This window comes from Dioscorea cayenensis, chromosome 2 (assembly GCF_009730915.1).
Source record: "Dioscorea cayenensis subsp. rotundata cultivar TDr96_F1 chromosome 2, TDr96_F1_v2_PseudoChromosome.rev07_lg8_w22 25.fasta, whole genome shotgun sequence".
NCBI lineage: Eukaryota > Viridiplantae > Streptophyta > Magnoliopsida > Dioscoreales > Dioscoreaceae > Dioscorea > Dioscorea cayenensis.
The window spans coordinates 23,616,332-23,759,581 of NC_052472.1; the positions used below are offsets into that span (position 1 = coordinate 23,616,332).

At 36.1% G+C, this 143,250-nt stretch overlaps 17 protein-coding genes and 1 pseudogene across 18 annotated transcripts in view; 10 read left to right on the forward strand and 8 right to left on the reverse strand.

Annotated features, from left to right (window-relative positions):
* The first annotated feature begins 5,497 nt into the window (after positions 1-5,497).
* On the forward strand, positions 5,498-6,607 carry LOC120275408 (subtilisin-like protease 4). The gene is made up of 2 exons (XM_039281971.1): positions 5,498-5,870; positions 6,261-6,607. The coding sequence occupies exons 1-2, from the start codon at positions 5,498-5,500 to the stop codon at positions 6,605-6,607; spliced, it is 720 nt and encodes a 239-aa protein (XP_039137905.1).
* Positions 6,608-22,476: 15,869 nt separating this feature from the next.
* Positions 22,477-28,121, forward strand: LOC120275414 (subtilisin-like protease). Its single transcript, XM_039281983.1, has 2 exons — positions 22,477-22,595; positions 25,892-28,121. The coding sequence occupies exons 1-2, from the start codon at positions 22,477-22,479 to the stop codon at positions 28,119-28,121; spliced, it is 2,349 nt and encodes a 782-aa protein (XP_039137917.1).
* A 16,113-nt stretch (positions 28,122-44,234) lies between these two features.
* Positions 44,235-45,086, reverse strand: LOC120275422 (subtilisin-like protease). Its single transcript, XM_039281993.1, has one exon. It carries the CDS (start codon positions 45,084-45,086, stop codon positions 44,235-44,237), a length of 852 nt encoding a protein of 283 aa, XP_039137927.1.
* A 4,133-nt stretch (positions 45,087-49,219) lies between these two features.
* LOC120275430 (subtilisin-like protease 4) lies at positions 49,220-51,373 on the forward strand. Its single transcript, XM_039282003.1, has one exon. It carries the CDS (start codon positions 49,220-49,222, stop codon positions 51,371-51,373), a length of 2,154 nt encoding a protein of 717 aa, XP_039137937.1.
* A 1,114-nt stretch (positions 51,374-52,487) lies between these two features.
* Positions 52,488-54,752, reverse strand: LOC120280706 (uncharacterized protein At1g03900). The gene is made up of 3 exons (XM_039287640.1): positions 54,142-54,752; positions 53,230-53,511; positions 52,488-52,781 (listed from the first exon to the last, which is right to left on the reverse strand). Exons 1-3 carry the CDS (start codon positions 54,664-54,666, stop codon positions 52,713-52,715), a joined length of 876 nt encoding a protein of 291 aa, XP_039143574.1. The 5' UTR covers positions 54,667-54,752; the 3' UTR covers positions 52,488-52,712.
* Positions 54,753-55,719: 967 nt separating this feature from the next.
* On the reverse strand, positions 55,720-66,988 carry LOC120276169 (mRNA-capping enzyme-like). Its single transcript, XM_039282899.1, is given in 19 exon segments — positions 55,720-56,235; positions 56,319-56,449; positions 56,638-56,722; positions 56,855-56,944; positions 57,981-58,079; positions 58,164-58,271; positions 58,273-58,293; positions 58,478-58,600; positions 58,699-58,867; positions 60,791-60,840; positions 61,097-61,213; positions 61,412-61,621; positions 61,721-61,852; positions 62,234-62,296; positions 62,391-62,474; positions 62,886-63,037; positions 64,749-64,887; positions 65,549-65,710; positions 66,689-66,988. Coding segments are annotated over 18 exon segments (2,031 nt in total). The 5' UTR covers positions 65,678-65,710; positions 66,689-66,988; the 3' UTR covers positions 55,720-56,106.
* A 2,364-nt stretch (positions 66,989-69,352) lies between these two features.
* On the forward strand, positions 69,353-72,363 carry LOC120277156 (KIN14B-interacting protein At4g14310). The gene is given in 4 exon segments (XM_039283909.1): positions 69,353-70,410; positions 70,701-71,332; positions 71,657-71,810; positions 71,812-72,363. Coding segments are annotated over 4 exon segments (2,202 nt in total). The 5' UTR covers positions 69,353-69,372; the 3' UTR covers positions 72,190-72,363.
* Positions 72,364-73,805: 1,442 nt separating this feature from the next.
* On the forward strand, positions 73,806-77,372 carry LOC120277053 (long-chain-alcohol oxidase FAO2-like). The gene is given in 6 exon segments (XM_039283804.1): positions 73,806-74,121; positions 74,435-74,503; positions 74,505-74,708; positions 75,476-75,862; positions 75,864-76,868; positions 76,870-77,372. Coding segments are annotated over 6 exon segments (2,274 nt in total). The 5' UTR covers positions 73,806-73,860; the 3' UTR covers positions 77,218-77,372.
* LOC120277063 (succinate--CoA ligase [ADP-forming] subunit beta, mitochondrial-like) lies at positions 77,294-81,511 on the reverse strand. Its single transcript, XM_039283813.1, is given in 14 exon segments — positions 77,294-77,600; positions 77,680-77,751; positions 77,896-78,018; positions 78,259-78,423; positions 78,635-78,769; positions 78,892-79,044; positions 79,206-79,280; positions 79,653-79,730; positions 80,231-80,295; positions 80,446-80,494; positions 80,496-80,558; positions 81,112-81,132; positions 81,134-81,223; positions 81,304-81,511. Coding segments are annotated over 14 exon segments (1,269 nt in total). The 5' UTR covers positions 81,406-81,511; the 3' UTR covers positions 77,294-77,522.
* A 111-nt stretch (positions 81,512-81,622) lies between these two features.
* Positions 81,623-84,838, forward strand: LOC120277264 (pentatricopeptide repeat-containing protein At3g09040, mitochondrial-like). The gene is given in 5 exon segments (XM_039284035.1): positions 81,623-82,261; positions 82,263-82,358; positions 82,360-82,815; positions 82,817-83,320; positions 83,322-84,838. Coding segments are annotated over 5 exon segments (3,111 nt in total). The 5' UTR covers positions 81,623-81,703; the 3' UTR covers positions 84,819-84,838.
* LOC120277273 (protein disulfide isomerase pTAC5, chloroplastic) lies at positions 84,837-87,355 on the reverse strand. Of its 2 annotated transcripts, XM_039284047.1 has the most exons (6): positions 86,852-87,355; positions 86,541-86,636; positions 86,272-86,391; positions 85,566-85,809; positions 85,264-85,301; positions 84,837-85,149 (listed from the first exon to the last, which is right to left on the reverse strand). In XM_039284047.1, exons 1-6 carry the CDS (start codon positions 87,314-87,316, stop codon positions 85,048-85,050), a joined length of 1,065 nt encoding a protein of 354 aa, XP_039139981.1. In that variant the 5' UTR covers positions 87,317-87,355; the 3' UTR covers positions 84,837-85,047. The 2 variants fall into 2 exon arrangements, with proteins under 2 accessions (XP_039139981.1, XP_039139989.1); XM_039284055.1 differs by lacking the exon at positions 84,837-85,149 and having other exon boundaries at positions 85,264-85,342.
* A 7,996-nt stretch (positions 87,356-95,351) lies between these two features.
* On the forward strand, positions 95,352-98,096 carry LOC120277481 (beta-glucosidase 18-like). The gene is made up of 12 exons (XM_039284345.1): positions 95,352-95,485; positions 95,760-95,826; positions 95,929-95,987; positions 96,069-96,144; positions 96,217-96,291; positions 96,372-96,459; positions 96,542-96,794; positions 96,869-96,984; positions 97,062-97,314; positions 97,392-97,494; positions 97,580-97,679; positions 97,769-98,096. The coding sequence occupies exons 1-12, from the start codon at positions 95,360-95,362 to the stop codon at positions 97,974-97,976; spliced, it is 1,524 nt and encodes a 507-aa protein (XP_039140279.1). The 5' UTR covers positions 95,352-95,359; the 3' UTR covers positions 97,977-98,096.
* Positions 98,097-110,263: 12,167 nt separating this feature from the next.
* On the forward strand, positions 110,264-113,254 carry LOC120269391 (beta-glucosidase 18-like). The gene is made up of 12 exons (XM_039276732.1): positions 110,264-110,545; positions 110,883-110,949; positions 111,061-111,119; positions 111,187-111,262; positions 111,354-111,428; positions 111,506-111,593; positions 111,674-111,926; positions 112,019-112,134; positions 112,225-112,471; positions 112,554-112,656; positions 112,752-112,860; positions 112,970-113,254. Exons 1-12 carry the CDS (start codon positions 110,417-110,419, stop codon positions 113,178-113,180), a joined length of 1,533 nt encoding a protein of 510 aa, XP_039132666.1. The 5' UTR covers positions 110,264-110,416; the 3' UTR covers positions 113,181-113,254.
* Positions 113,255-117,047: 3,793 nt separating this feature from the next.
* LOC120270971 (subtilisin-like protease 4) lies at positions 117,048-119,513 on the reverse strand. Its single transcript, XM_039278064.1, has 2 exons — positions 119,335-119,513; positions 117,048-119,239 (listed from the first exon to the last, which is right to left on the reverse strand). The coding sequence occupies exons 1-2, from the start codon at positions 119,490-119,492 to the stop codon at positions 117,169-117,171; spliced, it is 2,229 nt and encodes a 742-aa protein (XP_039133998.1). The 5' UTR covers positions 119,493-119,513; the 3' UTR covers positions 117,048-117,168.
* Positions 119,514-119,587: 74 nt separating this feature from the next.
* LOC120275438 lies at positions 119,588-122,521 on the forward strand (annotated as a pseudogene).
* Positions 122,522-122,889: 368 nt separating this feature from the next.
* Positions 122,890-132,367, reverse strand: LOC120280861 (subtilisin-like protease 4). Its single transcript, XM_039287822.1, has 3 exons — positions 132,184-132,367; positions 131,833-132,088; positions 122,890-124,721 (listed from the first exon to the last, which is right to left on the reverse strand). The coding sequence occupies exons 1-3, from the start codon at positions 132,339-132,341 to the stop codon at positions 122,907-122,909; spliced, it is 2,229 nt and encodes a 742-aa protein (XP_039143756.1). The 5' UTR covers positions 132,342-132,367; the 3' UTR covers positions 122,890-122,906.
* A 2,643-nt stretch (positions 132,368-135,010) lies between these two features.
* On the reverse strand, positions 135,011-137,431 carry LOC120271315 (subtilisin-like protease 4). The gene is made up of 2 exons (XM_039278110.1): positions 137,209-137,431; positions 135,011-137,121 (listed from the first exon to the last, which is right to left on the reverse strand). Exons 1-2 carry the CDS (start codon positions 137,394-137,396, stop codon positions 135,060-135,062), a joined length of 2,250 nt encoding a protein of 749 aa, XP_039134044.1. The 5' UTR covers positions 137,397-137,431; the 3' UTR covers positions 135,011-135,059.
* Positions 137,432-142,810: 5,379 nt separating this feature from the next.
* The window catches only part of LOC120277313 (guanine nucleotide-binding protein-like NSN1), a 3,777-nt gene continuing 3,337 nt past the window's right edge, over positions 142,811-143,250 (forward strand). The window contains 2 exon segments of the mRNA XM_039284106.1: positions 142,811-142,879; positions 143,185-143,226. Of these exon segments, the coding sequence (XP_039140040.1) occupies positions 143,208-143,226 (19 nt within the window). The 5' untranslated portion in view covers positions 142,811-142,879; positions 143,185-143,207.

A 143,250-nucleotide genomic window follows, 5' to 3' on the forward strand; every position in this document is an offset into this window, starting at 1 on the left:
ACGGAGTTTGGACACTTGTCCCAACCAAGTTCGTTGTTGACATCACCTCCCGCTCTGGTGAAGGGGGCAACAGTCAAAGTGATAATTTAGAGATTTGGGGTTGTGTAAATCAGGGAGATGAACTATTGCATGGGAATGAGAACGATGGGGGCGAAATTGGAGATAGTTCGCACAGTCGACCATCAGATGATTCTGAGTCAGATTTTGAGGTGAAAATCAGACGATTATTGCAAACGGGTCAGACTGATGATTGCAACCTGGGTGCTAGGCGAATTGAGCGCCGAAAGAAGCCTTCATCCCGCTGGAATGAAGAGGCAGGGTTTATCTCACAACCACCCAGATCAGTCAAGAAGAAGGGGATTTCTACTTCTCCACCGGAAGGTACATCCGATATCCCTCTTCTTATCAATGATTGGACTGATATTCAATTGAATAATTATTGTAATGCTTGTGGTATTACTTTTGATTCAATGCGGCATAGAGATAATTGTTTTGCTCATTTGAGAATGCTTGAATCCAAACGGTCCACCCCTTCTGGGGAAGTTGCGGAGACCTCTACTTCGAGGACCGCCCTGGGGATTAATTAGTTGTTCATGAATATTATAAATTGGAATGTAAGGGGTCTAGGAATGCCCTCTAAGAGTTTCCTAGTTAAAGACTTTCTTCAGCTTCATCATGCGGACATTTGTTGTCTACAAGAATCTAAATTAAGCACGATTGACCCATCCATTTGGCGCTCAATTGGTGGTGCTCGGTTGAACCAATTCTCTTTTATCCCGGCATTAGGCTCGGCTGGTGGCATTATTGTGGGTTGGAACAATGCCCTCTTTGAGGGAAAAGTGTATTTTAAAGGCTCCTTCAGCCTGTCAATTGAATTTAGATCTAGGTTGTGAGTTGGGTTTGTACCTCTGTTTATGGACCTAATGCCAGACACCTGAAACTGGGATTCTGGAATGAGATCAGAAGTTGTTGCCTTGATCCGGGGATGCCCTGTGTCATTTGTAGTGATTTTAATTCTATCTTTGCCCCCTCTGATAAATTGAATGGAAATATTAATCGCGAGGATATTAGATTGGCCCAAGATTTTCTGAGGAATCTTCATTTATTTGAACCGCCAGCATTTGGGAAGAGATTCACTTGGACAAATGGACAGGCTAACCTAATTTGGGTGAGGCTTGATTGCTTCTTAGTTAATTATAATTGGGTGGACATGTAACCTAAGGTCTCTCAGAATTGCCTCCCAACACTTAGCTTTGATCATGTCCCGATCAGGCTGGAGTCGGGCATCCACTGCCCGGTACCCCGTCCCTTTCGTTTTGAACGGGTGTGGTGTCTGATTGACAACTTCAGTGATCTTATTAAAGAGTGGTGGGATTGGCCCCATTATCATGGTTGTGGGGCGTTCATCCTTGCTAAGAAAATAACGCACATTAGGGATTACCTTAAGCGTTGGGCAAGAATTGAATTCGGATCGATAAAGTTGAAAAAGTTAGCTTTATTACATGACTTGGACAAATTTGACTTGACTCGTGAATCGCGCCCTCTCACGATGGCTGAGAATGCCAATGAGATCAATTTAAAGAAGGAAATGGGACTTATTCTCAAGCAGGAGGAAGTCTATTGGAAGCAAAGGTCTAGGGTGACTTGGCTTAGAGAAGGTGATGAGAATACCCGTTTCTTCCATGCTGTTGCTAATGGAAGACGAAATAGAAATTAACTGGTCGAATATTGCGTTGATATCGAAAAGACAAAACCCTGAAGATCCTTCGCATTATCGTCCGATCAATCTTATTAACTCTACCCTTAAAATTCTTTCAAAGCTTCTGGCCAACAGACTTGGGGGCAAGATTGATGAGTTGGTTGATACGATGCAATCCGCCTTCATTAAAGGTCGCTGTATCATTGATAACATTGCTTCTGCACAAGAGCTTATCTTCTACATGCAGAAGAACCGCCTTCCTGGCCTCATCTTTAAGGTGGATTTCACTAAAGCATTTGATAATGTTGAGTGGGGTTTCTTGCTGGACCTTTTGAAAGCGCGGGGCTTTAGTGATAAGTGGGTGGGATGGATTAATTCTATCGTCCTTTCTTCCAAAGCCAAGTTTCTCATCAATGGTACACAAACTGGCTATGTTAGATATCGGAGAGGTCTAAGGCAGGGGGATCCTCTTTCTCCACTGTTGTTTGCTCTGGCTGTGGATGTCCTCAGCACCATGTTCAATAATGCTCTAAATTCGAACATCTTACACGAGGTTGCGTTAGGTCATTCTGGAATTAAGATGTGTCATCTACAATATGTGGACGATCTCCTGATAATGACAACTGGGGGTGGGGAGGACCTCAGGATTATCAAGCTGATTCTTTACTTATTTGAAGGTCTTTCTGGATTAACGATTAACTCGGAAAAATCGTGCTTGTACACCTCTCGGAGAAATTTGGATCCTCAAATTCTTCTCGCTAGGACGCTACACTGTTGTTCGGGGTCCTTGCCTCTCACCTATCTTGGGATTCCCATCTCGGGTGGTAGACCAAGGAAGCAAGATTGGGATGTCCTAATTGCTAAAATCAAATCAAGGTTGGAGGCTTGGAAATCTAAGCTCCTTTCTTTGGGAGGAAGGCTCATGCTAATTAACTCGGTGCTTACTGCGATTCCCACTTACTGGATGTCGATCTTCAAGCTCCCGTGCTGGGTCACTAAGAGTATTGAGAGAATTAGGAGGGATTTTTTGTGGTCGGGTCCTGAGCACCAGCATCATAAAATTCGGTTGGTCAATTAGACTAGGCTTTGTCGACCAAGGAATATTCTTAATGTGGCTAACTTCAACAATGCCCTCCTTGGAAAATGGTGGTGGAAGCTTATCTCAGGAAAACGGTGGTGTGGTGAGGCTAACTTTCATGAAAATTACTTTAAGAGAGCCCCTTGCCGGAACCTGTATCAGAAATATAGTTGTAAAAGATCATTTCTTTGGAATGGAATTATTCAAACATTACCTGCTTTTAGGGTGAATCTTGTTGCGTCTGTGGGTAATGGGGCTAACACACTTTTCTGGTTAGACAATTGGGTGGAGGGTCGAGCACCTGCAGACATTTGGCCTCACCTCTTCCTTAGCGCCCCCAATAAGGAGGGCACTGTCAGGGACTTGGCTGGTAGAGCTGGGGGTCCTCCTCTGAGGGATTCCCCTTGTATCAGAAGTATTATTGACAACCTCACCAACAACCAGTCCCTAGATCGAAGGCATTGGAGATTAACAACGAATAAGGTTTTCACTGTTAAGTCCTTCTATAACTTCCTAAATGATGGCGGACTTCGGTGTCGGTGGACCCCTATCATCCTTAAGGGCTATTGTCCAAACAAGGTTAGCCTGTTTAATTGGCTTGCATGGGATGATAAGATTCTGCCCTTAGAGAACCTTGCGCGGAAAAGATGTAATTTTGTCCTAACGACCACGTGTGTGATGTGTCATTCGGCGGTTGAGTCAACTAATCATCTGTTAATTCTGTGCCCTGTGGCTCGTCACATTTGGGATTTCTTTGGACAGCTTTTTGATGCCAGACGTAGCCCCGATTCCTTGTATAATTTATGGGGAAGTTGGCGTAACACTCTTAAGAAATCCGTGGCATTGTTTTGGGACTTACTGCTTAGAGCTATTACTTGGAATCTTTGGCTTGAGAGAAATGCCCGAATTTTTACTTCTACTTGTACTGCAACTGCTACCATTATTATTAAAATCATTCATATGGTACTATTATGGTTGAATGCAGTGCCCGATTCCAAAAAGGCAAAACTGGAGGAGCCCATGAAGAAAATTAAGCGGAGTTTGGAGTTCCTCTCTTCTAGAGATGCGGAGCCAGGTGCTCTCCCGAAGTATGATTCTTCCCCGAGAGGTGTCTAGTTGCTGAGTTGGTGTTTCCCTAGAGAGGTTCTTTCTCTGGGTGGGATCTTTTATGTTTCTGTTTTTTGCTCTGGAACTTTTTGTCACTAGTGTCTTCCACTTCTTGTGGGTTGTTTGACACTGGTTTGGTTCCTTTGTTGTTGTTATCAGTTGTTGTTTTTCTTAATATATGTGGTTTATCCACCTTTTATCAAAAAAAAAAAAATATCGTTGGGTTATGAAGCCTTTCGCAATGTTCAATTTTGCAAAATCTATTTTATAAATTTAATTTGTGAATATATCATTATTTTTAAAAGTTGCTGATCAATCAAACTTTTATCTTATTTTATTTTATTTTTTGATAATTCATTCACCCTTCAACTGAAGGAGTTGAATTCTAAGTCGCCCACGTGGCGTTAAATGCCTAACTCCTCCATCATTATGATCATGGCTCAATGAGATTAAAATCAAATGAACAAAGCTGTAATTTTTCTTTCTTTTTTTTCTTTTTCTTTTTGTTTTTTATTTACTTTAATTTTGTTTTGTTTTTTTGGTGAGTAAACCACAATTTTATTGATTTTAACAAATACATAACTATTAAAAAAAAAATAAGTGTCCACTAGATAGGAAAATAATAAGTATAAAGCTGTGATTTTCCCACTTGTATCGAAAAAAAAAATAAAAATAAAAATTATATATATAATTTGGTTTTATCATAATGAAGAAATCATGATTTTTGTTTTTCTCCCTGTTGGAGGCGTCGCTGAAAGGATCAATACCAATACTGCATTGTATATAGGATGTCAAATCTTGTGTGTCATACAAAGAGCAAGAAGCTAATTAAGAGAAAAGCAAAAAGGCATAGGATACCTTAACAGAAGTTTACTGTGGAGAACATGGAATATATTGAGTGGAAATTATTAGACTTGCTCTTGGATCTCTAATTGGTATGCGTATATAAGAACCATTCCTCCATTCAGTTTCAACAAGCAATCATCTTTATAGTTTTATTTTCTGATTGAATCCTCATGGGCAAATATGCATTAATGTTTACATTGTTTTATGCCCCGTTCTTTTCCAATGTTTTAGTTCCTTTTACAGGCATGGTTATGGCAACATGCTAAGTTCGGTTCTTGATGACCAATATGAGAAGAAAGATAGCCAGCTTCTCACCTATGTTGTTCAAGTCAGAAAGCAGAAGCACCATGAGCTGCTTGGTGATGAAGATGTAAAAGATTGGCATAGATCTTTCTTGCCAAATACTAGTCTTGACACTGGTGAGCCAAGGTTGGTTCACTCCTATAGTAATGCAATCAGTGGATTTGCTTTAAGACTAAGACGCACGGAGTCCATGGAAGGGTTCTTGATAGGCAGACCATCTTGTACACTAAAGCTCGCCATAACCCATACAACAAGTTTCTTGGCTTTAGATTGTCATAGTGGTTTATGGCCTGACTCGTTTATGGTCTCAGGAGTCAGTCATCATTGGTGTTCTTGACAGTGGTATCACTTCAAACCATGCTTCTTTCATGGATGATGGCAAAATGGTGCCTAAAGCCCTCAAATGGAAAGGGGCTTGTGGCTTCTGAAACAAAACACTATGCAACAACAAGCTCATTGGCTTTATGGCATTTGATGGCTCAAAAAAATCTTCACCAAAAGATAATAAGAACAATGGCCATGGGGCGCATGTTGCTGGCATTGTCATTGGAAATTTTGTTGATAACACTGATGTTCTTGGGCTTGCCAAGGGCACCGCATCAGGCACATCACCTAAAGCTCATCGTGCTACCTATAAGGCTGGCTACATGGGAAACAATTGCAATAGTGCAGATATTGCGGCAGCTGTAGATGAAGCCATTAAAAATGGAGTGGATATTCTCAATCTTTCTTCGGGATACTTAAACCCCTCTCCGTTCTATAATGATGACATAATAATTACAATGATCTCTACTGTTAGAGCAAAAATATTTGTTTGTATGGCTGTAGGAGACATAGGTCCTTAATCGAAACTTTCTTTGGAAAAATTTTGCCCCATGGATCCTTATTGTTGGAGCTATCACCCATGATAGGAGGGTTAGTGCTACCGTCAGACTTGGAAATGGTGTGGAAGTTGTGGAGAATCTGGATACCAACCAAGCACATTCAATGCTACAGCTAACATCATTTTTCAGGGCTTTAGAGGTCAAAATGGCACACTAGGATGCAAGAAAGATCCCTTCAATAATACTAACGCAAAGTGAAAGATAGTTCTATACTCGATTGAAGAAGCCAAGCACAGAGACATAAACGTCCATGTCAAAAATGCTCGAGGGGTGGGGATAATAGCATTGGAGACATTTGTGCAAGGAGCTACTACTTTATCTTATGATTATGTACTCCTAATAGCTCATGCCAACTACACTACAACACACAAAATTGTGAATTATTTCACATACTCTAGCTCAACTGCTACTGCAATAATTACATTTAATGGTACAAATTTTGGAGCACGACCATCTCCCACAGTTGGTTACTTCTCTTCAAGAGGTCCATATGCTTACAATGGTGGCATAATAAAGCCTAATATCCTTGGACCTGGGGCGAATATCCTTTATGCATCATGGCCAGTTAGACCTGGACCAAATCCGAATGGTCCTCCAGGTTCATATTTCAACTTTGACAATGGAACATCAATGGCCACACCTCATCTTAGGGGGATTGCTGCACTACTTAAGAACACTCACAAAAATTAGTCGGCAGTAGTGATCAGGCCAACAATTATAGCAATTACCAACATGATTGATCTTGATGGAGACCTAAGTCTTGATGACTATAATGAGCATATCAATTATGCAAATGCATTTGACATGGGTTCAAGACAAGTGAATCCTGGTGCAGCCGATGACCTTGGACTTATTTACGATATATATAAACCCAAACAACTACTTTTAATACCTTTGTGGTCCAAGATACAATGACGAACAAGTTTCAATTATCGCCTATAGTTTAGTTCAATGTTCTGTTGTTGGCAGCATTACTCCTAAGGATCTTAACTATCCATCAATATCAATATCTATATCCCTTGAAAACAAAGTTTGTTAATCTCACACTAACAAATGTTGGGGATGCTAATAAGATTTACAACATAGATGTTGAAGAACAATAAACAGTCAGTGTAGTTGCCTCTCTATCTTCAATTCAATTGTTAGGAATTGGCGAGAAAAAGAACATCATTATGGAATTTAGCTGTCACGCCCCGAACCCGAAGCGTTGACAAACGACCGCATACCTATAAGGTCATAACCAAGTAGACTCGCAAGGCCTAAATACATGTCTCACACTAGATAAAACAACATTTGACAAAGACACTAACTTTCAAAATCAACAGAGAGGCACAAAGCTTGAAATACAATGAAAACAAATAACAAGTGTCTCACACGACAATTAAACAAAAGACAAGAAGTTCTAAGTCCACAACAAAGGAAGTTTATTAACTTGATAAACACTAGATGGCGACTTGCTCACGACCTCGCTAAGCTGTCCACCACTCAACCCTACTCCTGATCCGAAAGGAAATGAGAACAACTTAATGAGTTTGGGAGCCCAGTAAGTAACGACTAAAAATATCGGAATCACAAAATGTTCAATAATCTTTAAAAACATTCAAAATGTAACATAATGAAAATAAATATCAAAATGAACCCAGAAATCAGAAATAATTTAAAAGAGATTTAATTTACTAAAATAATGAGCATATAAGTCCCCCAAACAACTAATGCCAAAACAAAACATCAGAACTCATTTATTTAAACTCGGTGACTCGAGTCAAATTTCAGAACTCATATGTTTACCCTCAGTGACCCAAGCAAGAATATCAGAAGCCGTTATTCTTCACCGACAGAATGGTGCGAAACTATAGTTTTCATGTCAGAAGTACGTGTTGATACGGTCAATGTTTAACCCCCAGTGACAGGGTTATTGCACTGTTAATTGGGGACTACGAATTTCTATACAAAAATATATCAGTACTCCAAAATTATCGTCAACACAGAAACACTGAAATTCTGTGATCCTGTTTTCTAATGGAAATAATTCCAATTATTTCAAAATAAAATAATGCTAATTTTTACAACAATATTTAGAAATTTAATCAATCACGTGATAACAATAATTAGTATTTAACAAGTATATAAAAATACTTCATTAGTTTCCATAATAGAGGGAAATATGGTAACTGGAATTCTGATAAAAAATTAAACAAAATCAATTTTTCATTAAAGCCCACAAAAGTCAGAATAGCTAACTGAAGATTTGATAAAAGTTAAATAAAATCTTTTCATAGATGCTCACATAACAAAAATTAAATAACCATTTAAATAATTGATTTAAATATCAATTAAATAAATCAGAATTTAAAACCAAATAATTAAATAACTAATAAAACTACAAACAATGAGGAAGTTAATAAATTTTAACTAAAAACTCAATGATTAAAAAAAATATATCAATAACAAGATAAATAAGTGAATAAAATTGGTAATTTTTCAAGAGTCGAAATGCATATACATACAATTTATATGTGGTGTACTTACCTGGCTAGCTAACACCAAAAACTGCAAGCACCCCGAAATTAGGCTTCCACAGAATACCCTATAATTGAGAGCACATTCCAAGGATATTAAGGCATTAAATATACTATATACTAAACATTTCTATAGATATACAGTGAACCAAGTTCCTACATTAACGATCACAATACTTAAAACATCCAACAATCCAATATATATACACATGTGTGTGTCTTAACAATTCATACATAGAACTACCACTGATCCCTATGAAATCAAAGTAAGCACAGTATCTAATCAGTTTAATATATATATATATGTGTGTGTGTGTGTGTGTGTGGGTGTTAAACAAGTGAACAAATTGTGGATGACTACGTTGGAATTTAATTCCACTCCATCCCTTAAACATGTATATACACATAAATATATATATTTTAAATAAGCATACACAGAACTTCAACTGATCATCATATACATCAATTTTTTTTATATTATAAACATTAAAGATACTTTCAAAAGTCCTTATTGTTCATGACTTTGAGTGGTTGGGGTGAATTACAAAGCCCACATGTGATTAATCTAAACTATCCTCAGATTACATGGACACTTATTATAATTCTCTTTAAAAAAAAATCCAAGGCATATACATTTAAAACAAGAAAAAGAAGATCTACACTGGACTTCTAAAACCTTTTTATTAAAAAAAATTCTATTGATTTCCCAAGCATCAGAGAAATGAATAAATAGGTAATATATATATATATATATATATATATACACACACACGTCAATATGAGATATGAATTATGCTATCTCATGTTAACACATCCAGAACACATTCAAAAGCTTCATGTGATCACTAAAACTGAAGCATATGAAATATTTTGATACTTAATGGTTGCTAAGGAACACACAATGAAGGCATTCGGATGAAATAATTTAGCGCATACTATATCAAATTGTTCTCAACAAGTTTCAATTTAAAAGAAAAATAAAAGATATCCTAGTAAAAACCTACAACTTGGCCAAAGATTCGATGAAGAAAATGCTTACGTCACAACATAAGTGACACAAAACCCTTGACGAAGAGATCTATCTCCGTCCTTGTCGCTGGCACCACACACCAAAAAGAGAGAACAGGAAAGATGCTAGATTTCTCCCTCTTTCTTAATCCAAATGGAGATCTACAACGGAAGAAACGAGAAGATGTACGGCTAGGGTTTGGAAAACTGAAAAATATAGAATATAAAAAGGTTTTCTTTTTAATCAACATAACTGCTTAGCATACAAAAATAATAAAATTATTATTAATGGTGTGGGGCCCACATTAGCAGTATGGGAATGCCTTTAAACCGTGGTAATGTCATGGATGGACAACTGAAACTGGACTCTGGAAAGCACTTTGTGAGAAGTCTCATATGCATCACCATTGTCTGAAAATCGTTGAATTATGAATTATGATTTGAGTGTAAGTTTATGTCTCAATTAATAAATAATGAATTCAACTCTGCATCTAATGTTGTTTTTAGTTTTTTTTTTCACAATACTCAGTTTTGAATAGTAACTCAGAAATCCTAGGGGACTGATTGCATATCCAGCTCTCTTATATAGTTTTACTCGTATTTATAAATATGACCAGTGTGATATTTGGATGTGAAATAAATGAGCTAGAATAATATAGGTATATATATATAGTTTTATCATAAGATTGATGGTACACTCTGGACTTAGTCAGGTGGACCCAGAGTGCGACAAACAGGCGTAAGGGGTATAAGCCCAGTAAGCACATGACACCTTCGAAGTTGTCTCAATGTAGAAAATATTGTAAATGTATATAACAAAATCCACAAAATTCAGACATCATCTAATTCAATACTTTTTTAAAAACAAAAGGTTTGAAATTTACAACACAAGTCAATAACAAAAGACTCGGTTAACTTTTGCCACTTTCAATACGCTGATGACCTCTTAATCTTCTCTGCTGGAGGTCAAGAAGATCTTCTTATCATTAAATTAATTCTTTTATCTTTTTGAGGGTTCTTCCGGCTTATCCATAAATTACTCCAAAAAGTTGCTTGTACTCTACAAACTACGGATTCCAACCACACCACTCTTTCCGCTGAATCCTAAACTGCTCCAGAAATTGTCTACCAATTACTTATTTAGGGATTCCTCTTTCTGGTCGAAGACCAAGGCGTATTGACTGGGCAAAACTCACCGCATGGTCCGGCTCCCGACTCACTTCTTGGAAAGCAAATTACTTATCTCCGGGTCGGACGGCTAACCCTTGTGAACTCTGTTCTTTCCACCATTCCAGTTTACTGGATGTCTGTCTTTAAACTCCCTATTTGGGTGATCAAAGATATTGATCAAATCCGAAGAGATTTCCTTTGGAAGGGCCCTGATCTTGGACCTAAAGGAATCAGGCTGATCGCCTGGAATAGGATCAATAGACCACGCGACATGGGAGGCTGGGGAATTCTCAACCTTCAGGAATTTAATAAAGCTTTACTTGGGAAGTGGTGGTGGAAATTATCTTGCAACCCTAACTGTGGGTGGGCTAAAATCATTCAATCTAACTACTCCTTCAACGTTGCAAACGGCTTGTTATACCACACTCCTCCTAGAAATAAATCTTTTTTTTGGGCCGGTGTGACCTCCACTTTATTACCCTTCCGCTCTTGCCTAAACAAAACTATCAGAAGTGGTTCTACCACTTCCCTTTGGTTTGATCGTTGGCACGTTGGGCTTGTTCTTAAAGATATCTGGCCAACTCTCTTCTCGCAATGTACTTTTCCTGGGATAACCATTAGGCAATTTTCTCAACATTTAAATAATCCTGAGATGCCATTTCCTTCAGTCTCACGCGACATGTTATCTCCTCTTCCGAAATTATCCCCGATTGCTCCCCTAATCGTGACGACACTCCCTACCGGGCTCTAGAAAAATGGAAATTTCACTTTCAAATCTTTTTACAATTTTCTTATTGATGGTGGCCTGCGCAGCTCGCTTCACTCTCTCTTCTGGAAAATTCGTTGTCCTAGAAAAATTACCCTCTTTTGTTGGCTTGCTGGGGAAGACAAAATTCTTACTCTCACAAATCTTTCCAAGAAAGGATGCAATACTCTAAATTCCTCAGATACCTGTGTCCTTTGTCATAATGCCTCTGAAAGCCTGAATCACCTCTTTCTCAACTGTGATTATTCTAAGCGTATTTGGGCATTTTATTCCCAGGCTTTAGATTTAAATTCTTCACCTCAATCAATTACTCTACTGTGGAACACTTGGCTACCAACTCTCACCTCTGAGCACCGTATACTCTGGGACCTTATCTCCCGTGCAATCTTGTGGAACATTTGGATTGAACAAAAATACGCCAGATTTTTTTCACTTGAATGCGCTATCGCCTTACAACATTATGTTTAAAAAGTGCTAATATGCTTCTCTCTTGGTTCTCAACACTGCGATAGCCACCACCAATCTCTCAATGAAGCTTCTCGGAAGATCAAGCGCCACTCAACTTCCCTCGGCTTAGAGGCCCAAACCTGCTGGAGACTCCGACCCTAATGCTGCTCAGGAGTAGTTGCTCCTGATGTCTTTCTAGGAAGGCCTGAGATGCCAGACGGTGTCTTCCGCCTACTTAGATTTATCTTCTCGTCTCTTTACTTCATTTTGTTGTATCCTCGCTTTCTCCTCACCCCCTGGTGAGAGGAGTTTCCTACTTTGTACTCGCCTTTTTCCTATTTAATAAATCGTGGTTTTATCCACATTTATCTCAAAAAAAAAAAAAAAGACTCGGTTTACAATGAGTGTGCACTTGTAACTAACAGACCTTTGCAATGAACCCACCATACTCAATTACTCTTAATTTGAAAAAAAATAACAATACAATGGTATTGTCTTGTACTATTTGAGTCCTTGTCATTGTTTATCCATGTATGCCTGTATTTTGTATTTTGGAATTCTAATATCACGGTATTGTATATTATGCAGAGTCTGTAATCCTATGACTCAATTAGTTTGCATTACTCTTATTTTCATTCCAAATTCAAGAATACGACCAATACGATTGATTGGTATATGCGCTTCTCTTATTACTTTTTGTATCCCCCTGTTCCTCGGATACAATTCGATCCTTCTACTGCCAAATCTCAATTTGTGGAAAGCCTTCAATGGCTTCCTTATGAAAAAAATCCATATGTATATGGGTATAGACGGTCTTTCACGTCCGCACTAACAATCCAACCTTCTCCCTCAAAAGGGGATTTTAGTAAATAATTAAATATAACGCTTGGGCTAAAGGTCAAGTTGAGAATTTCTCAAAAATATCCTCCATCCCTCAATCGCTTCTGCTGATTCATCCTGCCTAGACTATCACTAGCGCCCAAGTATTTGCTTCATCGTTCTGTTCCTCTAGTTATAGTTTTGCCTGCCCTGAGTCAGGTTCTGAGACCTTGAAGATTTACTAGGTTCATGCCCTATGGGCTTGCGGCCGTTTGTTTGCACACTGGGTCTAACCAGGCCGGATTCGGGGTGTGGCATGGGAGAGGTGGCATTTTACCATCATCCATGAATGATGCATGGTTGGGAGTGATGCCTTTGTCAATCGCACCAATGATGACTCCCCACCCCATTTTTGAGTCAACCCAGAGACCTTCACTTTCCTCAGCCCCAAGAACTTGGGCGTGTGGGTCGTCACGAGGTTGAGCTTTAGGCAGAGATGTGCCCCAAGGAATCCTTCAATGGATTCCATGGTTCTCACCTCTTCTACAGTCAGCCATGCCGCACATCCACTAATGGCATAACAGTAAGAGTAAATCAACTATGGCTTGCCTCCTTCAAGAGTGGTATTTGGCAAGAAGGATCTATGCCAATCCTCCACATCTTCATCCCCGAGAAACTTATCATTCTTTGGCCTTTCCACATGCACAACGTAGGTGTGAAGCCCAATTTTTTCCTTGCCAATATTGTTGTCAACCTCAGAAGGCAGGAGTAACGGGCCATAATTGAGTTGAGAGATGAAACCAAATAAATAGGAGATACAACAGTGATTGCCACGCATCAAGATTCAACAAGAAGCGAGTTCAATAAGCGAGTACTGATCAGATGATAAGATAATTTTTTTTAACAAATAAAATAAAATAAAATAAAATAATATAATATAAAAAAATAAAATAAGGAACATTCACACCGCCACAATGAATTATCAGCTAGGAACTCAATAATTGATGACTTAATTACGAGGTTTTATTTTAAGTTAGGAAGTTCGAGTTTGGAATCCTATGCAAAGTGATAACATCTATCTGTGTAATTAAAGTATTGCTTATAATAAATTATAAACCATGTTATACTCTTGAATTATGATTTGAGTTATACAAATATCTCTCAATTATGAGAATATTTTACAGTTACAAGATATTTTTTAGTTAAATAGCATTATTCAACTTAGGAAGTCTAATTATAGTTTTAGCTCTATGTCCTTGTCATAGTTAATGATCTATCTGGAATCCAGAGTACGCCTTCTTTCATATTATGACTCATTGTTTCCTTCTTTTTTAAATTAAAATGCATGAAACTCAATGGACTCTGAATTAAAAATGTGAATAACCATACAAATAACAAGTGGCCGGGCCAAGAAGTTTATAAAGGCGTTTAAGGACAAGAAATAATGACTTGGTCCAGCACATATTGAGAAATTTAGAAGGCCAGATAAAAGACAATAATGTTAATGTCAATCACGCAGGAGATGCAGGGATGATAGCTTTGTGCTCATTATAAAATTATCTTATGTAAAAATGACACATTAGTTAATGCAAAAATGTCCTAGTCCAAAATCCTATAGCAATCCACAAGAATAACTCTCAATCAAAAAATAAAATAAAATAAAATAAACTCCAAATTACATAGAAGAGAAAATTATAAAAGATTATTTGATAATTTTGTTTTTTATAAAAATAAATAAACCATAATTTTATTAGAAAAAAAACGATCATTATATTAGCATTAGAACTAGCAGTCAATACAAAAATATTAGTTGATCTAATGACCCACCAATATATATATATATATATATATATATATATATGAGGGCATATTGTCTATGGACGTTCATCGGATTTATATCCTATGGATGTCATCTTCAGCATCCATTTTAATCCAATGGATGGAAACCAAATCCCTAATTCACACAAATTGAAGATGAAGATCAAACACGAAGATGACCATCATCCATAATAAATGATTTACGGTTCTTCATAGTCGGAGAACCGATGGCGGGGCGGCGGTGTCATCGGTGGTGGTAGTGAACATGATCGAGAGGGCGCACCAGATGTATAGGCAAGGGCAGCATGATGAGGAGTTGGGGCTTCAATCCTCTCGCCGGCCCTTCACCCTCCGTGAAGGCCGTTGCTTCTATTTCTTCTCTGGTTGTTCTCCCTCCAGCAAGTTTCCGTCTTGATAATCTCGGTCCTCAGCCGGGATCCATGAAGAGGAACAAGCAAACAGGGTGGGGTTTCGCTGTCGAGCAGGGGAACAGTTGCGAGTTCATGATGCGCGGCTAGAAGTTGAGGTCCAGCCATGGTGTTCGTAAGGGTTTTGAAGGTGTCCTTTACTTGTCTGGGATTTTTCGTGTTTATTATCACTCGTTGATGAAGGATGGGAGCTGGGAAACAGGGGTGACTATGAAGCTAAATGCATGGATGATTGCTTCTACAAAGCTGTGTTTTGTTTAAGAGCAATGGTGAGTGTTTAAAACAACTGCTTCCTTTGAGAATAATGGGCGGAAATGACATTGTGTTTATCAAGCTTGAAGCAGTGATGCCTAACTTCTCTAGTGAGCAACATGGAAACAAGAAAACTTCTTTTTTGAGAGAATTTCTATTATGTGAAATAGATAGATACTATAAAATGTAAAGTTTTTGAGCTGTTTTACTGCATTCTTGTGATATTGGTACGATGTTTGTTTGGATTATTTGTAAAAAAAATAAATTTCTATATGATGTAGAATGCTGATAAAACTCAAATTAATTAGACCCATAAACACATACAGAGCTTGATTTAGGATGACTTTAGAACTCATGATGAAAACAAGAAGTCCCTTGATTGTTATGGATGAAGCCACTTTCAGCAAACATTTCTGATGTTTGTTCCTTATTAGTTTAGTAGGTGGAGAATAAACTACTAGTGGCACATATTTTGATATGTTGGAGGTGAATACCTTTTTATCATGAAAGAACTTGTTTTCCTTGCTTGGTAAAACCTAAAAGTGGCTTTCTTTTTTTAGTATTTTATTTTTAGACAGCAATCCATTACATTATTAGAGAATCATAACCAGCATTCTCTTTAGTCATAACCAGATTACTTGTGTATGTAATCCATCTTATTTTCGTTGTGTGAATGTTTAAGATTCATTCAATCTAGAGATTGGGTGAATTTTTAAGAAGGCTTGTAAGAATTTGATTTTTAAGCATCTTGTAACCTGAGCAAATGATGAGCTTCTTTTAGGTCTCATATGCATATATATAATCCATCTTAGTTTTGCTGTGTGAGTTTTAGAGATTCATTCATTTTCATGTTTATTTATTAGGATAATGTGTGTGATCAAGCTATCTTCAACACCATGATTTCAATAAGGTCTGTATTTGATTATGTATATGTTTTATCCTTTAATTTTTGCTAATTAAACATTCAATTTGGAATTGTGATCCTGTAATAGGATGCAGAAGAATGCTCGGCTGTTCTGGAATTGGATGTTGAGCACACAGGAGCTTTGATGTTGCTGGCTCAAACTTTGGTTACACACAAGGAGTACCAATCAGAGATGAAAGAAAGAGTTTTTGATGTTACACACTATTGAATAGACTATTGAAGAGAAGTATGAACAAAAACCGGATGCATGCTTTTGTTTTGTCAGAAACAAAGATGAAAGAAAGAGTACATGTGAACTGTATTATTGTCTTGAAAACAAGAAATGTGTGTCTGTAATAGAAATGATGCTGACACTAATGAAGATAAATTTCTTAATTATTGTTGTGAACTTGTGTTCATCTTTGGTGGTTGTGTTGATGTTATTGTTGTAGTTGTTTGTGGTTGTGGTTGGCTTATGGACTGTAAAATCTGCAGCTTAATATAAACAAAAAATCTGCAGCTTAATACAATAACAAACAAAAAATCCGCAGCTTAATACAATAATAAACACAAAATCTGCAGCTTAATACAAACAAAAAAATATCTGCAGCTTAATATAATAACAAACAAAAAATCTGCAACTTAATACACTCTAAAATCTGCATCTTAATACAAAATCTGCAGCTTAATACAAACAAAAAATCTGCGGTTTAATCTGCAGCTTAACATAACACAAAATCTGCAGCTTAATGCAAACAAAAAATCTGTAATTTAATCTGCACCTTAACACAAAATTTGCAGCTTAATACAAAATCTGCAACTTAATACAAATAAAAAATCTGCAGTTTAATCTGCAGCTTAACATAACACAAAATCTGCAGCTTAATGCAAACAAAAAATCTGCAGTTTAACAACCTGTCAGCTTAACACAACCTATCAGCTTAACAAAAAATCTACAGTTTAATCTGCAGTTTAACAACCTGTCAGCTTAATGCAAACAAAAAATCTGCAGCTTAATACACAACCTGTCAGCTTAACACAATAACAACTTAATAACTTAATAGCTTAACAACCTGTCAGCTTAATACAATACATACAAAAAGTCTGCAACTTAACACTTTCAAAACAATTAAATCAGTTCCAAATTAGTTCCAAATCAAAACAATATTCTTCAAAATCTTCAAAAGAGAAATGAGCAATGAGAATTGACCGAATAACTGCATTAACAAGTGATTATTCCTTACAGCTCAAGACAGGCCTGCATTCCCAAATAAAAAGTCTCATTAGTAAAAATAATGATCAATTGAAAATATGAATTAAATTAACATAACAATTCAAAGAAATTATCTTACTGAATGTGCATGTAGACATGTAATGGCCCTTTCTCCCACATCTACTGCAAGTCCTTTTCTTCTGCAATGACAATTGAATATCTATTCCAGATTTAATCCTTGTATTCACTTTTGGCCGACCTTTGCTTTTAACATGCTTTGGATTGAGAATACTTATGTGCGACCCACAAACATCATCTCCACCAGAGGTTCCAGGGAAAGAAGATGAACCAATAATCTCCTCATTTACCTCACTTTGCTGCGTGCACAAAACATGTTCTCGTGCACTAGAAAATTCACCAACAATTTTGAATATGTCATTTAGCTTAGGCATAATTTTTTTCATACATCTCTAAGGGTGATATAGACTATGCGATACGAAAACACATATTTTGTGCATTACACTTCATCAAGGGTGTAAAAGCATTGTTACTTGTATCAACCATCATAACATTTGACCGATATCTTGCAACCATACTCCAACGACGAAGAATATAATTTTTGGGAATCTTTACAACCTCCTTCTTTTTTAATATTTTCAATATATGACAACACAACACACCCTCAGTCTCGAACTTCTTACAAGAACATGTAGCAATAGGCTCCCCATCTTCAATACCATCTCTCCTAAATATAACAATGTGATTGCAGATTTTATATTTGGCATGATCAGTCCCATCACGAATGCGTTCATCTAGCATACTATCACTTTCTCGCAATTCTTCTTGGAAGATATTGAACACAGCTCTTGTACACACTTCCCCTGCATGTCTCTCAATTGGATGACCTATATGAAAGTTAGGCATAGAGTTTAAAGTCTTGAAGTCTTCATTTTCTTCATCATTTCGTCCAGCACACAATGCCTTATCATACTACATAACAAACTCATCCAATGGAGTTTGCGAATTAACAAAGCCATCAAAAAATGAGTTGATACTTTCACTGCGTTGTGTAGAGGTCATTCCAGCTGTGAAAATATTTTGCCAATATAGAAAAACCCATTTGTGTCAAATTTCATACATTTTACTCAACAAATGTTTATCATCAATATTGTATGTTGCTTTAAGTTCACCCCATTTACTCTCAAACGCTTCAATTGATGCACTACTGTGTAGCCAGTTGTTGTAGTCCCCCAGGAAGCCTTCTTTGCTCTTCAAATCAACTAAATACTTCATCGAATTTCTCCCAATGTGCCACAAGCACAATCGATGACCAGAATTTGGAAATACTTTTGCAATAGCTTTCCCCATAGCCAAGTCTTGATCTATAATAATTGTTTGTGGATGTTTTCCTAGCATACATTTCATCCATGTTTCAAACACCCATAAAAAACTTTTTTCTTTTTCATCTGTGATTAGAGCACAACCAAATAAAATTGATTGCTTATGATGATTGACCCCAACAAAAGGAGCAAAGGGGAAGCAAAATCTATTCGTTTGATAAGTGGTATCAAAAACAACATCTCCAAATTCTGAATATGCAATTCTGCATCTTCCATCCGCCCAAAAAACAGATCTAGTCTGACCAAACTCATCAAGTTCCATATCAAAGAAAAAAAATCATCATTGATTTTTTTTCCTTGAAATACTTCACAATAGCCATGCATTTTTGCCCAATATTATTACTTCGAACTGCCCTTAAATGATTTGAGCAATCTTCTCTAGTAACTTGTGCACACCCCGTATTTGAAAGTGTTTCATTCAATATTCGAGACATTTGGCTCGTCCCCACTCTACTTTTATGCAATGCCTCCATCAAACTTTTACATGTATCACTAATATGCGATGATACCGCATCTTCAACACTTTAGAGGGACTAGTTAGTAAATCATGGTTATGTGCATCACCAAAGGTTTTTATAGTCCATAGTCCACTCTTCATTTTTGGCACCACCATTAGAGCTTGGCAATTTGTCCTTGTATCTCTGCGTCTGTGAACAATTTTCTCTAGTTGCCTTTTGTCTTTCATACACTTGCTTCCTTCTTTATTACAAACAAAGTGTCGGTATGTAATTAATTGAGAATGAGACGAATGATACATGTGTCCTCTTCTTATTCCAAACCCTCTAGACTTTGCATAATCTAAATAAAATTGATATGCTTCCTCCTCATCGTGGAACTCCATACCAACAAATGGAATTCTTTCCGATTTCTGTTCATCTTGAGACTGTGGACTCTTTGCCAATTCTTGTCCATGTAAAAGTTGTTGGCTACCACCATCTTCTCGATGTTGAGATAACTCAAGCTCATTTGGATCTATTTCCATATCCTCAAATATGAAAGTGTCATCTTTGCATATTTCATTGGTGATATCCGTCATCCTATATATCCTATCAAAAAAAATACAACAAATTAGAATATATGAAAGCATGTAACTAATGGGATTACTAATCAAATCATAGAATTTAATGAACATTAGTTAGGCATGATTCATACTTCAAAATAAACACTAATCAAACATTTCTTCCATTTGATTAATAATTAAAGGATCTGGAAAAGAAAAGTGAGATTCAACACAAAGATGATCACACAAACCATGTCATCTAAATATTTATTAGGAAAAGGAATATAAAGCAGTAATAAATATCTTGTTAACAGCCCCATGTAACCTGCTCTACATAATAGGTTAAATGAATATGGTCATTCTTTTACACAATGCACAAGTATATATAAAGTGAGCTTGTGAGTCACCAATTGGCAAATGGAGAAAAAAAAATAGATTGAGAGTAAACTAAATGTTATCCATTGAAAAAATAGAAAATTAATCTAAGAGAAATGAACTAACTGTAAGTATAAAGGAAGGAGTCACTACCAGTATTGAATACATCTAATTTTCTGAAACAATTCTATGCACAAATAGAGATGGAAGCATACAAAAAAGCCAAAAAGGATATGTTAAGGCAAACCATATTCTGAAGAAGAGAAGTTACATGGCATCGAAGAGTGAATAACAAGGCAAACCGGACAGCGATAACCGGAGTGGCAGCGATGACCGAACAGCTACAATCGGACAACGATAACCAGAGAGGTGGCGACGACCCAGTGGTGGCGGCAATCAGAGCTGCGGCGACGACTTAGTGGTTACAAGGCATCGACTAGTGAATTACAAGGTAAACCGGACAGCGACGACTGGAGTGGCAGCGACGACCAGACAGCGACAACCAGAGAAGTGGCGACAACCCAATGGTGGCGACAATCGGAGCTGCGGCGATGACTTAGTGGCGGCGACAACCAGACAGCTACAACTGGACAATTACAATCGGAACGATGACTGAAGTGGCAACGATGACCGGACAGTGACAACCAGAGAAGTGGCGACAACCCAGTGGTGGCGACAATCGGAGCTGCGGCGATGACTTAGTGGCGGCGACAACCAGACAACTACAACTGGACAATGATAATCGGAACGACGGAGATTACCGGGCAGCGACTACAGGAGAGAGGGTGGAGTAGCATGGGGAAAAGAGAAGAAGTTACTGCGTCCTTGTCACAAAAAGGAGGAGAGAAAGATGAAGAGAGAGAATGGAATCCAAAGCATGGTTTTCATCAAGTTTCTGAACCGTTAGATGATAAATCCAACGGTTGCAAGAAACATGCTTAGAATTCAATCCTATACATGTTCATAGTTGATGAATTTCCTATATATATATATATATATATATATTAATATAATGGATGAACCACTGATTTATTAAAAGAGAGTAGAAAGAGTATAACAAATATAGATAGCTAGAAGCGAAGATAAACAGTCATAGACTATAAAACAGAATCCTCACTAGAGGTGAGGAAAACACAAGGAAAGAAAAAAGAGAAGACAGAGAGACAAGAGATGAAAGCAGCAAGACAGGCGAAGACAATAGTTTGGTGACACATGCCTGTCATAGCTGCAAGGAGAGGGGAACTACTCTTAATCTACATTGAGCTCTATATCGCTGGGGGTATCTGCGACTCTTGCGTTCATGAAATCGAGGGATCGCTTAACCCTTTTCAAGGCTTTAGAAAGGGATTGTTGATAAGCCTTAGAAGATGTGGAAAACCAAGAAATGAGCGTGTTAGCCACTTTGTCGATTATAGTAAAATGAGGTAAAGCGTTCAAATGAAAAATGCACCTATTTCTTTCTAGCTAGATGTGCCAGAAAATAGCTTGAACACTAAGATCCCACAAAGTTCGGGATCTAGCTTCTAAGGACGAAATCCAAGATGTCCATAAGCTAGAAATGGAAGGAGGGATCACATGCAAGCCAAAAACATGATTGAAGTAATTCCATAATCGGTCCATGTATTCGCAATCAATAAACAAGTGATTCATAGTTTCTAAAGCTCTGTGGAAAAGGACGTAAGTGTCAGTAGTATTAAGATTGCGTTTAATTTTGGAAAGGTTTGTAAGTGTAAGAATTTTATCTTCCCAAATGAGCCAACAGAAAAGCATGATTTTGCTAGGGGAATGAACTTTCCAAAATTGAGAGTAGAGTGGACAGCGAGCTCCTCCATCAATTAGCAGCTTATAGAAGGACTTAATTGAGAAGGATCCACTTTTTCCAAAGACCAGATATTTAGGTCCTCTTGGTCTGAAAAAAGACCAGTATAGACCTCAACATTGGAAAAAGATCATTTATTGTAGCTGTGTGAAAGAGTCTTTCACGGTGACTAATGTCTTGAGAGAATTGTCTTAGAGTAATCCATGAAGAAATACAGCCGTTAAAGAGATTAGGCCATTGATCTTTCAGCGAATATCCATTGTACCATCTATCAAACTAGAAAGAAGTGTTGGATCCGCTATTAATAGATTTGGAGAAGCTTAAATGAAAAGAGGGTAAGGAGTCATTAACTCCTGCCCAAAAAAAAGATTTATTTCTGGGAATAGGATGAAACAAAGCGCTAGGGGGATTAAAAGTGTTGTAGTTGGCATTGATTATTTTTGCCCAACAGCTATTTGGGTTGGTTGTGATCTTCCACCACCACTTCCCTAGAAGTGCGCAATTGAATTCCTTAAGATCTAGAATACCCCAACCCCCATATTTCTATGGTGATAGATTCTTTTCCAAGCAACCAGTCTAACTCCTTTAGAGCCAAGATCGAGTCCTTTCCAAAGAAAGTCTATGCGAATCTTATCTATTTCAAGAATCACCAAAGCTGGGAGCTTGAAAACTGACATCCAGGAAACCGGGATTGTGGAAAAGACTGAGTTGATAAGAGTTAGATGCCCTCCAAGTGATAGGTAAATTGTTGTCCAAGAAGTGAGTCAAGATCAAATCAGGCCAATAAGATGTGTCCAATCTTGATCCCTAGGTAGGTTATAGAAAGACAGTCTCTACTACAGTTTAAGATCATAGCAGAGGGAAGATTTAGCTGGTAACCATAATTTTGTAGATTAGAGAAAGCTTTTCGAATAATTGATCGAGAGGCCTGAAGAACCTTTAAAGAGATAAAGGATTAACTTGACTGTATGAAGGTCTTCATGTCCTCTAGAGGAAAAAATGATTAAGTCATCTGTGTATTGAAAATGGCAAATGCTTTCTATGTCATCAAGTTGAACACCAATTAGGACTTTGGAACGCAGTGCATGATTGAACATTGCACTAAGAACATCAGTAGCAAGGGTGAAGAGAAGAAGAGAAAAAGGGTCCCCTTGTCTAAGACCTCTTTTACATCTGCAATAGCCCTGGGTAGTTCCATTAACGAGAATCTGGGTTTTCACAGTCTTAAGAATCTTATGAATCCAATTTTACCATTTAGTGCCAAAACCCCTTGCCTCTAGGATCTCAAGAAGAAAGTTCCAATCTAAAGAGTCAAATGGTTTTGCAAAGTCCCCTTTGAATGCATATCCAAGGGTTTTCAATTTTTGAAGGTTGAAAATCACTTCCTAAGTGGTTTGATGTTGTCTGCTATGCATCTTTCTTTTATGAAACTAGATTGAGAGTTATCAACCACAAGATGTATAACCTGACTAAGTCTAGAGGCCAAAATCTTTGAAATGATCTTACAAGTGGAGTTAATTAAGCTTATAGGTAGGAAGTCCGAAACTTCTTGAGGCGAATTCTTTTTTGCTATTATAGCAATGTAAATCCAGTTAATGCGCTCATAATTAATCGTCCCCTTGTAAAAATCATCGCAAAGTTCCACAATTGTATCCTGAATGAGATTCCAATGTTTTTCAAAGAAGAGAATTAGAAAGCCATCTGGCCCTGGAGCCTTATCTCCGTTTAGATCAAAGACTGCTTGTCTTATATCCTAAATAGAGAAAGGTAGTTCAAGAGAGGAGAGATCAATTCTTTCCTTGAAAGATAAAAGGTTTTGCCAGTCTAAAAGGAATCTTTGATGTATTGGGTTGCCAAATTAATGCTGAAAGTGATCAGAAAAACTTTTCTGATTTCTTTGTTTCCCTCAACCCAAATATCATTATGACGAATGCGAGGAATAAAAGTTTTATTTCTCCTTCCATTCGTTAAATGGTGAAAATATCTTGTATTTGAGCCACTTTCTTTAAGCCAGGTAGCTCTCGATCTTTGCTTCCAATAAACTTCTTCTTGGTTAAGTAAAGAGTGAAGTTCAAGCCAGATTTTGGATAAACGATTGGATTCTGCTTCAGATAGAGATTTGTTTTCACTTTCAGAATCCAGAGAGTTTAATTCAGTAAGGAGACATTTTTTGAGGAGATTGGTAGATCTAAAGGTATCCTTAGCCCAAATGTGAAGTTTGGCTTTAAGATTAGCTAGCTTTTTAGAAAGAATGAATACCCCCACAGCCTTCAAGATTTGAGTTAACCCACCAATCCTGAATGAGGTTGCCTAATTGTTCATTGGCGTACCAAGATTTCTCAAATCTGAAGATACGTGAACATGGGGAGAAAGATCCAACATCTAGGCAAATAGGGTGTGATCTGATCCAAATCTGGGAAGAGCGAACTGAGAAGTTAACGCAACTTTCATTTTGCTCATTCATGGAGTTGTATTTAGTACCTCTAAGAAAGATGATTATTAGGAAAAAGAGAGAGCCGATCATGAGTGTAAAGAAATTTGTCTAGAAGAATCCAGATTGGGTTATTTTGGCTATTTTTCCACGTGAAGATGCTTCCATGCAAAGGAGGATCAACAAGATTAAGCTCATTGACTAATTGTTGGGAAATTGCTAAGTCTCATGAATTTAGATCCCCTTTGTTTTTGTCTTCCTGAGTATAAATAGTTAATAAAATTTAAATATTCCTTTGTGATTCCTTAATGTTAATAAAATTTAAGCATCATAACCATGTACCTTTTTAAATAAAATTTATAAATGTACTTGGAAAAAATTAAAATTATTCTTGGCAATGATATTGATATAAGTTCTATTTTTGAAATAAATAATATTAATTTACTAAATAGGCATCTGAACTTATTAACAAGCATTATGTTTTTCTTGATAAAAAATATAAATATTATAAAATACAATATAAAGAAATATTCAATTTATTGAAAAATCTATTTGATAAATTTAATTTGTGAAAACACCATTATTTTAAAAAAAATTTTGATCAATGAGATTTTTGTTTTTTTTTATTCTTGACAACATGGATAAACTATCGTACACTCGGCTTATTTACCCTTTATCTAAGAGAGCAAACCCCTCAACATACTACATTGTGATGGTGGACCAATGAGACTAAGTTAAAGTCTAATGAATAAAGCTATGATTTATCGACTTTTATAATAAATAAATAAAACTTCAATATATGATTTGGTTTCATCACATTAGAGAAATCATAATTTTTTTTAACAACCACTACTTGATGTAGTGGAATGTTATGGGAATGGTGAATGGGCAGACCTAGGGTCAAATCCCTGGGTTGATATCACTATTGTAATACTTTTTATACATTATAGAATACTATAACATTACTATTCATGGGTCCCTTGTGGGAGGATGTCGTCTCTCTCCCCTCTAGGGTTGAATGGCAGGGGAATTTACTAACTCGGTTTGGTTCTTATAATATTTTTTGTATGTGCATTTGGTAGGATTCTAATCGCCAAATTGTGATGTCTTACTGAGTTAATAAATTTCTAAGGGGTCGTTAAGCCACTGTAATTGGTCCATCACTGTACATGTCTACCCATTGACACCCCCTTGTGTAGTGCCGCTTGTTGCCTTTGTCAAAAAAAAAAAAGAAATAATGATTTTTATTTATCTTCTCCCTAGAGGCACTGCTAGCTGGAAGGATCAATACCAATACTACACTGTATATAGGATACCAAAACTTGTTTGTCATACAAAGAGCAAGAAGCTACTTATGAGAAACATAGGGAAGCATGGGATACCCTAGCATATTGTGGAGAACATGGAATGCATTGAGTGGAAATTATTAGACATGCTCTTAGATCTCTAATTGATGTGTGTATATAAGAACCATTCCTCCCTTCAATTTCTACAAGCAATCCTCTCTATAGCTTTATTCTCTTATTGAGTCCTAATGGGAAAATATAAATTGTTTACATTGCTTTATGTCTTATTCCTTTTCCAATCCTTAAATTCCTTTAACAGGCATGGTTATGGCAGCCTGCTAACTTCAGTTCTTGATGACCAAAATTACAAGAAAGACAACCAACTTCTCACCTATATTGTTCATGTTCGAAGGCCCATGCACCATGAGTTGCTCAGTGATGAAGATCTAGAACATTGGCATAGATCTTTCTTGCCAAACACTACTCTTGATACTGGTGAACAACGCTTGGTTCACTCATATCGTCATGCAATTAGTGGATTCGCTGCAAGAATAACTTTAGAAGAAGTGAAAGCCATGGAGTCCATGGAAGGGTTCTTGATAGCCAGGCCATCTAAGACACTAAAGCTCGCCACAACCCATACACCAAATTTCTTGGGTTTAAACCGTCAAAGTGGTTTATGGCCTGACTCGTTCATGGGGTCAGGAGTCATCATTGGTGTTATTGACAGTGGCATCACTCCCAACCATGCTTCTTTCATATATGATGGCACAATGCCACCTAAACCCCTAAAATGGAGTGGGACTTGTGGCTTCCATAACAAAACACTATGCAACAACAAGCTCATTGGTGCTTTGGGATTTAGTGGCACAAGAAGACCTTCACCAAAAGATGATAAGAAAGATGGGCATGGAACTCATGTTGCTGGCATTGCCGCCGGAAATTTTGTAGATAACGCTGATATTCTTGGGCTTGCCAAGGGCACTGCATCAGGAATCGCACCTAAAGCTCATCTTGCAACATATAAGGTTTGCGATAAAAAAGGCTGTAGTGGTACAGATGTTGCGGCAGCCATAGATGAAGCCATTAAAAATGGAGTGGATATTATCAATCTTTCCCTAGGAGATTTAAACCATTCTCCGTTCTATGATGATGATATAATGATTGCTACATTCTCAGCTGTTAGAGAGAAAATATTTGTTTGTATGGTTGCAGGAAACACAGGTCCTTATCCAAGCTCTCTTTGGGATAATGGTGCTCCATGGATCCTTACTGTTGGAGCTAGTAGCCATGATAGGAGATTTAAAGGCACTGTTAGACTTGGAAACCTTGTGGAAGTTGAAGGAGAATTTGGCTACCAGCCAAGCACATTCAATGCCACTGGTAACATGATCTTCCCGGGCTATCCAGGGCATAATGGCACACTGGGATGCAAGAATACCTCCTTCAATAATGTTGAGGTAAAGGGAAAGATTGTTTTGTGTTCGATGGAGGGAGGCTCATACAAAGACATGAGCATTAATGTCAAAGATGCCGGAGGGGCAGGGATGATAGTGTTGAATGGTTTTTTTCGTGGATCTACCACTTTTGCTGATGATCATGTAGTTCCAACAGTTCATGTCAACTATAGTACCGCGGTCAAAATTGTGGATTACTTCCTAAACTCAACCTCAATGGCAACCGCAACAATTGCATTTAATGGTACAAAGTTTGGAGCTCGGCCATGTCCCACCGTTAGTTACTTCTCTTCAAGAGGCCCACATGCTTATAATGGTGGTATAATAAAGCCGGATATCCTTGGACCTGGGGTGAATATCCTTTCCTCTTTTCCATCTGCACCTGGACCATTTCCCAATCTTCCTTCAGGCTCATTTTTCAAATCTATGAGTGGTACATCAACGGCTGCACCTCATCTTGCGGGAATTGCTGCACTACTCAAGAATACTCATAAGAACTGGTCAACATCAGCAATTAGGTCTACAATCATGACAACTGCTAACAGAATTGATCTTGATGGAAACCCAATTTTTGATGACGCTTATCAGGATTATGCAAAATTGGCTGACATAGGTTCAGGGCAAGTGAATCCCCTTATAGCCAATGACCCTGGACTAATTTATGATATAAGCACAGACCACTATCTTCAATACCTATGTGGTCTAGGATATAATGACACACAACTTTCGATTGTCGCAGGCAATTCACTACAATGTTCTGTTGTTGGCAGCATTGCTCCTGAGAATCTTAACTATCCTTCGATATCAATATCTCTAAATTCCTCAACAATGAAGTCCATCCATCGCACACTAACAAATGTCGGGGATGCTAATGAGCTTTACAACATAGATGTTGAAGAACCAAATGGAATTAGAGTGGTTGTCTCTCCAGCTTCGATTCAATTTTCAAGTATTGGTGAGGAGAAGAACATCACCCTTGAATTTAGTAGCAAGGGGATGCCTTTAATCAAAGACCATGTCTGGGATGGACAACTTAAACTAGACTCTGGCAAGCATTTTGTAAGGAGCCCTATATCGGTTACTATCATTTGAAAAAAGTTTTAAATTGAGAATTGAGTTCAAGTTAATTTCTTAGTTAATAAATACTTGATAAGTTCTTGAATGAATGTATTTGATTATTATCATTTATAGCACTTTGCATGTAATTGTTGAATATATGATTGAATTTGGTGTTTAATTTGCTTTTATTTCGTATTTAGGCTAGAATGAAGATATATAGATCAAGAATAACAACTTTGAGGTGATTTAAGCCAATTTTGGAAGAAACACAAAGTTTTTAGTGTGACCTATGGTCAGGCTTGCGGATGCTATTACAAGCAATTACTATAGTAGTGCAATATTCATGGTACTATAGTAAATCACGATTGCATGGACTGTTATGAGACTATTATGGGCGTAACAGTCAACCCGAGAAGATTAGGCCATAAGAACCCTTATTTCTGAGTTATAAAAACCCAGAAACTAGGGCTTTTGGGGGATCTTCTTCTCTACTCTATGGTCACCCTTTGGGTGGTGATTTGAAGGGCTTTTACAACATTTCTCCATGGGAAAAAAGCAAGAGGAAGAGATTAATCGAAGGTTCAAAGCTTCAAGGGAGCCGTTCATGAAGAGATCTCGGCGAAGAACTTCATCCATCCAAGGAGCTTGCAAGCTTTAAGGGAATTTTGTTATTCTATTTATGTATTTATTTCATTTGGATTGGATTGTTGTCCTCCAATAATGGAGAACTAATTTTCATGGTGTTTGGGCATAGATGAACTCTAGGGTTTATGATTTGATTGAATTTGTTTGTGGATCTTTCATGCTTTTACATTGATTATTAATTGCAATCCTTTCTTATTAATTTCAATTGTGTAATTATTATCTTGAATGCTATTGAGGCGAGAGCCCTAGATTCATGTTTGATGTGCCTATATAACTAGTTGAGATACCCACCTAACATTGGCAAGCCGTGATTGAAGGGGATCATGAGTAAGATTTTAAGATAGGGTACTTTGAAGTTGAGAGCTCTCCTCCCACAATCTTTCTGAGTGAATTGACAAGTGATTCAATCCTCTTTACAATCACAGGGAATAGTTTTAACGAGAGATCTCGTTTATACTTTGTATGGGATTGGAGTGATTACTTCGAGAGAAGAATTTTCTATATTTTGAATACTTATTAATTCTTGTGTTATTGGAAAGTGTGGGCTTAATAACCTGGAGATGGAGCTCTAACAATACCTTCATGGATAAATTCTTTTACACTTTCTTGAATGACGGTGGTCTGAGATGCCCCTTGTGCAAACACTTATGGAAAGGTTCTTGTCCCCTTAAAATCAAAATTTTCAACTGGCTTGATTGGGATAAGAAAATCCTATCCATGGATAATTATATAACCAGGCAAAGAGTGGGTGTAATGGAATCTCATTAACTACTTGTTTACTTTGTCACAAGACTGAGGAAATAGAGGACCACCTGTTAGTATCCTGTCAATTTGCTGCTAGGATCTGATCGCATTTTGCTAGCATACTTAATATCCAAAACATTCCCCTTACTCTAGAAGAGTCTTGGTCATCATGGGGAACCTGCAATATCTACTTGATCTTGGAAACCTCCTCATTAGGGCAATTTGTTGGTCTATTTGGCTAGAAAAAATGATCATATTTTCAACTGCACAACGTTTTCTCATCTTTCTATCATTTGCAAAATTGATTATATGATTATTGCCTAGGTGTATGTACTTCCAGTCGCAAAAAGGCCAAGCTTGAGCAGATGATCCCAACTATCAAAAGAAGTTTCAACATCATGCAGAACTGATTGGCGAGGTAGGAGACCCAAATCGGCTTATGGATCCTAAGACCTGAAGGAAGATCGTCGCTTGCTTTTTAAGGTTTTTTTTATCGGTGTCTGTCCTCTTTGTTGTTTTAGTTCTTAGTTATAGCATCGCTTGTTGTCTTTAGTATTTTGTTCTCCATGTCTTGTGAATTTGTTTCTATTGTTTGGTTTAAGTTTTTTCTCTTTTCTTTTTCTTTAAGGGCCTATGTAACTTTGTTTACTCTTAAGTTTTTAGTCCATATGGTTCATCCACTTTTCTAAGAAAATGTTTTAATTTGTTTAAAAAATTTAACTCTACTAAAATATTCTTTTGTGATTTCTTAATGTTTATAAAATTTAAGCATTATAAACATGTACCTTTTTAAAATAAACTATAAAAATGTACTGGGAAAAACTTAAAATTGTTCTTGGCCATGATATTGATATAATAGAATAAAGGAAACAAAACATAAACCACCTAGCCGAAGCAAGTCAGGGGAAAAGAGGGCAACAAAATAGAGATGCTTGAAACAAAAAACTAGAAGTCACTCACCAGTGGTGAGGAACTTCACTACTGAACCAAAAGTAAACAAAACCACAACAATAATTACTCACTCAAATAAGTCAACAATGTCCATTGTGCGATAACAAGAGCTGACTCATACTGCTAAAAGGAGTGACTTGGGTTGACATGTCAGAGTAATCTTTCTATCTAACACTCAGAAAATCCAATGAATGCCTGTTAGTATAGATTGAGCCACTTGAGTTTCACTTCTACGGGTCTCAAGCTGTAAAAATCCACAAAAAGAGCATGTGAATAATTTTGAAGATGATTGAGAAAAGGGTTAGCATACAGTAATATTTGAAAATTCTTCTATTTCTTTCTGGCCAAATAATCCACAAAAATCACTCTTAACAGAAGATCCCAAAGAAGTCTTTGCTAGGCCTCCAAGGTATCGAGCTAGGAGGTCTAAAACTTTGAAAATGATTGTGAGAAAGGCTGTAATCCAAGGGTTTGGCCAAGGAATTACCAAATGTGATAAAAAAAGGCACAATTGAGAAGAAGGTGGTATATGGTCTAAGTAGCAATGGCAGATGATGCCACTATCAGTAGCGCACTACTTACATCTTCTCTTAGCAAGGTTGTCTAGTGTGAGAATTTTGTTATCCCAAAATAGCTAACAAAATAAAGTAATTTTTTTCCAGCAACCAACTATCCAAAACTTAGGACTTAATGGATAGTAAAGCCCTCTATTTGCAAGGAATTAGTACAAGGAGTGTATCAAGAAAGTCTTGCTATTTTCTTAGGTCCAGATCTTCCTATCTTCGTGGTTACTAGAATAGTCAAGGATTGAAGATATGAGTAGCAAAAGTGAGGTAGAAGAAGGGTGATGCCAGCCTAAAAGAGGATTTCTTTCTAGGTGACAAGTGATGTAGAGGCCAAGGGGGACCATTCTCAAAATAGTTGAACTAGATGACCTCTATCTAGCAACCTTTAGGATCTGCACTTAGTTTCCACGACCATTTACTAAGATGTGCTACATTGAAATCATGAAGATTGACAATTCCCTAACCTCCAACTCTCGTTGGGGTCTACAAATCCGATGTCACACCACTAGGTAGATTCCAGAGGATGTCTCTCTGGATTCCATCAATTTCTTCTATCACCTAGGAAGGCAATTTGGGCACAGGCATCCAATACGAGGAAACCGAGGATAAAATGGAATAAAGAAGTGTAATACACCCTTCAAGAGATAGGCAGTTAGCTTTCCAGGATGAGAGTTTTTCCAGGACTGACAAGATCAACTTCATCCAGTCATGTCATCTAGGGCACTTTTTTAAAAGAAGGAACTCAAGATAGTTAAAGGGGAGGCAATTGCCGGTAAATATTCAAAAGTTTGTAAATTTGTTTATGGTTTCTCTTTTTAATAAATTTATGATTTATTTGTTTTCTTTTCAAAATAATCAGTAGAGCTTCATGCATCACTATGATTTGTGATTCATGGAAAAAATACTTGCAAAAGAAAAAAAAAATCTCATCTTCAAAAGAAACTTTACTCTTATAGAGGGAAATCCAACAATCATAATTTGTGATACAAAGAAATTTTATTGATAAACAATTAATTTAAATCTTCTACATGAATTTTTTTTAACAAGGTGGGTAAACTACCATGGATTAGAGAAACCAACAATGGCCAGTGGAGTTAGTACCTCAACACTAGAGGCGCACCTGCCAACCAACTTAATCAAAAAGATAAGCATGCACAGAAGCAAAGTTAATCTCACTACACATGCTCTCCCTAGCCTAATTGCAAAGTGATCAACTAGGGAATTTTGTGTATTTTTTTATAAAAGCCCGTAGGCTAAAGGTAACTTTGTGTTTTAACATATTACATTCACAAATGAAACAAGAAATAAAGGATAAAGAACCTTCATGGTGAGCTCCTGGGCGGAGCTCAAGGTGGACAGTGCAACAATCTTCACCAGACGGTTTGTGATTTGGCTTCTCCTAGCTCGAGATATGAGGGTTAGAACAGAAGCTGTAGAATATTGCTTTTGTTCCAATATAGCTTGTTTTAGCTATTGTTTTGGTCAAGTTGTATTTTTCTGATTTGTGCTCGTTTTTGAGACTCTCTTGTACCCTAAATTTGATCATAGTGGAGCTTTGCTTGGTCAAGATTGACCCGCGGTTTTTTGCCCTTGATTTAAGGGGTTTTCCACGTAAAAATTTGGTGTCTTGTGTGATTGCAATTTTGTTTTGTTTAGGTTGCTCTCCTTCATCTAGCAAGCTTGGGGATTGTTTATTTGTTTTCAATCTATTGAGAGTGTTGCTTAATTCCCATCACTTCATGCAATTAGATTGGACTTATGCTCAAGCTGTTAGCTCATAATCATCCTTGGAGGTTCCCGTTTAAACTCACAAGACGATCTAGATGAGTCCTCCAAGTAGACAGTGGTGTATAGGAGAAGGTGAAAAACTTAATAAATAAAGGAGAGTTCGCCATTGCAACATCCCTTGAGCACACTTGCAGTAGTAAAACGGCAGTGACCCTCCCTTTTCAACAAGGATGCTTATGGGAAATGTCCCTGGATGACCCACAAAATAGAGGAGTGTCGTCACCTTCTCACTTGCAGGTGGTGTGAGGGCTCCGGCCACAAATCTTTAATTATCCAATAGCTAAACTAGTATCATCTGAACCTAGAGATGCATATTTCTAAACCAATATCAGTTTGTAGATCAGTTGTTTCCTTTTCCCTATCACCAGAAGTAAGTAGACTGAGAAATGAGCTAACCAAACTCCTCATTATCAATGTAAGATGGGGTTGATCAATGAGAAAACAATCTACGACACCTTTCCAGATTTACTAGGTCTTTCCCATATCGGTCAGGGGTTACAATTCTGAGGGAATTCCTTTATTGCATCTCTCTTGTGTGCCAGTGAAGTCAAAGCAATGCAACATGCAATCTCAATGAGTTTAAACTGCATGACCTCCAATTTGGGCCTCTATCCGTATTGCATTCAAATTGTAGAACAGTGATGTGGGCACAGAGGGAGTGACAAGGGTTAAAGGTACCTGGATCAACATTTGAAAGCTTCCACATCATTGCTAGTGTTGTCAGGTTCTTGTTGACATTCTCCTTCTAGTCAACGAACTGGGGACGATCTTAAAAGACACTTCTTCTAATAAGGAATTTTCTAGGTATCTTGATCCAGCTTAGAAACCAAGCTACACTTCTCCATGAAATAGAATTGAACATTGGTATGAGAAGTTTTGCCATCCTTCTAATGGACAGGAGAGATGCATGCCCAATTTTCCCTCAAGATCTTGATAAATATGTTATAAAGCCGAGCACGGTGGAGTTTACTAACAATCATATTCATGGACCAATGTTTACTTATGAAATCCCCATTAAAGCAAAAGGAAAATATCCGACAGTAGGAGGAAAACAAGTTCCAGCCACGGTGGTATATCCCGGACCAATATCAAATGAGTCATTCTCCTGCCCGCTCCTCTTGGTTCTTTAAATCTATTTGTAACACTTCTGATTTCCTTCGTGCCAATTTCAAAATCATCTCCCTCAATAGTAATGGCTTGGATTGGTGGACTGATCCTTGGATTATGGATCTTCCTATATCGCATAAGCCTACATTTCTAAACATGGACCTGAATTTTGAAAAACTTAAACATCTATGATTTCTTGGATAATAATGTTTTCAATGTGAATTTTTCTGAGAATTGCTTTTTGGTAATTTCGTGGATCTTGATTTTTATTTCGAATGTCGGTTTTCATCGAGACTAATGATAATCTGTGGGTATGGGCCTATCATTCGCATTATGCTACTATCTCTTCCACTGTCTACACCCATATCAATTCATCTTGTGCTGAATCTGAAAATTGGATGGGGTGGGATCTTATTTGGAAATTATCTGTTGTCCCCCGTATTAAAACTTTCATTTGGAAACTAGCTCATGATAAACTAACGACGGGTGCCTATCTTTACAATCTTAACATTGGACCTTTTGTTAGCTGTCCCTTCTGTGGATTATATGATGAACTCGCTTCCCATCTCATTTGGTTGTGTTCAAAAGTTCAAGACTCGCGGACCCCAATCCTCATCAGGATGAACAGAGACCCTTTGGATTTAAATTACTTATGTTCTGGCCGTTGGCTGGAGTATTATGGCAGGAATAGAAGGGATTGTGATCAGGTTAAAGCTTTGATTGCCACAATGGCTTGGATCATTTGGAAAGAGAGATGCAATCATATTTTTTTCAAAAAGCCAAACTTAATCTGGTTTCTATTCCGCAAGGGCTATTAACCAATCGTAATGCTTTCTTCGTGGGACAACAACATCGGGGAGTTTTCGGGCCTTCTTTCTCCCAAATCCATATTTATCTATGCCGATGCCTCTTGGAGCTCGGCCTCTAAGTGTCTGGCCTTGGTTTTCATCATTGTTGCTAACCCCGCCCTGGTTTTTGCTTTGCGTGTGCTTCGCACAGCCATTCCACACCTTTTGATGCTCGAGATTGATGCTATTTGCCTCGGCTCTTCAACATTGTAAAGATTTCAACCCGGCAACCTACGATCATTCTGCGTGATTGCCGGGGGTCGAGCAGCCTAAGCAAACACTTTCACCCTCGCATTTCTGGCGTGCTAGCAATCGACTCAACAAATCAAGCAACAAATGAAGGACTTCCCCGACATCTCCATCTCTTCGATTCCAAGGGAAAAAGAACTCTATTGCTGATGAACCCGGTAGCATTTGGGCTTCTCCATCCTTCTTTATCTCTGCTTTTTCGAGGCCTCGACCGACCTTATCGGCTTGATGAGATTTGTGCCGACCATGCCTCTTCTTCCGATCATTTTTGTGGTGTTTTCTTCTGCTTTTTTTGTAGCTTTTTGCTCTTTTTCTCAAAAAAAAAAAAATGAGAGGTTCTTCTCTGTGGTCAAAGCCATAAGCTCCCATACTTAAGTAACCACGGTTGTTTTGGTGTTACCCGAGACAACCACCAATCCCCCAAGGTTCACTAATACTTGAACTGTTGGTTCATCCTAGAGTTCGGGAACAAGTCCCAAACAATTAGCAACTCTGTACATTGCTACCGAACAAGCATTGGAGTTGGACAATGTTTTGTCCATGTAGTCTAATCATGTTGTGGCACCTGACCATGAACAAAGAATTGCAGAAGAAAAGCGAGTTCATCTCCCTTGGTTTTGAAACCAGGGAATACACTGGTTCCAGGTTATTATATTCTGACACATGTCCCATGTGACATTATATTTCCTATTGTGATTGGGGACACATGTCAGGTTTTAATAGACTGAAATTAGGGTATTCCCTGGTTCCAGAACCAGTGGAGTTGAGTTCAAGAAAAACTAAGCTGTGATATCTTGGCAATGTTGGCACCAATTATGTTCGGTAGTGCCAAAAATTTTCTATCCATGGGCCAATCCAAGGCAACTGAACTCGGCCCATTTCCACTTAATTTAAAATTTGTTGATGGGCCTCCAAACCCAAGTTCAGTAAGGGTTGATCCGAACCCAAGGCTAGAAATTAATCCAAAATATTATGATGGGCCTCTGAACTGAAGCACATGTAAGAGTTGAGCCAATCTTGGGCCATTCAAAAGATAATTTTATAAAACCCAGTCTTGTTTTGAACCAAATTTCCAGTGGGCCACCTAGCCAACCCATGTGCACTCAAAAATCTCCTACAATTGGGCCTATTTTAAATGAATCAAGTGCTAGTCCAGATCATGCTCTTTCTTAGGGCAAGACTAGTCTCAAGCATCTCCTATTGAGCAGGAAATAGATCCAAATGTTAGTGTTGACGTCATTGAGCCCCTTTCCTGCACAACACCATTCTAGGAAACTTTATGGCAATTTACTATAGGTTCTTGGTACCTCATTCCAAAGGAACACTCCAAATTGCTAGAACAACTTTAGTTACCATAACACATCTTAGTTAAACCAGAAGATCATGTTAAGATAATGATGTTTATTTTCGTTTGGTTAGGATATCTTTGATTTAAATATTTAAGTTAGTTGTGTGTTGATTAAAACTCAAATTAGTAGAGATTATCTTTTTAGAATTTTGCCTTTATAAAAGTTTCAATGATTATGAATATAGAGTGCAGTTTTCCTCATCTCTTCTTTTAAGTTATCAATGGTATCAAGAGCCGAGTTCTTCAACAAAATAGAGGGTTTTTTTTGTAGTGAAGAAATTCACAATGTCTGCATACAACTTTGTGCAACCATCTATTCCACGTTTTGATGGTCACTACGATCATTGGAGCATGTTGATGGAAAAATTTTTTAAAATCCAAGGAGTATTGGAATATTGTTGAATTCGGAGTGGCAAAACCGGATGTTGGAGTGGTACCTACAGAAGCACAGCGGAAGGAACTTGAGGCATCAAAGTTGAAAGACTTGAAGGCGAAGAATTACTTATTTCAGGCCATTGATCGATCTATTTTGGAGACGATTCTTTGCAAAAAAACCTCCAAGGATATATGGGATTCGATGAAGAAAAAAATCAAGGCTCATCAAGGGTGAAACATGCACAACTTCAAGACTTGATAAGGGATTTTGAAAATCTACAGATGAAGGATGGAGAATCTGTTAACAACTATTTTGCAAGAACAATGGGATTGGCCAATAATATGTAGTTTCATGGGGAGAAGATGGATGATGTCACTATTGTTAAAAAGATATTGCGATCTTTGACAGCAAAATATGACTACATAGTTTGCTCAATTGAAGAATCATAGGACATAGATGCACTCTCAATTGATGAACTTCAAAGCTCTTTATTAGTTCATGAACAGAACATCAACCGTAATTTTACTGCTGAGGAGCAAGCTTTGAAGGCCTCTACAACCAACAACTTCTCAATATTACGAGGTAGAGGTCAAGGTGGAAGTAGAGGAAGAGGAAGAGCATATAGAGGCTACAGAAGTGGCAACAGAAATACTGATGATGCTTATCTATAAAGTAAAGGAAGAGGACGAGGTCAACAATTTGATAAATCTAAAATTGAGTGTTTTAGATATCATTGATTTGGTCATTACCGTTCGGAATGTTATACCAAGCTACCTAATAACAAAGACAAAGGAGAAAAGTCAAATTTTGCAGAAAATAAAGAAGCAGAGACTTTGCTAATGGCAATTCAAGATAGTAGATAGTCAGAAATCTCACAAGTCAGATATTTGGTTTTTGGACACTAGTTGTAGCAACCATATGTGTGGAAGTAAGTCCTTCTTTTCTTAATTAAATGAAGATTTTCACTCTACTGTTAGCTTTAGAGATTGCTCTACGGTGAATGTGATGAGAAATGGTGATATTAATATAAAAACCAAGAATGGTTTTATAGAAAAAATTTCTAATGTTTTTTATGTTCCTGACTTGAAAAGTAACTTATTGAGTGTTGGTCAGTTGCAATAAAAGGGATATACAATTACTATTCAAAAGAGTACTTGTGAAATATATGATCCTTGTAGAGGTGCAATTGCAATTGTGCCGATGAGTTCAAATAGGTTGTTTCCTATAAAGATTGAATGTGCTCAACCTTGTTTGATGGCTAAAACAAAAGACCCTTCATGGCTATGGCATTATCGGTATGGTCACTTGAGCTTTGGTGGATTGAAGACACTCCAAGAAAAGGATATGGTGATAGGGCTTCCTAAAATCACTATTCCCTCCCAAGTTTATGAAGAGTATGTCGTTGGCAAACAACATCGTACTCCTTTCTCTCAAGGAAAGTCTTGGAGAGCAAAAGATGTTTTAGAACTTGTTCACTCTGATATTTGTGGACCAATAAATCCTACTTCTAATGGAGGTAAAAGATATTTTATTACTTTCACTGATGATTATTCTCAGAAAACTTGGGTTTATTTTTTACAGGAGAAATCAGAAGCTTTTAGTGCAATTAAAAGCTTCAAGGTATATGTTCAAAGTGAAGTCGGGAAGCCTATTAAAACAATTCACACTGATTGTGTAGGAGAGTACTGCTCGAAAGACTTTGAAAGTTTTTGTAATTATCATGGCATCCAAAGAGAGCTCACAGCTTCCTATTCCCCACAACAGAATGGTGTATCAGAAAAAAAAATCGAACCATCCTCAATATGGTGCGAACCTTGTTAACAAAAGGCAGAATTCCGAAGAATTTTTTGCCAGAAGCAGTGAATTGGAGCATTCATATCTTGAATAGAAGTCCTATTTTTGCAGTTAAAAACAAAACACCAGAAGAAGCATGGAGTGGAAGAAGACCAGCAGTATATCACTTCAGAAGTTTTGGTTACATTGCATATGCACATATTCCAGATGAGAAAAGAAAGAAACTTGATGATAAGGGGCAAAAGTGTGTTTTTCTTGGGATAAGTGAAATATCCAAAGCTTTTAAATTGTATGATCCATTAACAAAGAAAATTGTGGTGAGTAGGGATGTTATTTTTTATGAGGAGAGCACTTGGAATTGGAGTGAGCAGCAGCCTACTTCAATTATAATTAGTGATGAAGCTAAAGAAGAAGGAGAGCATGTCCAACATCAAGAAATTTCAACTAATGAAGCCTCAATTACTACTAAACTTTCACAAACAGTAGCAGAGACATCAACTAAATCCCCTATTACTCGTGTCCGGAAAAAGCCGGCTTGGATGACAGATTATGAAGTAACAGATTTCAACCAATCTGAAGACCTTGCTACTCACTTTGCTTTATTTTCATATTGTGATCCTCTATATTTTGAAGAAGATATCCAACATTCAAAGTGGAAAAAGCTATGGATAATGAAATTGCATCCATTGAAAAAAAATAAAACATGGGAATTGACTGAACTTCCCAAAGGGCAAAAAACAATTGGTTTAAAGTGGGTATACAAAACAAAATTAAACGAGAAAGGTGAGATTGACAAGTATAAGGCACGATTGGTTGCAAAAGGTTATAAGCAAGAATTTGGTATAGATTGTAAAGAGGTCTTTGCTCTAGTTGCAAGGCTTGACACTATCAGGCTTGTGGTTGCATTGGCGGCTTAAAATTCATGGTCAATATTTCAGCTAGATGTAAAATCGGCCTTTCTACATGGAAAATTAGAAGAGCAGATATTTGTTGATCAACCTTTGGGTTATATTAAAGCAGGGAATGAGTATAAAGTGTATAAATTGAAAAAAGCTCTCTATGGATTAAAGCAAGCTCCACGGGCATGGTATAGTCGCATAGAAGCTTACTTTTTAAAGAAAGGATTTCAGAAGTGTCACTATGAACATACACTTTTTATGAAATTTGAAGCTGAAGGAAAGGTACTTATAGTCTGCTTATATGTGGATGACTTAATCTACACCGGCAACGACAAAATGATAATTGAGCAGTTTAAGACTTCCATGATGATTGAATTTGATATGTCTGACCTTGGTTTAATGCATTACTTTCTGGGTATCGAAGTTATCCAATCTTCTTCAGGTATTTTTATTTCTCAAAAAAGATATGTGCATAATATCCTGACCAGGTATCGAATGCAAGATTGCAATCCAGTTTGTACTCCTATTGAGACGGGTTTGAAGCTTGTTAAAAATTCAGAAGGAAACATGGTTACAACACTTTTTACAAGCAAATTGTTGGAAGTTTGATGTATTTAACTGCAACAAGGCCCGACATTATGTTTGGTGTAAGTCTCATTAGTAGATTCATGGAAAATCCAAAAAAGGTGCATCTCATGGCCGCAAAAAGAATTTTGTGATACTTACAAGGAACAGTAGATTATGGAATATTGTACAAGAAAGGAGAGATATCAGAACTAATTGGATTTACAAATAGTGATTATGCAGGATATTTAGATGATCGGAAAAGCACATCCGGTTATGTATTTATGATGGGGTTTGGAGCTATCTCATGGTCATCAAAGAAGCAACATATTGTTGCTCTTTCCACAACTGAGGCTGAATTTGTAGCAGCAACAGCATGTGCCTCTCAAGCAATGTGGTTAAGAAATATTCTTGAAGAACTTCAATTAAAGCAAGAAGGTTCGACTCCAATATATTGCGATAACAATTCAACTATCAAGCTATCTAAGAATTCAGTTTTTCATGGAAGAAGCAAACATATTGACGTAAGATATCATTTCTTGTGAGATCTTACAAAGGAGAAAATTATTGATCTCATCTACTGCAAAAGCAAAGATCAGATTGCTGATTTATTTACAAAGCCTCTCAAAATAGCTACTTTTCATAAGCTCAGGCATTGATCAGTGTATCTAGTATGAAAACATTCATGCAAGAGAGATAACTTTAAACTTAAAGGGAGGGTGTTAAGATAATGATGTTTATTTTAGTTTGGTTAGGATATCTTTGATTTAAATATTTAAGTTAGTTGTGTGTTGATTAAAACTCAAATTAGTAGAGATTATCTTTTTAGAATTTTTCCTTCATAAAGCCTTCAATGATTATGAATAAAGAGTGCAGTTTTCCTCATCTCTTCTTTTAAGTTATCAGATCATTCAAGCAATTGAGAAGATGAAGAGGTCAAGGATAAAAACATTGAAAATGACCTAGCAAAGATTCTTGAGGAGAATGGCATTGTTCATGAAGCTCAAATGTCACCAAAAACATCTAAAATAGACAAACAGCCATTTGAGGACTCAGATACTGACTTTGAAGACAAAGTGAAATGTCTATTTCAAGGTTTAGACAATATTACACAACTGGCTTCAACTGTAGTTCATGGGGCTAGAAGAAGTGAAAGATAAAAGAAGCCTTCATTAGGGATGGCAATAATACCCAAACCCGACCCTACCCTACCCGACTCGACCCGAGTTTGACGGGTAAAACCCAATTTGACCGGGTTTCGAGTCGAGTTCGGGTAAAACCCGACTTGTATGAAACGGGTGCGAGTGCGGGTATGGGAATTCTAATACCCGACCCGTACCCGAACCCATACCCGACCCGAAATTAAAATTACTAAAATATTTATATAATATATATATATATATATATAATATGTTCTACACATTAACAATTTAGGGTTTTTTATTTTTCCTCTTTGTTTAGTCTTGTAATTTTACAATAATTTTATTTATTTTATTTTATAAAAAAATTATAATTACTTTTAAGTTATTTTTCTATAAATATATATATATATATATATTATTAATTTTTTTAATATGGGGGCGGGGATGGGTATACCAGCGGGTACCCGATTACCCGTCGGGTGCGGGTGTGGGTTGACCCGTCGGGTTCGGGTATACTAGCGGGGTAGCGGGTACGGGTACGGGTATGATAAAACCCGCACCCGACCCGACCGGTTGCCACCCCTAGCCTTCATCAAGATGGATAGAAAAAGCAAGTTACGTGGCACCCCCTCTGCATTCTACCAAAAAGAAAGTTCCCTAAGCTCCTGAAGCTAAGAGGGCCAAGTTGGAAGACTCGGCCATGGCAACCAAGTGTAATTTGAAATTCTTAGGACACCGTAGGGACACAAATGACCCAAATGCAAGTGCACACTAGTACGTTGAGCCATACCATATAAGGAGTGTTAGAGTGTTCCGTGTGCTCTATCTTTTTTTATATTTTGTTTTATTGTTTGTTGTTTCTTGTCAATCTCCACAAGTAGTTGATCGAATTATCTTGTTGGACTTTTTTTTTCTTTTCTAATGCATGTCGTTCATCCACTTTTCTCAAATATATATATATATATATATATATATATATATATATATTATAACCAATAACCAATCGCACAATCTAAATCTTGAGATTATACCTATACCCTTTTTAAATACATGTATAAAAAAACTCTTAAAAACATCTTACCCATCTTTTTAAAAAATAAATAAATAATAAAAAAAACCTTGAGAGTGGTTTTTTTTTTCCAAAAAAAAAAAGGATTCAAAGACTGTTGTTTAGGCATCAACTTGTCATATATACATCACAAAGAACACATTCATTGCAGGCTCAAATCTGGAAAAAACGTTTTAATACCTTTATATGTATAGCAATAATAGAGCACATAAATTTAATTTTCAAGAACATCTTCAATTAAATAAAATAAAATTTTGGGCTTGCATCTCTTCCCAAATCTTTCTTTCTGACCTGTAGGGTCTGTGGAGACTTCGCCTCAATAGTCAAGCCAAAGTAACGTAGGACCTCAAATCCCAAGCCATCATGTAGAACATTTGGTTGGATAGGAATGTAGGCATCTTTTTGTTTTTTTAAACCATTACCACCCACTACAACTATTATTGAAATCATTCATATGTATGTTTCTATAAGGGGTATATGTTGCTCCTAATTTCAAAAAACAAAAGACAGAGGAGGTGATTAGTTAGGTCAAGTGTAGCCTTTAGTTTTTAGGGTCCCCGATACATGTTGGGAGTGACCCTAGTAAGATGTCTTCTGATATAGGCATTAACGCTTGACTATTGATCCTGTAGCCTAGTGCTATCATGAGGCCAACCATTGCTGATCTTTTTCTAGATGCCACATATGGCAAGCATTCCAATGTCGTTGTTTTTCTTTTCATTTTGTTTTTGTTTCTTCACACCTAATGAACCCTCTATTCATCTCTACTATTGTATCTTTTGTAACTCTTTTATTTTAATGCATATATCCCTTTTATAAATAATAATAATAATCATAATAATAATAATAATAATAATAATAATAATAAAATCATTTTATTCCCAAACTCATTGACCTTTTACGCATTCTTCAAAGCTTCTTACATGGGAGGTCTTCTTAATTTCTCATATAATGGTAACACAGATAGGGCTCCTCACAAAATGCTTTGGAGATTCTAATATCAGCTGTCCTTCCAACTCATTGTCTTTCGTTAAAGGCATTCCCTTGCCCTTAAATTCAAGAGTGATGTTCTTCTTCTGTCCAACACTAGTAAACTTAAGCTGGGGTGGAGAGACAAACCACAGTGACTCCTTTTGGCTCTTCAACTTTTATGTTGTAAACTTCATCAAGATTCCCCACATTTGTGAGGACACGAGTTACAGACTTACTTGTGGAAGGATCTAAATATATCAATACCGAAGGATAGTTTAGGTTCTCCGGTAGGATGCTACTAACATTGGAACATTGAACTCTGCTACCAGTAATAACTGTAGCAGTCGTGTCATTTAGTCCTAAACCACAAAGGTATTACACATAATTATCTAGTGTGATATCATAAATAAGACCAGGGTCATTGGCTGCTATTGGATTCACTTGTCCTGAACCCGTTGCAAAAAAGATTTGCACTTACATTTTGGAATTCATAATCATCAAGTAGTGGGTTTCCATCAAGATCAAACCTGTTAGCTGTTGTCATGATGGTTGATCTGATGGCTGCTGAAGACCTGTTTTTGTGAGTATTTTTGAGTAGTGATGCTACTCCTGCCGAAAAAGGTGTGGACATGGATGTTCCGCTTAAAAAGTTGAAATGTGAGCTCGATGGATTGATGTTTGGATTAGGTCCAGCATTAACTGGCCATGCTGATAGAATATTCAGTCCAGGACCAAGGATATCCGGTTTTAGTACACCGCCATTGAAAGGGAATGGACCTCTAGACGAGAAGTAAGCAACTCGATGGCGATGGCCGTGCTCCAAATTTGGTTCCATTAAATAGTATTGTTGCTGCGACAGTTGAGCTAGAGTTTTTGAAATATCTCAATAACTTTCTTGATGCGACATTATTGATGTGAACTGCTGGAATAACATAATCATCAGAGAAATGTAGTTTCCCCACTTCTAATTCTATTCAATGCTATCATGCCTACCCCTCCAGCATTTTTGACATTGACACTCATGTCTTTGTACGTGCCTTCTTCAAACAGGCACAACACTATTTTTCCATTGACATCGATGTTATCAAAAGAGTTTGGCTTGCAACCTAAAGTGCCATTGTGACCTTCGAGCCCTGGGAAGACAAGGGACCCTTGTGGTAGTATGGGAAGTGCTTGGTTGGTATCTAGATTGCCCTTCAAGTTCGACACCATTTCCAAGTCTCACAGTAGCAACTATTCTCCTGTCATGGTTGCTTGCTCCAACTGTCAATTGCCACGGTGCCCCATTTTCTACCGTTTCCCGAAATGGACCTGAGTTTCCTGTTGCTATACTGACAAATATATTTTTCTTAACGGCACCAAATGTAGCAATTGCGAAATCATCATCAGCGAATAGATGGGTTCCATGGCCAAGAGAAAGTGAAAGAATATCCACTCCATCTTGAATGGCTCTGTCTATGGCTGCCGCTATAGCAGCCAAAGTATGTCCCCAAGAATATATTGCTAAATGAGCTTTAGGTGCAACACCAGATGCAGTGCCCTTTGCAAGTCCAAGAACACTTGCATTAGCTACAAAGTTCCCAGCAGCAATTCCTGCAACATGTGTTCCGTGCCCTTTGTGGTCGTTAGGATCGGCATGTGGGTCATCAAATGAAATAGCACCAATAAGCTTGTTGTTGCAAAATGTTTTATTGCTAAAACCACAAGTGCCTTTCCATTTGGTTGGCGGAGGTGGCATTGAGCTATCATCCATGAAAGAAGCATGGCGAGGGGTGATGCCACTGTCAACCACACCAATGATCACTCCAGCACCCATATTTGAGTCAACCCAAAGACCATCCCACCGGCTCAACCCTTGGAAATTTGGAATATAGGTTGTGAAGAATGTAATCTTTCTGGAGGGTCGTGCCATTAGGAATCCTTCAAGAGACTCCATGGCTTTAACCTCTTCAGCAGTCAATCTCGCGGAAAATCCACTGATTGCATAACGGTATGAGTAAACCAACTGTGGCTCACCAATGTCAAGAGTGGTATTTGGCGAGAAGGATCAATGCCAATCCTTAACATCTTCGGTTCTAAGAAGCTCATCATTCTTCGGCCTTTGTACATGAACAACGTAGGTCTGAAGCTTGCCACTTTTGACTACCCCAAGAAGATAGTGGACGGAGACAAAACTAAAGCATGGGAAGAAGGTGAAGAAGAAGAATGAGCAAATTAAAGAAAAAACTATATATCTCTTCATAAGAAGTATTGAAAGTGCTTGTCTTAGTCTAAATTGGAGTATCTCTATTTATATAGTGATTGGTTCAGAAGAGTGAATAAAATAATCTAGCTACTTCCATGCCGAAATACATTATCATCTGAATACACAATTATTACAGACTCAATTATGAGAATATATTTAATTAGGCAAAATAGACTGAGTTTGGAATCCAAGTTTGGACAGGTAATGTATTTATATCTTCAAGCCTAACTAAGTTCTTGGCAATTAAATATGATAGTTTTGGTACACAAACAAACCATTCCAAAGGGGATGTGCCTAAATAAACAGGTAATGTATTTATATCTTCAAGCCTAAGTTCTTGGCAATTAAATATGATAGTTTTGGTACACAAACAAACCATTCCAAAGGGGATGTGCCTCAAATAATTGCCACGTTCTCCCTTGATTGATGCAATTAGTGCTTAGCCTTTTGACCATTTCTCATCATTTAAACAGGCCATCTTTCAATCAAGGATAATTTTTTTTAATAAAATAAATAAACCACATGTATTATATTAAATCATAGACAAATATAAATCATGTTTTTATATACTTGCATAGTGGAAAAAAGGCATACTATGGAATTTTTTTTAAAAAAAAGTTAGATTTAAATTTATTAAAAAGAGAGAACAGAAGTACAAAAGGATACTATCACTTTTTTTGAAGTAAATGTAGGATACTATCACTTTGAATCATAAAATTGAATGACCCCCTGATCTATATCATTTTATAAGAAATCATTAATTTTATAAGAAAGTATTTTCGCAAGAGATTAATAGGGCCCTGTTTTACTTTTGTACTGCTGTTTTTCTTTAATAAATTTATGGTTTATCCACTTTTATAAAAAAAAAGAGATTAATAGGAAATAATAATAATAATAATAATAATAATAATAATAATAGTAGAGACAAAAAAATTTATTTAATTCAATCAAATTGACCTATATTCTCAAGCAAAGACAGAATTTTTATACATTTGAGAATTGATATAAGGGCAACACAACCCTAAAAATACATACATCTAGCCCAAAACTAAAATTAATTCGGATTGATTAGAATTTCATCGAGAAAAATGGATTAGTCTATACCTCATGGGCTCCCAAAATATTTATCATGTTATTAATTGGGTTTAATCACAAAATAATTCAAAGCACAACACAACTGTTATGGTTGGGATTGAAAAGATATTTCTTTATGGTTGGGATTAATAAGATATTTCTTTTTTGGTTATCTAATCACTTTGAATTTAACAATATAAAGCTCTATTAAAAAGATTTAAGTAGTAGTCATGCCAAGAGACAAAGGCTTCAAGGGATCACTCGCATTAGTCTTGGGCTCCCTAAAACTCCAAACTACTTCTATTTTACTGGTGGACATGATTAAAGACCTTAACTCCATCAATGCTTGGAGGATTGAAGAAACTATTAAGTTATCAGATTTTGGCCGCAACGCTTTCCACATGCTAAAGTCAGCACCATACCCCGAAGTTAGAACAATGTTGCAGATGCCTTAGCTCATGAAGCTTGGAGAAGCACAAGCTTATCTCGGTACCACCGGGGATCGAAATTGTCTAAGCAGGGGTGTAAATGAATCGAGCTGAGCCAAGCTTGGCCATGTTCAAGCTTGGCTCACCATTATTTTAACCGAGCTCGAGCTTCTTTTATCTGAGCCAGAGCTGAGATCAAGCCTACATCGAGCTTCATAAATAGTAAAGCCCTTAGACTCAACTCATTTGCTTGATAAAAATTGGTCATTTTTTTCATAAGTAATACATCATTATAATTATTATTATTAAAAAAATATTGTTTTAAAATTAATATTCAACTTTTTTATAATAAAAATTATAAATTAATCTTATTTTTTCTTAAATTTATACTTGCAATACATTATTATTAATGATCTCATAGATGACTATGTTAATATCGCTATAAGAGTTTGTATAAATACTTTACATAAATGAAATTGTTGATGATATATAAATAATTATATTAATGATTTTTATAAATAAACTTGTTAACAAGCCGAGTTTGGTGGTGTTCAAACTTGTCTTGTTTACCTTAGCTTTAATAAATGAGCCTAGCCGAACCTTTAATGAGCCGAGCCTTCGAGGCTTTTGAAGCTGGGTTAGTTTTCTAAGTTTTGTTTATTTTGTTAGATCTATATAGCTCTTTTGTAAAAAATAACCGGAAAAAAAAACTCCAAACTTCTTTACGCAACAAGGGATAGCTCCCCTAGCATCTCTATAAACACCTCTAGAGCTATGGATGATTTTTATTTTCAATTCAATAACTTAGTCATTTGTAATAATAATTATAAAATTATACCATAATAATTAAAATTATGCGGTTATTAATTGTTTTAACATAATCATTAATTTTTTATTTAAATACGACCATTTAATGGTCTTAATATTATATAAAATATGCAAGATTGGAGCATGACTATGTGTGTGTGTGTGTGTGTGTGTGTGTGTGAAGCGTGTATGTATATAAATAACAATAAGTATCCTGCGGCCGTCTCAAGTAAGAGCAGTAGCCATACAAGAAAGAGACAAAGATAAAACAATGGGTAAGTGTACTGATTTTTTTAATTTTTTTCCCCGTAAATCTAGTAGGAATAAGAATCAACGGTAATGATTCAATGGTTTAGATTAAAATAATGTGCATCTTGCCAATGACCAAATGATATAAGGGTCACCGATAGAGCTCTTCACTGAGTGGTGAGAGTTCAATTCTCGGCTGAGAGCATATTTTTAGGAGATGTGAATTGTGGTTGTGTGCGGGTGGTCCCATCACCCATATGTGTGCAGGCCCGCCCCCACTTGCTCCACCGAGGCTTGTGCACGCCCCTGACGATTTAACGGGGCCTTCGAGTTATCTATTCCTCTTGTTAAAAAAAAAAATAGTGTGCATCCAACTTTTCAATATTTATAAAAAAAAGTATTATTATTTATGTAAATAGTAACCACTATTAGATCTCGATACAATAATGAAAAATCAACGTTCGTAGAGATGAAATCTACAAACGTTCATAGGATACGTACCCCCATATATATATATATAAATTTTCTGAAAGCGACAAGTGTTATATACATCAAGGAAGGGTGTGTGCACGAGCTAAGAACTAATCATTCAACCTACGCACCCTTAGCCGAAAACGATGAGTTTTAGTTACCCACAACTGGCGACCCGTTACTATTATTGCTTCCAACGAGTCTTGAACTCGAGACTTTTTGAATATGTAACCCTCGTTTTCAGCAATAAAACCAAATACCGCTAGTTTATATATTTTAAAATTAATAAATCCATCATTATATTTTTTTTAATTAATAAAATCAATAATTAAAGGCACTTCTTTATGTATATATATATATATATATATATTAAAGGCTCTTGGTTGTGATCCGAATCCAATGTTACTGAACACATCTGTGTACCACTTATAATTGATGCCGGCCGTTACTGCTTATCCTTTTGGCCATTTCTTATCAGTTAATTAAACAGTCCATCATTCAATGAAAGTCTGAAAGATGATAATTGAACACTGGTTCATGATAGTTGAAGATGAATCATCATCTCAGTTTATCATCCATGCTAAGCTTAAGTATAACCTGCTACTGATTAACCTCCTCATCAAGCTTTCTATTTGATCCTGATGACGCTACACAATCCCCCTTTCTACCACTACTACTACTACTAATACAACTACACTTCATCTTCTCTTTTCACTCTGTTTGTAAGTCATCTCCTTCCCATTTTCCATGATCAGGAAAGCAATACAACTCAAAGAATTCATACTTACATTGTCCATGTCCAAAAACCCAAAGACGCAGACCTTCTCATCGATGAAGAGCTGGAAAAATGGCACAAATCCTTTCTGCCCAACACTACTCTGGACTCTCGGGGAGCCCCGGTTAGTCTACTCCTATCACGATACGATAAGTGGCTTTGCAGCAAGGCTGACAAAAGAAGAAGTTAAAGCAATGGAATCAATGGAAGGATTCATTCAAGCACAACCAGATGAAGTGCTACCATTGCTTACTACATACACACCGGACTTTGTCGGCCTCAGCCAACGGAACGGGACATGGTATGATGATGGATATGGTAAGGGGATGGTCATCGGCATCCTTGACACCGGTATTGATCCTACTCACCCTTCCTTCTCTGATGAAGGCATGCCAATGCCACCGGTGAAGTGGAAGGGGACTTGTGATTCTAGAGTTGCTACCTGCAACAACAAGATCATCGGTGCAGCTGAATTTCTGCGGGGAAAGCCAGTGCCAACCGATATTGATGATAACGGGCATGGCACTCATGTGGCAAGCATTGCTGCGGGAAACTTCGTAGATAATGTCGATGTTCTTGGCAATGCTAAAGGCACAGCAGACGGTATGGCACCCAGAGCTCACTTGGCTATTTACAAAGTATGTACTAAAGACGGCTGTGCTGATAGTGATATACTTGCCGGAATAGACCAAGCCATCAGTGATAGAGTTGACGTTCTATCTGTCTCCATCGGTATCGGGTCTCGACCTTTCTATCAAGATAGCATCGCCATTGGTTCATTCGCAGCATTGAGACGGAAGATACTCACTTGCGCCGCAGCAGGCAATGCCGGGCCATCGGAGAATTCCATAGCTAATGATGCTCCATGGATCCTGACAGTAGGAGCAACCACAACAGATAGAAGAATCAAAGCAACATTGAAGCTTGGAAATGAAACAGAACTCATAGAAGGAGAAACAGCATACCAAGGTCCAATTACTGCAAACCTGACAATGTTGCCAATGGCTTTCCCAGGGTACCAAGGAGGAAACAATAACTGCCTCAATGAGACCTTCAATGGCATCAATGTCACAGGGATGCTTGTTCTATGCCTAAGTGGAGGCGATCTGTCACACATTGAAAAAGGGATGAATGTGAAGAAAGCTGGAGGTGCAGCCATGGTGGTACTAAATCAGGAGGAAGAAGGACTTACAACTCTCTCTGAAGCTCATGTTCTTCCTGCAATCCATGTTAACTACTCCAATGCACTGAAGATCATCTCCTTCTTCAATTCATCATTAGCAAAGAACTCCACAGCAATGGGAAGTATCTTCTACAATGGCACACAATTTGGTGCACTTTCGGCTCCAGCAGTTGCATCCTTTTCCTCAAGAGGACCAAGTTATAACAATGGTGGCATTCTCAAGCCAGACATTCTTGGTCCAGGAGTGAACATTCTTGGAGCATGGCCTAGTAAAGTTGGACCAGAGTCTCTTGGTTCATCCATGACATTCAACTTCCAGAGTGGTACATCAATGGCTGCAGCACATGTTGCAGGAATAGCGGCTCTGATTAAGAGCAGTATCCGAAGACATCGCCGCTATCCAAGCTCAATCAAATCAGCAATCATCACATCAGCCAAAAGTCTAGACCGGGAATGGAAACCAATCACTGATGAGCACAATGGCAACCCTTCGAAGATTTCAGCCATGGGAGCAGGACAAGTGAATCCATCAGGAGCAAGTGATCCAGGGCTTGTCTATCACCTTCATACACATTACTATGTTCGCTACCTTTGCAGTTTAGGATACACAGACGAACAGATCAGAGTAATCACACAGTATAGAGTTCAGTGTCTAAGAATGCGAGACTTCGGGCCTGAAAGATTGAATTACCCATCGATTTTAGTCACGCTCGGCATCCCGTCAAGGAAGGTCATTAGGCGTGTTGTGGAGAATGTCGGCGAGCCAAAATCAATCTACTACCCGCAATTTGAACTACCAGAAGGTGTTTCTGTGGAAGTTTACCCTAGTAGGCTTGAGTTTTCTAGTCAGTATGAGAAGCAATGGTATAATGTTGTTCTTAGTATCAGTAATAGCACAATTCTGGGGAGAGGTGATTTTGCAGAAGGGCAACTCTTATGGGTATCCCCAAGGCATGTGGTAAGGAGCCCTATCACTATCATATTCAACTAGAAAAACTATGCATCAGTGTATGTGGTCTTGATGTCATATCAAACGGAGTTTATTAAAACATACAATAAAAGTAATAATACACAATAAGAAGTATCGAAGATTCTAAATCTATTATTTCCTGACAAAAAAGCTCTGGTCAAGCCATGAAAATTTCTAATTTATATACACCATTGCATCCACACAAAGGGAGGGGCTTCGCCCTCAACTTAGGTTGCAAATGAACCAAGCTGCTCATGAGCTACTCGGAGCTCGGCTTGGAGAAAGCTCGCTCATTAAGTAAATGAGCCGAGCTCGAGCTTAACATTTGAGCACAAATTATTAAACGAGCCGAGCTCGAGCTCGAGCCACATGCTGCTCAGCTTGTTAAGGCTCGCGAGCCTGCTCGTTTCTCAAGCTCGTGAGTAGGCTTGCGAGTTTGCTCGTTTATCAAGCTTGTGAGCAGACCCACAAGCTTGATAAATGAGCTTGCTCACGAGCCTACTAAAAACTATGTTAAATAAACCTAAGAATAAACCTACTAGTCGCAAACCTGCTAAACAAGCTTGCTAAATGTGCTAAATGTGCATTTTTTTCTAAGTATAAATGGATTCATGTATTAAAAACAATGTATTAATAATAGTCATTATGATTTATTATTTTTTTTTAATTTTTTTTTTTTGAAGCCAAGCTTGAAAGCGAGCTCGAGCTTAAACTCGCTCGTTTTTATCATAAATGAGCTTCTTTCAAGCCAAACTTGAAGCGAGCTCGAGATCGGCTTTGCTTTTGTCATAAATGAGCTTCTTTCGAGCCTAGCTCGAAGTGAACTCGAAATCGGTCGCTTGTTATAAATGAGCTTCTTTTGAGCTAAGCTCGAAGAGAGCTCGAGCTTTAATTTTACCATTTTGAGCCAAGTTCAAGCTTACAAACATGAGCTCGAATCGAGCTCGGCCTGCAGCTAAGTTTGTCGAGCCGAGCTTCAACACTTCAAAGCTCGACTCAATTACACCCCTACCCCCAACACATCAAAAGAAAGAGATAAATTAAAGATGCATTCACAAACGTTTATTCTCTGATTTCATAGTAAAAGATTGCAATAGGATAAGTTCAACCAAAGGAGGCAAAAAACCGAATTCCATGATACAGTAACTCAAGAGGGAATATGCATTAAAATACGGTAAAGATTATCTGAGTCACCGAGTATTAAAAAGAAACGACGACATTGTGATGGGGCATAACACCATAACCCGCCTGTTTCATAAAGTATAAAAATAACCAAGTGTTTTTATCCAATTTTGATTTGTTTTGCGTTTTGTGTTTCCCTCATTAGAACCAGATTTGAATAGTGAACACTTCCCAAAACTCAGAATGCTGCCCACCCTGCTGCTGTGCTTGTTTTTGATCCAGACCCAGTTGAAGAAGGAAGAGTTCTCTGTAAAATCAACACATTCCATAAGCAGACAAATAAACCACAAAAGTTGAAACTTGAAGCTTAAACTCCTCCTAAGATAGAAGGCAGACAATGTAATAAACAAATTCAGATTAAAATGTGTAAGAAATACGATAAAAGCCTATTAGGCCACACAGAAAAGAAGCAATTTATAGATGTTCTCATAGTTCAAGCATTCAGCGGAAACTTAAAACTTAAATTACAGGAGCAAATAAAAATGAGAAAAAGCTGTCAATGTATTACTGAAAAAGCTCACTGAAATATTCTCTGTGGTCAGCTTTTAAAACCAGCTTGAAAGAGTAACAAAACCAAAACAAAGGAAATTTCTTGTTTCTAAAAGCGAGCATGCTCTTTGAGGTGTGTTGACAAGCCTTCACATACATAAGAAGAATTGAAAGTGTAAAAAAAATACCCTTTCAGAGATGCATACCTCAAGAGGGGAAAGATCTGATAAAGGATCAGCATTCCTTCTCACAGCTTCTTTCACATCTTTTAGCCCAACTCCAGGACTTGATGTCATTCTTTTCACAGCAGGATCATTAGGTGGTGGTGGGAGTGGAGACCTGATCTTACCTCCTCCACTGGGAGGGGGTGCAAGGAACTTGTTTGCCTTGTCTGAGCTTATGGTTCCACCAGATAAGCCTGCAGCAGAAAGCATACCGGTTCCACTAGATGGTTTGTTCTTAACATTAATCCGGATAGTTTCTCCTTCCTACAAATCAATACATTCAGAAAACAGTTGCTTCTTAGAAGCAATCAATCAACAGTTTAGGAAAACAAGGGCAGCAAACCAAGAAAACTGAACAATGTGAATGTACTCATGCTGCTCTTGACGTCCCTTTTTTTAAAACACGAAAATTTAGCTCATCATTCAATCAGATAGGCAACAAACAACAAGGAATGCACATTAAAAGCATCATGCATAGATCTTCAGTCACTTTAACAAGATGACAAAACAGATTATCACTTTTTCAGTAGTAAACATTTCAGTCATTTTAACAAGATGAGAAAACAGATTATCGCTTTTAAATGCAGTAGCAAATATTAAATCCAAGAGAACCATCAATCTCATACTGAAATGCTCGCCCGCACTAAGAAATACAAAGATGGTTCTAAAGTCTCAAACAAAAAGCAACCACAAAGTTTACAAAATTCAATATTTTTCAGCAGTTTCCTACTGATATCAATCATGATTTATATCACCGCATAAGAAACAAATCATTCTCAGTAACATGAACTGCCACCTGAACTCAAGCACTAGGCTATAAAGATGGAATTTTTTTCTTATCCCACACAATGTGAACATTTAAAATACAAACACGAGGAAAGAACGGAGAGGTACCTTCAGCCGGTGATTGACGGCGGGGTGAATATCGATATGAGTCTCTTCAGCAGCAAGGTCCCCAGCGGCAGCATCCTTATCAAGCTCCCTGCGGACATGCTTCTCATGATCGGAGAGGGCAACATTGAAGTCAAAGGCTTCGTTCCGCTCATTGAAGCCAAGCCCGATGAACGCGTGCTTGCCACGGCCGTCCTCTATGCGGAGGACAAAGTAACGGGAGGAATCGAGCGCAGGCTCAACAGCGGCGTCGCGGTTTCCAGGGAGGACAAAGCATGCGGCGAAGAGTTCACCGGACGAGGGGTCCTCGAGGCGGATCTCGCAGCGGTCGCGGCGGGAGACGACGCGGAGACGTCCAGTCCAGATCCGGTCGGACTGGAGCCACTCGCCGCACTTGTATCCGCCACTGGTGCTGCGTGGGGGAATCTTGTAGACAGTAACCTCGCGAACGACGAGGAGGGTGTGCTCCATCGACTCCTCCTCATCGACGACCTCCTCCACGGCGTCTCTGGTCGCCGGCGTCGACATCGAGAAGAGAGGGATCGAGATCTCAGAGCAGAGACAATGGGAATGAAAGAGCAGAGCGAAAGCGGAGCAAAGAGACGTGGGGTTGAAGAGAGAGAGAGAGAGCAATGAAAGGAAGCTAGTCAATGACCATTCTACCCCTATAAATGGCAGCTATTTGCGAACATGCACTCCATAGGTTTTTGTTTTATTTTTATTTTTATTTTTGTTTTTTTAAGTAACAACAAGCACTGTTAATCTTAATCCATAGCTGGAAGAAAAATATACAAGCTTAAACTCGAAACCTCTCAATCTCAATGCTAAATAGATATCATCGGACTTTGAATTAAATTTTATTTTTAAATAAATTCATAAAATAATAAAAATTTATGAGTCACAATTATTTTTAATAAATAAGTAATTTATTTATTTTTCTTAATAAAAAAATTGGAAGGGTTTTTGGATTTATAAATTTACTTAAAAAGTTATCTACTCAAAATGAAAACGCTCTTTCATTCTAGTTTATGTATACTAATTTTGTCACTGATGTTCTAATTTTGTAAGATTTTGTGAGTGGATAATTCTCATAAACTAGTACATACCTTGTATGTATAAACAGGAGGCATGATGAAGCTTAATCAGTGCTCTAAATATTCCATTTCAAAAGAAGCTCAAAAGTGAACATCAGGACAAGCCCATCCAAACCAATCAAAGCATCCGTGTCACCATGCTTTCAGAGTGTCCGATAAGGCAAGACAAAAAACAATAGTCTAAAAATAGATAGACTCAATAATGGAGCCAATTGGTTACCAATGATCAAATGGTCTAAATTATCTATTGATAACCAAATCCCCGTTAAAACCTTTCATAAATAGTAAAAATTCAGATTATGGATGTGAACACATTTATAAGAGTGCAAATAGTAATTGTGTTGACTCCGCCCTCATAAATAGTAATTGCGTTGACTCCGCCCTCATTTATTCCGTCAACACTTGTACACAGCCCTATCTTTCTTAGGCTGCTCATCTTGGCAAATATATATAATTGGGCCAATTGGTTTGAGACAAGCATCAGCAATGAAACAAAAAATATCTCATGCCTTCTGATCAAATTTCACATTTCATTCTGTCTGGCTAGACAGTGAAGTTAAAGATCAGCAGAGCAGCACTGCTTACTAGTTCTTCATAAAACGTCCTATGAATGGTCTTTATTGTTTTGCCTGATGAGCCAAACTATGCTGAGCATGAGAAATATAAAGAGAACTGGTGATTTACAAAGGAAAGAATAAATATACACAGGTGGTGGTGGTGGTGGTGGTGGTGGCTCGAAAAGGACTTGATCAGTCAGAAATAAACAACCCTCATAGGAACTCTTTAACCCTAGTAATTACACATGAACTAACATCTACGCCAGGAACTAACTTTGCTCGACCACTGTTGTTTGGATCATTGCACAAACACAGAGCTACCTCCGGCGCTGCTGCAGATGTTGTGCTTTCGCTATCCTATCAGCATACATGGGAAGGCCAATGATCTCACCTATCTCGTTTAGCAAAACCTCTTCAGTGATGTTGTCAGTGATACTCCTCATCACCTGCAGGTTGAGAAATCAGTATTTGCAAGTTTTTTTAGTAAGTTGTTCCTCAACATGTATAAGGGAAACATATCATTAATTACCTTTCGGTAAGTGTTGATGTCATTTGGTGTTGATTTATCAGTCCGGATACGCATGCATGTCCAGCTCCCATCCTCTGAATCCCATGAACACTCGATGATCTTTCCCGACAAAGATGCACTCTCATCTTCCTCTATTAAATTGAAATTTGTACTCATCAGATAATACATACATCATACTTAAAGACAAAGAATAACTAGAAGGAAAAAGGGCACTTTTTCATGTGGCTAATAACAAATGCCCCCTATCCACCAGTGTGCTGGTTGTAATTTTCTCCAATGTATGTGGAAATAATAGAGGAAAAATAAACCATTCATTCACCTTTAAATACAACCCTTGCTCCTTCCATAAGCTTCTTTCTGCCTCTTTCATTCAGAAATAGTAGCTCCCGACCGTCACTTCCAACCTACAGAAATTTCAAATCCTTGATCAAGGTCACAAAAACAAAGCCACCAAAATATCAAACAGAAGATCCTTATCAAGGGCTTATAATTCAAATGAAGCGACAGAATCAGGATCATATGAAAAATTAATGAACCTCAAATAGAAAGTCTACTGAGTTCAATTCTGGATATTTCCATTTCAGAAGTCCTTCATGGGTGCGAGGAACATATGGATCATCCCAGCCCTACAAATTGAAAGACAATATCAACATTAAGAAAATACGTAAAACTCTTGATGAGTACATAGCTACATCTTAGCTATGTATGAACCATTCATCTATCGATTTTTGTTGCTTCTAATAACATCGATGCAACCAAACTTTGTATAAAATAATCTCTTGAATTTTAAAAATATTGATTGAATAGTTATCATTTTAGAAATGATCCGGGAGTTAAAAGATACTGATTTGAGGAAGAGAGATCATATAAGAATATTAGAAATTCTAAGTCAACCAATTAGGTGCCATAGTGAGTTGGAGACAAACTTCCGAAGCCTAAAGATGGTAATGAAATCAAAAGCCAAACAAGAATGGTTGACATCAAATTGCTGTTTGAATAAATGCAAAGAAATAACTTAAATTTATATGACATATTATTTTAAGAAAAGAAAACTTGAGATTTATAATAAATTAACTTCATATAATGTTCGGGTTGTATATTTTTCCAATGCAGTTTCATTTCAATTATTTAATAATCATCAGTAAAACACTTCTACCCCTTGAGACACAAAGATCAATAAATCTGTCCTAAGTCACAAATCAAAATGCTATTATTAAATCATAAACCAAATAATAAATTGCTTTCAAAAAAAAAGTGGTGTTTGGTTGTGGGGTATGTCAGGTTATTCAACAACCTATAAGGCTATAACCAAACACTCAACTTTCAGCATAGGGTCATCCCACCAACTCCATTTACAAGATTAATTAATTGAAATAAATATATTCAGTAAATAATATTAAAAATATAGTTATATTAATAAATACACATCATTAATTAGAGAAATACAATTTTATTTGTAAATATTTTTTATATTAGTATTAACTAAATCAAATCTGAGTCAACTTCATATAAACTTTTTCACCTCAAACAAATTCAATTAACCAAACCCCAAACCCAATTTAACCGAACTTATCTCAGCCATGACCAAACACCATCAATGGTTTGGTCATAAGGCTGTTTCTTGAATCAAATTAGTCTAGTTAAGTGTCAGAGACAAAGAACCTGAAAAATGAGGCCATCAGCTGCATGTGAAAGCCGTGGAATGAACTCCCTCAGAAGCTTAGTAACAGTTGACAGCAACCAAAAGTCCTTCCTTCTGACCTGAGCAACTATATAAAATTAATAAACAGTTCAATTTCAACAAATATTAGATCTACCCAACAATGCATTTTTATCCTTTCATACTCCAAATGGCTCCATGTCATATCTGTATACAGGATTGAATCTGCTGTCACATTCAAACTGTTTCTTCTCCAGATTTCGAGGCCGAACTATTTCCTCTTCAAGCAATTTTCCAACGCTCAGAAAAAGGTAACTGCACCAATAGGTCTTAAAACAATTAATGGATAAAGGAGCAAGATACATAACAAAGAAGGCAAAATCAATTCAAGATCTTTGAAATTCTTCAAAAATATAAATAAAATTTAGGCACAAACCAGAAACACTAGAAAATAAAGAACTTAGTACAATGAATAGTGGATAAACTATCAAAAACTAACCTTTACAACAGAGTAGGAATTAAGAGCCACCAGATCATATGCCAGATATCTTCTCTTTAAACCTAAACCAGGTATTGTATCTATAATCATCTCCCCGTCAATCAAAGTCAAATTATGAAACCCCTAAAACAATAGCAAAACAAAACAATAATTAGATATTTATCCCATCATTTGTAATGACCACAAAAAAATTTTCCAAATCCAATGCTCCCGTATACTACCTCACTTGTCGTTGTACTCTTCAATGGAAATCGCATCTGGACCCGTCTAAAGCAAAAATTTCGGTCAATTAGGTAGCAACCATGTGTAGTTATTAGCATCATATATCTGGTCCCATCAGCTTTCCAGGTAGCGTAATAATAACGTTGGCGTAACAGTTGGAGATTGTCCCTGCAATAAGCAAGATGTTCATCATAATGACGACTGAAAAGCAAAAGCACAACCAACATGGAAAAGTGAGTGGAAATAATCAATCAACATGCAACAATTTTAATTCAGCTAAGTTGCATATCCACAAATCCACTGCAGAAACAAAGCCAAACTTGAAAATGTTTTCCTTGGCACATGAAAGGATAATACCATCAAAGAATGACATATCCAAGAAAGTAAAACACAGGGATCACTTTACAGAAAATCTTACAATGACACGTTTGGTTCACTTGTGAAAATTTCTAGAAATGAAACATGGACATGTTTGGTTCAATAAAATGTTTTCTGCAAATATGATATAATGAAGGGATTAAATTATGAAACTAACCCTAACCTCATCATATTTCTTTCCTACTTTGGTCTACACTACACAATAATCCTAACAGAAAAATTTGTAAAGTTATATATGCAATTTATCAATTTTTGTCCTCGGATGCAAATGAAGTTCTTTATAACAATATAATTAAACAATAAAATGAGTAGAATGTTAATTAGAATAAATCAGCAAATTTGATTAACTATCACAATATTTTATTCTAATTAAATAAAATTAAGCATTAGGATATAGTTTCTAATTAGACTAATATAATTAAAAATCAGGATTCTTGAGTAATAACAAATGTAAAATTAAAAATTAGATACATCACAGGTTTATACAAGGGCAGGTTTTGAAGCACTTTTGTGCAAAGGTTCTTAATTAACAGAAATCCTAAATTCCTTACTATTATTAATAGTATTATATTACCATAATTTATGAGAATTCAATGCCCATGGGTTTATTGATTCCCACCCATTTTAATATCTTGCATGAGCCACACATAGACTGTAACACATTTTCTAAAAACTCCTAAAAATCTTTCAAAGATTACATAAACCAAGCAAGCCCTCAAGCCATGTTTGGTTCATGAATTCCTAGCAGATGTTCAGGCGTTCTACATGAGTATACAACATATTAGCATTATGGAATGCTATTAAATTCCCAAGCATCTTCGATGCCCGTGGGTTTAACATTCTCATAAAATATAGGGATACGCAACTCACCTAAAAGTGGCAATTGTTAAATTCCCTATACAAGAGAAATGTAAACAATCACAAATGTCAACAACACCCTCACTTTTTCCCTCACTTCACTATTTCAAAATATTATTTTATCATTACACCTACACTATAGACTACACCCAAATAACCAAAATGTCCTCATTATCTTAAAATGACCAAAATACCGTTATTTTTTAAAAATGACTTGACCAAAATCACCAAAATGCCAGTACTTCTTAAATTACCCACATGTTGTTAAAACTTTTTTAAAATGGCAAAAATGTTTTCACCATATTAAAAATAACCATAATAGCCTTACCTTGTTAAAATTTCAAAAATGTCCTTGCATCCTTAATTTTTTGTGATTTACTAAAATATATGAAGAGGTAGTTTAGTCATTTTAATTTTTTCATAAAAAAACCTATAATTTTTTATTTAATTTTAGTCTTAAAACTTTATTTACTTATTTGTTTAGCTATTACTAGCTTATTTTACATATTTATATAGTGTATTATTTGTTTTATTATTATTCAAAAATTTTATACAAAACATAATTCTCATATTAACTGTCACATTTTTAGGCATCCATCCAACAAAGTAAACAGCTCAATATAATATACCGGCTAACATCCTAACAGGAAAAACAACTCAATATAACAAGCTCATCAAAGTAATCCCTACTTTTAATTTCCCACGCATGTGAATCCAAAGTAAAATCTGACACTACAAACCAAAGATGGCCTACCTACAAACATATTGATTTTTATGTTGGTCTAAGAAATGTTAAAACATAGCAATCTTGGAACAAGAATAATTGATAGCTAAGAAACCTATTGGCAAACAAACCTGTTGAGTGAGACTGGATGCGATCCCGGAAATTGAGCATTACCTCTCCCCTGTAGAATAAAAAGAAAACAATTTAAGATAATGAAGCAAACTACGTTAAATAGAACTCTTACACAACTGGTTAGAAATAATAAAAATAAAAAAGCATGTGAGAAACTACCCATGAGCACATCAAGGCAAACATAATCATGACATCAGCAAAAATTTCTTCAACAAAGGTAAACATCCACAAAAAAAAATTTTGAAGATCAAATAATTCAGGGGCAAAATCAAGTGATATGTGACAATTGATTGAGGATCTACTACCGGTAGGGGTAAATCAAGTAACTGGTAACAATAATGTCGCATGGCATCTTGTTGGTCATAAGGTATTGCATCTCCCAGAACATCATCATTTGTTATAACTTTGGATTCTGTCTCAACCTGCCATTGGAAAAGGATTTCCAGAGTTAGACAAACTTTTACAGTGTTAATCATTACAATAAACAGTATTTAACTCTATATCACAGACACAGGCGAAGCTAGCAACATTTTAAGACAACATCATAAGAAAGAACACCTAAAAAGAAAATACAGACCAAAAACATTAAAATAAAGAATATAAACTTCAATAGCACCTACATGCAAATGGCCTGCAGTATCACCATCATCATCACCGTCATCATCTTGCGCAGCTTCACCATTCAGATCAAGGTCAGAAGACCTTTTCCACTCCGGCGTTGGAGGACAAACCAAATTCTCAGGGTTTTCATGATAGAAAGTATATAATGCTTCAATATAATCCTGCTTGTATATTCCTGGAGGCCGTGCTTGAGAAAATGCATGTAATGCCTGAGGAGTAGCAAATAAAGAAACACCAACTGAGAACATAATATACTGATATACTATGACACAAGACAACCAATATGTTAAGGCTCTAAAGAAGCATACATCAGATACATGTGTCAGCTGCGTACGCATGAGGAAATGGACAATCATAAACCCAGTACGATTGTGCCCGTGCGTACAGTGGACAAGAACATACTTCTTTGAATGTTTTTGGCGAGAAAGGAACTGCATGACCTGAAACACAAAAGCATTTATTCGAAAAATAGCAATATAATTCAAAATTCTTATCTAAAGGATAGATCTGCTAGGGAAAACAGATCAATAAACCATTATTTCACTAGAATTTTAATATATTCAGGAATATGGCCTATGAATCATATAAGGTATCCAAATAAAAACCCCAAAAACTACATGAACAGCGTGTACAAAGTTAGTAAACCAATTTTTGGCACATTGTATCAAAATAGCAATGGTCTAAAAACTTAACTTAGACCATACATCAAGTTTTTGAAAAGTTAGCTGCATTAATAACAGCAATGAAATCTTAATCAACATATGATGAAAATTCATAAATAAATTAACAGAAATTTGCATATTTGTGCACTGAAATATTACCTCATAAACAAATATATTAACAGACTCATTATCTGGAACAGCATCCCGCCCCTTGCATGGGATCTATGGTAATAAAAGGAAATCAGATTCTCGAGGTTAAGAAATTGTAAACATCTGCTCAGCAAAGAGCAAGAAGAAAAGGCAAATTTAACCTCACCTTAACATGCTTAATACCTTGTTTTGTCCATTCTGATGGTGAATAGTAACGGGAAGTATTTGTGAGATCAACAACCAAACCAAGCTGGAAAAAAGAAAGCCACCAGTAAAGGTTTTAAAAAATAAAACAACAAACCTTCATGAAGAATAGCACATAATAGCCAGGAAACTAATAATAAATCCTCATATTCAGATTTTAAAGCCTGAAGATGATTATTTAAACACTCATTACGTTACAAATTTTATAACTTAGTAATATGCAGATGTAACCAAAATCTCAATACTTAATGGGCCATCAAAAAAAGGACTTAAAATCCTCTATGAAGCAGAATACATTTGAATCTAGGTCTTTCAAGTTTCTAATGATGCTATAAATAAAAGCATCTAACAAATAGTAAATTTGTTTCTTATCAACAACTCCAAATCAACTTAGCAGAATTTTGACATAAAGAGAGAATTAAATAAACAAACAATAAACACTGGCAAACACACTTACATCACGCCCTGCTCTTCTTTGGCTATTAACCACTTGCTTTGAAGAATATCTTCTGCCAGGAGGTATACAGTCATTAAAACTCTCATCTAAAGGAACTTTAGAAGGAACAATAAGACTTATGCATTGGCCAGCTGATGGGCAATCCAACCAACCTGGGATATTCAATAAAAATAGATAATCAAATTCTTTTGTATTATATCCTCAAAGTAGTTCAAAGATAACTAAGCAAATGGAAAGCAGAGTTTACCAATTTAAATATGAATCATTGCAGCAATCCAAGGCACAAAAGCATCCCTTTATCTTAAAAGTATGAACAAACTGACATAACAAGTTTAAACTCTTCATTTAAATTAAAAGGAATTATAATCTTAAAGTTTTAGCTGGCAACTTCATATGCCACATATTCCATTTACTTTCATGCAGCGCTTCAAGCTGCTACATTTTTTGCATCACATGGCATACAAATTTCGAATTGTAAAAAATATTCTTTTTAAAAATGATATACTAACTAGCATGAAGATTAACAAGACATTTATGACCACACAGTAATTTCGATGTATCTATAAGCCAGTGTTTTATGACTTTCCCAGAATCAGAATACCCATAACACATTACGCATGTACTTGCCACTAAAAGGTATAACCGCATGACATTGAGTCCCCATTTGGTTCGAGGGAGTGATCTCAATGCATTGAGATCACTCCTTTTTTTGGTACATGCTCACATTTAGGTATGCATCAAATTACTTGGGAAAAACATGGGAAGGAGTAGATGCCCCTCAAACCCTACATGATGGTTCCCCCAAAATTGGCGGGTTTAGACAATCCTGATTAATGAACTTACATTTTACCCCTAACAAATGCAAAAATTACATAATTATATATTCCCATGCCCTAACAAATCCCTACCTCATCAAGGAGGAGAGCCCATTCATCAGCAGCGGTAGCATAATTAATTTTTATATAAAAATAATTAATTTTTTTTATTATAAATATCCCAAGTAATAAACATTTCAATTGGATAATATTTACAATGAATTTAGAAATTTTATCAATTCTTAAATTGATAATTATATTTTTTATGAAAAAGATTAAATTTTAATTATAAATATCTCAAATAATATATATTTCAAATGGATAATATTTATAATGAATTTATAAATTTTATTCGTTCTTAATTTGATAATTATTTTTTTATATAAAAATGATTAAATTGTATTTTATAAAACAAAATATTTAAAGGGTACAAAAGTCATTTAATCACATCTCCCCCTCTTAACTTTCCCATTCCCATTTTGTATTCTCTCCAGCCAATCATTACTTTTGTTCTCATCGCCAATCCTACATCCATATTCCCATCCCCATCCCCATCCTCAACCATCTCATCCATCTCCAACTAGGGAACCAAACAGGGCCTGAATCTAATCCTCAGGAGGTATAAAGTGTATAAATAGTGTACAAATGAACTGAATTTTTAGCTACCCTCGACATTCAGTCAGTAAATTTGCTCTCTTTCGATCAAAGTTCACAATAGACATAATCAGCTCATCTATATATTACAGTAATGGCAAGATATAATAGACCGACTATAAAAATCATTAAATCAAAATACAAGAATTGAAATAAGCCAAGTGAGATAATGACCAGCAAGTATGTGTTTCATGGTCATTAGCATAACTTAGTCTGTAACAAAAGACAAGATACAGTTTATTGGAGTAAATATATGAAAACACTAGGATGGATCTTGACAGAACATGGAAAAAGCATTGCATTCAATCAACTCCTATAACAAAGAATAATACAATAGAAAATATGGTTGCAGGACCAACCAAGTATTAATAACAAAATACACAATGCCACATACCCTGAGGTAGTTGCTTGACTCGTCTATAGGAGCTAGTGCTTCTTTGAGGAATATAATCATTCTTGAATTGTTGTGAAGCCCTTTTTTGTCCATCATCTGGGTTCTCTCTTTTCAGACGGCGACGTCTTTCTTCACGTTCCTATTACAAAATTACAAGTGTGTATAAGTAATTTATAGGAGTTTGACTAGACATACATAACTATCTATAGAGAACCATTATCTGTGTAAACAGCAAGAAAGGAGACGATTAAGCACCTGCCAATTCCAAAGAAGCAAGAAAAGTTATAATAGTCAAACTATAAGAAGATAAATGCATGATGGCAAGCAAAGGCCTGCATAATGGTCCCTGAGTTGTACACAATAGTCTGAAGTGGAAAATAAAAACAAAACCAAAAAAAAATAGAGACAACACAACTGGTTGTTTGAGGTGAAAAAACAAACAATTGGTTAAATGCAACTTTACCTCAAAAGAAGTCATGGCCATTTCACTTAAAAATCATTTAGTCAACTGTGAGTTCATGATGCATATTGGTAAGGTGGATTGCATCTTCTTCAATAACACAAATTATAGTTTAGGCAAAAATAAAAAAATAAAAATAAAAATAAAAATAAAAAAATCCTCAAAACAACAACTTTTGGTTTGGGGTATGCACACAAGTCTTTGAAGCATTCAGTTGTTTAAGTTCAAATAACAATCAGAAGTACAGCGCAATTTATCTTTGCAACAGCACTTACAGTAAAAGCTTTAGATTGTGATTAAGAAACAAGCCAAGTGTTAACAAGTTAAGAAAGGTGTTTACTCTGCGAAGGAGTTCCACAGATGATTCATAGTGCCCTTCCTCAATAACACCATCCACAGCATGTTCTTCAAGAGGTTGCTCATCTTCTTCTGGCAAAGGTGACGCATTTAAATCCATAGAGATAATCATCCAACATCCACCAAAGCATAAACCTCCAGGTTCCTTTATAAGATAACAACTAGTAACAAAGAAGACACACATCAAATTCAAAGCAAGGACACTGATAATGTTAGCATGTAAAAGTTACAATAAAAGAACAAGGAGGGAACAAAATTAACAAGATAAATTGCAAATATATGATGAAAAGAGTGCATAAGTCCCAAGAAATCTAACAAAAGAACGCCAAAACAAGATATCACAACTAATTTATGAACATCATGTTCTACAAAGTACGTAAATTTAACTTAGGAAAAATAAATTGGTTCCTCTTATTATCATTTACATGATAGTTCAATTTATAATGCATCCATCAATTGTTATCATGAGCCAATCAATTCAAAAACTCCGAAAATTTAATTTCCTTTATAGCTGTTTTTAGTGGCACTATAGAAAATTGATTAGTACTCTAATCTTCTATGCAATTCTGCCAATATACTTTAGCTTTTATGGACTTCATTTATTCGATTAGAGATTGATCCCCACACCAAGCTTCAATTTTGCTGGTCGTGACCCATCATAGTTTTATGAGTATTGTCTGTCTCTAAAATACATAATTATCTATCTAATCAAGATTAACAACCTAGACAGAATATATATGTTGATCAAGATGCTACAGTGTTAGATATTTGGAAACCACAGGTGCTGGAACTCCACCAACAGCCCTGACTTAATATACATGACTCTGACAACAAAAAGAATATAAAATTCATTGAAAACTAAAGAAAAATGAAAAAACCCAGAACAAGAAATAGCAAGACAAAGAAACCAACCAAAGCAAGCAAGCAAGCAAGCTCCATGATCAATCCAACAATTCCCCGCAAATAATAAACCACAAATCCAAAGACATAACTCACCCGAAGCTTATTTCCTCACAAAATTCAAGAATCAAACGATTCCTTCAAACAACCTAGGGCTTAGGGTTTGGGCTTATCTCAGAAATGAATCAAAAATTCAAGAAAACAAACAACAAAAAATCCCCACCTTCACTCGCAGAGCTCGAAATCCGACGCCGTGAGCCGGAGCAGGAGAAGAAGTAGACGATCGAACATCGGAGTGAAAAAAAAACTAGAGGAAACGCAAGCGAGCACAGACTATCAAGCTTGGGAGTGGACAAAGACAAAGGACAGCATGGCTACGCTTGGGATATCAAGCTAAGGTTGCCACGATGGCCGAGCTCCGGCGCCGGCAGCAGCGGAGTGGCCGGAGACGGGAGAGCGAGAGAGAGAGAGAGAGAGAGAGAGAGAAGAGGACAAGAGACTCACAAGCGCACGTTCCCGCTTTAGAAGTCAGTGTTCGGGTCCGATGTAAATGAGCTTTTAACGGGTTATCGGGTTATCGGATCTTTTAACCCTTTTCGGATTCGGATCTGTTTGATGGTATGTCCGACAATAAAGAGTGTAATTACTGTTATAGCCCTTGATAAACACATATTTACTTATGTTTGTAATAAGATAAATTTTTGTGTTATATAATATATTTTACCACTCTCACCACAAGTTTTAAGTGACATAACATTAAAATAACCAAATTACACATCATATTTATGATAATACTTTTGGCCTTACCATAAATCATGTGAAAATTTCAGTTTAATTATTAAAAAGAGTTTTTATTGTCAAAACTCTAAAAATACAAAATTTAATCGATAGTTAAAAATTCAAAAAACCTAATCGCCCTTGTTGAATGATTCATCTCTGGATAAATGTCTTTTAAAAGTTACTTATATTTTTTATTTAATTGACAGTCCATTTCTATTTGTCTGATTTTTTTTATGAGCCATGTATCCTAACTTTATACAATAATTGAGTTGTGTTTTTCTTCATCCATTTGATTTTTTTTTCATACAAATAATTTATGCATTTTTTTATTAAAAAAAGTAATCGTTTTATCAATTAGAATTGTTTTTTAAACATAAACGGCTAAGATGTGGCTTGTCCATATTGTCAAATAATAAAAACCTATTATTAAGAGTTGAATAATGGGCATCAATGTCACTTTTTTATGAATATAAACGATCTAAACAAGATCTTGAACCCGGATGTACAGATATATGACATTATGAGAGTAGTATAAGAATCCCGATGAAGCTGTATTTAACAAGATCTGTAAAACAGTTGGGGGAGAGATTTGAACCCATGACCTCCCCTTACACTTTGATGTCATACCATTGGGCCTATTATTAAGAGTGCATCTTCATTTTAAACTATGTTTTCTTTTTTTGAGAATTTTTTTTCATATAAAAAAGTATTCTCATTTTAATTAATTCATTCTTTTTCAAACAATTACCAACAGGCAGTGTATTATTATCTAGATGGATGATTAATTATAACCATTTTTTAAATAAAAAAATAGTATTTTAAATTTATTTATTTTTAATTAAAGCTTAAACATTCAAGTTTAAAAACAAAAATTGATTATATTGATATTCACTTACTAGATTTTGACCATGATAATTATAATTATTTTGATTTATATTTTGTATATGTGATCATTTGTATTTATTTTTACAATTATTTTGACTTTTATACAATTTTTGTTAAAAAAAAATAAAATAAAATAAAATAAAAAAAACATCATGAATAAAAAGTATAATTAAATTAGATTACATATTTATGATATAAATTACAAAATTTGTGACCAATTAATTCCCTACAATTAATAATTATATTAAAAAGGGAAAGAATCAAAAAATAAATAAATAATAATAATAAATAAATAAATAAAAGAGCTCCCCAAATTCAAAAATTTTCAAATTCAAATCATCCCCAAATTTCCAGCTCCCACCCGCTCCAAAATCCCCAAAATCTCGCCCCAAAACCTTCAAATCAAAACCAATCCAAAAGAGTAGAAAAAAAACCCTAGAAAATGGCGTCCCGCCTCAAGGATCGCGGCGGGGGCGGGGGAAAGATCATGGCGGCGAAGCCCCAGAAGCCCCTCGCCCTCGCCGATGGCACTCCCAAAGAGAAGAGCAGCACCATGAGGAGGACGCCTATCTCTGGCAAGGAGAACCAGGCCGGGCTCCGATGGTCGACTTCATCGTTGCTGAGAGGTAAGCCCTTGAATTCCTCTTCGGAGATGTCGAAGTTGGTGTCTGGATCTCGGGTTGAGAGGAGGAGTGTTAGCAGACCTAGGGGAGCGGATAAAGATGGGAGTTTGGGGGTTATGTCTAGGGTTTCGGAGGATCGGAAGGTTGTTGGGGTGTTGGGGGCGCAAGCTGGGAGGAGTAGTGGTAGGATTTCGGATGGGAGTTTGGGGAGGAGTGTGAGGAAAGATGGGAGCTTGAGTGTTGTTTCGAAGGAATTTGGTAAAAAAGACAGCGCTTTTGATTCAAATCGAAAATTTAGAGATGTGAATCCGGGGAAAATTGGCAATAAGGTTGTAGATCCTGTGGCTGTGCTGGCTTTGAAGGATTCTTCTAAGAAAAGTGGTTTTGAATCCACTCTGAAATCATCTGGTCGGAAATCTATCAGTGGTGTTAGGGTTTTCGGATCACCAGAGAAGTGAAGCTCCTCCTTTGGCTGCAGAAAGAATGAAAGGAGATAAGGGTGGAATGATAACAGTTTGTATTAGCAAGGATCAAGCTACCTCCAAACGTATAGATCGAAAGGCTTCAAATGATAGCAAGGGTTTGAATCCTATACCCAATCTTGGTGTTGCAATGAAGGATGAAGAGAAAGGATTTGAAAGCAGAAAGCAAAGAAGAAGAATCCGGAGGAACTGTTATTAGAGTCATGGAAAAGTGTGAAGACATTCTGCGTGTTGATGTTCAGGATAAGAAGCAGAAGTGTGGAATGGTCACAGATGGCATTAAGGTTTTTGAGAATTTGAATGAAAAAAAGCTCGATGGAGAAAAAGCAAAGGGTATTCAGGTTTTCGACAAGTACCCTAGCAAGCTCCATGAGAAGCTTGCTCTGTTAGAAGGGAAAGTTCAGAAGATTGCATCGGAGATCAAAAGAACAAAGGAGATGCTGGATCTGAATAAGCAGGATGAGTCCAAACTCATTCTTTCTGACATTCAGACCAAAATCACTGGACTTGAGAAAGCTGTGGGTCAGGTGATGGATGGGGCTACTCAAGGTGAAGCTAGTTCAACTAAATTAAATTTAGGTGACGTTTTACAAATTAAGCATGTGGTGAATGCCGCTGAATCAAAACATTCTTCCAAAGGATTGAATCATGAGCAGTTAGAAGCAAGGTTTTTCCCGCATCACAAGCTGCTTAGAACACGAACATCACTGAGTTCTGCAGGAGAGGAAGATGGAGGCACAAATCCAATTTCATTGAACAACAGTTCTTCGAAGACAGAAGGTGGGTCAGTGAGCCCCATTGATGAAAACCCCATTGCAATAGAGTTTTTGGCTTCTCTTACTGGAGACCGGCAATCAGATTCCTCCACAGTTCGTGAATTAGCTATGGAGAAGACAGATTCTTCCTCAGTTCAGCAGGTTTCAGAGAAGGTGATCAGTGTCTATAAGAATGAGGATAGTTCTTTGATGGCTAATGAGAAGCTCGATGAATTTGATGAGCAAGAGAATAAGCCTGTGATGATCCTACAGGAGGAGACTGAGGAATCTAGTACAAATGAACTATTTGAGATAGGCTGCAAGACCTCAACTGGCGGGTGGTTTGTTTCTGAAGGGGAAGCTGTTCTTTTGGCGCATGATGATGGTTCTTGTTCTTATTATGATATAGCAAACTGTGAGGTGCACTTTTTTTTAACATTGTTTTAATTATCTTTTGAGCCTTATTTTACTGTGTGGTCATTTTTTTTAGTAATCTGGTAACTTAGATTGTTAGATGACTAGCATTTTGTGAGAGTTTACCCACTTTGAATTGTTGGAGCCTTTTTAAATAACATTTTCCATTTCATTCCATTCATCTGACAGTTGATGGAAATCATATTCCTGCCATGATTTAGATCTTTTTCACGCATCAATTCACTCATGTAAGTTATGAACTGATTATTCACTTGCATCATATTTCTATACTTCAGGAGAAATCTTTATACAAGCCTCCTGTAGGAGTGTCAAACAACTTATGGGGTGACTGTTGGCTGGTGCGAGCCCCTGGTGCAGATGGCTGTTCCGGAAAATACATTATTGCGGCATCAGCAGGGAATACTTTGGACAATGGCTTCTGCTCATGGGATTTCTATACTAAACGTGTTCAAGCATTTAAAGCAGAGGATGGAAGTCCTAATCCGGTCTCGATCTCAACATCCAGGGTGGCTCTTGCACCTGTGTCCAATGTGTCTATGCAAAGAAGAAGTACTTCATGTTTGACATCATCCATTGAGGGTCGGCAATGGTGGTACAGGCCCTGTGGACCACTCTTACTTTCAACAGCTAGTCGACAGAAGGTTGTTAGTGCTCACGATATTCGTGATGGTGATCTCGTGATGAAATGGGAAGTCAATAGCCCGGTGGTGGGCATGGAGTACACTAGTCCTCTGCAATGGAGAAGCAGAGGGAAGGTTATTATAGCAGAAACAGAAGCAATTAGTCTTTGGGATGTCAACTCACTCAACCCGCAACCGTTGTTATCTGTTCCTTTTGCGGGGAAAAAGGTCTATGCTCTCCATGTGAACAACACCGATGCAGAACTGGGTGGAGGTGTTCGCCAGAGGTGATATATCCTTCTGCTCGTGTCTCTTAAATTTCACTCTTCTACAATTTGATAAGCAACTGAGGATTATGATTTGCAAATCTTTGGTTTGTATAGCAGTATAATTTACCAGCTTAGTGAAATTTATTAGCTTCTTGTTGGTAGCCACTCAAGAACTGTTAAAAACCTTCAAGGAGTGAAACATTAACCTGAATCTAGTGAAAAATTCAATTAGTTATCATGGGAAGTACCACTGTCTTGTAGTACATTCCAATCTTGTTTATGTTGAGAACTTGGAAACATTTCTGCTTTTGATCTGCTTACCCTTCTTTTGTTTGAACGCAGAGTGAGTTCATCTGAAGCTGAAGGACATGATGGCGTGTTCTGCAATCAAGAAAGTGTCAATGTGTTTGATTTCCGTCTTCCATCTGGCATTGGCCTTAAAATTTCCCGGTATGGAGGCAACGGCCACTCAATCTTCTCCCGTGGAGACTCCATTTTTCGTTGGTAGCACAGAAGCAAGACTTCCAGTGAGGAGCAACCTCCGGTCAAGCCTGCAACAGTTCTCACTGCGCAAAGGAAACCTCATTGCAACATATGCTCTTCCAGAATCCAACTCACACTATCATCACTCATCCATAACTCAAGTATGGGGCAACTCCAATCTGGCCATGGGCATATCTGGCATGGGCTTGTTTGTATTTGATACTCTTCAAGACGAATCTAAGCAATCAACCCGCATCGATCATAACAACATAGTGCAAGCAAAGGAGACCATTGGCCCGGACAATCTATACCGCCCAACTTTTGATTATTCAGGATCAAGAGCACTCATTATATCAAGAGATCGACCCGCAATGTGGAAGTATTTGTTGTAGCTTATCTCAAGCTTCAATTAGGTGTTAAATCAATTCTCTAATATTTATGTTATGGTTGTTTCTTTCTGTAATTTTGTGCCTGTTTATGTTGTTATTCAGACATCAAGCTCTTGTTCTTTGGAGGTTTGTTATGTATAACTTAAAAGGAAATTGCAATCAATGCAATTCATATCAGTGTGTGTTTGGAACATGGTTGTGTTCATTTTTCAAGTTTTTATGTACATCAGAGTTAGTCTGAACCTTCGATGTGTTACTTATTGTTCTGAGAACAATATGAAGAAGATCTCTATGTATTAATTTTTTTTTTTTACAAAAAAATACAAGGATGTGCGCGGAGTTAATGTCTCATGTGAGTTTTTTTCAAACCTAGTGGCTTTGGTCTATGTATCAATTTTATATGTTCATGTATTGTCACAATTTTCTTGTTTTGCCGGCAGCGCCGCAGCGGTGAGAAAAAGTCATCAGTTATCTATTTGTCCTATAAAAGACAAAATATATATATATATATATATTTGCATAAATGCCCCTGTAAAAAGTGTATTATTGTGTAAACACCCTTGTAAAAATCATTTGTGTACCCTGATGCTAACTGAAATATTTCAAAGAAAATATTATTTTACCGCCATTTTTCCTTTTATTATTATGTTATTATAAAAGAAAAGATGAGAATGAAATAGTATTTTTAAAAATATTCTCTTTTATTATTTATAAATATTAATGTTCCTCGGATATGGTTTTATAAGAAAATAAACGTAATTAATTGAAGCATGGCAACTAATTTCCATATAAAATATTCCTCTTTGTTCAAGTGCAAATTGTGCAATGAAGAAACAACAATATCAATATCATGCTCACATCAATTGCACTTATTTTATTTTAAAATCTGTTTGTTATTCACTCAAGTGTACATAAAATAATAAATTAATCTTCTAAAAAATTTCGCCAAGTCAACAAATACCAAATATTAATTATCAAGTTTTACAGGGTCATATCAGCGGAAAACAACCCAATAATTTATTAATTTTAAATTAAATACTACGGTTTCCATACATTCTATAATATATATATATATAATCTATTTATAATATATATATATATATATACTAATTACTATATATATTCCTTAACACTAGGCTACAAACACTCTATTTAAAGTTAATAAATTAGGGATATGTACTGATATGGAGCGTATTCACAAGCTAAATAATATAGTGCTCTTATTTTTCAATCTCGAGTCTCCCCGAAATAAGAATAATATCCAATGAATGAGATTGGTAATCTATTTTCTATTCATTAAAGTGCATATTAATAAATAAATTAAATTAATTTTTTTAAAAAAAAAAATCTAAGTCAACAAATACCAAATATTAATTATCAAGTTGTACAGGGTCCGATCAGCAGAAAACAACCCAATAATTTATTAATTTTAAATTAAATAATATATATATATATATATATTATAAAAAAATTTATAATATTTATCTAAACCAAAAATTTAAACTACTCTTAACAAATCCAAAATTAAAGATAAATACAAAAAAAAAAACATATATATATATATATATATATATATATATATCCTCTGTTTTATATGTTCAGAGAAAACAAATCCAAACTCTTGAAAACTTCATAAAAAAGACCAGACTTTTTCAAAGCAAAGAAGTGGAAACAATGGAGGAGATGATGAAGAAGAGAGAGGAGCAAGTGCAAGGCCACCCTCTCTTAAGAGGAAGAAGCATCACAGAGAGCACTGTCTTCAACCATGGCTTCTCAGCACCTCAACTTCAATCACTCTCAGCCATGTGTGAAGCTTTCATCCCTTCTTTGCCAGACATGGCTGCCCATGTTAGTAGTGGCAAGGAGGAATCACTTTGCAAGAACATTCAAGCTTTCTATTTGGCTTCTGCTTCTCAGGCTCCAATCCCTGATATGGTATTTCTCCTCTTTTTGTTTGTCTTTGTTATGAATTTTTTTTCAATGCTGTTGTTTATGATGAAAGTTATTCAATTTCTTCTGATAATCAGAGTTTCATCACTATTTACACTTGTTTTGTTCTATGATTTTTAGTGTTGTATGATTTTCATTGCACTCAAGGTTCTTGTTTAATTGCTTCATAGAGAGTTTCATCACTGTATTCAATTCTATGATTTTCAGTGTTGTTAATTTGGTCATTAAATTAGTGTCTGTAAATTTTTTAAAAGTTATTCACTTGATTGCTGAGATTAAATTTAAATTATGAGGACAGGTTGCAGAGATGTTGGAGAAGAGATCAATTTCAGAAGGTTTAGTTTTGGTGAAGATTGTTCTATGGCTTTCTATCAACAAGATTAGGAACACTTGTCCTTTGTGGCACTCTGAGCTTGCACAGAGGGTTCCCATTCATTAATAAATTCTCAGACATGAGTTTGGATAAGAGAGAAGAGGTCCTGAAGAGATGGACAAAGGGCAAGTGCTTCAAAACTCTTAGAATGGTCTTTCTCATGGTCAAAATCATCTGCTTCTTTGTTTTCTTCTCTATGGTAATTGATTCTTCTCCCACAAAACTCTTTACAAAATTTTTCATTTTCCGTATTTTTGGTTGTGTGTGCTTGTGATGAGAAACATGAAATTACTGAATTATGTGAAAAGTGAAAGTATTGAACATGCCAATGAAATGAGACATTCTTAAATTGCAAATCAATCTGTTTGTCTTTGTTGTACACATACCAATTGAATGATCAACTGTCAGTGCCGGCCTAATATATATTCCTTGGACATGTGGTACAGTTTTAATTATGATGAGTTCGAAACAAAGGAAAAATCTTCTGAGAAGCCTATGTCTGAATGCAACTATTCATTATGATGATTATGAATTGATTTTTCGCTTAATTATACCATCTAGATGAGATGTCAGGGAAAAAAACAGAAAGAAAAGTTCAATCCAATTGGTACTTTTGGAGAAAGAAAAACAATCCAATTGCCATCTGTGGTTATTCAATTAAGTCAACATGCAAATTGAAAATTCAAGAAGTTTGATTGTGACTTTTCTAGATTTGTTGGCACCTAATTGGCTTTGTTCAGTGACTTTTGTGTTTCTGCTTTGTTTATGGCTCCCATACATAAATCAATGATGGTAGAGTTGATTTTATAAATTTCTTTTATAGAATTATAACACATAAAATAATTTCCTGATGTCTTAGTTTTATATATACACTTGATTCTTGTTGATATAAAGAGAAAATAAACTAGAATCATAATGCATTCAAGAAAGCATCTGACATGATTTTGCAAACTCCTTCAAATGCAGACTAATGAACATTCAGAAAATCCATCATGGAAAGCAATTGGATACTACTTACCAACAACATCAAAGAAGACATCAGAAACACAAGAACGACGGGAAAGACCTCTTGAGAAAGGAATTATAGAAAGTATTAACCAAACAAATTCATCGCTCTTTGAATCTCTCACTGAAAAGGGCCTCAAAGTGACAGAAAACTCTAATGAGAATTTATACAGAATTGAATGTGATGTAGTGATCGTCGGATCAGGCTGCGGTGGTGGAGTTGCTGCTGCTGTGCTTGCAAGTAAAGGTCACAAAGTAGTTGTTATAGAAAAAGGCAATTACTTCACATCTGATGACTATACATCCATAGAAGGCCCTTCACTGGATCAACTGTATGAATGTGGTGGTAAATTTCAGTAGTCTTGATGGCAAAATGATGCTTATGGCTGGTACTGCAGTAGGAGGAGGCTCGGCGGTTAACTGGTCAGCTTGCATTCGGACACCGGGCCATGTTCTTAAGGAATGGTCTGAAGAACATCATCTCCGGCTTTTCAGTAGCTCAGACTATACATCAGCAATGGATGCAGTGTGTCAAAGGATTGGAGTCACTGAACGTTGCACAGAAGAAGGGTTTCAGAACAAAATTCTTCGAAAAGGATGTGAGAATCTCGGTCTCGATGTAGAATCAGTGCCGAGAAACTGTCCAGAGAATCATTACTGTGGTGCTTGTTGCTTTGGTTGCCGTACCGGAGAGAAACAGGGAACTGATACGACTTGGCTAGTTGATGCAGTTAACAATGGTACAGTAATCATCACAGGATGCAAAGCCGAAAAGCTTCTGTTAGAGAAGAATAGCACATCCGGGGATTCAAAGAAAATGAAATGTGTAGGATTGTTTGCGAGTTTTTCAAGTAATGCAGTGACGAAAAAATTGGAAGTAAGATCGAAGATAACAATTTCGGCTTGTGGCTCACTGTTTACTCCGACGTTGCTAATGGCGAGCGGGTTAAAGAATTCGAACATTGGCAAGAATCTTCATCTTCATCCTGTCATATTTGCATGGGGATACTTTCCAGACAAAGTATCAGAAATTGAAGGCAGAGTATTTGAAGGTGGGATCATAACATCACTGCATAAAGTAGCAAATGGAAGAGCCATTATAGAGGCACCATCAGTTGGTCCTGCTTCATTTGCTTCGATATTTCCATGGAATTCAGGAAGGGACATGAAAGAAATGATGCTGAAATACAGTAGAACTGCGCATTTGTTTGCGCTTGTTAGAGATCAAGGTTCAGGATCAGTGCGAGGCGAAGGGAGGATAAGCTATGCATTCGACAAGTTCGACGAGGAAAACTTGGTTGTAGGACTAAGGACAGCACTTAGAATACTAGTTGCTGCCGGAGCAGTGGAAGTAGGGTACTTACCGAAGTGATGGACAGAGGATGAAATGCAAAGGGATTAAAGAGGAGGAGTTGGAGGAGTTCTTGGATGGTGTAGTTTGTGCCGGGGGACCGAAGTCGGGAGAGGAGTTATGGAGTATGTATCCTACAGCTCATCAAATGGGGAGTTGTAGAATGGGTGTTAGTGAAGAGAAGGGTGGTGTCGATGAGAATGGAGAGAGTTGGGAGGCAAAGGGATTGTTTGTTTGTGATGGGAGCTTGTTTCCTACTGCACTTGGAGTGAATCCTATGATCACAATTCAATCCATTGCTTACTGTCTTTCTAACAAGATTGCAGAATCTTTGCAGAGTGAAAGCATTTGATGTTTACCTGTTTGCTGGAGTTCATTTCCGATTGCCGAATAATTTATGATGATGTTCTTCACTTCCTATGGAAATATAAGAAAACTGAATGATTCTTTTAACAAAATCAAGGTCCAGTGTAGCTGAATTACAATAAAGGAAAACTGAGAAAAATACAGCCAGTCCTGTTCTTTGGAAGAGAAAAAATTTGGTTATCTGTTTTATTGTCTGTTTGTCAACTCCAAGTTGAATGTATCTGCCAATGGATCATCATTCATTGGGTTTCTTTTCAGCCAAATAAAAAGGGAAATCAAGGTATTATGCGTCTACTGTGATGATGCTTTCACTGCCTTCTCTGCGGCGTCATCCAAATCTTCGGCTGTAATCAAAGTCATCCCGCTCTCCTACGGGTTCATGGCGCTAATATTAGCTCTTATATTAACTAGATTTTTAAAAAACTAATCATTTTTTAAGTGTATGTACCTTGAGAATTCGCTTCCCTTGATCGACATTGGTACCTTCCAGACGAACAATAACTGGTACTTTTAATGAAACCTGAGAATAGAGCACAAAACCAATAAATTTTGGGGGTGTCTTCTTTATATTCAGAAATAATCTTATTGAATTTAACACATTTCGTAATTCTGCAGCATCTAGTTATGTATAATATCTAATCCAAAGTAAAAAAACACAATGTACCTGCTTCGCAGCATTGACGATTCCACTTGCAATGACATCACATTTCATAATTCCTCCAAAAATGTTGACCAAAATTGCCTTGACCTTATCATCAGCCGTTAATATTTTAAATGCTTCGACCACCTGAGCTTGGTATTTTAAACAATACGCAAGAATAAGAAAATTTCAGTATAATAGCAGACAGGAGCAAATCAACACTAAAAATAATAGAAAATTCTTTAAAGTAAGGAAAAGAACGCTGGAATATAACTTCAATCCTACATTTTCTTTCTGGTTTAACTAATTTATTTATTTATTGATAACTCTAACACATAAAAGAAACTGTAAAAATTAAACAAATAAATAACAGAACAGAATTTGCACCTGGCCTTCTGAAGCATTCCCACCAACATCTAGGAAATTTGCAGGTGTACCACCATGCAGTTTTATAATATCCATTGTGGCCATTGCCAATCCTGCACCATTCACCATGCATCCAATTTCTCCATCCAGTCCAATATAGTTCAGATCTGCTTTAGCAGCAGCAACCTTAAGGGACAAAAGGAACCTATTAGAACTTAAATTTAAGCTCATTCAAAACTACTTTCTGATCCAAAATGTTTTGAGGCCAAAGACATAGACAAATAGTCACGATAATTCTGTTCTCACTTCAGTAGAATACACAATCTTGCAAATTGAACCTCTGAGAGAGCTGCTCTGCTTTAACTGTACACACAGTGTACAAAAATGCATATCTCACCTCTCTGGGGTCCTCTTGTGATGAATCACGGAGGGCAAATATTTCTTTCTGCCGAAAAGCACCATTGTCATCAAAGTTCAACTTCGCATCTGCTGCTACTAGCTGGTTATCAGCTGTCTCAGCAATTGGATTTATCTGTCAAAAAGATGTTTTGCCATGCTAAATTAAATGAGAGAAAACTGAGGCAGTAAAGGAAATAGTCATTAATGCATTCATGAGGTAGTTGCAACTGGATTGATGCCATGTCACACCATTACCTCTAGCAATGTGCAATCAGATTCACAGAATAAGTTGTATAGCTTCTTCACTTGTTCTATCGCAGTGTTTCTGTCAGCCACCTTTGGTGCCAATCCATCAACAACTTTAGCTGCATCTTCATCAGTGATTCCTTTGAAAACATCAATTGGTACCTTCACAATGAGAGAATAAAGGCGGATTTGAAAAACAAAATCTAAAATAACCTAACCAAAGAAGAAACATGTGTCAAGCAGGATATACAGAACAAGGATCTGAAATGATGATCATCCCACAAGGATGCCATCTCTAAACCCAAGAAAAAATTAAATATTACCTTGACAATCATGTCAGGGAACTTTTCTGCAAGATCTTCAATGCTAGTTCCCCCTTTTCTACATGCTATGATAATCTGAAATGTAAGATGAGCGTATCAGGCACAGTACAGAACTTGTTGACAATCTCAGTCTGTCACCTTATATTTTGCTGAATAGGGAAATCCATAAAAAAAGGTTTGCTAATTTTAAGGAAATCATCTTCATCACTCATAGTATAACGAACACAGTTGAAGTGAAAAATATGAATTTGTCACAATGTGTATTCCCAGAAATGATGGGACCCTTTATCTACAGAACATAGAGGGGACTTATACAATTAACTCTTCCCATAAGTGAATTGAGAAATAGTAAAATACGAAAATATGAAAAAGATTCTTTCCGAAAAGCATGTAATGCACATGAAAGATGCCAGAAGGTATGCAGACGAACTATATATGAGAACATACTGGACCAGCGGATGTGCGATCAAGTGTGATTGCGAAGTACATTTCATTGACGAGGGACAGCTTTTCACACAAGTAGACCTATAAAACAAAGGGGCAGTCAAATACTTTTCCATCAAGAAAATTAGAATAGTTCCAACAACATAATTAAAATTAAATGACAATTTAAAAATTACACAAAAAAAGTATGATTAGTTGATTAAAATGATGTAAAATTGTTCTAATCTGTCAACTTTCAAGTAGGAGCAGCAATATCACATGCCAAAAATCATGGTTCCCTTCCTTAACAACAGACTTAGCCATCTTAGTAATAAATGCTCCTGATCACTATGGATAATGAGTGTAAATGACAATATACTGGTATAAAACAGAACCCCATGGAAAGCTCAGTAGTTGTGGCAACGAGCAACATATACGGCTAGTCAGTTTTATGAAGATGTTATAGACCAGACAAGGACTAGTGCATCTTACATCTACCCAAATTCATATTGCAGATCATCCCAGGATAAAATTGAATAAACTAATAATAGTCTGAAACAATCGGCCTTTGCCTTGAAAAATAGACACTAATAATCTCTAACCTTGCTCACAACTTTTCCTTGTGGGCCTGTTTGTTTTGTGACAAGAATTTGACCTAGCATGTTTCCTGTCCGCAATAACAGAATGAGTTAGGTTCAAATTGATCTTGAAGATATAAATTCAAGAAGAAAGGCCATGTAGAGCTGAAACATATCAACAATATAAAATCATACAAAAAGTGTAATGCATTGTATTAAAAGAGGGACCGTTCACATACCAGCAAGGTCTTCTACCTCTTCAGCTTTGACAATATGTACACCACCCTTAAAGCCCACTTTTGAATGTTCCCAAACCTCTACCACCAGCTAAAATTTGGCTTTTAACCACAACCTACAACATATGAGTTTCAAACTAACTTTATGTTTTAAGAAAAATCGCAAACCAATAAATAAATAAATAAAAGGGATCCCAAGCACCATTTTAACTCTAAAGAAATAGGCTATGAGCAAAAAATTAAAAGCGCATTAGCTATATAAAAGTATGAAATAAAAAAAAAAAACTTCTTACATGTAAACCATGACATTACAAAATCAGATGATATGCAAAACTTAACAACACACACAAGAATACCAACAAAGCCCAAAAAATTAGACCAACAATCTAGCCCATGCCCATTCTTCATCTTCAACAGTCAACAACTATATGAAGGTAAATCAACTACTTACATATCTCAACCAGCATTGCAATTACAAAATTCCAGCACATCCATTTCATACTTATAACCAAATAATTTCAGACAAAAACAAGGCACATCCTATAATTGTAAAATCCCACTGAAGGAATATACCTATTGCGCAGTTTCAAAGATTTACAGACATCACCAGCATCACTAAACGTACAGAAAATTCAACAAAAATATAAAAAGAAAAAAGCAAAAAAGCACCTCTTTTTCATTTGGGAAAATCATCCTTGACAGCCTTCCTCACTTCCTCAACCGATGCAACAGCAACTCCCTTTGGGACATTAATCCCATACTTCCCCATCAATTCAGCACCCTGCCATTATCCAAACAACTCAAAACACTACATTACCCTTCTATAACATCCAAAAATACGAAGAAAACACGATCGAAGACCTGGTACTCGTGAATGTTGAGGCGACGAAGCTGCTGCTGCTGCCACCTCCCTCCTGCGGAGAGGGATTGAGAGACAAGCTTACCGAGAGATCGCCACGCCATTACTCAACGAAGAGAAATCCTAACCCTAACCCTAATTCCCTCTCTCTTGTTCTCCTTCGTTTCAAAGATCGCAAGCTCTCTGTTTTTCCACGGCGAGACGAGAGCTTGGACTACGACCAAAAAAAAGAAGGAACGTTTCGAATGCGTGATGTCTCGCACGTGACTGAGCCCATGGGTCAATATTAATGGGCTGGGCTTGGGCTGGGCTGGGCTGGGCTGGAACTAAAGCCCAGTCCAAATTGTTTAAATTCATCAACAAGAGACACTGATGAAGCCATTGGAGTGCTACTACGTTTAAATGCATGCCATTCGTTGTATAGAAAGCTTCGTTCACTCGCCAAAGCTCTCATCTTGCTCTTCTCTCCTTCGAATCCCTTCTCCTTCTCCTTCTTCTTCTCCATTTGATCACTACCAAGCTTCAAATTCCAATGCACTGCCCCCTGATCCTTGTTCTTATACCAATCTCATCGTCTCCTATGCCAAACAAGCCGCCTCTTTGCGTGCACGCAACTTGTTCGACGAAACGCCGGAAAGAATCAAGACCTTGCTGCACTGCAAAATTATCCATTGTCGCGTGTTAAAGTTCGGTTTTTGGTTCGGTGGTAGCCTTGGAAATGCGCTTGTTGATCTCTATGCCAAGTGTGGTGAGCTTGGTAATGCATGGAAAGTGTTTGATAGGCTTGCTGAGCGTGATGCATCAGCTTGGAATTCAGTCCTTTCAGCTCATGCTAGATGGAGAACGCCTGTGGATGTTGTTTCTTTGTTTAGGGAAATGCAGTGTTCTGGCTGTACACCTGATCAGTTTGGTCTTGCCATTGCGCTGTCTGCTTGTGCGAGGTTATCGGCATTGGCTTATGGGAAGATGTATCCATTGTGACGTTGTCAAGTTGGGATTTTGCGCAAGTTCACACTGCGAAGGAGCTTTGATCGATATGTATGCAAAGTGCGACAAATGTGCTTGATGCTCGTCTTGTGTTTGATGGAGTTCATTGTCCGGATACAATCTCCTGGACAACAATGATTGCTGGTTATGCACGTATTGGTATGTCAGAGGAAGCTTTTGAATTGTTCTTGAGAATGCGCGATGTAGGTGGCACGCCGGATCAAGTTACATTTGTCACTGTTATAGCTGCGTGTTTGAGTTCAGGGAGATTAGACTATGCACGGAGTTTGTTCATGCAGATGCCTAGTCCTAATGAGGTTGCTTGGAATTCGATAATTTCAGGGTATGCACAAAATGGGCATGAGGATGAAGCACTTGAGCTCTTTAGGGAAATGAGAGGGAAGGGTGTGAAACCTACAAGATCAACACTTGGAAGTCTGTTGAGTGCTATTGCCAATTTAATGGCCATTTATCAGGGACAACAAGTGCACTGTGAGGCCATTAGGCTAGGTCTGGATTCAAATGTCTTTCGTTGGAAGTTCACTGATAAACATGTATGCCAAATGTTGCAGGATAGAAGATGCGAGCAATGTGTTCAGCATGTTGCCAGAAAGGAACATCGTTGTTTGGAATGTGATGCTCAGTGGATATATGCAGAATGGCAATCCAAATGAAGTTACTGAATTGTATATTGAAATGAAGAGAGCTGAGCTCCAACTGGATGAGTTTAGTTTCGTCAGTGCTTTCAGTGCTTGTGCGATGCTCGAAAATGTAGATTTAGGCAGACAGTTACATTCTGCTGTAGTTAAAGGTGATTTCGATGGAAGTTTGTTTGTAGGTAATGCTGTTGTTGATATGTATGCCAAATGTGGGGCACTAAATGATGCTAAACGTCAATTTGAGCTTATTTTAAGTAGAGACATTGTTTCCTGGAATGCACTAATAGTTGGATTTGTTCGCAATGAAGCCGAAGATGAAGCTTTAAGTATGTTCAGAAGAATGAGATTGGAAAGAGTGGTTCCTGATGAGGTTTCTTTTAGCTAGCATCATCAGTGCTTGCACTAATATACAGGCTTTGGAGGAAGGAAAACAGATGCATTGCTTATCTATCAAGTTTGATCTTGAATCTGATGTCTCTGTTGGGAGTTCTCTTATTGATTTGTACGCGAAGCACGGCGAAATAGATGTTGCTGAACAAGTTTTCCAAAGAATGCCTGAGCAAAGTTTGGTTCCAAGGAATGTTATAATCACTGGTCATGTACAAAACAGTAATGAAGAAGAAGCCTTCAATGTGTTTCGGCAAATGCAAATAGATAACATTGAACCATCCCGAGTAACGTTTGCAAGCATTCTGTCTGGATTTTCTGGGCCTCTGGGATTAAGAATGGGAAACCAAGTGCACAGCCATATATTGAAGTCTGGCCTCCTTGACGACGATGAATTCTTAGGAGTCTTACTGTTAGGCATGTATTTGAAGTGCAAGGCCATTGAAGATGCAAACAGGTTTTTTCATGAGATGTCCTATATCAGGAGTTTGGTATTGTGGACAAGCCTTATTTCAGGACATATTCAGAATGGTCAAAGTGAAGATGGACTGTTAATTTTTCGTACAATGCTCAACACTCTCAGTATCATGCCAGATGAAGCAACTTTTGCTAGTGTTCTTAAAGCATGTGCTGATTTAGCTGATCTGAGAGTCGGTAAAACGATTCATGCTTTCATTATTCAAACTGGTTTCTGCTCACATCAGTATACAACCAGTGCACTCATTGACATGTATTCTAAGTGTGGAGATGTGAATGATTCTTTCCTGGTTTTTGAAGAACTGAAGAACAAACACAATGTCATCACATGGAATTCGATAATTGTTGGATACGCGAAGAATGGATATGCCGGTGATGCGCTTAATCTCTTTCAGCAGATGCAACAATTGCAAGTAAAACCTGATGACATTACTTTCCTTGGCGTGCTTACAGCTTGCAGCCATGGAGGACTGGTCTCCGAGGGTCGTGATCTGTTTAATGTGATGGTGAATAAGTACAGGATAACTCCAAGAACCAATCACTATGCTTGCATGATCGATCTACTCGGTCGCGGTGGCTATCTTAAAGAGGCTGAGGAATTCATCAATGACCTGCCATTTAAGCCTGACGGTGTGATTTGGGCGACAATGCTTGGAGCCTGCCGAATTCACGGTGATGATGCCCGAGCCCAGCATGCAGCAGAGAAGCTCATTGAGCTTGAACCACATAATTCTTCGCCTTATGTGATGCTCTCTAATATATGTGCAGCATCAGGAAACTGGATGGGTGCTAAGATAGTTAGAGAAACAATGAGAGAAAGAGGTGTGAGGAAGTCACCTGGTTGCAGTTGGATTGTTTCCGGAAAGAAAACTAGTTTATTTGTTGCAGCAGATCAAACGCACCCTGATTATATGGACATACATGCAGCCCTGAAGGTTTTGACAATGGCAATGAAAAATGAAGGTGATGTTGCTGACATTGAATTACTTCAACTCGATGAAGAATGAGTTCAAGGCATCATAATGTACTCATGTTACAAAAATATTGTATTAATTATTCATCAATAGTATTCAATAAATACACAGCAAAATTTGATCTATAAATACAGGAGTACAATATGTCTGCACAATTTTGAGTCTGATGAGGTTCTGCTGCACAGTTAATACCACCAAATTCATATTTTTACAAAGATGAAAATATCTTGATGGCTATTTTGTTGGGAGAGAAGGAAATAGATCAAGTTTCTACAGTCGCCTTCCCGCCACAAACATCACAAACTGTGTATCCAAGTCCTTCGCAGTATGGGCACTTTGTTCCTTCATCGATCCACTCCAAGAACTGCAGGGAAGTAAGTGTTCAAACTTCAAACACAGTTTGTGTCCAAAAACGTAAGTACAGGTACAACAATGGTAAGCACAAAAGAAAAACGACAACCATCGTGGGCCATCTGACCTGTGGTTCAATGTTTGGCTCACCCGTGCCGTCACATTCTGCAGTAAAAAGAAGCAGTTCAATCACAAAGTGCCACCAACTACATGAATATTTCACTCTGTGAGCTCAAATCCATTCTATGAGAAGAACAACGACATCAATTCACAATCCTTTGTAGAAACAGGGTTTGGAGAGTGCTTATGAAATGGAACAAGTTCATCAAAAAGAAAAGGAGATAGGAATTGAAATTTTAATATTTTTACTCTCACCACGTGATTAATCCTAATTCTACATCAGTGGAAGTTTGGAATAGCACAAGATACCTATGCACATTAGCCGGCCTTCTCCACGACAGGAGAGACATTTTTTTGTAGAAACAGGTTTGCTTATTGCAGCAGGCTGATCCCTTCCGATTAGCCTTGAGGGTTCTTCCCAGCGATTCTCTCCAATAAGAAAGACTCTCCGTTGGGATACCTCAATTTCTTCAGTCCCACTTTCCTTTATGACAGTCTGCTGAACATCAGCAATTTCTGTCATAGACACAACTGGTGCTCCATTCTTATTATCCTATCAGAAGCATCAATCGATCCAAGTTCAACATTACACATTAAGCATCAGTTATACACAAGATCACCATCAACACCACACATTAAGCATTACTAATACACAAGTTCACCATCAACACCACACATTAAGCATTAATGATACACAAGATCACTATCAATACACATTAAGCATTACTGATACACAAAGGCAAGATCACCATCAATACACATTAAGCATTACTGATACACAAAGGCCCCATCAACACTAAAAATCAAGCATTACTGACACACAAAAGCATCATCAGCACTATACATTAAACATTACTAGTACAACAGAGCACCAAAAATCAACAAGGTTAAAAAAATCCTACTAAACAGATCTACGAAAATCAGTAGAACCAGTTAAACAATATTCATGCAGCAATACATGCAATGCATATATCACATAAAATCTAAACATTAAAAAGTGAGAGAAAAAGCATACTCTTTTGGCGTTAGAAACAAGGTCATCTTTCAGGGCAGCAACCCCAATCTTTCTCCCCATAAACAACATTTCCAGAAGCTCTGTTGTCATCACTCCATCTTCAGGAGTTCCCACAGATGCCTATAAACCATGAAAAGAAATAACAAAAGCTTCTCAAAACTCATGGCATGGCCATGCAGGAATACAGCCAACAAGCAAGCTGCACCAGCCAAAACATAGTACTAATTTGTTCTCAAATTTGGATTTTGAAGGAACAAGAGGTCACTCACTTGCCATGTCTTCACAGCTTTCTCAGTCCCACTTGAGAAGCTCGAATACTCCATGTCTTCTTCTCCAGAATAAAACCCCAATCTCTGCAAAGCTTCCTGCATTATCAAACCAAAATCAACCAAAAATTTCAGCCCTGAATACCCTACATACATACATACAAACACACACACAGACATACATTTCATTTACTTCATAATTTCTCTATAAAAATTCGAATTTTAAAGTTCAATGAGCTTTAAAATTCAATATTGATTTAATTCACTAAAATTAGGACTCGCCTTCAATCTCATAGCATAGATTTCACGCAGACCTGCATCTCTCGGACATCGTCTCCTTCCGACCCCCTCCTCAAAGCTCTCTTCTTCTTCATCTCAACTTGAGGAACACTAACGTCCTCCTCCAGCACCAACTCCTTCACCTCCGTCTCTTCCACCAGCACTGCCCTTGGTGCCGGCTCCACCATCGAGCGCGGGCGCTGGTGCTCAAGAGCCTGGATCCGGATCGTCAAGGCAGCAATCTCCTTAAGAAGCGCTTCCCTCTCAGAATTCCATCGCGCCTCCTCACGCAGCCATCTTCGCTCCTCCCGCAGCCACCGCTGCTCCTCCCGAAGCCACCGCTCCTCCTCCCTTTCCCATGAAGAACCGGATAGGGCGGCAGAGATGGGGGACAAGATTCGAAGATTAACGCTTCTCCGGCGAGCACCGGAGGTGTTCGGAAATCTGGACTTCGATGGAACTCTGTGGATTCCTGCGAAGAGTGCGAGGACGGACGCCATTGAAGCGAGCTCGAGCTCGAGATCGAGAGAGCTTGAAAACGGATAAGGTTTCGTATGATACTCTCGCGGGCTCACTTTATTAACGTCATCTTTACCAATGACCAATAAGGAAATGCCACGTGTTGTCACTTTCGGATCCGCGAGTTAAAATCCATGCCCGTTTGGAAGAAAACGGGTCGGATCTTAATTGAAATGTTGATTTTTGGTCCTTATATACTAAAAATACTGAATCAAATTTTACAGAAGTCCCTGATTATTTTTATCCTTTTTTTATATGAGAGCGTTAGTTTTAATTTAGCTATGAGACCATGAGGAAATTGAACATATTTGTGTCATTTTAAAATAGAATAATGCTTTTTTTTATTTAATTTATAAATCAAATAATATTTTTTTACAGTTAAGAATCAAAATGAGTATGAGTGTGTATGACTGAATGTGGGATATGGTGTCTATAATCAAACTCAGCCTTTTTATTTACAGTGCATCTTTTTTGGTATTGAAAGGAGTCTTAATCATCTAATGTGTGACTTAGGTAGCATCTCTTAAGAAGAGAGCATCTTAAAGTGATAACAAATAATTAATCATACTCAGCTGTTAACATTTAGAAGTTATGTAAATCTCTTGCATCATTTTCTCTTTAATATTTTTGTATGATTGTCTAATTACTGTTGCGGTTGCAAACGTAGCTTTTTTTTTAAAAAAAAAAGTGGATAAACCACTTCAATTAAACTGGGCAAACGTAGCTTTTCACTTGATGGTTTTTTTGTTTTATCTAAACATTATAGAATCGATTTATTTATTTATTTTAAAAAATAAAGGTGTGTTTATTTGACTGGATTTAGAGGTTATTGTATTTGCAACTACTGGGATTTGTTAAATACTTTGTTGATTTCAAAAGATTTCATTTGCACTTTACTTTCCCAAATCTCATAAACGTGGGATTTTGTTTTACAGCTGAATCAACTGTAAAACAAAACAAAATCCATTAATTGAAATCCCTCACATGGCAAGTACTTGAGGGATTCAAAAATCGAAGTGGGGGATCCAGCTGAGATGAGAAGATAGCAGCTCCAAGCCTCCAACCATTCACTTGATCTACTTATTTTTCTCCTTAGCTCCAAGCATCCAGCAAATTCAGTTGGTAGGCATTACTTCTTCTCTTTTTTTCACCTTGCTGGTGGCTACTGCTTTCTCATCTTCTCAGCAATTTAAGAAACAAAGAATTAATAATTCATATTTTAAGATATGAATGGCATCATATTCAACAAAGTCTAACATCTTGCCATCCATGCTTAGTTTTATATATATACATATATAAGGTTGTTAGTTAAAACTAATTCAAGAATCACTTTTAAAAACTAAAATTATATATTGAATAAATATTTACATCGAATAACAAAGTGATGAAGGGGGAGACTTCGGATTTGGATATAAATTAGGAATATGTAATGTTTATGGTCTTAATCCATACAATGAAGACGTTGGACACCTTGGCAGTGAATGGGTGAATGCGGGTTTAAAACCCCGTACCCGTGATATTTTTCATTTACTGTTTACTAGGGTCCGCTATAGTAAAGTACTGTACACTAGATCATAGTATTGATACATTGTGAAAGAAACCGTGTACTCCATCCCTCCAAAATTATATGACAAGGAGATTTACCATTACAGAGTTATGATCCATGATATATCTTTAGTGCACATATTTAGTTTTTATTGTCACGCGTGTTAGCCCGTCTCATATATTGAATCCCTAGGGGTCATTAAGTCACTATAATTGTGCACCTCAATATCTATCTATTTATTCCTTCAACAACCTTTTAGTGGGGGTGTTTTTTGTCTTGTGTATTATCTCTTATTGTATTGTATTTTATTTTATTTTAATTATGAAAATAAATAAATTATCAAAATATAGTATACCTTGGTGTGGGTCAAAAGTGATCCAATTCAACTATTTTCAAGATTCCCCCACTAGGAACTTTTTATGTCGGCTCTCCCATCGGGAATCTTTCTTCTGGAATGGTTTTCTTAGGTGTTTACCCACTTCCAGGACCTGTACTACACCTATTATTCATGATGAGTAGCTGCCTTTTTCTGGCATGACAGATGGATAGACAATTATGCGCCAAAGTACCTCTGGCCTGAGCATTTTAGAACATCACAACAACAATCTGGTTCTCTAAAGGATTTGGCTCATTTGGTACATATGCCTTGGTTCTCCTTTAGCCAAACCATCTCTGTGAGTCTCACCATTGAACCTCTCTCTCGGCCTTCCAGAGATAACAAAAAGTGGTGTATGACAGTTAATGGTCAGTTTTCAATCAAATCCTTTTATGGATTTCTTAGTCATGGAGGTGTTCTACGCTTCAACCAACTTGATTTTGAAAATTCTATGCCCAAAAAAGATCAATTTATCTGGCTTACAGCTTTGCGGACATATAGATACTTACTCTTGGACAAATTGTGTGAAAAGAAGTTGTAATAGATTGCCAACAACCATATGTATTCTTTGTTGCTACGACACTAAATCTTCAAATCATCTCACTACTCTAGTGTCGGATGGCTTTCTTTGTCATCCGAATTATTTTTACTCGATTTTTCATCTACATGAACCCCCACCGACTTTTACAAAAACATGTGGAATAGTGAAGATCCCGACTCTCCGAGCAGCTTAGCGGCTCGAGATCCTCATCATTAGGCCATGTTACACGTAACATTTGGCTGATGCACGCATCTTTAATAATATTTACTCAAATTATATTGCTGTGATTATCAAAATCATTTACATGTTTCTATCATGGGTGGTCGCAGCTCCAGAAGCAAAGAGAATCATATTGGAAGGGCCAGTTGCAACAACTAAACGCAGTCTGGTCATCCTCGGTCAATGCACAAATTCAGGCGATGAGGCGCTAGCAGAGTAGGGAGAAAGTAGGGAGTGAGCCCCTTTGCTTTGCTCATAGGTTGGGGTCCCTAGGCTCCTTGGGATCTTTTTATCTTTGTTTGTTTGGTTTTGTTTCTTTTTTGGTGCTTGTATTTCTTTTCTTATTGTGTTTCCTTTGTACTTTATTAGCTTCCATTTCATGTGGACTGTTTTGTTGCTCTTTCTTTTAATGCATGTGGTTTATCCACTTTTTCAATATATATATAAATATATTTAAACAATGCAGATCTATTGAAAGTGATCAAATTTAAATACATGTACAACAAAAATAAGGAGGTGGGTGTCAACCACAAGTAGTAGTTAAAAAACCCTACGCGGTACAATAGCACACACAGGATATAACAATAAAAGCAATTAATAAAGAGACACAAGGATTTAATGTGGTTTGGCTCTAAAAGTCTATGTCCATAGGGAGAGGCAATGAGAAATTCCACTATAATGTCAAAATGAAAAATACAAGTTTATACAAAGTTTTCAAGCCACGAAGGGTTTCACAAACAATAAAAGAACTTAGCCAAATGGCTTACAAAGCTTAGATCCAAAGCTAATACATTTCTTTCTTTAATAGCTTGGCTTGAAGGATCTATCAAAGCTCTTTAAAGTCTTGAGGTTTTCCCCCAATAGTGCTCTCACTCTCTTTCTTCAACATGAGCTCTCATACAAGTCTTTCCAATGAAAAACTTTAAATCACTAACTTTTGGGTTGCAACATGTTGTGGTCGGGGCCATGCTTCGCCCAAGAATGAATTCCTAACATTTGCACTGGCATAAACACGCCCGTGCTTCTTGCCCATGCTCTAGAGCATCAAAAGAAGGGCAAGCACAAAAAGGACTGCTCCTAGGGAAGAAAGGAGGCCCTTAGGAGACTCAGGTGAAGGCAATAGGAGAAGCTAGCCCGCGCTACACTCGAACATCAAGGGCTTCTCGGTGCACCCTCCTGGGTTCTTCAAACTCCAGGCTTCTTCAAACTCCAGGCTTCTTTTCACTAATTGAACTAACTCCTCCAACTTTTTGTCTCTTCTGATCGGGAGTTGCAGATACACAAAGTATAAACATGTGAGATATCTTAATAATCACTAATAAAAAAGAGCCAAAACAATCATCAAAGATTCTCTTATTTCTTTCAAGCCCAGACATTCCAAACTAAGGCCCTAGCTAAAGTATCCTAGTCCCCCCCCCCTTCTAAGGTTTCTCCTCCAAGGACCCAACAAGCCTGAAAGGGACGAAGGAAGGTTTGTTAAAACCAGGTTCTGGTGAAAAATGTTCTAGATTTGGACTGCAAAAGGACAGTGTATAAACAGATGATCCACAGATTCAATATTACATCTTCTTTTAGCTAGGTTTCTTTTCATTAGAAATGTGATAATAATATTAACTGACAAGAATATTGATACATTGAAAAGGAAGACAGCCATTTGTGACATGCTAGATGGTATGATGCTACGCTGCCAAGAAAGACGAGTGCGTAGTTCTAAATCTTAATCCGAATAGGACATGTAATTACTTGTGTCGTTAGTAACCATTTATGACATTAAATCACTTTGATATGCCATTAGAACTTGAAGAAGAAATAGGAGGATGTCTCAATCCAGAAATAAGGCAAAAGTTATGCTATGTTGCCGATGCTTGTTTCAAGTCATTTGGAGATAGACTTAGTGAAGTTTTGTTTCATTTTCGGTAAATTTCCTCCAGATCACTGTTCTAAGCCATTCGGAAATGGTTCTTCCGGTGATTCTACAACTGAACCTTTTATTGCTGCTCATAATTTCATACTTTCTCATGCAATTGCCACTAAAATTTACAAAAGAAGTTCCAAGGTATGACATGTTAATTCTCGTATTTTGTTTGTTTTTCTGCAGAAACTTTGCTTGGTTTGATACTAATTGTTAATTTGTTTTCGTCGTTAGGCAAAGAAAAATGGATTAATTGGACTTTCAATGGCTTTTAATTGGTATGAACCTCTGACAAATTCAACAGAAGATCAATTAGCAGCAGAGAGAGCACTAACATTTCAACTTGGATGGTAATCAAATTTTAGGCAGAAAAAACTAAATTGAGTTTGATCTAGTTAACAGAATTAACATTTTTCAGAAATTTTCAGGTTTTTGGATCCTATAATTTATGGAGATTATCCTCCAGAAATGTGCAACATTATCGGGTCGAAATTACCGACATTTTCATCTAATGACATGAGGAGTTTATTGATGAGTAACCATAAGACAATGACATATCTATTTTTTCTGTTTTCATAGAGTTTACTTCTTGCCGATTATGCGCAATCAAATGAGGAATTATCGGTTGATGAATTAATTAATGGCATAAAAAGAGTGGAATACATAGGGAGCTACCTACCTCAAATCTTTGAAAACAGCAATAAGGTAACTTTTTTCTGAAATTTGTGGGGAACAAATGAATGTTAATTAATGAAAATTTCTGTTGTGAATGCAGTAAAGGAGCAAATGTGAGAGGATATACTTCATATGGCCTCTTTTGGATAACTTTGAATGGTCATTTGGTTTTACAGTAAAGTTTGGTTTGTTCTACATTGATTATGATACGTTAAATAGAGTTCCGAAATTATCGGCAAGATGGTAGTACAAGAAATTCCTTAATGATCCGATGATAATCCAACAACCAAATTCTAGATTAATTATTAATGAGACAAACTTCTCACCATGAAATTTTGATCTCTGGTCAATGTATTATTCTTTTGTAAATTTCTTTTTGTATTATATGTTTTTGACACTAATTGAACAATTATTATGATTGTGACATGATGGTTATCTTATTAAGAATTATGATGCAAATAAGTCTTTGAAAAAAATGCTAAACACGTACAATTAGTTTTAATAATCTTTTTCATAAATATGTTATGACTTTAAAAATTTATTATTATTATTAGATGAATTATTAGCTTTTCTCTTAACCATAACTTTTTTGAGGTTGAGCGTTTTTCCTTCGAAAACGCATAAAATAAATTGCTTTATCTAATCAATTTTTGATTTAATTAATAATAGTTAAAATCTATTTTTTTTTTATTTTCAAATATTAATAGTTGGTGTATACTACTAACATTATAATAATGTCTTTCTACAAAAATAGAAAAATTACTAAAATATATTAAAAAGAAAAATAAATCATCATAGAATAGTTGAGTGGTTAATGTATCCGACCATACAGGAGTGTCAAAGCTCGACCCCTCCTCAATACAACCTTATAGTAATAAGAAGATAAATACCATGTAATACAATATATATATATATATATATATATATATATATATATATATATATATTCTTAAAAAATATATATATAAATGGTAATCAACAAACGACTCGCTCATTATGAAATTGGTTACTTAGCATGGAAAATAAATATACTTAGGCTCAAAATACTGAATTTTTTACATATTGTGGAACTGAATCGATATGTGATATCTAGTCAATTTTAGGAGACTGATGAGTAAACCCCTCAAAAGTCATATAATCGTGACATTTACCTCCAAAATAGAAGAATCAGATATCCTCGGTACATAAGAATTTGATATGCCTCATCGTTAGATTTCAAGATCAAACTTCGATTAATCTGGCTACAGAATTTTGACAAGATATAAAGGTAAGGCCCAAAATAACCAATAAATTTTAAAAACTTTCATGGAATTTATTATAATGGTAATTATATTGTTGCTTTGTTAATATATTTTTCAACTAATTTGAACCGGCCGAGATATAATAATGCAATTACGTATATTATATCTGGGCCAGATGATGCAATTAACTTTATTCGCAGAATACGCACTCTCAAAATTTGTGCACCAAAAGCCCCACCTTAGTAATATTCATTTTTTCATTAAATTATTTAAAATAAAAATTTAATGGTGAATTATATAAACTTCACTTAATTATTGCATTTCATCTCAGATTTTCCCGTAACATTATTGCCCCGTTCGGCTTTCTTGATGGTCACTAAACAGTACACATTAAAGTTGAAACTCCGTTTAATAACGATCATCAACTCTTTCGACTTGAGCATTTTCAATTGCGGAGCTTTAAAACTAATAGTGGAGTGAAATACTGAAGTGGACAGTACAACTAATCCGGGCAAAATTGACAGCTTAACCAGCAATAATACAATAATTAATGTAATATTTTCATCAATTTTCTAAACTACAATTTTATAAAAAATTAAAGAAACTCATATTTGTTTGCAGATGTGCACTATCTCCATTTTCCATTTCAACAGACGTTTTTCTTCTTCTCCTCCTCCTTCATGTTTCATATATATATATATATATATATATTGTTTTATAATAGGTGATAAATGAGAGTCAGACAAATATAAAAATACATCAGTATAAAATGTTATTAATTCGGCCGGATATCATATGAGACAAATGAAAGTCCGTCTCATACAGTAACAAAGAAAAAAAATCCAAAAAAATTGAAGAATTGTCAGATTTTACTTTTTTTTTTTTTTTTTTTTAAGATAAAATTTAAAAATAATATTTTTTTGCCTTTTCATATGTTTTAACTTTTCAGAAGTCTTGAATAATTTAGGCTAAGTTTGCCAGCATGACAACACATCTTAAAAGATTCAATTCAAAAAGGTGTCCATGCTGTTTGTTTCAAGGAATCATCCTTAATTAAATAAACCAAGTCAAAGAGTTGTTCAAATATTTTTTTATGGATAAGATTAATATTTTCCATGCATGAAAGTATGATCATATATTAGTCAAAAATTTATCAATATATATATATATATATATATATATAGTAGTATGATCATATATTTTCCATGATTCATGCTGTATTTATCTCAATGTATGCATATGTATTACATTTACGTGAAGATTCATGCCTTCAAGCTAAAAGATATACATTATATTTGCATGAAAATTCAAGCCTTGAATTGAGTAAACATGAGGAATTCAAATGAACTTCTAATCTGGATAATGGTCAAGAGATGTTAGAGGACATAACTTAACAGACATTATTGAATATATAATTAAAAATTTTATATTTCAACATGTGGAAGCCCACCAACTTCTATATATATGTGTATGTATCTATCTGCATATCAATTCATAAGTCCTGCAGCAGAAAAATGAAGATGAGGAAAGCAATGGCATTGGCTTTATTTCTTCATAACTTTCTACTAATCTCCGGCGAACTTCATCGGAGTGAGTTTCCTCCGTCGTTCCTTTTCGGAACATCAACTTCTTCTTATCAGGTATGCTTTGTTCTGGCTTATTAATTATGTGTTCAGAGGTTATGGTTTTTGTTCATCATGAACTTTTTTTTTTTAATTTATGATGAGAAAATTAAAAACTAAAGAACAATATGAAATAATTTATGATTGTGGCAACCATATGGGTGGGTGAATTAATAATGATTTAATTTAATGCTTCACCTACCAGTGATGTTGATATATATTTTTGTTAATTATTGTTTTAAAAGAATTAAAATAATTTTTACAATACTAATTCGGTTTTTCTGTTATGAAGATTGAAGGAGCATATTTAGAGGGACACAAAGGGTTAAGTAATTGGGATGTTTTCACTCACCATTCCGGTAATATATATATATATTGACTTTTGCAATCAACTTTACATTGTCTTTCTGTGTATTATAACCAGAGAAATATTGTATTTACTTGTTAAACTGTTTGGGCAGTAAAAATCAGAGATGGCAGTAATGGAGATGTTGCAGATGATCATTATAACAGATACATGGTAATGTATATTTATGTTACGTTGATGTTAAATTTATGAATATGTTGTTTATCAAATTTGTATTTTCAAAATATGAAACAGGGTGACATTGAATTGATGCATGCTTTGGGTGTAAACTCTTACAGATTTTCGATATCATGGTCTAGAGTTCTTCCAAGTGAGTTCTAGAAATTAAAATTTATTCAGCTTTAATGAGGAATTCGTCTTCTCAATTTAATTGTATCAACAGGAGGAAGCTTTGGGGGTGTTAATTTGGTGGGAATTAAGTTTTATAATACTCTTATCGACGCACTATTGATCAAAGGTAAATATTCAGTAATTAACTGATTGTAAAGAAAAAGCATAATAAATGAGTTTACTGTTGCTTATTATGAATTAAAACAGGAATTCAACCATTTGTCACATTAAGTCATTTTGATTGTCCTCAAGAACTCGAAGAAAGATTCGGTGCATGGCTTAGTCCACAAATGAGGTATTAATTTGATTTTGATCACCTCATTAGCAGCATTAATCCATAATGCAGTGAAACTAAATTTTATGTTTTGTAATTCAAGGAAAGAGTTCAGTTTCTATGCGGAACTATGCTTCAGAGAATTCGGCGACAGAGTGAAGCATTGGGTGACATTCAATGAGCCAAATCTCATGCTACATTTTGCTTATACTATTGGAGGATTTCCACCTGATCGATGTTCAAAACCGTTTGGTAATTGTAGTTCCGGTGATTCAATGACTGAGCCATTCATTGCTGCACATAACATAATTCTCTCACATGCATTAGCCGCAAACATCTACAAAACAAATTATCAGGTATGAAATTTCATTGTCAATATGGTAAATTATAGGATCGGTTTAATAATTTCTTTCGCTAAAATTTTCAACAGATTAAACAAAAAGGTTTGATTGGGATTGTGATGGCTGTCACTTGGTTTGAGCCACTCAGAGACATAATCCAAGACTATTTGGCAAGTCAAAGAGCATTATCTTTCGATGTTGCATGGTAAAATAAATTTATTTTACGTGAAATCTATGTTTGAGATTAAGCAAAGACAACAACCAATTTTTGCAACTTTTCAGGTTTTTGGATCCTCTTGTTCATGGTGATTATCCTTCTGATATGCAACAAATGCTAGGACTGAGATTACCGATGTTTTCATCAAAAGAAAAAAGACTACTGAAGAATTCCCTTGATTTCATCGGAGTTAATCACTACAGCAGTTTATATGCAATGGATTGCAAGTCTTCTTCATGCAACATGGATGACTTTGATGCTAACAATGCATTAATATACAAAACCGGAGAGCGAAACGGAGTACCGATCGGACCTCTGGTGAGATACTAATTAAAGCATTTTCTCGGAAACTAGAATGTTATTTACTTAATCATCTTTGTTCAATTAAACTGCAGACAGCAATGCCAAACTCATATGTGGTTCCTAGCGGTATGGAAAAGGCAGTAATGTATGTCGCACAGCGATACAACAACACACCGATGTACATTACTGAAAATGGTTAGTCATACTGTAAAGAAACAAACATTTCAATCGAAAATTCAGCATTTTGATTATCACGGTAACAATTTGTTAAAATTTTCAGGATATGCACAACATGATGTTTCTTTGGAAATATTACTGAATGATGTGGATAGAGTGAAGTATTTGAGAGGTTATCTTAATTCTTTGAGAAATGCAATGAGGTATTAACTGATTAATCATTTTTGCAATGAAGATAACTGCAATATTAAAAAATTAATGAGAAATTTGAGGGTTTTTTTTTTTCCTGCAGAAAAGGAGCTGATGTGAGGGGATACTTTGTTTGGTCAATTATTGATAATTTTGAGTGGGCCTTTGGTTACACATTGAGATTTGGACTTTATCATGTGGACTTTAAAACACAAGAAAGAACTCCAAAAAGATCTGCAGAATGGTACAAAGAGTTTTTGACTGATCCTGCGATTCAATCCAAGACAGTGTTCACTCACAATGAATCATAATATTATATAAATTTGTATCAAATTAGTGTGGGAAATTAAGTTTTAGTATTTGTGTTTTTTTTCATTGTATTAATAGTGTTTGTGTTGTGCTGATGAAGGATTTGTAAAATAAATAAACCATCCTTGGTATATATATATATATATTTATTTTTTTTAATAATAGGCGGCAAGCCCTCCCCCCAATTAAGGTATTGCCAAAGAGACTGGTAAGTACGAAGGTGCACTAATTACGGTGATTTACTGACTTCCTAAAAAAATCTCTTTGTCCTGCAACTCTGGAGGAGTTAAACCACTGTTTCTCCCACAGAGGGCTCACATCTGGGCCGTGAATAATACTTATAAATAGTATTGGCCCTAAATGTACAGTACATGAACAGTATAATAAACAGTATTATTGGGGAAAGGATTCAAACCTTTGCCCTTTCTCTTGCACTCTTGTGTCATACCATTATATATATATATATATATATATATTAGATAATATAGATTTAAATGGTGAAGAATTCAAATTTTGGGAGCCGTAGAAATGTCAATTTTGATTGTGTAAATTGGAAGCGACTATGTCGACCACGGGATCAAGGAGGATGGAGAATCATATATCTCGAAATGTTGAACTTAACCTTCTTTGGCAAATGGTGTTGGAAGATCTTGACTGGATATAATTGGTGTGGTTTCCAAGTTATTCAATTCAACCACTTTTGAAACAACCTAACTTGGAATATGCACTTTAGATAGAATCTTTCTGGCAAGATCTCTAAAATTCCTTGTCAGCCTTTATTTGTGTGCACTCAATTATCGGAAATGGTACCACTACCCTATTCTAGTATGACAACAGCCTCTTGAGGTGAGTGCACATGAACCTCTTGCCATAGGAGTTCTCTCACTTGCATCAACCTATGGGCATAGTCAAAGACCTCATCAAACCGTGCCTATATGCCATTCCAAGGCTTGACTTAGCTGAACTGGGGCAACTTACACTTTGGGGGCGTTTGGTTCACAGTAATGATATATTACCATAGTAATGAGATTACCGTGGTAATGAAGTTGGGAATGCTATATGACTAGAAATGTTGTGGTAATGTGTAATAACCATGTTTGGTTGGAAACTTATATTACTGGTAATCTTTCATTACCATGTTTGGTTCACAACAGTAATCACCTTGGTAATATTCCAAAATTCCCAAAATACTCTTTTATATCTAAAATTTTAAAAAAATTTAAATTTTCAAATAAAATAATTAAATTATAATTTAAAAAAATTAATTATTTGGCACATTTTTTTGAAAATATTTTTTTGTTAAAAATGTTCATAAAATTAATGAGGATGGATCATAATACAAAATTCCTGCTAATTTCACAATAGCATATATATCCTTCAACTAGCTATTTTTTTAACAAAAAGCTCCATAGCACATATAAATAATTGGTAAAATACAGGGAATGAAATATTAAAAGTTTAAGCAACTAACATAATATCCAAGTTCTACATCCTGCTAACCTCACAATAGCATACATAATAAGTAGTTCAAATACTAGCACACACATAGTTTCACTTAACATACAACACACAATTTAAATAGTCATAAAACTCCATACACACAATAAATTAATTCTACTGGCAACCTCCTAAATCCCAAGTAACATATTCTTTCCTGCACTCATCTGGAAGTGAGAAGAAATATGACACTTTACTAGTGTCAGATACAATCAAGCCGCCAGCTCTGATCCTTTCCGATTGGGACAAACCTTCAATCTTGAGTAGCTCAGAAAAAACTTTTTTCTTTGAGATCATATCGGCTAGAAACTGGAAGCAATTAGCAAGCCTTGAAATGTGCTCTCAAGAACTATTAATCCAAGTTCCAATTGAGCTAACAGTGCTTGAGAACTCATCATTGGCAGTGTCTTGCCCCAAGGATCGTTTACGCTTACTTTTCTTTGCAGGTGCATCATGTGATGAGCCCACGTGATGTGGCGATGGCATTAGGCGGGCTTGGGGGATAGTTGCATTTTTCTTCCCCATCTATTGTATTAATTTCATGTTCAAAGTGAACAAAAAGCATCTCCTATGGATGGTTCGATGAGTTGTTGCGACTTCCTCATTTGCAATATCTTCTACGAGATCTCTTTGGACCTTCAAACGACCTTCCCCCGTGGCTCGATCTTTCCCAAATACTTGGCTCAGCTCATCTAGGAATGGAAAAGGCTTATTCCTTAGTCCAGCAGCTCCTGGGTGGCTCTGAAAACAAATAAAACAAATAAAACAAATAAATAAATTATAAACATGGACAAGACATTTGTGACCAAAAATGATAAAAATCATACTAATGCATTTAGAACAAAATTACCTTTACCCATTCATTGAAGACATTAGCATCACATGTAATGCATTTTGCACTATCATTCCAACCAAAACCACTTGCATTTGGGCCTAACATCTCCTGAATGGCGTGGCATTGTCTTTTCCACAACTTGACCCTTGACTCAATATGTGGTGAGCCTTTGATATTAGAATCAGGTAGCTTTTCACGCATCCACTTTTCAAGTTGAGTCAAATAACCGGCACGAAATTGACCATTATCAGCCTTCCATTTACCAGACTGAGCAAGCCTAGTCAAGCATTCAACTAACATGGAATCTTTTTCTATAGTCCAAACATGTTTTCTACCTTGTTTTGTTTGCCTCTTTCCACCTTTTGCATTTGTGTCAATCTCATCAACATTCACATTTTCAGCCATCCTATATCAAGAAAGGATATCAACAAAGAATACATACTAAAAACATCAACAATAATAATAAATATATCACACATGGCTAAACATATAGCATTTCATTTGTATCAATTACACAACAACAATGTGGAAACATTTAATTAAACATATATTACACATGATTAGACACATAATGTTACATTTTTATTGAACATATATTATCCTAGTTATGTTGGGCTCTACTATGTCTCCATTGATTAAACCTATCAACTGCTAAATTAGCACGCCATGTTGTCTAAACATCCGATGTTTCAACAAAAGTAATTCTTTCACCATCTAAATCTTCTTCTACAATGTCTTCACCAATTGTTTCTTCTAAGGGATCAATAAGCATTTCCCTCCTAATATGATTGTGTAGCAATGCACAAGCAGAAATGATCCTACATTGTGTCTTTACAGGATAGTATGACCTTCCCCTTAAAATTGCCCACCGTCCTTTCAATAGGCCAAAGCATCTCTCGATTACATTTCTAGCAGAAGAGTGCTTGTAGTTAAAGAACTCTTCGGGGGTGGTGGGTTGGCTACCTTGCCTCCAATCATTTAAGTGATACCTTTGTCCTCTATAAGGGGGCAAGAAACCCTTCTCCATTTGGGTATCCAACATCACACAAATAATAATAACCTACAACCATGTTAAAGGTTGTTAGTGTTTTAACACAACCATTTATTTAAATCTACATATACCAATCATTTTAAATAGTATACCTTATGGGACTCTTAGCCCATTTCTCCTAGAAATTGCATCACGTAACACTTTAGAATCACCACTGAACCCTCCCACCCCGTAGAATGTAAATAAATTGCATGTCTTGAGAGCACACACCTAAAACATTAGTGGCAATCTCATTTTTTCTTGTTCGATACCTAGGCTTGTTAATTGCTTGGACATTTACTTTGATGTATGTTCCATCTAAAGCCCCCAAACAATTCTATAAAATTACCAAATGTTAGTATACATAGCACATTTATTTTAAAGTAAATTTGAACAATGTAATTTTTTTTTTGTTTTTACCTTGAACCATCGCCACCTTTCATCAATTGAGTTTTCACGAACTGGTTCGGGTTTTTTGAGTAAGACTTCATGACATTTTAAAATTGCATTTAAAACTCCTTTAAAATGCCGACTTATTGTCTCTCCAGATCTAACAAATTCTCTTTTTGCTACTCTATTTTTTTGGTCATGTGAAATGGTATATAGGAAAGATGCAACCATTTCTTCAATACACATGTTTCTAGTGTCTACTAGTTTTCCACTTGTGGAAAGCAAATCACAATGGAAGCTAGGTCACTCTCAAAGACCAATCTATATACCATTTCACATGACCAAAAAAATGGAGTAGCAAAAACATGGTCTACTAGTTTTCCACGTATAGACCAAATCACATACGTGGTCTACTAGTTTTCCACGTATAGACACTCTCAATGGAAGCTAGGTCACTCTCAAAGACCAATCTATATAAATTGACACTTCTTATTAATTGCCTACTTGATCTATCATAGGCAGTCCGTTTCCTCTTTCTTCTACGCCTACGCTCTAAGGTAATGACGTACATCAATATTGCTAGTTTATTCATCATCTCCGCATACATATAAGCTATGGTGACCAACAAGCCCAAATTATTCGGAGAGAAAAGATCCATCTACACAAAATAAAATAAAATAAAATAAAATAAAATAAAATAAACAACATAAGAGAACTAGCTAACAACAAATAATACTACTAAACAATTCAAATACATGAAAACCAAGTATTTTCAAATAATAAATTGAACACTGAATATTATACATCTAATTATTCAAAGAACCAAGGATTTGTATCTTAATTGCAAACATATGCAGTCCAACTTTACATATATTATATGTTGGATAGAAAATTACACACAAAAGAGATAAAAGCATGGTGTATAGGAGAAATAAAAACTTTTTCAATTCTAAGGAAAAAACATATATATATATATATATATATATATATATATATATATATATATATATATATATATGACTTATCTTGAAGTCCAACTATATCTATAGAATAATAAAACTTCTCATTTTCCCAAACACCATAGTCTTTATTAATTGCAACTCACCATCTCATTAGCTAAACAACACTTCATTAATTCTAGGTACCACTTTCATAATTAAGTTTAATTTCCAATATTATAAATGCACTGTGATTTGGGGTACGTGTAGTATTGACATCAAGAGAAGTGCTTTCATGTGGTCAAAACACATGCAAATTCAAACGTTAGGTTTTAATCTTATGTTAAGAACTCTATAAGCTCATGATAATTAATTCTTCACAGAAATTAAACATATAACTTCAAATTCAAGCAATCATCTACTTAAAAAGTTGTTCATTAATTAATTGATATAAAACAATTGATCACATCCACCTCATCCTGATATAATATTCTGCTTAAGAATATTTAATTAATTGAAATAAAAACTATTATCTCAAGTATCATAATGAAAAAATAGCTCAATGAGTATAATACATAGAAGCATGTATTTATGAGAAAATTTGATAAGAGTGTTAGATAAAGAGTTCAATAGCAACCTCAAAACATAGAAAGAAAAAAAACAAAGAAAAAGGTTAGGAACTTCATCAGCAAAAAGAACCTGTTATGCTTGTGTTTTGTAAAAGGAAAAGAATGTAATAATAAAAAGAAGAAAATCAAATAAAGAGGGAAAACATCTTTGTTGTGCTTGGCTGGATGCAGGAAAAGCAATGAAAAGAAAGGCAAGTAAATGAAGAAAAATTTCAGCACTAAAGCTTCACCTGAGGAAAATACCAGCACTTGATGGAGAAGGTTGCGTGATGGAGGTGGTGGCTCAGATGCTATAGTTGACACCGATGATGGTGGAAGAGGCTGTGTGACGTTGGAGGAGGTGGCTGTTGGAGGTTGGGTAACTATAGAGGAGGTGATTGCCGAAGGGGCGTGATGGTGAGAGAGGTGGCTGCTGGAGGGCGCGTCACGGTGGAGGAGGTGGCTGCTGGAGTCTGGTGTGTTTGTGGAGGAATTAGGGCTTCAGTGTTAAGAGAGGGTAAAGAAAGAATTATGTTTGAAGATTGAGGGAAAAGATGGAATATTTTTTTATATAAGATTACCATGATAGTGGTAATCTGGATGTGGACACCTATTTTGGTGGTAATTTGATTACCAAGTTATTTGGTAATATTTCACTATTGGTAATCTCACATTACCATCGACATTACCGATGCTACAGTACCAAACATGGTAATCTATCCAGATTACCACTTGATTCCCGGTAATCTGAAAAGATTACCGCGAACCAAACACCCCCTTTGTGTTGAGACACAGCATAACAGAAGTTGGAGCCTGGCACCAAATGGAAGGTTCATTGTTCACTCTTTGGCTTTTTAAATGATGGTGGATATCGATATCTAGTGACTCCAACCATTCTAAAGAATTTTGCCTTAGGAAAATCTCACTTTTTAATTAGCTGGCCAGGGAAAATAAAATTCTCATGCTTGAAAATCTGACTTCAAGGAGATGTAACAAGCATTCTATTGGCACATGTGTCTTGTGTCATATTGTGATTGAATCTGTAGACCATATTTTCATTTATTGCTCCTTTGCCAAACTCATTTGGGATCATTTTACTCAAATCCTAAGGATACCATGAACCTCGATATCCCTACCTGACCTCTAGGAAATATGATGTCAAGGAGTTAACCCAGTGATCAGAGACTCTTGGGACCTTCTAGCGAGAGCCATTGTCTAGATTAGCAAGAAATTACTACATTATTTTAGTTTAAATTGCCTTCCTTGTCTTCATTTACTTTGAGAATCAGTCACATGTTTTCTTTTTTGGGTATTTGTAACTCCTGCAAGTAAGAAGCAAAAGATGGAGGTTGTTTTCACTATGGTGAGGAGAAGCATTTAGTTCCAAAGCTCCTCTTATGGAGGATGAGTGCAACGCAGTCGATCAGACCCTTATTTCTCTTGATGGCTAGTTCCTCGCCACTACCATGGGAAAAGACCGTCTCTATGCCCAGGCTCTTGGTTCTGTGATGTTAGCTACTTTCACTTGAGTGGACCATATGCATATGCTGCTTCTTTTCTTTATTTTCTTCTGCACTTTTTTTTATAATATTGTTTTATGTTTTAACAATTTAGTGGTTTATCCAATTTTTTTAAAAATAATATATTATTATTATTATTTTCTATCTGAGCTTTGGTCCATGGCTACAATCTAGCCTTAGATCCTTATCTATTGCTGGGTGGTGCAGTCTTAACCAATTTTTATATTTAAAAACAATAAAATTAATTTTTTTAAAGGATATTTTTAAATTAAAAAGGTAAGATAAAATTATCGGGATTTTTTTTATAATTTACAACAAAAAATATTTTAACTCATCTTAAAAAAAAAATAATATTAACATTACATATTTAATGTGAAAATTACAGAGTACATAAAATCTTGGGAATAAAAAAAATCTTGGAAAATTTTGGTGTGGAGAGAGCTAGGGTTGATATTGATGGGCTTCATGTATATTTTTGATTTTTTTTCTCTAGACTTTCCCGTGGGACTCATATACCTTATCGTTAAGCTATACTAAGTAATAAGAAAAAAAAAAATTTAAGCTACTCCTTTTATAGTTAGCATAATGAGTAAGGAAGTAATTTTATGATAAAATGTAAAACAATAATAAGATCTTGTAATTATAACAGATTTTTTTTAAAAAAAAATGTGAATAAATCAATAGTAGAATTTAAACCTTCTATATTTGAATTGAACGTAGAATGAAATATTTATTGCTCTGTCTTAGAGATGATAACATATCTATTGCTATACTCTCTCTTAGGAAAGAATGGTTGAACTCCTTGGTAAGAGGTAACAATATATGGTTAAAAATTATGATTTGTCTACATTTATAAATATATAATTAATCACGTGACATTCATTAAAGGTGTGTGTAAATTTTTTAAATATTTCATATACCTTCACTTGTGCTTGTGGAAATTCATTCACTTGTCACTCATGAGTTTTAAAATTAAAGTGGTTTGTTCACCGGCCTATGATATGCCAAAGAGGACACGACCTGTAATAATCCAACTCTGACGTCGGCCAGAATGATGTAATAATGCTCTAGAGGACGAAGAAAATGACACTTTTATATATGTATATATATTTAAGAAACATAAGGAATTGTTTTGTATTTTTTCAAAAAAAAAAAAATGTTTTCTACGACTCTTTTGTGTCTGGAGCCATTAGATGCATGCAATCACATCAATGTTGTGATTGATTTGGACGTAACCTTCTTTCGTAGGGATAACTTCTTCTTTGTCTTATCAAGAAAATTTAATACAACAAATCAGAGCAAGAGAGTTGGTCAAAAATATCTTAAGTTATTTGTTAATATTTCTCGCAAACAAACAAATAAAATTATTATTAAAATAAATATTAAATGAACCATGATGTGATTATAAATAACAACATAAATGAGTCACCTGATAATAATCGAGTGATAAGTACATTTCAATTTTATGTAAAAAATTTAAAATTCAACTCTCTTTCAATCTATAATTGAGGTTTGATAATTAAAAAATATGTGTCGTCGCTTGTTTGCATTATAATAATATTAATAATAATAAAATATACATAATGAACCATGTGATATTTATTCTGTACTACTTATTTTCCATTTCTAATACATTAGTGGTTTATTCATTTTATCCAAAAAAAAAAACTACATGATATTTTTAATGTGCATCCTTCGTTGTGCCAGGTATTGTTATTTCCTCTGGTATCCTTAGATTGTTATTCTCTTGTTTGTTTACTTTTATTGTTACTTTAGTTTTTTTTTATTAAAATGGTTGATCCAAAAAAATTTTAAAAATAAACCTCATGGTTGTTGAGTTTTGCAAAAAAATGGACAAAAGAAAAAAAAAATTTGATTTACTACCTTGTGATTTCTGTGCGTGGCAAAAAGGGGAAAAACCGTGACGACCATTATCACTTATTTACGTGGCAATGGCAAAATTGACATTTGACATAAAAAAACATATATTCCTATTAGTTGGCATTTCTCCTCCCTCTCCCTCTCCTTCAACCTCCTCTCCGGCTAGATCCCTCTCTCCTTGAACCACTTGCCCCATCTCCTCATCCTCCGTCTCAACTCCAACAACCTCTCCGGCCCAATCCTCGTCCTATCCCTCCCCAATCTACAAGACCTCAACCTCTCCTCAAATTCCCTCAACGGTCCCATCCCACCCTCACTCTCCTCCTTTCCACCAGCATCATGATTGCCGAAATCCCACCCTCCCCCACGGATCCCCCACCACCACCACGATCTCCCTCATCCCCGGGATCAAACTAGATCAGGGCATCCACCTCTTATGAATGAACCATGCTGCCCTGATCACTATCATCACCGGTGACCTAGCAGCTCTCCTCATCGCCTTCACGATCCTCTTCCTATACTTCTGGCGCAAGATCGGATCTAAACCTCCCTCTCATCACCTCCACGAAGGCAAGAAGATCGTCTTCTCCTCTAGCAAAGGCGGTTATGGCACCGTTTATAAAGCCGTGCTCCAAGATAAGAACGTTGTTGCTGTGAAACGTCTTCAGGAGACGGGATCAAGCTTTGGTAAATGCAAATTCGAGCAACAAATGGCGATTCTTGGCCAGATCTAGCACCCGAATCTCATTTCCCTCAAAGCTTATTACTACGCTCCTGATAAGAAGCTTCTCATGTACGAGTTCATGCTTGGTGGTAAGGACCTTAATTACCAGATTAATTAGCACAATACATTAAAACCGAGATGAGATGCCAACTCATAGGAAGATATGTTTTTTTATATCAAATGTTGACTTTGCCCTTGCCACGTAAGCAAGAACTAACAGTCGTCACGGTTTTCCCCTTTTTGCCACGTAGAGAAACCACAAGGTAGTAAATCAAAATTTTTTTTTCTTTTGTCCCTCTTCTGCAAAACCCGACAATCACAAGGTTTATTTTGAAAATTTCCCTATTTTTAATAAATAAATAGTTAATAATATAAACAATAATAAAAAAAATCTTACATATAAAAAATCAAAAGCTCCCTCCATCTTAATTATTGCCTCTCCATGCCAATATTGGTTTGGATGCCCCATATATCCTTATTTTATACCTTGTATTTTTCCATGTTATCCCCAGCTCTTTTTTTAACTTCTGTCCCGTATTTTAAGTGATTTATCCTTGTATATATATACACACTTTCTATTTTTCATCAAAGAAAAAAAAACATCAAAACATGGCTTACAACAAGTTTGCCACTTTAGAATGATCCTTTGTCTTATGTTTTATTTCTACTATGTTGCATATGCTTGTTCTCTATTTTTAATAAAATCTAATGTTCGTCCACTTAAAAAAAAGGAAAAAGAAAAGGAATAGTAACAAGCTGGCCACGTGCAACCCGCTCCAGATCCCTAACACCGATTACTTTGGGATCTCCTCTTAAGGGTCATTCTCTGAAGCTAAAGACCTAAGCCAACACTTCCTAAGTGATTCACTCTAGAGCCTCATCCGCTCCTTTGATTTTTTGAGTGCAAGATCTGAAGACCATACTAGCACCACGACCTTGCAACTTGCTCCAGAGTGATCCACTTCCTGTCAGAGTTTGTGACCCGAATTCTATTTGTAATCGGGTTGAGTCTTTATGATTCACAATGTCAACAATCCTATCTTTAATCAAAGTAAAGATATATTAAGATTCTAATTTTAAATTAGTTTGGATAAGATTAGTTAATTTAAATGATGGTAGGATTTTATGGTCTATACCTCTATATAAAGCACCATGTGGTGCCAAGTTGTAGATATAGAATACCTATACAAGTCTTTGGTAGCAATGTAGTCCCAGCTCTATCTTCAATATAGTGGATCTCTCATCATCTACCCGTGGTTTTTCCAGATTTTGGGTTTCCACCACGTATATCTGTATGTTTTTATGTCCTTTTGTCTTACTTCTTATCTATTATAGTTGTTTTTATACCTAACACTTCTCTTGTCAGCTTGAGTATTCCTCTGCTACTAGACGGTAGACTTCGCCAACTCAGTTGTGTTCTTCTCTTTGTCGTACTCTGTTTTTTCTATTTTGTGTGGTTGTTGTTTAGGAATGCATCATCCCTAGTCAATGAAAAAACCAAGGGGGGCTAGTGGGGACTTTCATCCCCCATTGGCACTGGCAATCCTGAATTTTGAATAGAACCAATTACCCTCGCCATCAATAGTTGACCCATCATTCCTTTACTCATAGGTTGTAGCCCCTCCCTCCTCAAGGCTAAAGGACCAAGCTTCCAAAATGGCTCCTTATCTCCTCTTCTTAAATTCTGCTTCCGAGTATATGAGTCTGGCGGTCACTAAGATGGGAAGATTCGCCTGTCAGTCGACTATGGTCAAGGAAGAAGAAATCATAGCCAAGATGAGAATTTGAAATCCATAGGAATCATTGAATTGAATTGTTTTATAATGCCTCGTGATCTTATAAGTTGCATTGGATTGCATGTTTTTAATGCCTCGTGATATGTACAAGTTATATTGAATTGGATGTTATTTAATACCTCATGATCTATACAAGTTACATTGGATCTATAATTTAGTCACCAAATTTAAATCAATTATAGTTTGGAAATTGGAATCTGTGAGCTTATGTTGTGTATGAGACTTGTGAGCCAGCAAGTTTATGTTTTATGGGCCAAGAAGAAAGCAAGGGAGCTAGCAGATTTAAACTAAGTTCTGAAAAAATTTTTTTGTATTGGTTTGCATCGTTACAATTATGTATATTGGTTTGAGTTAATAGTGAGTATATTAGTATATTTTTTTATTGGATCATGTATTGCTTCTTAATGTAAATGAGAACGGATGTATAAAATTTTTGGGTAAAAAACATATAATATGATTGGTAATTTCATTCTTGTAATACAACTACAATGTGTTTGATTAAATGCCTCAATGAGATCATTGAGATGTAATGTTGAGAATATCAAACATTACACATTAGTACATATCACAACGTATATATGTATAATTAAATAAGCTTTAGTGTTAAGTTCACATAACAAAATGCGTAAAAAAATGTTATATTTACAAAGAAAAATGCATAATAAAATGGATTTTTTTAATCAAAGATTATATTATCACTATTTTGTATTGGAAATATTTATTATATTGAATGAATTTTATTTTACATTTTGCCCTTAGCCTACCTACCAATAAGTCATGGTTTTATCTCTGTCCCTGGTGACTTCATCCTATCTCTTACTCGGTTTTGTACTTTTGTGTCAGTTTTTTTTCCTTGGTTTGTCTGTTTTTATTTGTTTTAATAGATTAGTGATTTATTTATTTTTATAATAATAATAGAAAAATTGGCCACATGTAGACAGTAACTTTCACCAAAAAGAAAAGATTGTATGAGCCCAATGGGTCAACGCAATCATTGAGACTTCCCATTTAGCTTCTGTACTATTTTGAGAGATATTGGTATTACTTTTCTCAAAACTCACGCGAACAAGAAACATCAATGATGAACATGCGAAAAAGGCAGAGCTTACGTGACCTCTCAAAGTCTGACATCTCAACAACCAATAATTCATCTCCTGTTTTCAACTTTTTTTTTTCATCAAAATTCCATCTTCATCATCCATTCAATTGAAGCTTTTGAAGCCATGGCAATGACATTAACACTAGCATCATCACTGGTTTTATTTCTTCACTTCATCTCATCCATTGCTAGCATTGATAGGTCTCAGTTCCCCAATTCTTTCCTCTTTGGAGTTGCTACTTCTTCTTATCAGGTACTCTATATATACTCTCAATTGATTAATTGTTTATTAGCCTTATATTGATTTCTTTTTTATGGTAATATTTACCTCTGTTTTTCTTGTTTGATAAACAGCAATTTTTTGGGTTTATCAAATTGAATACTGTCTTGTTTCATATATATATAAGTGCATAATCATGTTGATTAAATAAAGAAGTGAGGAAAGTCCAATATCATCATCATCATGAATAACTTGAGTGACTACTAATGATTTTTAAATTTATTTATTGTTTTTTTAATCTACCTCTGAAGTTTGATTTAGGAAATTTAAGCAATGGCTGTCAAATTTAGTTACTTTCTCTTGTTTTCAGATTGAAGGTGCTGCTTTGGAAGATAACAAAGGTGCAAGCAATTGGGATGTTTTCACTCATTTACCAGGTTGAGATATTCATATGATGTTTACCAATTAATCTTATTAAAGTTAGAAAAGTTTTCTCTTGGAAGATCATAATTAACATGCAGTTGCAATCAATTTTGGTTTTTTTAAAGGAAAAATTGATGATGGGAGTAATGGAGATGTTGCTGATGACCATTATTGCTTATATGAGGTAAAATGTTATACTAGATTAGTAATTATTGAATGAGTTAGTTACTATCAGAAAATATAATTCACAGGATGATGTTGAGTTGATGCATTCTCTTGGGGTAAATTCATATCGGTTTTCGATCTCATGGTCCAGAATTCTTCCAAGTGAGTGTCAAATTCTAATGGCCAATCTCATGGTCTAAGCGATTTATCGATGCAAATATTTTTTTTCTCCTTTTTTTCTCTTCAATGTTAGGAGGCAGGTTTGGACAGATAAATGAACTTGGAGTAGCATTTTACAACAAACTTATAAATTCATTATTGAGCAAAGGTATTCATTCACATAAATTATCTAGATGATAAGTTATCGATAATGTTAATCAGTATTCTTAATAATCATTGGAGCAGGAATTCAACCATTTGTTACACTAAGTCATTATGATATTCCTCAAGAACTTGAAGATCGATACGGTGCTTGGTTGAGTTCAGAAGTACAGTATGTCTTACGTCTATACACATTTAATCATTGAATTATGAATATCTTTAATGTATATAATAATGTGATTTATTCTGCAGACAAGATTTCGGATATTATGCTGAGATATGTTTCAGAGAATTTGGTGACAGAGTTAAGCATTGGGTGACATTGAATGAACCGAATCTCTGGCCAAAGTTCGGCTATATGCTGGGGACTTACCCTCCTGGTCGTTGTACTCGGCCATTTGGAAACTGTGATTTTGGAGATTCAACAATTGAACCTTACATTACTGCTCATAATATGATACTTTCTCATGCCATTGCAATTAGTAATTACAAAAAAAATTATCAGGTATGAAACATCACTAATTGTCACATTAATATGAAAATATTCATTAAATTTAGCAAACTATGATGGTTGTAAATTGATGAATTGTGTTTCAGATGAAACAAGAAGGTGTAATTGGGATTGTGTTGTATGCTAAGTGGTATGAACCATTTAGAAACATTACTGCAGATCATATAGCAGCTAAAAGGGCTCTGACTTTTTCTTTAGACTGGTATAAAAGTTTCATAAATGGTTTTATTTTTTTCATAAATAAAAATTCATAAAACTTGTCGATCTTCATCTTAATACATTTTTGCTGCAGGTTTCTTGATCCTGTAATCTTCGGTGATTATCCTCCTGATATGAAAGCATTCTTCTCATCGAGATTACCAGAATTTACTGATCAAGAGAAGAAAATGCTGCAACTCAAAATAGATTTCATTGGGTTGAATCACTACACTACCATTTATGCTCAAGATTGCAAGTTTTCCTGTGAAGTGGCGACTTCTGATGGGAATGCAATGGTGATCACCACCACAGAAAGAAATGGTCAGTCCATCGGTGAACCGGTAAGAAGATTTTACGTAAATAACATTTCTTTAAAAAGTTTGAATCATGCTTATGATGTGTTAGCTCAACTTGATGTTGCAGACCCCAATGCCGTATTTCTATGTAGTCCCTGATGGTCTACAGAAGTTGGTTATGTATATTAAGGAAAGATACAACAATACACCAATCTATGTAACCGAAAATGGTATTAGTTCTATGTACTATTTTTATAAATTTAAAAAGAAAATCAAGTATAATTTATTCAAAGGATTATCATTACTTTCCTCTGCATTTTAACAGGGTATGCACAATGCAGCAACAATAGTGTACTGAAGCAAGCTTTACTCAATGATACAGATAGAGTAGATTTCCTCCAAAGTTACCTCACTTCTCTCACTAAAGCCATAAGGTATATATATATATATATATATATATACTTTCAATGCATAATGTAGAAGAAATTAAAACCCATGTGAAGAGAAGTCTGATAGTCTCTCTGTTTGTAAATGTGATTGTAGGCAAGGAGCTGATGTAAGGGGATACTTTGTATGGTCTCTAATAGACAACTTTGAATGGACATTTGGTTATGGAATGAGGTTTGGTCTGTATCATGTGGATTACAGTACACAGAAAAGAACTCCGAAATTTTCGGCGAAATGGTACCGGAGATTTCTCACTGGTCCGGTGATGTTTCACAATAAAAACTTGGAAACACTAGCTTTCGAGTAATGTTTATATGTGTAGTTTTATTTTTGATGTATAGGTTTCATGCATATGAATTTTATGATCAGTCATTGCCCCAATAGCCGAGTCGTAAAATATTTAACTCCCATGTAGGACATTAATAATTCAGTTTCTCCCGATGTATGGCTGAGAAGGAAGGATGTATTTGTGATGGCTCATCTACATTATTAAAAAAATAAAATAAATTTGCCCATTAATCCTTGAGATGAACTCATTTGCTTCCGATTCCAAAACTAGAGGATGTAAAGACAGGAGACAGTGAAGCTTTCCCACCTACCCCAAGTTGCCAGGAGGTCCTAAAGACGTCATGCCAAATATTCATAGGGTCGCAACCATTAAACCAACAATCAGTCTAGAACAAAGTAGTGGATCCATCATGAATAACTTGTTTAATGCAACCTAAAAGTAGGTAAACAATTGCGTAATCCATTCCAAAAGAAGGATTTTCTCTTAAGAGGTTTAACAAACAAGTTCCAAGAAAGCGTGCTACACCCATAGTTGAAGTGGATTACTTTGGAGCCTCACCAATTATCTCCGGTTACAAGCTTCCACCACCACTTGCCCAGGGGGCATTGTTGAAGTCTTCTAAGTCAAGGATTCCCCAACCCCTCTAATCTCTGGCCTGAAATAACTATTTCCAACTAATAAGACGACATCCCAAATGATCAATGTCTAGTACCGACCAAAGAAAATCTCTCATGATCTAGTTGATCTCCTCGATAACCTATTGCGGTAATTTAAAGATGGTCATCTAGTAGATTTGGAGTATTGTAAGAATAAAGTTAACTAGTATGAGATGGGCATCTAGTGAAAGAAATGTCGACTTCCAAGTGGAGAGGTGAGATCTGACCTTCGAGATCAGCCTTTCCCAATCCTAACGCCTGGGGTTTTTTTTTTTGTGGATATTGGAACCCCCAAATAGTTTTAAGGGAGGGAGGCCTGTTGAGCAGTATAGAGTGAGCGCACAATCAGCATCAAGAAGTTAATCTACTCTGGTGGAATAATGGCAAGTTTTTGAGAAGTTAATGGTTAGTCTAGATACACCTTCAAAGAGATATAAGATTAGCTTGATAACCCTAAGATCTTCCATGCCCCCAATTGTTAACACCAGCAAGTCACTCGTATAATGAACATTACACATGCTCGCAAAGTCTCCTACTGGCACACCAAAGAGGATATTGCAGTTTAGTGCATGGGAAAACATATTACTCAGGACATCAGTAATATTGTGACAAGCACAAAGAAAAGTGGGGAAAGAGGATCCCTTTGTCTTAGGCTGTGGCGGTATCAAACATAACCACATTAGGATCCGTTAACCAGAATGGTACCTTTGGAAGAGCAAAGGATTAAGTTAATCCATCTGACCCAATGTGTACCGAATCCATGGGCCACCAACATCTCTAGTAGGAAGTTCCAATTGACCATATCAAAAGCTTTAGAGAAATCCACTTTAAGAACATAGACAGGAATCCTACATTTTTGAAGACTAAAGATCAATTCTTTAGTAGTGACTATGTTGTCCAGGATACAACGTCCCTTGATAAATGCGGATTGTGCTTTGTCAACCAAGGAATCAATAACTCGACTGGGACACATGGCCAGAAGTTCAGAAATAATTTTCAAGGAAGAGTTGATTAGGCTGATGGGACAAAAGTCAACAAGGTTGTTAGGAGATTCCACCTCAAAGGATAGAGCTATGTTGGCTCAATTGATTTGTTCCATATTAGCTCTACTGAAATAGAAGTCATTACACAATTTAACAAGGTCGGTGTTGACCGTATCCCAGTATTTTTGGAAGAAAGTGATTGGAATTCCATCAGGTCAAGGTGAATTTAACCCTTTTTTTCTTTGGAATCGAATTTTTCATCCTTTCAAATGGGAGGAAAGTGAAATACTAATTGTTATAATGCATGAATGAACCATGGATTAATTTTGAAAAACAAATCAAAATAAAAAAAAAATTATCTAGTAGTCCCTAAAGGATTATAATGATTTCAGATAAATCCCTTTGATTTGTTTTCATATATTTTAGTCAATCATTTTTTTCATTTTTTTAATATTTATTATTTTCATACTTTTTTATAATAGAAAAATATTCCTTCGGTAGTGATGTAGAGGTGAGCTCACCCTCCCTTCTCCCTCCCCTAGGCTTGAGCACAGCCCGTCAGGTGTGCTAGAAAGCTTGCTCTTTGGCTTGGACAAGCTCATCGCCTTGCACACTAAGGCATTGGCACATTGGAGTAAGGATTAAATACCAAACTGCAAGCATTCCTGAGAGGGCAAGTTTGCTCCCCTTTTTCTCCTTTTTCAACAACAAGTATGCTTGCAGTGGGAAGTGAACTTGCCTCTCTGGCCCTTCCACAGACATGTTGAAGAAGGCAAGCTCATCCCCCTTACTCCTGACTATAAATGCACTAACAAACTTGCCACTCCACCGACTGGCAAGTGTTATGCCTTCTACTAGAGTCGAGGGCTACGAGCAAAGGATAGGGGCAATGTGGTGATTTTTATATAAATTTGAATTTAAAACTAATGATTTGAAAAATATGATTTTAGCTCAGGGAACGGAGACTCTTTTTTGGAAAGATCGTTGGATTAATGGTTGTGCTCCTATGTTTCTTTGACCTGAGGAGTTTAGTAGGATGAGTGCACCCAATGGTACGGTACGAGAAATGATGGCTGTTTGTGGGCAGGCCCCCTTCTCGGCTAACCTTGATATCCAAAATACCTTGACGCAGATTCAAGGATTGGATGGAAGTGGGGACGACAGGAAGTGGTGGAAATTTACGAGCAATGGCACCTTCTCGGTTAAATCATTTTATAACTTCTTGATAGATGGTGGGTTGTGGTGTCTTGTTGCGTGATTTTTCTGGCATAACTCATGTCCCAAGAAAATCACTTTGTTTAACTGGTTTGCTTGGAAAGATAGAGTTCTTTCTCTTGAGAACCTTTAAAGCAGAAGGTGCAACCGTCTCCCTACTGCTACATGTGTTATGTGCAATGCTAGATTGGAAACGGTGGATCACATGTTCCTCTAGTGCCCTATTTGCTAGACAAGTGTGGGACTACTTTGAGCGCCTCTTTCACCTCCCAGAAGCTCCTAGATTCATGCATTTGGTCTGGGGTTCTTGGCGTTCCTCGCTGAGGAATGATTCTCGGGAGTTAGGGGATATGGTGGTTAAAGCTATTGTTTGGAATATTTGGAATGCTAGAAATGATTGCATTTTTAATGCTAATTGCTTGACTGTGCATGCTCTTTACCATTAAAATTGATCATATGCTATTATCTTGGTTTACTTCAGTTGCTGAGGGGTCTAGAGTGAAGTTGGATGCTCCTGCTGATTCCATTCGCCGTAGTCTGTTTCCTGATGGATCCCGGGTGAAGAAGATTGGTGGAGTTATGCCTTCGGAGGAGTCAGGAGGTGATGTGCCTTCTGAGGACACTTTGGCCCAGTCCATGGGTTAGTTTCTGGTTTGGTTCCGGCGCTGTGTGGCGCCCTTTGTCAGTATGTTGTTCTTTCTTTCTTTTGTTGGTCGTCTGTTTGTGCTGTGCCACTTCTTGTGGTTTGTGCGGGTCCTTTGGGTTGATTTTGTGCTTTGAATTGTCTGTGTTGTTAAGGCATGTGGGTCTTTGTACTTGTTCCTTTTCTTAATTGAAGTGGTTTTATCCACCTTTTTCAAAAAATGATTTTAAACATATGAAACTTTGGAGGATACTTTATGAAATTGGTAGAGCTAGAGGGATCTCCTGATACTTTTCTCTCAATATATATATTATTAATTCAAGAACAATTATTATTTAAATTTATTAATTATAAACAAATCAATAACTTATTTCAAAATTATCATACATAATAATAAGAAATATTAACACAAACAAAAATAACAAAATGTGTCTGAGACTTATCCCACAAGGGATTCATCCCACACTTATTTACCCCAAAAATAAGAAGACAAAAAACACCCTTGGGCTTTAAGTGAATGTAACTAATATGGGGCTTCTCACAATGTGCTTGTTTGAAACCCATCTCAAGTATCCTTCACTAGCACCTCCCCTCATTGCACCGACATCACCGGAGCTGAAGTAGAGACTAAAACTTAACGTCTGGTTCATCTTAGAGAAGCTTAACTTCTCTGGATAAACACTCACTTCTACCCCTTCTGGTCTTTTTATCTGCACCGAGTACAACGACTCTGATTCTCCGACATTCATCACCCACCGAGTTATCGTCTTCTCTGCTTTTGATCCTAATGCCACAGATACCGATGGATAGTTTAGCTCCTCTGCATTTATAGGATCAATGCTAGCACATTCTATTATCCGGCGAGCCACAACGGAAACTTGCTTGTCAGTGTAACCCAACCCGCAAAGATAAGCAATATAATCATCTTCAACGATGTCGTAAACAAGTCCTGGGTCATTAGCATTTGTTGGATTAATGTGTCCAGCACCCATGGAATACAAATCCGATATCGGTAAGCCATCACGGTCTAGAGTGTCGGCTGTTGTCATGATTGCTGATTTGATTGCGGCTGGAGACCAATCCGGGTGAGCAATTTTGAGCAATGTAGTAACTCCGGCGATGACCGGAGAGGATAGTGATGTGCCAGAGACTATGTTGAATGCCATAGAAGTTATGGTGGAGTTCATCGGTGATTCTAATGAAAGCGGCCCTACCGGAGATGGCCATGCAGCAAGGATATTTACGCCGGGGGCAATTATGTCTGGCTTCAACACACCTTCATTTATAGAACTTGGACCTCTGGAGGAAAATGAAGCTACCGACGGTGCCGGAGAGATGCCATATAATGTACCATCAAAAATTATAGTTACGGTTGGGTTTGTTTTCGAGAGAGCATAAGCTAAAATTCTTCTGCCGTCAAAGTAGCTAACATGTGCTGCAGGGAGGACATGAGCAGCGGCGCGGGTGGTCATATTCTGATCTTCTTCGTTTATTAGTATCATTGCTACTCCTCCTGCTTTTTTCACGACAATGCCTTTTTCGACGGTGGTGTTAGCTCCAGAATTGTGACAAAGCACTACCATTCCTTTAATGTTTAATCGACTGAGTGAGCCATCACTACAAGCTTTAGCTCTAGAACTTCCGTGCCGACCAGGGTAAACGATGGGAAGAAAGCCGGAGGTGAAGCCAGAGGGATGGTAAGCAGATTCTCCAATGAGTTCTTCATTGTTGCCAAGCTTGACTCTGGCTCTTATCATTCTATCCATGGTGCTTGCTCCGACGGTAATCAACCATGGTGAATCATTTTCTATTGTACCTTTAGTCGGCCCAGAATTTCCTGCCGAAGATGTCACAATTATCCCTTTCTCCACCGCAGCTAATGCTCCGATGGCCACAGCATCATCATAGAATGGCACTGCACCACCACCGAATGATAATGAAATAACATCCACTCCGTCATCCATTGCTTGGTCTATTCCGGCGAGGACATCAGTTGACCCACACACACTAGAATGACATACTTTATATATGGCTAAGTGACAATTTGGGGCAACACCGGAGACTGTGCCTTTCGCATTCCCAAGAACTTGTGCATCTTTGACAAATCCTCCTGCAGCAATGCTTGCGGTGTGTGTGCCATGCCCGATGGCGTCGTAGGGTAAATCCTTATTTCCGCGTTGGAAGGATCTTGCTCCGATGAGCTTGTTGTTGCATGTGGTTGGTTTAAAGTCACAATGCCCCTTCCATTTTGTGGGAGGGTGCGGTAAACCACTATCTTTAAAAGACGGATGGTTAGGTAACACACCGGTGTCCAACATTCCAATGATGAGTCCTTTTCCCAAATATGTATCTCTTTGGAGACAAGTGCCTTGATTGAGACCGAGAAAATCATTTATATGGGTTGTATGAAGATAAAGCATTCTTTCTTTTGTGGCATGGATGAATCCTTCCTTAGTCTCCATGGCCTTTACTTCTTCCTTTGTTAGTCTTGCTGCAAAGCCGGTGATTGCTGTTTGATAAGCATAGACTATTCGTGACTCGCCGGAGGCTAATGTCTTCGTAGGCAAGAAGGACATGTACCTTATAAAAATAGAGAAAACAATAGCTTCGATAACATATTACAAAGATTATATAAAGAGAAAAATATGAGCTATGTTTTATATATGTAACATTACCAACTAAGCAAATCGGTGGATCTAAGTGACTTGACATTCTTCGGCTTTTGAACATGGACAATGTAGGTCTCGTGATGAGTATTAGTTATTGATGAAATTTGGCCATTGATCATAAGAAAAGTGGTATGGAAAAGGAGAAGAATGACAAGTAGTTTCATGATGAACAAAATTGAATTGAATTCAACTGAACTGACCTACAAGACACATGAGAGCACACATATATATCGTGCGTGGATTTAAAAGAGGAATAGAGATGCCAAAACATGATGAAAATGTGAGGTTTGTATAATTATAAAATATGCAAGGCCAGGAAAGAATTAGTGTGTTCTTTTATGAGAAGTACTTAGTGCAAACAGCTCTGCTATTTTGGCAGGAACTTTTTGATTCTTAACAAGAAGATTGCCTTTTCATATTTCACAAATATATATGCATGTACTAAAGATATGCTCTCAAAGTCTGACATTTCAACAACCAGTAATTCTTCTCCTGTTTTCATATGTTTTTTTCATCAAAACTCCATCTTCATCATCCATTCAATTGAAGCTTTTGAAGGCTTGGCAATGGCATTAACACTATCATCATCACTGGTTTAGTTTCTTCACTTCATCTCATCTATTACTAGCATTGATAGGTCTCAATTCCCCAATTCTTGTTGTTCGAGAGGATGCATGGAGTGGGAGTGGCAATTCGTCGAACACTTGATGATGTGCAATTGTACATATACATAGCAATAGTACAATGGATAGACAATACAAAAAAAGATATACAAACATTTAAACAAGAACAAAAGAAAGCACCAAATTTAACGTGGTTTGACAAAAAAGCCTATATCTACTGGAGGACAATGCTTCACTAAATCTTAGGGAATAATAAATGTACAAGAGTACAAGAAATTAATATAAAGTTACAAAAGTGTTATTAAGAACTCTCCTCTACACCTTTTTTTTCTTTTCACTCTATACATACAAGAGAACTCACCTTTCATCTCTATCTCTCTGTCATACATGACATCCCACAAACATAATTTTGTATAAACAATCGAAAAATCTAGACCATTGGATTAAAAACAATCAAGATTTGACTTAATCCCAATAATCAATTATACCATATCCCAAAGATATTAAGCAAATATTTAACAGTTCTTTCTACTTTGGAGTTGCCACTTCTTCTTATCAAGTACTCCATATATTCTCTCAATTGATTAATTGTTTGTTAGCCATCTATTGGTTTCTTTATTTTTGGTCATATATACCTTCTTTTTTTCAGGTAGCAATTTTTTGGGTTTTATCAAATTGATTACTTTTTTTTAAAAATGGATAAACCATTTCAGATACTGTTTTATTTCATAAATCATGTTCATTAAATAAAAAGTGAGAAAAGTACAATATCATCATCATGCGCAAATTAAATGACTTTTAATGATTTCTAGAGTCATTTTTTTCTTTTTTCATCTAACTTCAAAGTTTGATTTAGGAAATTTAAGCAATGGCTGTCAAATTTAGTTACTTTCTCTTGTTTTCAGATTGAAGGTGCTGCTTTGGAAGATAACAAAGGTGCAAGCAATTGGGATGTTTTCACTCATTTACCAGGTTGAGATATTCATATGATGTTTACCAATTAATCTTATTAAAGTAAAAAAAATAGAAAAGTTCTCTCTTGGAAGATCATAATTAACATTCAGTTGCACTCAATTTTGGTTTTTTTTAAAGGAAAAATTGATGATGGGAGTAATGGAGATGTTGCTGATGACCATTATTACTTATATGAGGTAAAATGTTATACTAGATTAGTAATTATTGAATGAGTTAGTTACTATCAGAAATATATAATTTACATTTTACAGGATGATGTTGAGTTGATGCATTCTCTTGGTGTAAATTCATATCGGTTTTCAATCTCATGGTCGGGAATTCTTCCAAGTGAGTTTCAAATTCTAATGGCCAATCTCATGGTCTAAGCGATTTATCGATGAAAATATTTTTTTTTTCCTTTTTTTTCAATGTTAGGATTGCTACAATACTTCACCAAAAACCCTGATTTTGTAGTTGTGATTGTCCCGTTTCTCCCCAACAACTATGATGATTGTAAATTGATGAATTGTGTTTCTGATGAAACAACGTGTACTTGGGATTATGTTGCATGCTAAGTGGTATGAACCATTTAGAAACATTACTGCAGATCACATAGCTGCTAAAAGGGCTCTAACTTTTGCTTTAGACTGATATAAAAGTTTCATACATGGTTTTATTTTTTCAAAAATAAAAATTCATAAAACTTGTCAATCTTCCTGTTGATATATTTATCTGCAGGTTTCTTGATCCTATAATTTTCGGCTATTATCCTCCCGATATGAAAGCATTCTTCTCATCGAGATTACTAGCATTTACTGATCAGGAGAACAAAATGCTGCCACTTAAAGTTGATTTCATTGGATTGAATCACTACACTACCATTTATGCTCAAGATTGCAAGTTTTCCTGCGAAGCGGCAACATCTGACGGGAATGCAATGGTGATCACCACCACAGAAAGAAATGGTTGGTCCATCGGTGAACCAGTAATTAAGAAGATTTCATGTAAATACATTTCTTTAAAAAGTTTGGATGGTCTACAGAAGTTGGTTATGTATATTAAGAAAAGATACAACAATACACCAATCTATATTATCAAAAAGGGTATTAGTTCTATGTACTATTTTTATAAATTTTTAAAAAATTAATTATAATTTATTCAGAGGATTATCATTACTTTCCTCTGCATTTGAACAGGATATGCACAATGCAGCAACAATAGTGTATTGAAGCAAGCTTTAATCAATGATACAGATAGAGTAGAGTTCCTCCAGAGTTAACCTCACTTCTCTCACTAAAGTCATTGGGTGTGTATATATGAATATACTTTCAATACATAATGAAGAAGAAATTAAAACAAATGAAGAGAAGTCTGATAGTCTCTCTGTTTGTAATTGTGATTGTAGACAAGGAGCTGATGTAAGGGGATACTTTGTATGGTCTCTAATAGACAACTTCGAATGATCATTTGGTTATGGAATAAGGTTTGGTCTGTATCATGTGGATTACAGTACACAGAAAAGAACACTAAAATTTTCTGCCAAATGGTACCGGAGATTTCTCACAGGTCAGGGGATGTTTCACAATAAAATATTTGGCTCTCATCCGGAAGGTTAAGAGTTCCACTTATTTGATGCATGGCTCAGGTGTAATAGATGTATTTGTGGTGTTTGTCTACATTATTAAAAACTATAAATAAAATAAATTTTGTGATAAATGAACACTTCAAGCGAAACTTGTTGTCATGCATATGCTTGGTTCATTTATTTGTTTTTTTATTAATGTTATGGAAGATGATTTTTTAAGGTAAATACTGCTGAGGTTTATGAACTAAACAATATAATTTATAAACAAATCAACAGCTTATTTCAAAATTAACATACATAATAACAAGAAATATTAACACAAACAACAATAACAAATGTGTCCGAGACTCATCCACACCGGATTAATCGCACACTCATTTACCAAAAAAAAAATAGACAAAAAACACCCATGGGCTTTAAGTGAATGTAACTAAGATTGGGCTTCTCACAATGTGCTTGTTTGAAACCCACCTCAAGTATCCTTCACTCACACCTCCCCTCATTGCACCGACATCGCCGGAGCTAAAGTAGAGACTAAAAGTCAACGTCTGGTTCATCTCAGAGAAGCTCAATTTCTCCGGATAAACACTCACTTCCACCCCTTCCGGTCTTTTTATTTGCATCGAGTACAATGACTCCGATTCTCCAACATTTGTTACTGACCGAGTTATTGTCTTCTCTGCTTTCGATCCTAATGCCACCGATACCGATGGATAGTTCAACTCCTCTGCATTTATAGGATCAATGCTAGCACATTCTATTACCCGGCGAGCCACAGCGGAAACTTGCTTGTCGGTGTAACCCAACCCGCAAAGATAAGCAATGTAATCATCTCTGACGATGTCATAAACAAGTCCTGGATCATTAGCCTTTGTTGGATTAATGTGTCCGGCACCCATGGAATACAAGTCCGATATAGGTAAGCCATCACTGTCTAGAGTGTCAGCTGTTGTCATGATTGCTGATTTGATTGCGGCAGGAGACCAATCCGGGTGAGCAATTTTGAGCAATGTAGCAACTCCGGCGATCACCGGAGAGGATAATGATGTGCCGGAGACTATGTTGAATGCCATAGAAGTTAAGGTGGAGTTCACCGGTGATTCTAACAAAAGTGGCCCTACCGGAGACGGCCATGCAGCGAGGATATTTACACCGGGGGCGATTATGTCTGGCTTCAGCACACCTTCATTTACAGAACTTGGACCTCTGGAGGAAAAAGAAGCTACCGACGGTGCCGGAGGGATGCCGTATAATGTACCATCAAAAATTATAGTTGCGGTTGGGTTTGTTTTTAAGAGAGCATATGCTAAAATTCTTCTGCCATCAGAGTAGCTAACATGTGCGGCAGGAAGGACATGAGCTGCGGCGCGGGTGGTCATATCCTGATCTTCTTCGTTTATTAGTATCATCGCTACTCCTCCGGCTCTTTGCACGACAATGCCTTTTTCAACAGTGTTGTTTTCGCCATAATTGTGGCAAAGCACTATCACTCCTTTAACGTTTATCCGACTGAGTGAGCCATCACTACAAGCTTTGGCTCTGGAACCTCCATGCCGACCGGGGTAAACAATTGGTAGGAAGCCGGAGGTGAAGCCAGAGGGATGGTAAGCAGATTCTCCGAGAAGTTCTTCACCGTTGCCGAGCTTGACTCTTGCTCTTATCATTCTATCCATGGTGCTTGCTCCCACTGTAATCAACCATGGTGAATCATTTTCTATTGTGCCTTTAGCAGGCCCGGAATTTCCAGCTGAAGATGTCACAATTATCCCCTTCTCAACCGCGGCTAATGCTCCTATGGCCACTGCATCATTATAGAATGGCACTGCACCACCGCCAAACGATAATGAAATAACATCCACTCCATCGGCCATTGCTTGGTCTAGTCCTGCGAGGACATCACTTGACCCACACACACTAGAGTGACATACTTTATATATGGCTAAGTGACAATTGGGGGCGACACCGGAGGCTATGCCTTTCGCATTCCCAAGAACTTGTGCATCTTTGACAAATCCTCCGGCTGCAATACTAGCTGTGTGTGTGCCATGCCCGATGGGGTCGTATGGTAAATCCTTATTTCCGCTTTGGAAGGATCTTGCACCAATGAGCTTATTGTTGCATGTGGTCGGCTTAAAGTCACAATGGCCCTTCCATTTTGTGGGAGGATGCGGCAAACCACTGTCTTTGAATGACGGGTGGTTAGGTAACACACCTGTGTCTAGCATTCCAATGTTACGTTTTATGTATGTAACATTACCAACTAAGCAAATCGGTGGATCTAAGTGACTTGACATTCTTCGGCTTTTGAACATGAACAATGTAGGTCTCGTGATGAGTATTAGTTATTGATGAAATTTGGCCATTGATCATAAGAAAAGTGGTATGGAAAAGGAGAAGAATGACAAGTAGTTTCATGATGAACAAAAGTGAATAGAATTCAACTGAACTGACCTGCAAAACACATGAGAACACACACATATATATAGTGTGTTGATATAAAAGAGTAATAGAGATGCCAGAACATGATGAAAACATATATATAGTGTGTTGATATAAAAGAGTAATAGAGATGCCAGAACATGATGAAAGTGTGAGGTTTGTATAAATATAAAATATGCAAGTCCACCAAAGAATTAGAGTGTTCTTTCATGACAAGTACTTAGTGCAAACAACTATGCTATTTTGGCAGGAATTTTTTTTTTATTCTTAACAAGAAGATTACTCTTAAGTTTTTTTTTTCATATTTCAGGAATACATATTCATGTACTAAAGATAAAACATTCATGACAAGTACTTAGTGCAAACAAGAAGATTACTCTTTTTTGTTGGCTTGTTTGGGATAATAAAATTCTCACACTCACTAATCTCTTTAAGAAGGGATGTAACCCAAACGCCACAGATACTTGCACTATTTGTCACAAAGATTCTGAAACAGTGGATCATCTCTTTTTAGACTGTGTCTATTCTTTCCGATTTTGGTCCTACTTTTCCAACATTCTTGATCTACAATCTCTACCTTCCACAGTTCCAAGCATCTAGACCTTATGGTTACCATCATTACATTCAAACATTAGATTGCTGTGGGACCTACTTTCTAGAGCAATTATCTGGAATATTTGGTTGGAACATAACAACCGCATCTTTCAAAACACTGCATTACCTTTTCCTAAAGTATTATTCAAAATCATTAATATGTTGCTTGCTTGGTTTTCTACAGCTTCTTTACTCCACCAGCAAACACTCAATGAAGCCTCCAAGAAGATAAAGTGCTCCCTCGACTTCCTGAGCACATGGATAGCAGATAACACCGGCAATCTTGACACTCCATTGATTCAGAAGTAATCTACTCCTTCTTGCAGCTCGGACTGTCCTGTGACTCCAGACAGATTTCTTCGCTTTCCCAGCTGCCTTATTTGTTTACTTGTATTTCTTTTTCTGAGTTCTTCACTGCTGGTGAGAACTCTTTGCTTTGTTTTCCCTGTTGGTTGTACTTTTGGTTTGCTACTCTTCTTTTTCAATAAAGTAGTGGTTTATCCACTTTTCTCAAAAAAAAAAGATAAAACAAAATAAAATATTTTTTTTTGATAAGTGAACACTTCAAGACAAACTTGTTGCCATGTATATGCTTGGTTCATTGATTTGTTTTTTTGTATTGTTATGGAAGATGATTTCTTAAGGTAAATGCAGCTGAGGTTTATCAACTAGACAATATAATTTTTTGTTAGAAATGTCGAGGATGGAATCGACCTTTCATCCTTTCAATAAAAGGGAAGTGAAATAATAACTACTATCTTGGGGGATGTAATATGGATTAATTTTTAAAAATAATCAAAATAAGAGAAAGTTATCCAGCAGTCCCTAAAAGCTCATAATTTTTCCAATTAGTCCTTTTGATATATATATATATATTTATAAAATTTTTATTTCTTTTTTTATAAAAATAGATAAACCACAGATTTATTTGTAAACATTTTAGTCCCTCATTTATTACTTTTTTAATCTTTATTATATTGATAATTTTTTATAATGCTAAAAATACTTGTTCGGCGGTGGTGTAGGGGTGAGCTTGCTCTCCCTTCTTCCTCTCAGTGGCCTAAGCACTACCATGCAAGTGTGCGAGCAAGCTCACTCCTTGGCGCTCGGATGAGCCACACCTTGCACACTAAAGCACATGCACATTGGAGTAAGGGCTCACACCAATCCGCAAGGATTCCTGAGAGGACAAGTTCACCTTGATTTTCTCCTTTTTTAGCTATAAATTTGATTGGAGTAGGGGGCTAGCTTGCTCCTCTGGCCCCTCCACAAATACGCCGAAGGGGGGCAAGCTCACCCTCCTCTCTCCTAATTGTAAGTGCATTGACAAATTGGCAATTCCTTTAGCATGCTAATGCTATGCCTTCAGTTAAAGTCGAGATGATGAGCAAGGATGAAGGAAATGTGGTAATTTCATTTAAGTTTGGACTTAAAAGTAAATGATTTGAAAAATATGACTTTTAAAGATATGAAAATTTGAAGGATTGACAATATCCTTAAATCCCAAAGAGCAAGAGAGTGAAGCTTGAGCAATGCATTGCAACTATTTGATGTAGCTTGGAATTCATGGGATCTAGGACTGACACAACTGGACCAGTGACGCCAGCGAGGAGGTTTTCACCCAGGGCATAAGCTAGCATCTCCTTTATCCAGTTTCACTCTGGGTCCTTCCTTCCCCTAGGAACTGTGGTTTGTTTGATTTATGTGTGATCTACCTCTAGTGGATCAGTCTATTTCAATATTGGGTGTCTGTTGTTGTTTCCTTATTTATTATTCCATGATTCGTTTCCATCTTCCTGATAAGTCCCTATGGCAAAATAATATCCCATTTCAGTCGTCCTTTCTATGTTTAATTCCATGCGGTCCCTCCAGTCACACCAAACCGTGATTATTTTATATAATCCCCAGACTACCCTTCAGCAATTTGGGAGGGAATTTTGGCGCCAGATCAAATCAAGGGATGGTGATTATCCTTCTAGCTTGTTGGACAAGTTTCCTCCTACTTTTGTCTTGTTGGAGAAGTTAGTGTTGTTCCTTTTTATTTTGTTCACTTCTTCTTTCTCTTTGCCATTGTATGTGAACAAACATTTCTCTCTTCATCACCCATCTCCATTTTCCCCCTCCATAAAAATCTCTCTATTGGAATGTTACCCCAGTTGCTACGGTCTCGTCTTGAGGAAATCCTAAGTCAACGTGGAGTTTTTTTCATATTAACATATTTTTATTAACTATCACTTTCGATGGTTTCTCACTTGTCATGTTTTTTGTTGTTGTAGGCCCCCAATGGATAAGTTTTACAGTGTCGTGAAGTATAGGGGAGAGGGTTGTGTGTTAGATTTCATTTTCTTGACTGGATGGGAGTCGATATTGAAAGAAATATGCACATATTGGGCCCTTAAAGCTCTTTCAGTAAGAGTAAATTATGTAACTCCATATGAGCACAAGACAATGGCTTCCATTAATTTAGAAGATGATTTCCAGAGGATGTGCAACATTCATTGTATCTTCAAGATAAATGTGGTGGATATGATGCTTGAGACCGTGAACAATAACAGTACAAAGGGCACCTTTGGCTCATCAACACCACTATAAACATCATATCCTTTTCATACTTTCACTTTTTTAGATTTCTACACCCGCAACAACTATTGCCTTGCTATTGGAAGTTGACGACGTACACATGATTCATATGGTGATCATTTTTTGTGCTCATTAAACCGTTTTTGTATCTATTAATATTGATTGATCAATAATTTCCGTTTTGTATATTGGTTTTTGCAATTTCTGATGATTTTACTGGTAAGTATTCAAGTTTTCATACATTTTTGTTTATTTATCATACTAACAGTTTACTTATTTCATCATAATAAAGGAGCCATTGTCACAAAGTGCTTCATCCAACCCACCATTAATGTTTTCATTAGTGTTACATGGAGGGCCCATAACAATACCTAATTCTTCAAGAGATTTAGAAACTCAATTTACTATGATTGGCCATCATTTCAAAAAATCTAGAAGACTTCAAAGTTGTATTGTGTGAGCTAGTCATCAAAAGCAATTTCAACTTTCGGTTGATAAAAAAAGATAGAGATAGAGTAACTATCACATGTTCTATTGAAGGTTGTCAATGGCGTGCCCATGACTCAAGGGAGGGAAAACTATCCACATTTAGTATCAAAACAACACAACATGCTCACACATGTGGCAGGAGTAGCAACATCCATTCAAAAGATTCACTGACTGGTTGGCCATAACCCTTCTAATCACACAAACAAAACACATTGATTCAGATGATATATAGTCGACGAACAACAAAGAGCAAAACCACTATATCTTCGCCATACAATACACTTTGCAAATATTTTCATTTAAATGAACAAAAAAGACAAATTTAAACTTTAAACACTGGAAAATAATACCATTCAAAATAAAAAGACATGAACCCCTAAATGCAAATGATCCAATCACATCATTTGAATAGAACCAACCAAATATGTGTTTAGAAAGAACCATATATGGATAGAATATACAATGGAAGAAGACAATTGTGGGGGTAACAGGATTGTTAACACAGAATTTGAACATAAAATACATTCTCAAAATCTAAACATAAAATACATTCCACATGATAACAACAACGTTATTAGAGATTTTGCATACAAAAGACATTCGTTGTCATAAATCCACACAATTCTATTGGTTTCAAGTCAAATTAGGGCATAAACTAATTGCACAAACTAACTACATGTGGAAATTTCAATTCTTTATAGAGGTATTGCAGGGTTTATTCATAAAGATATTCAAATTCCTCAAACATTGCATGATAATTCCATAACAATAAAAAATATAAGATAACAATGCCTTGAGCAAAATAAGTAAAAGGTCTCGGCCACCAATGCCACCAGCCTTCATACCTATCTGCGATAGAGCACATAGAAGGGACTGATGCTATAGCTATTTCTTACCTCTTTTCTCAGGTTACAGCATCTCGAACCCTGGCAACAATGTAGTCGTGCAAAGGAGGAAGATGAAAGGAATTAGCTTTTCTCTAGAGAAGATGAACATGGAGATGTGATGGTTATTTAATAACTTCCCAATTTTCAAACCTTGAGAATCAAATATTACTAGGAGGAGGCAACATAGTTATTTTACACGAGATTTAACCTTATTAAGCAGCCATTGGATTGAGAGGTAATTCTCTAAAAAAGAAGAGACTTTGTGGGGAAATTAAAAAATCAAAGGGGCTTTTTGGTCAATTGAGAAAGTAGGAGAGATGGTTTGAGCGATTCCTTGATTATAATTAATTCAAGGACAATTCTTATTTATATCTATCAAGTATAAACAAATCAACAACTTATTTCAAAATTAACATACATAATAACAAGAAATATTAACACAAACAAATGTGTCCGAGACTCATCCACAAGGGATTAATCCCACACTTATTTACCAAAAAAAAAAAAAACTAGACAAAAAACACCCATGGGTTTTAAGTGAATGTAACTAAGATTGGGCTTCTCACAATGTGCTTGTTTGAAACCCACCTCAAGTATCCTTCACTCACACCTCCCCTCATTGCACCGACATCGCCGGAGCTAAAGTAGAGACTAAAAGTTAACGTCTGGTTCATCTCAGAGAAGCTCAATTTCTCCGGATAAACACTCACTTCCACCCCTTCCGGTCTTTTTATCTGCATCGAGTACAATGACTCAGATTCTCCAACATTCGTTACTGACCGAGTTATTGTCTTCTCTGCTTTTGATCCTAATGCCACCGATACCGATGGATAGTTCAACTCCTCTGCATTTATAGGATCAATGCTAGCACATTCTATTATCCGGCGAGCCACAGCGGAAACTTGCTTGTCGGTGTAACCCAGCCCGCAAAGATAAGCAATGTAATCATCTCTGACGATGTCGTAAACAAGTCCAGGATCATTAGCCTTTGTTGGATTAATGTGTCCGGCACCCATGGAATACAAGTCCGATATAGGTAAGCCATCACGGTCTAGAGTGTCGGCTGTTGTCATGATTGCTGATTTGATTGCGGCCGGAGACCAATCCGGGTGAGCAATTTTGAGCAATGTAGCAACTTCGGCGATGACCGGAGAGGATAATGATGTGCCGGAGACTATGTTGAACGCCATAGAAGTTATGGTGGAGTTTACCGGTGATTCTAATGAAAGCGGCCCTACCGGAGACGGCCATGCAGCGAGGATATTTACACCAGGGGCGATTATGTCTGGCTTCAGCACACCTTCATTTACAGAACTTGGACCTCCGGAGGAAAAGAAGCTACCGAGCGGTGCGGAGGGATGCCGTATAATGTACCATCAAAAAAATTATAGTTGCGGTTGGGTTTTGTTTTTTAAGAGAGCATATGCTAAAATTCTTCTGCCATCAGAGTAGCTAACATGTGCGGCAGGAAGGACATGAGCTGTGGCGCGGGTGGTCATATCCTGATCTTCTTCGTTTATTAGTATCATCGCTACTCCTCCGGCTCTTTGCACGACAATGCCTTTTTCAACAGTGTTGTTTTCGCCATAATTGTGGCAAAGAACTATCATTCCTTTAACGTTTATCCGATCGAGTGAGCCATCACTACAAGCTTTTGGCTCTGGAACCTCCATGCCGACCGGGGTAAACAATTGGTAGGAAGCCGGAGGTGAAGCCCGGAGGGATGGTAAGCAGATTCTCCGAGAAGTTCTTCACCGTTGCCAAGCTTGACTCTTGCTCTTATCATTCTATCCATGGTGCTTGCTCCCACTGTAATCAACCATGGTGAATCATTTTCTATTGTGCCTTTAGCAGGCCCGGAATTTCCAGCTGAAGATGTCACAATTATCCCCTTCTCAACCGCGGCTAATGCTCCTATGGCCACTGCATCATTATAGAATGGCACTGCACCACCGCCAAACGATAATGAAATAACATCCACTCCATCGGCCATTGCTTGGTCTATTCCTGCGAGGACATCACTTGACCCACACACATTAGAATGACATACTTTATATATGGCTAAGTGACAATTGGGGGCGACACCGGAGGCTGTGCCTTTCGCATTCCCAAGAACTTGTGCATCTTTGACAAATCCTCCGGCTGCAATACTAGCTGTGTGTGTGCCATGCCCGATGGGGTCGTATGGTAAATCCTTATTTCCGCGTTGGAAGGATCTTGCACCAATGAGCTTATTGTTGCATGTGGTCGGCTTAAAGTCACAATGCCCCTTCCATTTTGTGGGAGGATGCGGCAAACCACTGTCTTTGAATGACGGGTGGTTAGGTAACACACCTGTGTCTAGCATTCCAATGATGAGCCCTTTTCCCAAATTTGTATCTTTTTGGAGACAAGTGCCTTGATTGAGACCGAGGAAGTCGTTGATATGTGTTGTATGAAGATAAAGCATTCTATCTTTCGTTGCATGGATGAATCCTTCTTTCGTCTCCATGGCCTTCACTTCTGCACTTGTTAGTCTTGCGGCAAAGCCGGTGATGGCTGTTTGATAGGCGTAGACTATTCGTGCCTCGCCGGAGGCTAATGTCTTCGTAGGCAAGAAGGACATATACCTTATAAAAATAGAGAAAACAATAGCTTCGATAACATATTACAAAGATTATATAAAGAGAAAAATATGAGCTATGTTTTATGTATGTAACATTACCAACTAAGCAAATCGGTGGATCTAAGTGACTTGACATTCTTCGGCTTTTGAACATGAACAATGTAGGTCTCGTGATGAGTATTAGTTATTGATGAAATTTGGCCATTGATCATAAGAAAAGTGGTATGGAAAAGGAGAAGAATGACAAGTAGTTTCATGATGAACAAAAGTGAATAGAATTCAACTGAACTGACCTGCAAAACACATGAGAACACACACATATATATAGTGTGTTGATATAAAAGAGGAATAGAGATGCCAAAACACGATGAAAGTGTGAGGTTTGTATAAATATAAAATATGCAAGGCCAGCAAAGAATTAGAGTGTTCTTTCATGACAAGTACTTAGTGCAAACAGCTCTGCTATTTTGGCAGGAATTTTTTTTTATTCTTAACAAGAAGATTACTCTTAAGTTTTTTTTTCATATTTCAGAAATATATATAAATGTACTAAAGATATGCTTTGGTTGTATGAATAATCAAAAGAAAGACATATTGCAAGTATTCATGGGATCCAAAGGGCTTCGTATTGGCAGTCATTGAAAACAATGAAATCATGAATCAATGAATGTGAAACTATTTTTACTGAATTAATGAAAAAAACTTAAAGAAGATAATCTTCCAAGAATATTAAAGTTTTTTTAAATTTAATTTTTTTACAATATGTACTGTTGAAAGCACTTACCTGCAGGTTACTTTTTTTGTTTTGGTATAGTTGTACTCCTGTAATTGTTTCTACCAAGGTTGGAAAACAAAAGGTACAAATTAAAAATGACTGTAATAATAAATAAATTTGTTTAATGTTCTTAGTGTTTGTTTAATTGGGATAGTTTTGACCAAGAACTTGATTAATTTTCATGCCTTTCTTTGGGTTAAATTTTTGATAAAAGTGGATAAACCACAAATTTATTGAAAATAAAACATAGCGAAAAAGTACAGTAAAAGTACAGAAACTCTCACCAGAGGTGAGGCATAAGTACTACAAGATACATAACAAGGAAAACAAAGAACGAGAAGATAAAAACAATGCATGAAGATCGAAAGCCCACCATACGGGAGTGCAGGTCACAGAGTGACAGGTGAAGAACTCTACTCTAGAGCGAGGGATTAGAATCTAAATCGCGGAAATGTTGGATTCCCTTACGATGAGAGTTGATTGAGCACTGATTTTTCCGAGTAGCCACGTACCAAAGACTCGTTTGTTGGTTAACATCGGGGGTTAAAATTTTATAAGAACCAAAAAATTATAATATGTTGGAAAAAATGAAATTTTGATAATAATGACACCTTGATAATGTTTTTTTTTTTTTTTTGATAATGTTTGATTAAAGTCACCTTGATAATGTTTGAATTAAGGACAAACTATAAATAAATTTTGCAATATACGTAATTATTTTTATGAGCTCATAATAGTTATTCAACAACTAATTTTTGTTGTAATAAAACATGAATGAGAGATACTGGAATGCTGCTTTATAGAAAATTAACTTATTTAAAGTTATTTAATATTTAGGGATCCTTTGGCTTCACATATTTTAAACTACAATATAAATAAAATAATATGTAATAAAAAATACTGTATTTCGTTTTAAAATATAAAATGAATAAATTATATTCATTAGAATAAAATGAATAAACCATATTCATTGAAAAAAATAGATGATACATAACAAACATTAATAGTCCACTAGCTAGGAGTGGAGATTGACCAATGAAAAAAATACAAAAAAAGTGGGCAAAGAAGGACCCAATACAATAAAAAAAACATTGAGAAAAATGAGCTTAGAGCATATATGCTTGCCAAGATAGCTCCCTACTAAGATAGAAATGATGGTCATTTGGTCCTCTGTAAGTTGAAGTATATAATCACTGAGCTTACTCACGTATTCATAAAATTTTAAAAAAAATTATTTATTTTATTATAGTTTTTACAATATGGACAAATCATCCGTCAACATATACATTTTTTTAGTACCAAGTCTAAACTATATATTGGGAGAGCTCTCAATTTATGGCATAAGAGTCAAGTGTTTTAGGCTCGAGCTCCGCATTATAGTTAAGTGTTTTATGGTTCGAGCAAAAAATTTTAATAAGAAAATAAATAAACTTATTTGGAAGAAATCATATCAAATATTTGTTTTATATATAATTCTAATTAATTTAAATAGTATTTTCGATAATATTTGAGAAAAACTAGATTAATATAAGGATAGAAATCAGACATCTATAGCATAAAAAGGAAAAATAAATGTCTATTATTCGACTAGATTTTAATAGGGGAAATTTATTGTATGAAAGCGGTAATTGTTACATGTTACTAAAAATTGTATAGGGGAAATTCATTGTATAATGTAATTAATTTTACATATAAGTGGCCAATGTATAGCAAACAAGATATGCATATAAAAGTAAAATGACTTATATTCCTATTACATTCAGTTGGTTAAATGCAACCACGTACTTCTTTAGTGAATTATAAATTATAATGAGTCCTAATTTTATTAAATTTATATTTAATATTAATTTTTTTATGCAATCACCATTTTTTTACAGTAGAAAAATTAATATTGCATTTCCTTCTTTGCTTATGAGAATTGGATATATACAAGACTATGATAGGTGATAAATAATTCATAACCATTTCCTAAATGAAATTGTCACCAAACAAAACCATCTAACAAATTATTGCACAAGAACATGATCAATATATTCAACATGGAAATTAAAAGATAAAAAATCACAATAAACCAAAAAAAAAAAATTTTGTTTCCTTTATTCATATAGATTAACGTATCATGTTTTTTTTTTTTTTAAAAAAAACACCACCTTTTCTCTCAAACAAACAAGGAACTGAAGACTTCCTATTGAAACCCTAATTAAACAAAGCTAACAGTGATAGCACTCTTCACAACATGCTTGCCAGAAACCCATCTAAGTTGTCCTTCTGAAACTGATCCAATTCTGTCACTAGTATCACCAGCGGTGAAGTATACATCATACACCACCGTCTGATTAATCTCCGAAAACTCGATCTTTTCCGGATATACATCAACCTTCACCCCCTCCGGTGCATCAACTTGCACCGTATACACAGCATTGTTTTCTCCAACGTTCTTCACAGTCCTTGTGACCGTCTTTTGTGATTCAGAGGCCACACTCACTGTAAATGTAGGGTAGTTCAATTCCTCGGCTGTGATCGCCTTCCGGCTTAAGCACTCGATGTAACGGCGTGCCACAGCAGAGACTTGTCGATCACTGTAGCCTAATCCACAAAGATAAGATATGTAATCATCGATGTCGATATCATAAACAAGACCTGGATCATTAGCTTTTGATGGATTGACATGGCCGGCACCCGTGGCGAAATAATTAGTACTATTGCCAGTCTCATCGGAGATCGGTTTACCATCCCGTCGTAATTCATCGGCTGTCGTCATGATTGCTGACTTGATCATAGCCGGAGACCAATCAGGGTGTGATGCCTTAAGCAAGGCAGCAACTCCGGCAAGATGAGGTGCGGCCATCGATGTGCCGGAGAGCATGTTGAAGGTTGGCATTGCGCCGCAGTCGGCGGGGGATGGCCATGCTGCGAGGATGTTCAATCCGGGCCCAACTATATCCGGCTTCATCACACCATTGTTGATAACACTAGGTCCCCGGCCGGAGAAGGAAGCGATGCTCGGTGACACCGGAGTTCCATACACTGTCCCCTTGAATAAAATTCCCGCAGTGGCCACTGGAGAAGCTTTCATGTACTTTTTGATCCTCAAAGCATCACCATAGCTAATCTGAGCTGCCGGAAGTACATGAGCTCTAGCTTTCACAGTGAGCATTTGTTTTCCTTGGTTCATGAGAATCATCGCTATGCCGCCGGCGTTCTTAACGACCATACCTTTTTCGATGCTATTGTTAACACCACCGCCAGTCTCACACAAAACTATCTTACCCCGGACATTAATTCCGTCGAGGGAGCCATCGGAGCATGTTTTTGCTCTTACAACTCCTTTCTCTCCAGGGAAGATAAGAGGAAGCATTGTGAAAGGGAAGTTATCTGGTTGGTAAGCAGACTCACCGTTGATTTCTTCTCCGTTGCCGAGCTTTATAGTCACTCTAATACTTCTATCCATGGTGCTTGCCCCAACTGTTAGCATCCATGGAGCATTATTCTCGACGGAACTCTCCTTCGGTCCCATGTTCCCTGCCGATGAGCTAACGAAAAGCCCTTTTTCGACAGCAGCGAGAGCGCCAATTGCCATGTGATCATCGTAGAAAGGATCCGGCCTGCCGCCAATTGATATAGAGAGCACATCAACTCCATCACTGATAGCTTGATCAATGGCGGCAAGTATATCACTACCATGGCAATGCTTGTAGCAGACCTTGTAGATAGCAAGGTGAGCTTTCGGCGCAATGCCGGAGGCATTGCCCTTTGCTTGACCAAGGACAGAAGCATTGGCAACAAAGTTTCCGGCGGCGATGCTTGCGGTATGCATTCCATGGCCATTGTCATCCACCGGAGAATTTCTACATCCACGGAGAAACCCTCTTGCTCCAACAAGCTTATTGTTGCATACTGGTATATCAAAGTCACAAATTCCCTTCCACTTCGCCGGTGGCAAAGGCATGTCTTCTCCAGTGAAAGACTGGTGGTTCGGCATCACGCCTGTGTCTAAAACTCCGATGATTACACCTTTGCCATAGTTAGACTCCTTCCAAAAACAGTGATCTTGTTGTAACCCTAGGAAATCAGGTGAGTGAGTTGTGTGTAGGTTGTATTCTTGATCTTTTTGTGCATGAACAAAGCCTTTCATTTTCATCATTGTCTTCACTTCGGCTTCGGTTAATCTTGCGGCGAAGCCATTAATGGCGTGCATGTATGAGTATAACATAAGTTGCTCACCGGAAGAGGACAATGGTTGAAGAAATGATCTATAATATCTATCAAGAATAAAGAATATGAACTAAGTTAATGTAGAAAAATAATGACATGCATACAAAATAACATCTTAATATATCTAATAAAACCTTTCTCGAGCTTCCCGGGCGAGAAATTTAGTGGCATTAGCTGTTTCGACATGAATAATGTAGGTGTTTCGATCACCACTAGTATCGGAGCAATGGATTATCGACGAGAGTAATTGGCTATTAATAGGTATAATGAATAGAGTGGAGAAGAAGAAAAGGAGGAGAAGACTACTATGGTTAATCACCATTGGAGGATGAGGAAGAAGGAAAAAATTAGGGTTAGGGTTAGGGTTTGTGGTGCAGAGAAGGTGATAGAAGTATGGCTATATATATATACGTGCATGGGAGTGCATGAGTGCATTGGAGATGCTTGCAAGGGCCATACATGCGTAACTCGTGGCAACAAAGGTTCTATAATTTTTGAGGAGGTTGTTATTGGGTGTTGATGCCAAACAAGAGTGAGACTTGTGTTAGACTTGTAATTATTTATATATTTCATCAATTTGGATTTCGAAGGAGATTTATAATCACAAAATTAATTCTAGCTCTTTTGATTGTGTTTTTATAGAATGATTGAGATGGTAATAATGGAACATTATTATGTAGCTAGCTTAAGGACAATTTTTTTTTCAAGATTTGATTGATCCAATTTAATCTTTCATATGTGATTTTTTTTTTTTCAAAAATAACTACATTAAGAATACTATGAGCGAAAAGTAAAAAAGTCAATTATTTTTAAAAGTCCACTGGTAATTTTGTCAAAAATAAGTAAATCACAAATGTATTACATATTAAAAACTATAAATAATAAATGACAAGATTTTTTTACTTAATAAATTGGTTTATCTATCTTTAAAAAAAAAAGAAAAAATAAAAAGCCAAATCACTAGAGGTGATTAAATGTGACCAAGATATTTATATTTTTATTTTTATATGGTCAACAAGAATGAGAAGAAAATCGAAAAAATCATTATAAAACTTTGTTTATTAGTACAACAAAGAATTGTTGTGAAAATATTGCGAGACAAATTCCAAAAAAAAAAAAACGAAGAAAAAATATATAACTTGCAAAAAATCAAAGGATCAAGCACCACATTATTTCATCCAATCATTCAAACACTTGAAAAACATTGAGCTTGAGCATCTAAATAAACAATGAAGGGGCAATCTCACAATATATATGATTTTTTGAGAATCCAATGGAGTTGAGCTTGGAATGCCAATTCTCAGTACAGATTTTTTTATTCCGGACTTTTTCAAACGTTAAGATTTCACTTGTTAACAGGAGTTCTAGTAACTAATCTAAGTTTGAATAAATATGATATAAAAACAAAAGCTTTAAATAAAGGAACAAGTTTAATTTTCATTCAAATGGCATCTAAGGCCGCTGTCATTAAAAAAATGGTAGAAGGATTTAACAGAGAAGACATCACCGCTATCCTAGTACCAAACCTTTAGGTTTGGCCGGCCCCTTGCTCAGCAAACTAGGGAAATGTATATGCAGATCAATGAGTTTGTCACGGATAAGCGAGACCGGCAATGACCAAAAATCATACACAGTGTAGTTGATATTTGGGTAGGTGACAAACACCTTGGCCCAAGTATCTTTGGGTGCAATTAATTAATAGCTACAAAAGAAGGCAACTATGGATCTCATGCTTAAAAAAGGATTTCTTTTTGCGCGGGGGTGCAAATTGAATAAGCCCAAACAGCCCAATTTGGAGGTAGTTGAAGGTGACATGGCAACCAACACTAAGTAGCTGTAATTAGCTGTGATGTAGTTGGTTTTACATGTAAAAATGCTATTTGGTTCACTGTAAAATGAGTTTTATATATAAAATATTTTACAGTTTGTTGAACTTTTGCAGCATTTCAACTTACAGTAAATTTTGCTCTAAGTTGAAATGCAGTAATATAAGTGGTATCCACTTACCATCATATTCATATCATATTTAATTATAAAAACAATTTACTTAATTAAATATTTTTAAATTTAATTATGAAAATATATTTATGTAAAAATATTTTAATAATTAAATTTAAAAATATTTAATAAAGTAATATTTATATAATTAAATATTTTTACTACAAAAATATTTTTTAATTGAAAATATTATATTTTTTAAAAAATTAATTATTAAAAATTCTTTAAGTAATATAATTATATAAATATTATATTTTTATATTTTAATATTTATATAATTAAATAATTTTATCATAAAATATTTTGATAATTGAAAATATTATAAAAATAATTAATAGAGTAAGTGTTTTTAAATTTTAATTATAAATTTTTACAAATAATAAAATTAAAGAAATATTAAAATATTTTTAATTTAATAAATAATTTATTAAATTAATTAATTATTTATTTGTACTTAAATTAATTTTTATAAAAAAATATTAAATAATTATTAATAATAATAATAGATAATTAGCGTAAAAGTTATATCAAATAAATAAATAAACAAATAAATGCAGTATTTTCAATTATAACTGTAATTCACTTACAACAACCAAAGAATCCCTTAAATGTAGCTGAGATTTCCGCTACTATTTTCCTAATTAGTGGGCCTTTATTGAAGTCATGAAGGCTCATGATGTGCCAACCCCCTACTCTCGAGACTTGCAGACCTGCTATTAGGCCACAAGCCAACTAAACAAAACTTTAAAAAAAAATTATAATTTTAAAAATATTTATAATTAAAAATATATATATAATTTCAAAAAATTAATGAAACTTTGATAGAAAAATATCATTGAAATAATTGTAAATTATTAGAGGGATTTGTATTGCAATAGCATGAAAAAATTTGTAATTTAGTTATAAATTAATTATAAATTATTGGAGGGATCGTATTTTAGACCACAAAGGTATTTACAATTTAGTTCTAAATTAGTTATGATTTAGTAAAGAATGTAAATTATATATAATATGTAGTACAATATCTTATATATACAATTTTATTATGGTGTTTTTTCAGTAATGCATAAAGCATAAATATTTTTTTTTTTGTCATTTTAACTACATTTCACTCAAATTTATCATTTGATTTTGTTGAGAGAAATATTGTTTAATTATATTATTTTTCTATTAATATTAATATCAAATCTGTATTCACTCACTTTATTCAACAATAAAAAAATAATTAAAGTGACTGCATCATCAATGATTTCATTATATAGTTAGGAGAGTTAATAAATAATTTTTTAAAATGTAAATTAAGTTTATTGTTTTCAAATATTATTATCAAAATCAAAGGTTCATGATCATGGGTACCCTATCATGAATATAATATATTTTTTATAATTTTAAATTGTATATAAATATATAATATGTATTATAAATTAATAAAAATATGAAAAATAATAATATAAAATTTCAACAATAAATATTAATTTAATATATTAAATAAAATACAGAAAAATATGTCATGATAATCTAATACAATTTAAAATACAAATTCAAGCAAAACAGATCATTTGAAAATAAAAACAAATTTTATTCATAAACCCTCAAGGATGACTTATTTTGACATGACTGGTTAACCAGTTTAACTGGGTACTTGAGTCATTCGGGTTAATTTTTTGTGCCGGGTTTTCATATGACCTAACCCAATAATATAAACAGATTTGGTATAATCAGGTCGAATTGGGTTTCAAACTATTGATTTCATTATCTAAGATGTTAATCTCTACTGTGCATGACATGGGATAACACTAGTTTTCTTATATATATAATTTATGTATAGAAAGAAAATATACTTTAATATATTAATAATATACCATGAGATAAATTAATTTTTTAAAAATATTTATAATATATTATAAAAAATAAATTAACCTCTCTATATTTTTAAAAAGTCACTTTACAAATATATTAATATCTAAAATTGAATTATCATTGAAATATACATGAATTAATTTCAATATATATTATTAGATAAGATAATCCATGATATCCATCATATTTCAAAATTTTAATTTAAAAAGATAATCTCTCTTTTAAATTGAATCAATATTGAATAATATATTTTAAAAAATTAATTTTAAAAATATATCAATTATAAATTAGCATAAGTTAATTTTAATATTTTTTATAAGATATAAGATAATTTATACACATATTTTGAAAAGTTACTATAAGGGGCTGTTTGGTTGTTTGTAAGTGAAATTACATATAAGTAAAGTTACAGTGTAAGTGAAAATACTGTATTTTAACTTACATCATAGTTGTTTGGTTTGTTGTAATTTGAAATGCTGTATTTGTTTTATGTTTGTTTGGTTTGATATAAGTTGAAGGGTATAGTTACTATGTAAGTGAAGTGATAAGATTATCCTTATCACATGTTGTTAACACTAGTTATTTAATATTATTTATAATTTTTTTTAATTATATACTAGGATTCAATTTTATTTTTTAAAATTATTAATTACTTTAACTCTCATTAATTAATTTAGGGTTAATAACTATTTTTGTAATCATTTTATTACACATACTACAAAATTTGATTAAATAAACATATAATATGGTAGATTAAATAAACATTAATTCATGGATATCTTGAGCTTAGAAAAAATCAGCAAGCAATTTATTTAGAATTCTCTTTATTTTCCACTATTTCCAATCAGTTAAAAGTCCAAGAACATCCTTAATGAATGCAAGTAATATCAAGAAAACAAACAAATTGCTCAAGATCACAACAACAAGAAATCAGTTAAACAATGAATTACACTCAATAGTAGAACACATCTCTCATTCTACATCAAAAGCAACATCATCTGATGAAAATACATAAGGATTGCATTTCAACTAAACAACAACCAACCCATGTCTCTGCATCAGTACCACAACCCTTCTTGCAGAACACTCTCCTTGCCAAAATCCAATAAAAAACCAAAAACTTTAAATTTTAGTCAAAAATCTCTCATAAATCACAACAGCTCTGAGATAAGAGAAGAGGCTTCAAATGGAGAGAGAAGGCGATGGAGAAGAATAAGAGCCTGAGAGGAAGGGGCTGCGGATCTGGAGCTTAGGGCTTGGGAGAAGAAGCGGATGGAGTTGAAGTTTGGTGAGAGGAAGCCGGAGAAGATGGGATCAGAGGCGAAGGAGTCGGCGGCGGTGGCGTTGATGGAGATGATGGCGAGGTTGTGGGTGGTGGTGTTGTGGATGCTGTTAATGGAAAGTTGTTGGGAATAGTCGAATGGGTGATGGTAACCCTTTGTTTTGCTGCATTTTCACTTACAGCCAAGTTTTGCTGCATTTTCACTTACAGCCAAGTCAAAATACAGTAAAACACTATCATGATGTAATTACTTTTACATGTAACTGATGTTTTACAGCCAACCAAACACACTTTTACATGTAAAACAATTTACATCATAACCACTTACACCTACTTACATGCAACCAAATAACCCCTAAATATTATAATATTATTATAAAATTATATATGTTTTGGCGGGAGAAACTAACCTTTCTTTGCCCAAAAGTTACTATATATATATATATATATGGCGGGCACTGTTGTTGTTACTTTTGGGCCAAGGGAGCAAAACTAGCACCATGGGCTGAGCCCAAAAAATTATACGTTTGGGCCGGAAAGCCCATTAATGAAACCCAAAAGCCTTCAACCAACCTAAAACCCTAATTTCCATCGTCCAAAGCAGCTTCTCTTTCTCTCCATCGTGCGTGTTGGGGTTTTGCTCGAAGATCGATCGGGTAAACGAGGTGAGCGTTGCCATTCTATATTTTTTCTTGATGAAATTCATGTTTTCTCTTCGGAATTTTGGTTATTTATTCGAAGAGGTGGTGTTGTATGTTCGTAATGAATTGCCTTTGTGTTTTCCAAAACGGTTTTGTTTTTGTGATGAAATTCATCACATCTAGATGGAAAAAAATGGGATTTTGATGGATCTGATTTGTTTTATTCAAAGAATATAGCTGATTCTTTTATAAAGTTATCTTTTTGATCTGGATGTTTGCTTTTGTTTAGATATCAGGTTCTCAATAGTTGAAGGTTTTCTTTGTTGCAGGTTTAGCCCTTGAAGACCAAATAATGGTGAAGAAGAGCAAGAGTAAGCTTTATATTTTTCTAATGG

Coding starts and splice junctions, on each gene's coding strand:
- LOC120275408 (XM_039281971.1), top strand. CDS start 5,498: ATGGCATTTGATGGCTCAAAAAAATCTTCACCAAAAGATAATAAGAAC. Junction 5,871..6,260: donor TATGGCTGTAGGAGACATAG/GTCCTTAATCGA, acceptor TACTCCTAATAG/CTCATGCCAACTACACTACA.
- LOC120275414 (XM_039281983.1), top strand. CDS start 22,477: ATGCGAATCTTATCTATTTCAAGAATCACCAAAGCTGGGAGCTTGAAA. Junction 22,596..25,891: donor AGATGCCCTCCAAGTGATAG/GTAAATTGTTGT, acceptor TTCCTTTAACAG/GCATGGTTATGGCAGCCTGC.
- LOC120275422 (XM_039281993.1), bottom strand. CDS start 45,086: ATGGAGTCTCTTGAAGGATTCCTAATGGCACGACCCTCCAGAAAGATT.
- LOC120275430 (XM_039282003.1), top strand. CDS start 49,220: ATGTCCAAAAACCCAAAGACGCAGACCTTCTCATCGATGAAGAGCTGG.
- LOC120280706 (XM_039287640.1), bottom strand. CDS start 54,666: ATGTCGACGCCGGCGACCAGAGACGCCGTGGAGGAGGTCGTCGATGAG. Junction 53,512..54,141: donor CCGTCAATCACCGGCTGAAG/GTACCTCTCCGT, acceptor ATTGATTTGTAG/GAAGGAGAAACTATCCGGAT. Junction 52,782..53,229: donor CAGATCTTTCCCCTCTTGAG/GTATGCATCTCT, acceptor TTGATTTTACAG/AGAACTCTTCCTTCTTCAAC.
- LOC120277273 (XM_039284047.1), bottom strand. CDS start 87,316: ATGGCGTCCGTCCTCGCACTCTTCGCAGGAATCCACAGAGTTCCATCG. Junction 86,637..86,851: donor ACGATGTCCGAGAGATGCAG/GTCTGCGTGAAA, acceptor TTGATAATGCAG/GAAGCTTTGCAGAGATTGGG. Junction 85,302..85,565: donor AGGCCGGCTAATGTGCATAG/GTATCTTGTGCT, acceptor TTTTTACTGCAG/AATGTGACGGCACGGGTGAG.
- LOC120277481 (XM_039284345.1), top strand. CDS start 95,360: ATGAAGATGAGGAAAGCAATGGCATTGGCTTTATTTCTTCATAACTTT. Junction 95,486..95,759: donor CATCAACTTCTTCTTATCAG/GTATGCTTTGTT, acceptor TCTGTTATGAAG/ATTGAAGGAGCATATTTAGA. Junction 97,315..97,391: donor GAGTACCGATCGGACCTCTG/GTGAGATACTAA, acceptor ATTAAACTGCAG/ACAGCAATGCCAAACTCATA.
- LOC120269391 (XM_039276732.1), top strand. CDS start 110,417: ATGGCAATGACATTAACACTAGCATCATCACTGGTTTTATTTCTTCAC. Junction 110,546..110,882: donor TTGCTACTTCTTCTTATCAG/GTACTCTATATA, acceptor TCTTGTTTTCAG/ATTGAAGGTGCTGCTTTGGA. Junction 112,657..112,751: donor AATCTATGTAACCGAAAATG/GTATTAGTTCTA, acceptor GCATTTTAACAG/GGTATGCACAATGCAGCAAC.
- LOC120270971 (XM_039278064.1), bottom strand. CDS start 119,492: ATGAAACTACTTGTCATTCTTCTCCTTTTCCATACCACTTTTCTTATG. Junction 119,240..119,334: donor TCCACCGATTTGCTTAGTTG/GTAATGTTACAT, acceptor TATTTTTATAAG/GTACATGTCCTTCTTGCCTA.
- LOC120280861 (XM_039287822.1), bottom strand. CDS start 132,341: ATGAAACTACTTGTCATTCTTCTCCTTTTCCATACCACTTTTCTTATG. Junction 132,089..132,183: donor TCCACCGATTTGCTTAGTTG/GTAATGTTACAT, acceptor TATTTTTATAAG/GTATATGTCCTTCTTGCCTA. Junction 124,722..131,832: donor ATTTGGGAAAAGGGCTCATC/ATTGGAATGCTA, acceptor ATAAAACGTAAC/ATTGGAATGCTAGACACAGG.
- LOC120271315 (XM_039278110.1), bottom strand. CDS start 137,396: ATGGTGATTAACCATAGTAGTCTTCTCCTCCTTTTCTTCTTCTCCACT. Junction 137,122..137,208: donor GCCCGGGAAGCTCGAGAAAG/GTTTTATTAGAT, acceptor TATTCTTGATAG/ATATTATAGATCATTTCTTC.